This window comes from Zootoca vivipara, chromosome 3 (assembly GCF_965207765.1).
Source record: "Zootoca vivipara chromosome 3, rZooViv2.hap1.1, whole genome shotgun sequence".
NCBI lineage: Eukaryota > Metazoa > Chordata > Lepidosauria > Squamata > Lacertidae > Zootoca > Zootoca vivipara.
This window is the reverse complement of record NC_142586.1, coordinates 29614191-29753135: the sequence shown is the minus strand read 5'-3', so window position 1 is coordinate 29753135 and position 138945 is coordinate 29614191. Positions and strand designations below refer to the sequence as shown.

At 44.2% G+C, this 138945-nt stretch overlaps 2 protein-coding genes and 1 non-coding gene across 12 annotated transcripts in view; 2 read left to right on the top strand and 1 right to left on the bottom strand.

Moving 5' to 3' along the window:
- LOC118082859 (glutathione S-transferase-like) overlaps window positions 1-6781 on the top strand; it is a 10086-nt gene extending 3305 nt beyond the window's left edge. Inside the window, exons 4-7 of the mRNA XM_035110693.3 lie at window positions 1657-1789; window positions 3883-4024; window positions 4627-4758; window positions 6480-6781. Coding sequence (XP_034966584.3) covers window positions 1657-1789; window positions 3883-4024; window positions 4627-4758; window positions 6480-6623 — 551 coding nt within the window. The 3' untranslated portion in view covers window positions 6624-6781. The remainder of the gene's footprint in view (window positions 1-1656; window positions 1790-3882; window positions 4025-4626; window positions 4759-6479) is intronic.
- Window positions 6782-25558: 18777 nt separating this feature from the next.
- On the top strand, window positions 25559-94619 carry CYRIA (CYFIP related Rac1 interactor A). Of its 10 annotated transcripts, XM_088665749.1 has the most exons (15): window positions 25559-25655; window positions 56454-56504; window positions 60890-60925; window positions 72888-72967; window positions 73154-73233; window positions 74922-75060; window positions 80399-80520; window positions 82003-82108; window positions 83076-83212; window positions 83337-83414; window positions 84996-85112; window positions 85239-85318; window positions 86987-87113; window positions 88684-88754; window positions 90188-91797. In XM_088665749.1, exons 6-15 carry the CDS (start codon window positions 75057-75059, stop codon window positions 90249-90251), a joined length of 906 nt encoding a protein of 301 aa, XP_088521875.1. In that variant the 5' UTR covers window positions 25559-25655; window positions 56454-56504; window positions 60890-60925; window positions 72888-72967; window positions 73154-73233; window positions 74922-75056; the 3' UTR covers window positions 90252-91797. The 10 variants fall into 10 exon arrangements, with proteins under 10 accessions (XP_088521875.1, XP_088521874.1, XP_034965703.1 ...); XM_088665748.1 differs by lacking the exon at window positions 73154-73233; XM_035109812.3 differs by lacking the exon at window positions 74922-75060.
- On the bottom strand, window positions 82738-82810 carry TRNAQ-CUG (transfer RNA glutamine (anticodon CUG)). The gene has a single exon. It is a non-coding gene; the product is annotated as a tRNA-Gln (tRNA).
- Window positions 94620-138945: the final 44326 nt, after the last annotated feature.

Below are 138945 nucleotides of genomic sequence, written 5' to 3'. Positions count from 1 at the left end.
TGGAACTCCCTTGATTCTAGGGGCTCTGTTCTGAGAATGACTTGGTCAGATTCAACACATAGGAGATGGAGTTATTTTTATTGACTCATGCAAAACAAACAAACAAACAAAAAACCTTCAACACCTCTCAGGATACTTTAGAGCAGTGGTTCCCAACAGGTGGTCTGCGGACCCCCAGGGGTCCGCGAGCTATGCCAGAGGGGTCCGCAAGATGCTATTAGAATAAAAAAAAATATTAAATATATTTTGTATGATAACAGATTTTTTTGTTTTGGCCGCTTCCTGCATGAGCAGAGTCTAGCGCAGAGTCTGTTTTGCAAAGAGGCAGCGCGCGCATTCTACTAATGCTCACCTCCCCAAGATGCTTTGCGCGCGTCGGCTTCATTTGCGCGCTACTGCGCAGGTACCCTGTCTTCTCCATTCCCCTCCCTCCTCCCTGGCGCGCGCTGCCTATTTGCAAAACAGTAGTGTTTGTAAACAAAGCGTTGTGTTTCGCGGAAGCTACACTTCGCGTAGTTAAAAATGGACCGTTGGTTAAAAAGTGGTTCGTTAAAACGACAAAGGCCTACAGATGAAGAGGAAGATAATGCATTTGATGTTCAAGCAAGTAAGTCAATTAATGGGGGTCCTTGTTGCAATAGTGGCTCGATGAGGGGTCCTCGAGAAAATTTTGTTGGGAACCCCTGCTTTAGAGGATAATCGCACAGACACCAAGATTACACGGAAGTTAAAAGAGCAAGTTTATAGTCTAGATGGATTCCCTTCATACTATATGAAGAATAGACAGTCTGCTCTGAGGAGTCACTGCAATTCTACATGGGCCTCCCCACAAGTGGGCCACATTGAGTTCAGTGGGGCTATCTTCCAGTCTTAATAATAGGTGTTTTCAAAGTGGACTTGTTTCTCTAGTTCAGGGGTCCCCAAACTGAGGCCCGGGGGCCAGATGCGGCCCAATCACCTTCTCAATCTGGCCCGCGGATGGCCCGGGAATCAGCATGTTTTTACATGAGTAGAATGTGTCCTTTTATTTAAAATGCATCTCTGGGTTATTTGTGGGGCCTGCCTGGTGTTTTTACATGAGTAGAATGTGTCCTTATATTTAAAATGCATCTCTCAGTTATTTGTGGGGCATAGGAATTCGTTCATATTTTTTTCCAAAATATAGTCCGGCCCCCAACAAGGACTGAGGGACAGTGGACCGGCCCCCTGCTGAAAAAGTTTGCTGACCCCTGCTCTAGTTCTTCATTGTGCCCTTAATCTCAGTTACTTGTGCATGATTTTCAGCAAGAATATGTGTGAATTCACAGTCATCTGGCTGTATTGCCTTTAACTCTGTCCTTTGAAAGAGAAGATAGTGATAGACAGCAACCTTCAACACATGATACTCAACACTGCATTTTGCAGGGCAGTTTGCTTGTTTTTAGCTAGAGAGCAGATTTAGCATAAACACACATGTGTTTGCTGTACAGGTTTAGCACATTTCTGCAAAAGCATTTTTCATGATACAAAAAAGGCAGAGGCAAACTTTATGATCAGAAAGGGAAAATGGGGAAGTAAATACTCGGATTCAAAGCATGTCAGATGTTCCTGAAAATTTACATTTCGTTGTAATTAACTGGGAGAATAAACTGACACTTTTCATCTTCCTTTGAAAAGATGGAGACCTGCTCTTTCAGCAAGTGCCCATGGTGGAAATTGATGGGATGAAGATAGTGCAGACGCGAGCTATTCTCAACTACATTGCAACCAAATACAATCTCTATGGGAAGGATGTGAAGCAGAGAGCGTTGTACTGTAACATTTCTATAAGTTTTGCTATTAATACATGATCCCAGAAGAAATCTCTAGTCTGTGATATAATCTGCTGACAAGCTATGAGTCAGCACATTTCAACTCCCTGTGGCTGGCAACTAAAACAAAAAAGGTTCAAGATTGAGCAATGTGAGCTAATATCACCTCTCAGTCTCCCTACCGAGTTCATGTGGATTGCTTCATTTCAAATCAAGGTGGTTTCTCCAAAGTTCATGACCTAGACATTCATTTAATCTCAATAGATTGGATCACTGGAGGTCATTACTAGCCTTCCCACCCACCCCACCCCCTTTTTCACATATCTAATTGTGATTTTTAATATGATTTGCTTAGAAAAAAAGTGTAACCGAAGAAGGTCTCTAGGACTGATCAGCAAATCATACAGTTGTGGTTTTTTTGTTCATTGTGCATATTTACGCCCATGAAAATAGGGGCATTTCCTGCCAATGTGTTTTTTTCTATCAGACAAATGATATTACCCTGAAAGCACTTTTATTATGGTATGTGAGAGAAAGACTGAGACTGAGAGACACTGAGAGAGAAAAAGGCTCTTTCAAAGGAAGAAATATACTTTCATCGTCCCTGTTTTTCAACTGAGATGACACAATTCTCCCCTCTCCCTCTTGTGTTAGTTCTCTTGTGTTGGTTCTGTTTGTCTTACAGTTGTATTATTATTATTATTATTATTATTATTATTATTATTATTATTATTATTATATCCATTTGTCCAGTGCCCATGTGTGCTGTTTTCTGAAAAGAGTATAGTTTAAAGGGCTTTCCTCAGAGAGCAAGGCAAAAGAGGCTTTGGTATGGAAAGCCCCATACAAATAGGAATTAGTTGCCACAAGACTCTAGATCTGTGTGGCTAATTTTCCACAATCCCACTCTGTCCTACATTTGTGGTTTTACTCCTGCTTCCATTAGCCCTGGCCAGCATGGCCAAAGGTCAGGGGTGATGGAAGTAGGAGCCGAAGAAACATCTGGAGGAAAACAGCTTCTCTGTCCCTGCTACAGAGGGGCAACAGGTCTAGCACACAGGGATATCCGTATGATTTTATTATTGAGTTATTTGAGTTCTTTCTTAAAGCCCACCCTTCAGCCAAAAAACATTCCTGGAGCAGCTTAAAAATCACTTTGAAAAGGCAGCCCTCCCCCCCAAAAAAATCTGAAGCTTCTCTCTCTCTCTCTTTTTAAAATAATATTTATTGAAATTCCGATCAAAACCATACAACTAAAATACATACAAACAATAAACAATAAAATATATAAACAAAACAAATTATACATTTCATGCCTCATTATCTAGTATATACGGTACTGCTAACAGTTACTAACAAAGATCTAAATCAAGTACCTAACACAATTAATCTTATCATAACCATAAACAATGTAATAACTTCTATTAATTACAAATGATTCTTACATATATTGACTTCCACTTGTCTTCCTCCCAGGTTAAACTTTTTACCCACTATTATACTGCTTTCTTTTGCTTTTCATCTTGGGATCTTTACAGAATATTGGAAGTAAATCCAAGCTTTATTAGATAGTCTCCAAATTTCCCCCAATTATTTTTGAATTTTTGAATACTCCCCCCTCTAATTGAATTTGTTAATTTGGCCAATTCAATATAACTGATCACCTTTTCTTGCCATTCTCTAATAGTAGGGATTTCTTCTTTTTTCCAGTTTTTGGCAATTAAAATCCTCACCGCTGCCACTGTGTAAAGGAAGACCTTTTCCTCTTGTTTATTTATATCTTCCTCTACCATTCCCAGTAGAAAAGACTCCGGTTTTTTTTTTTATATTATATTTGAATATATTTTCAATTCCTCTAATATTTCATTCCAAAATGCCAAACTCAAGCTTCTCATCTGAAAAGAAATGACATGAAAGGAAATAAGCAAATTGAGGTTCAAGTTCCTCGCTGCCATCTTTCTATGTGGGTGAGGTGCTCTGAATTGTTCAAGTGGCTACCCAAGTTTTATTGGTGTCCGCGATTTTCAAATGTACCACACCAAGTCCCATGGTCCCTGGCGATCCAGTCACGGCAACATTCTCTTTCCCGCAGGATTGATATATATTGTGAAGGTACTATGGATCTTTATGAACTGATGCTGATGCTTCCCATCAAGCCAGCTGACACGAGGGAGAAGGAGTTTGCAAACATTGTCGGAAAAGCCACCACCAGATACTTCCCAGTCTTCGAAAAGGTACGAGGCAAAGAAGGAACAGTACTTACAACCCCTTTTGAGAGAACAGAGTCACCTGCGCTCAACTGTAGTTGGCAGCTGGTAATGTTGACAGCACTGTCTGGTCCTTCAGAAATCGTTTTCTTAATTCTTCGTTTTCTAAACTTCTAACAGCAACAGTACATTTTAGACCTGGCGTCCCCAAACTGCGGCCCTCCAGATGTTTTGGCCTACAACTCCCATGATCCCTAGCTAACAGGACCAGTGGTCGGGGAAGATGGGAATTGTAGTCCAAAACATCTGGAGGGCCAAAGTTTGGGGATGCCTGTTTTAGACCATGCCCTGAGCTAAAATGAAACATTTTAGTGGTGTGAGAGAAGAGTAAGAATAGCACACAGAGTGTTAATTTCGGGAAGGTAGTACCCCAGCTTCTCATTTTTGGTGCAGTGGCTTTTCAAATGAAGTGTTTTTTGGCACTCCTTATACCAGTACTGATCCAAATCCTATTCATGTCATGATGAACAATATTATCTGGGTGCGTGGTTTTCAAAAGTTGCCCAAATATGTATTCTCCATTTTGCTTATGTACCTGAAGTACTCTTAAAACATTTCCTGCTCTGTAGGTCCTCAAAGATCACAGGCAAAATTTCCTGGTTGGAAATCAGCTCAGCAAAGCAGATATTCAACTGCTTGAAGCCATTTTAATGGCCGAAGAGCTGAAGGCTGATATCCTCTCCAATTTCCCTCTTTTAAAGGTAAGTAACACAATTTCGCAACCTATTACAAAAGATAGAGGATAAACAGGTCTTTCTTTCTTTCTTTCTTTCTTTCTTTCTTTCTTTCTTCTTTCTTTCTTTCTTTCTTTCTTTCTTTCTTTCTTTCCCTCCCACCTGGCCAGGTTTCCCCAGCCACTCTGGGTGGCTCCCAACAGAATATTAAAAACACGATAAAACATCAAACATTAAAAAATTCCCTAAATAGGTACAGGTTCACTGGCTCTTGCAAGTTCTCATTCCCTCCAGATCTTGCTGTACTGCAGCTCCCATCCACCCCGATCACTGGCCATGCTGGCTGGGGCTGATGGGAAATGTAGGCCATCCATAATGGAAAGGTCATAGGTTCCCCACCTCTGCGCTAGAGCACACTATCCGTACAAGAGTAGCAGAATAGCAAGGGGTTTGGAAGCAGTGACACACCATAGGGAACAATATATCTGCTAATTGCAATTGCCATTCGAGTCAAACCACCCCAAAGCATGACTCCATATTTCGTTTTCCAGGGTATACTCGGTACAGCACTGTAATTCTCTGGGGACCTTTGCTGGTATGCAACATATATATTGTGCAGGTTTCCAGGCTTTAAAAATGTCTGTCTTCTTCTTCTTCTTTGGCGATCACTCGTAGCCGAGTAAGATTGTCTTCCATAAACACAGTTTTAACAATGGGTCCGTAAGTGACTGTGGAGGCCAATTCTGGATCCACATGTTTTTCCACAGTGGGGACATTGGTTTCCAGGTGGGAGTTGATCACGGTGTGGATTTGCCAAGCGTGCCTTCCTCTTAGCAAGTTTCTCCCTTGCAACCTGAGATCAAGTTTCTGCAAAACCCATGACACCTTTGGTAAAGGCTGTTCTCCAACTGGAGCGCTCACAGGCCAGTGTTTCCCGGTTGTCAGTGTTTATACTACATTTTTAAAGATTTGCCGTGAGACAGTCTTTAAACCACTTTTGTTGACCACCAGCATTACGCTTTTCATTTTTAAGTTCAGAATAGAGTAGTTGCTTTGGAAGACGATCATCAGGCATGCGCACAACATGACCAGTCCAACGAAGTTGATGTTGAAGAATCATTGCTTCAACACTGGTGATCTTTGCTTCTTCCAGTACACTGATATTAGTTCGCCTGTCTTTCCAAGTGATGTGTAAAAATTTTCGGAGACACTGTTGATGGAATCTTTCGAGGAGTTGGAGATAGTGTGTGTGTGTGTGTGTGTTGGCAACTGAGCATGTAGCATCACATGGCAACAGGCACTCGTCCTAAACTAGGACTTAGTAGTTTGATAGGAAGAGCAGCTCTGGAGCTCATAAGTGTGGTGCCATTAATTCAACCGAACTAGTAGCTCTATATTTATCCCCCTTTCCATATCTAAAACACCATTGTCTCTGAAACGTGACTTGGGCTTCTATCACACAAATAAGGCCCATATTCATGGATAAGCCATTTGTGAATTAGCTGTAGACTCTTAAAAGCAACTCATAAGCCTGCAAATAGTGTTCAAATAGTGGCCTCCGTCTTCAAAGGAGCATCCTTGAAATAACTGTGCTTTGAAGATAATAAAGTTTCTCATTAATACTTTCAGTATTGATTATCAAGTTGTACTACCATTATGGTGTGAGGTGATTATTCAGGAATGCCACCATTTCTTGCTATAAGATTTCTCCTTTTCTCTTCTAAATGTTTGGCTGTTTCTCTTTTCAGGCTTTTAAAGTAAGAATCAGCAGCATCCCTACAGTTAAGAAATTTCTGCAGCCCGGGAGTCCAAGAAAACTACCAATGGAAGAGAAGGATGTGCCAGGGATCATGAAGATTTTCTACGGAGCCACAGGCAAAGTGATAAACTGAATCGAAGCAAAATAATTTCACCTCATGGAAGGTGGCTACAACTACACTGGGCACAAATTGGAGTGTAAATTCATGAAGCTTTAGTGAGAACAAGAGTAAAAGATGGTAATATTGCGTGGCGCTACACTGAAATGTAATAAAACATTCTACAGCTTTTATACTTTTGTGCAAAGTTTTTCTTGAGTAGCCAATAACATGTCTGTCCAAGCACCACTAATTCCTGTCGGTGCTTTGCATAAACGAAGCCAAATTTGACAATTCGGCAGCTAAACACTAACCAAAATGGATAAAAAACAAGCAGGAATTAAAGAGGTGACTCCTACCCAAAGACTGAGGCTGCCACCCTTTCCCCACATTTAACACGGTAGGGATTCCTTCTCCCATACATTGGATTGTGCAGTTGTGGGAAAGCTTTGCCTGATCAAACTTCTATTGAAGCCACAAGAACAATGATTTATTTGGGTGGGGGGCAGGGAGAGAGTTGGCAACCAAGTGGCAAAAGAGGAGACACTGGAGGGGGCAAGTGGCAGGGATTGCTAATGGACATAAGGGGCTCCACTGCCATGGGACACAGAAGGACCCACTGGGAAGGGCAAGCAGACCTGCCATTTCCCCCTCTTGCCCTAAAAATAAATTTGAAATCCCACAGTGGAAGGGAATGTCCATCAGAGCATATAAGGCCCTATGCAGCTCAGAAGAAGAAGAAGAAGAAGAAGAAGAAGAAGAAGAAGAAGAAGAAGAAGAAGAAGAAGAAGAAGAAGAAGAAGAAGAAGAAGAAGAAGAAGAGTTTGGACTTGATATCCCGCCTTTCACTCTCCTTAAGGAGTCTCAAAGCGGCTAACAATCTCCTTTCCCTTCCTCCCCCACAACAAACACTCTGTGAGGTGAGTGAGGCTGAGAGACTTCAGAGAAGTGTGACTAGCCCAAGGTCACCCAGCAGCTGCATGTGGAGGAGCGGGGAAGCGAACCCAGTTCACCAGATTACGAGTCCACCGCTCTTAACCACTACACCATGCTGGCTTATTCCTTATACACCCAAGAGATCACTGCAGTCCACGGGACGGTTTCTCCTGCAAAGATCTCATAAGCTGCCTCTACAATAATTCGGAGCAGGGTTTTGAGTGTGGCTGCCTCTCTCCTGTAAAATAGCATTCCTGTCGAAACCTGACAAGTGCTTCTCTATCTGCACATTTCTTTTTACTGACAGGATTTCCCATCTGGATAAATGAGCCTCCTTTTTTTACCATGAGCATTTACTTCTTCCTATTTTTGTCCTAAATGCGTTTGAGGTATATGTGTTTTTAACTATTTATAATAATCTTATGTGTAAATTGCCTTGAGATGGTTGTTTAGAAAATTGTGGAGGAATAATAACAACAATAAAAAATGGATAGTACTCCATGATTAGTAAGGGTTATAGGATGACAGCCATTGGGGGGAAAAAACTATTTTTACACACTTCTCTATAAATTCATGAATTTGATAGGTTTCTGGTGGCCTTATGTAGTGCTTCCCCCCCCCAAATGTTTAGGGGTACTCTCATTTTCCTACTCATCTTGAAATATTGCCCCTCAATGAGACCAAAATTAGATTCACAAAATGTTTAGGGGTATGTGTACCCCAAGAAAAAAAAGCACTGGCCTTATGACCCAGGGAGCCATTCATAGCAGCCAGCAGATCCGAGTTCTCTCTGTGTGTGTAACTGCCCAGATTAATGTCCAGAAGCAAAAAAGGAGTGGTGAACAGTTTAAATGTTAAACCAACTGTTAAAATCTGCTGAGTTGTACTCATAGCATCTCCAAGGTCAGAAAAGTTGATAATTAGTTTGTGCGATGGGTTTTGCAACTTTTTTTTTAAAAAAAGAACAGTTTGATAAAAAATAATGATAATAACTAACTAACGTACACAAGTTATATAGGGTCTGGCAGAGCACCCATTCATAATTATTATTTTTGCTTGCACAGCAGACAGAACATTCAGAAGATACAGTTTCCCTTTCAGCTCCACAGCAAGGGAAAGTTTTATCTGCTGAATATCTGCCTTTCATGCAGCTGTTAAAGGCACAACGTGTCTTTCAGGGGAAACTGTGGAAGCCATATTAGCAAAGCAAAAGAGGAAGAGCCACAGTGATGAAAAGGATACTAATACAACGCCACTACCCTGCTTCTCCTTCTCTCTATTCTAGCTCCCAGCTTCATCCCTTCTCTTAAACATCTTTTTGGTCAAACGCAATCATTCATCACCAGCATTGCTGACAGACCACGAAAAAGCCCAGCAAGGCTGTACTCTGTGCCTTTAAGAGTGCCTTGATCTGCAGAAATTAGGAGGTGACGCTTCTGGCAGAATGCAGATAAATATTACAGGAGTTTAGATGAGCCTCCCCTGCAATGCAAGGGTCATAGAGCCAGGGCCGGATTTAGGTTGGATGAGGCCCTAAGCTACTGATGGTAATGGGGCCCTTTATAGCTCCAGCTGTCCTTTGTCCATAACAAATTGTCGCTGTTTTTCGTGTTGAATACATGCTATATGGTAATTTACGGACCTAATAGATATCTCAAGCCATTTGCGCGTAACAAAATATGCATTTTATCAAAGTAACTGTTGAAAAGTCCATGCAGAATGCAAAGCCCATGCAGAATGTAGGCACCTTATATACAGAAATGAGCAAACTAGTGATATTTTAGGGAGCAGGCTAGCAGGCGGGGCCCATTACTTACATCATAGGAGCCTACACAACACAAAACCCTGTTGCTGTATGGAGATTTTATTTTATTTGTTTCTTTTATCTTATATTTTGGAAATGTACATCTGGTTTTTTTTCTTTTAAATTTTTTTGGGGGCCCCCAAGAGAGTGGGGCCCTAAGCTGTAGCTTGTTTAGCTTATACCTAAATCCAGCACTGCATAGAGCTATGCAAGGGCATAGCATGGGTTGCCAGCGGGGGGGGGGGGGGACACCTGGCTTGCCAGGAGTAAATGTGAAAAGGCTCTAGGGATCTGAGTGGAGCACATATGAGTCCACAGGGTGATGCAGCAGCAAAGAAAAAGGATGCTATTCTAAGGCTGCGTCAACAGAAGTACAGCGTCCTGATCAAGGGAAGCAATAGTTCCACTCTATTCTGCTCTATTCACGCGGGTGGCGCTGTGGTCTAAACCACTGGGCCTCTTGGGCTTGCCGATCAGAAGGTCGGCGGTTCGAATCCCCACAACGGGGTGAGCTCCTGATGCTCGGTCCCTGCTCCTGCCAACCTAGCAGTTCAAAAGCACGTCAAAGTGCAAGTAGATTAATAGGTACCACTCTGGCGGGAAAGTAAATGGCGTTTCCGTACGTTGCTCTTGTTTCAGTGTTCTGTTGTGCCAGAAGCGGCTTAGTCATGCTGGCCACACGACCCGGAAAAACTGTCTGCAGACAAACGCCAGCTCCCTTGGCCCCTAAAACGAGATGAGCGCAACAACCCCAGAGTCGTCTGTGACTGGACTTAACTGTCAGGGGTCCTTTCCCTTTCCCTTTCTATTCTGCCTTGGTCAGACCACACCTGGAATACTGTGTCCACAATTTAGGAAGGATGTTCACAAGCTGGAATGTTTGGGTCTGGACACCGAGCTTTATTAGGAATGGTTGAGGGAGTTGCGTGTGTTTTGCCCGGAAAAGAGGAAATGGAGAGGAAGTTGGATTTTCAAAACAGCCAAACACTGATTTCCAAACACTGATGGATATGAGCATGTATAAGAGCTGGAAGCCGAACAGCATCCCGTTGCCCTTCAGATGTTGCTAGACTGCAGTTTCAGCCAACTGCAACCGGTATGTAAGCTGGCTACAGGCAGATCAAATTTTTTAGATGGTGACATCAAAGTACCGGTAATTATCAGTTAAAAAGAGAGGAAGAGTCGGTTACTTTGTCTCCTGAGCATCTTTTTATATATTTTATGTGGAGTGACTGCCATCTTCTGGATCTTACCTGTCAGGTTGAAAGAAAAACATACTTCACTTGTATGCAATACTTCTGCTATTTCAGTTCAAACTGGAATTTCACTCTCTCTCCAGTGTGGTGTAGTGGTTAAGAGTGGTAGACCCCTAATCTGGGTTCACGTCTCCGCTCCTCCACATGCAACTAGCTTGGGCTAGTCACACTTCTTTGAAGTCTCTCAGCCCCATTCACCTCACAGAGTGTTTGTTGTGGAGGAGGAAGGGAAAGGAGAATGTTAGCCGCTTTGAGACTCCTTCGGGTAGTGATAAAGCGGGATATCAAATCCAAATCCAAACTCTTCTTCTCCACAGTGTAATTTTCACAAAAGCATGCTGCTCATATTCACGCTGTAAGTCAAAATCAATCCAAGATCCCATTTAGCAATGGCCAATTTCTGCTTTTGGCAACATAGTGACTCAATGCTTGCTTGTGACATATATGACAATGATGTATTCATTCTTTATGCTTGTTTACCTCAGGATCAAATTGTTTGGTTTATTGGTCCCGTTTCTATGATTCTGTAATTTTTGTATATTGTTTCCCCCTCTTTATTTGTTTTTTTTATTACTTTGATCCCTGCTCTGGGATTGAGAACATTCAACGAAGTGATCAATAAAGCTTTTACACCATATACCATGGGTCTTGCTCCTTACTCTGGCCTATCCTTTCATTTTGAAAACATTGGTTAGATCCAGTGACTGGCTGTTTAACAGTCATAGGATCTGCAAAACTCCATTTTGACGTACTTAAAGTGAGACAGTGGCCTTTTGCACTCTAGAAACTCTTAAAGCAAGCAGAAACTGAATGACATTTTCCGCAGCAATTTCCATTATGGAAGATTTTATATTTAAAAGAGGTGGGGGTAGGTAAGGCAGATTATACTTGCTCAATGCTCTGTATTCTTTTCTCTGCTTCAGGGAATTTGTAAAGAACTTGTATTTAATTTGCTTCTTGTGAATCCGGCAGCATACAGATTTTTCCTGGGCAGCTTTATACTAAGTACCAGCAAACCCCATTATTAACACCACCAACTCCATTCTTTTCAGGCTCTGCCCCCCCCCCCCCCCGGCAGCTGTTTTGAACTTCCTTGTTCATTTAGACGCAGTGCTCCTTTTCACCATACTTCTGACAGTTTCAAACTTTGTATAAAGGGAGGATGAAATGTAATCTTGAAACTGCTGGATGTCACCCAATGTCCATAATTCCCTTCCCTTGCGCAAACCCTCCAGGTGTCCCAATATTCCAGGAATAATCCTGGATTTACAGCAGCCATCCTGGTTTCTGATTTGATCCTGGAATGTCCTGCTTTTCCTTAAGACGTCCCTATTTTCATCAGAGAAATGTTGGAGGGTATGGTAGGACGTACCTAGTTTTATCGGAGGGTATGCAGTTATGCGACCCCTGAGCCAAGGAGATAAGTACAGTGGTACCTCATTTTTTGAGCGTCTCAGAATCTGAACATTTTTGGTTTTCAATTGCCGAAAACCTGGAAGTAATTGCTTCCATTTTCGAACACACCTCTGAAGTTCTCAATTTTTTTCAATTGAATTCTCCGACTGCCCATTGCACCTCAGTTGTCAAATGTTTTGGAATTCAAAAGGTGTTCCAGAACGGATTACGTTCGACAACCAAGGTTCCACTGTAACTATACAAGCTTTAGATTGAAGGCAGCCATGTATAGGGAAGGTTCTTTTAAAAAAATGTTTAATGTTTTATTATGTTTTTATATACATTGGAAGCTGTCCAGAGTGGCTAGGGCAACCCAATCAAATGGGCGGGATATAAATATTCTTGTTCTTCTTATTGCTGTTGTTGTTATGCAATAGAACACGGGTGTCAAACACAAGGCCCGGGGGCCAAATCCGGCCCGCCAGACCTAGTCATGTGGCCCGCCGAGCGCCCCAGCCAGCGGGACCCAGCAGTGGGACCTTGCTGCTGAAGCGCCGCGCCGACAAACAGCTGGGGCCGGGGGGGTAGAAGGGCGGCCGGAGCAGCGCTGCGTAGAGTGCCCCGAGCCACAGCAGGAGAAGGAGGAGGCAGCTTGCCGGGTCGGTGCCCGGCAGCGCCGCACGGAGAGTCCCGAGCCTCTGCGACACAGCAGTGCTCTGTAGCACTTTGAATCCTCCTCCTCCTGCCACGGCTTGGCGCTTGGAAATGGCTGCTGCTGCTGCTGAAGCACAGACAAAGCACCCAGCAGCGCCGCGTGGAGGAGGAGGAGGATTCAAAGTGCTACAGAGCACTGCTGCGTCCCAGAGGCTCGGCACTCTCCGCACGGCGCTGCCGGGCACCGACCCGGCAAGCCGCTGCCTCCTCCTCCTCTTGCCTCACCTCCTCCTCCTCCTGCCGCGGCTCAGCCTCATGAACGTGAGCTCAGCAGCGGCTCAGCCTCACGAAGTGTAACCCTGAGGCTTTACGCACTTCTCCTAAAACGGACACCCGCTGCCTCACGCTGCACGGGAAATGCTTTTTGCCCCTGGGTCCCATCGCGCTCTTTTCTGGCGCTGAATCAAGGCGGCGACCCCCCCTTCCCTTTCTTTCTTCCTCTCTCTCGTTCTTATTCTTTCTTTCCCTCTCCTTCCTTCCTTCTTTATCTCTGTCTTTTCTCCCTCTTTCTTTTTCTTTCCTTCTTTATTCCTTCTTTCCTACTCTTCCTCTCTCCCTCCTGCTCCCTCTTTTCTTTCTTCCTTTCTTCCTTACTTCCTTCCTTTCTTCCTTCCTTCCGTCCTTCCCAACTTTCTTCCTCTCCCTCATTCTTATTCTTTCTTTCCCTCTACTTCCTTCCTTCTTTCTCCCTTTCCGTCTTCTCTCCCTCTTTCTTTTTCTTTCCTTCTTTATTCCCTTCCTTATTTCCTACTCTTCTTTCTCTCCCCTCTTTCCTTCCTTCCTCTCTCCCTCCCACTCCCTCTTTCTTTCCTTCCTTCCTTCCTTCCTTCCTTCCTTCCTTCCTTCCTTCCTTCCTTCCTTCCTCCCCTCCCCTCCCCTCCCCTCCCTCTCCCTCTCCTCAGAAACATAGGATGCTGCTTTATACTTCTGGCCCTTAAACCCTGGAACCAGGAGAGCAGCTTCAGTGAGTCAACCTCAGCCAGTCCCTTGGTGAAGGGTGGTGGCTCACTGGCAGAACATCTGTCCTGCACGCAGAAGGACCCCAGCATCTCCAGGTACTAGTAGCTCTGCAAAGGTCCTGCATGAAACCCTAGAGAGCCTCCACCACCCAGTGCAGTTACCAAAAATCATTTTTCAATAAATTGTACAATATTTGTACATTTGAATATCTACTTGCCATTATTCTGACTATGTTTCTGCTTTCAGAGCTAGTTATTACTTACATTATTACAAAAAACAGTAATAATTGAATGCAGTGACAATAATTTATGATAATAAAGAGTGGACACATAGTCCTACAGATACAACCGGCCCTTTGAGGGTGACCAAACTGCTGATGCGGCCCCCAATGAATTTGAGTTTGACACCCCTGCAATAGAACATCCCTATTTCCATCAAAGAAATGTTGGAGAGTACAGTGGTACCTCGGGTTACAAACGCTTCGGGTTACAAAGGCTTCAGGTTACAGACTCCGCTAACCTGGAAGTAGTACCTCGTGTTAAGAACTTTGCTTTAGGATGAGAACAGAAATCGTGCACCGGCGGCGGTGGGAGGCCCCATTAGCTAAAGTGGTACCTCAGGTTAAGAACAGTTTCAGGTTAAGAACGGACATTCAGAACGAATTAAGTTATTAACCAGAGGTACCACTGTATACATATAGAAGGTTATTGTTAAGGGGTAGCCCAGAGGGCTCATGCCCCAAACCTTTTCCAGCTGGCCCCAGGTCTTCTGCCCCTTCGATGTTAAAACCTTTTTTTTAAAAAAAGAAAAGCTTTACTTTCAGGGCAATTGGACACATTGCAAAACCCAGTGCCTGTGAAAATCTAGCAGCACACCAGCTTAATCCCTCAGAGGAATGGATACATATGAATTAGTATATGCAAATTGCATTCAAATTGTGCCATGAATCTGCACCCTGAACCCTTTAAGTTTTTATCAACACCTCTGCCAAAAGGTCTCTCTCTCTCTCTCTCTCTCTCTCTCTCTCTCTCTCTCTCTCTCTCTCTCTCTCTCTCTCTCTCTGGTTACTGTTGGCATACCTTGAAAGGGTCACAACTCAGTGGCAGAGCATCTAGGAGCTCTTTCACATTTCAGCTTGCCCCATGCCTAGAAAACAGGGGCAAAACTAGGCTTTATTTTACCTGGGCCAAAGACCCAGTTGGCACCCCCCTTGCATGCATTTGTGTACACACACACACAGGCTGGGAGCCTTAGTGGTGTCCCCCTGGAGGTTTCACCCAGGGCAAAAATCCTGGCCCTCCCATAGCTATGGCTCTGCTAGAAAGCATAAGCATGAGCAGTTTTCCTGCCGCCACCTCTCCTGCTACACTTTTTCCCAGGACCAGGAGAGGATTGAAGAGGGAGGAGCAGAAGCAGGTGACACCCGGGGCAGTCTTCACCTGCTTGCACGCAGCTTGGGTGGAGCCTCTCTGTTGCGGTCACTGCCTCAATGGGTGCACCCCTAGGAATTGCTGAGAGATGTAGGATTGATGAACATGCCCTAACTTGTAAGTGCACTTCTGACTATGAAGAGTTAATTCTTCACTCCGGACATTTCTAGCCTGACAGTGCTGTAACAAAGAGCAAAATGTTGTGCTAATGGAAGAAGGACATTGAACATCACCCAATGTGTTACAAGCATCCATCAGTTGTTGTTGTTGTTGTTGTTGTTGTTGTTGTTGTTTTAAGAGGATAGTTAATAAGAAAAAAGAACATTATGGTATATGCTATTATATTTATACCATATCACCCGCCCTAACCACCTTTACTTGAAATGGTGTTGCGTTTATTTAAATTGAACTTTTTTTAAAAAAAAGTGACAATAGCAGCTGAGCCTTAAAAAAAAAGCAACAACTCTTCAATCTTGAAGTTGCATTTTAGTCATTTTACTGCACCAACCACCACCCAAATCTGAATCACAGGTGAAAAAAGCAGGGAAGTTTCTTTTGTGCTAGGTTTTCAGCATGTGACTTTTGAAGCTTCTCTTTTGCATTGCTTGCATCTGAAAACACTTTGGTACCTGACCAAAAAGAAAAGAAAAGAAAAGAAAAGAAACGAAACGAAACAAAACAAAACAAAACAAAACAAAACAAAACAAAACAAAACAAAACAAAACAAAACAAAACAGCCTAGTTAATGAAGCAAGTTTAAAAAGGACAAAGTGATTTACAAATCTTATCATTTCCACTAGATGGCACTATTTGCCATGCACCTAAATTAAACCCCAATTTTTGATGAAACAAGATGATTGATACCTTGCTGCTGCTTTTTCTAAAGGTCATAGAGGAGTCTGAACAATTTGCCCATATCTATGCAATGTGAATAAGAATGCATGTATGGTAAGAGGCCAATTAGCACCAGAGCTTGCTTGCTTTAGTATTAGACTTGAAGAGAGAAAGAGAGAGAAAATTCAGGCATATTTTGCATGTCCCCCCCCCCCTTTTGGGTGTGGGTTAAAATGTGCTCATCTAGTGCATCCAGATTCACAGTTTGCATGTGAAGAGAGCTTCAGCCTATATTTATACCTTGTATAGGACTGCTGTCTCTCAGCGCCTCCAGACTGTCAGGACTTTGTGGGAGTGATTCAGCCGCATACCAGAACGTTAGGTTTTGTGCAAAGTGCATCAAAGGACTCTGTGACTGCAGCTCAACAAATCCACAGACTTTTTGCAGCTAGGAGAGTGACACGGAAAGGGCGCAGATAAATGGGGGGCGAACAAATGGCTACCAGGAAGATGTGCACCACAAGAAAATCAGAATAAATGCCGTGCAAGAAAACCAGAAGCTTCCACCGTGAAAAAAATGTACCACTGGTAGCGCATCTCTACCTCCTCAGCCTCTCTCTGTATGGTAAGGCTTGCGGATGCATCATTTTGTGAAAAAACACAATACACATAAAAGTTGGCTGTTTTAATTATTTTTGTTTTGTTAGGATGACAAGAGCACAGGCACATGTGTTTCCTGGTTGAGGTGAGGTTCACATTGTCAGGATATGGAACGTTAGCATGACAAATGTAATGATTGTGTAGGAGGAAGTTCATTCCGGTAAAGGGGTATCCTATTCTTATTGTACTCTCACTCCTGTTTGATAGACTCGGCCCATTTCAGGGATTGACCGCAGCAAATCTGGCAGTATAGGAACCCTAACGCAGGAAGTAGAAAGTTTGAGAAAGCAAAGCAAAGCAAAAAGGAAGAAGAAGCTGTGATTAGATTTGCCTTGGAAGACATCCAGCAACCAACTCTTACCACTGAGTGCAATCATAGACTTGTACAGTTGGAAGGGACCACGAAGCTTGTCCAGTCCAGCCCCCTGCAATGCAGGAATCTTTCACCCAGCGCAGAACTCGAACTCATGACCGTGAGATTAAGAGTCTCACACTCTACTGACTGAGCTATCCTATGTATCTTCTTGACTTAGAAGCAAATCCTGCTGAGTTCAATGAGACTTATTCCCAGCAGAGATCAGTGCCAGAATTCCTCCTAGCACAACTGGATTTTCCCCTCTGCTCCCGGCTCACATGCCCTCCCCAAATCTGCTCTAGATGGTGGGGAAAACCTCCCAAATAGCAAGGTGGTGCCAGAGAGGAGGAAAGGGGAGATGATTCCATCAGGCAAGTAGAAAGGCTTTGCATTGATGGAATGATCTCCTTCAACTACGTCCAATGCAACTCAATGATTGCAGTCATGGTAGCTTAATTACAACCTGCCTATAATTGCTCTATACCACTTCAAAGTGCAGGTGCTTTTGGTGCCTCGGTACACGGAGATAGACCTCGCTGGGCTTCTTGCACCATCAAGAGAACCCCAGGCAGGAGCGTTCTCCCTCACAAGTGATGATTCATCGCTCTTCTTTCCCGACGCGCTTCTGCAACACATATCCGAAGACATGCGCACACAGTACAAAAGAAGAGTCCAAGCAGAAGCATTGGAGGTGTGGGTTTCTAAGCTACTTTATTGTGTACAAAACAGAACAAAGGAAATCATGGCTCCTCTCTTCTTCTTCATCTCCAAGAGAGCGGAAAAGCAAAAGTACAACATAACAGAACAGTGTAACTGAACTTCCGTTCTCATGACTCCAACAGTATGGAATGTCAACACAGACATGTGATGAAAACAATCACACATCCTGCAACGGGAGGAATGAAATCCCAACAGGTGCGATTTTACCTGACCGGATGCTCTTTCCAAAGAAATTTTTTAAAAAACACAACACACCTAGAAATCTAGTGTCATCCCATTTTCTATGCACTGGGATTTGGGGTGGGGGGGAAATGTGTGTGGGAACATTCAAGCCTTTGAATCCTCACCAACAGTCTGAAGTGATATGATAAAGAAAAAATGTTTATTATCAGTTCTTTCTAGGAATTGGGTCTAAAAGGTGTGGCCTGTGAAAGAATATAACATATATTTTTTTCCTGAGCAAAACTATATTATTTGGTATTTGTATCTTGCATGTGTATAATTAATTTTCATTTTTCTGCAGCCGTATTGCTTCCCCTTTATTTGTATTTCAATATGCCGTTGAACTATATGTTTTTGATTGAATAAGCAAAAAAAATTATTTTTTTAAGCTTCTGGTGATAACCATGATAATTATTTCATTATATTGTAATTTTATTTTTCCTGTTATTAAGTACAGATATGATGGTGGAGTGAAATTCATTGAATGTCTGGTGGAAGGTGTCCAGGGTCTGTTGACCATGTGTCCAGATAATAAAAATATTGTCAATGTATCGCAGGTACAAGAGGGGTTTGAGTGGGTAGGAGTTTAGGAAACGTTGTTCTAAATCTGCCATGAAGATGTTGGCATACATTAATAAAACATTAAACATTTTTTTTAAAAAAAAACCCTTTCCTATTAAGGATTGCCTTCAGACAGCTTGGGGGGTGGATAACTCCATACTCTGCAACATTTATCCAATGAAATTAGGGACATTCCGAGATCAAATCAGAAACTGGGATGGCTTCTCTAAATCAGGGGCATCCCTGGAAAATAGCGACACTTGGAGGGTTTGCAAGGACAGCATGCCAGAAATACCGGTAGTAATTATGAGAAATGATGTCAGAAAGTATGGGAGAATATATATATATATATATATATATATATATATATATATATATAGTTAGTACAGTATATATATACTCTGGGAGTAGAAGTTTATTCTTTCCTTTCCTGTTTTGTTTATCTGTGTGTTTACAGGCCAGGGGAGGTACCGTAAGCTGCAATTAAAAAACTGAGCCAGAACATATGTAGGTTTTATGCTCATCCTCGAAATAAACATCCTTAAATTTTGGCAAACCTTTTACCCTACCTTCCCAGACATTTGCGGGGTTTTTTTTTTTTTTGCTGTGATAGATATAGCCACGTTATGGCTATGTTTTCCACCATCAAATTCTCCAGGTCCTCCGCTGATATCAGTTACACTGAAGTGAATTCAGGCATTGCAATGTGGAGGTTTTGAGCTGCTATAAGTGGCGCAGATGTTTGCAATCCATGTGGAAATTCTGGCCCTGACCCAGCTTGAAGGAAGAACAACATATGGCCTATATATGAGTCCCCAGCTGCATCAGAAGATGTGCTATCCTGCCAATTCCATGGTACTTGAATAAACATTGAAAGCAGTTCTTGACAGCACCTGTATCAATTGCACGACCAGAAGCTGCTACCGGTACCACCTGTCTCAGTTAGGGTATCTGTTACTGAATGAGTCTTTTCCATTGAAGCTGACACCAGGCAGGTGCTCAGAAAAAATAATAGAGCTATTTTCTGCCCTTTTCCTCATTTGCTTGGTAACTTATGAACATTCACCAGAGATCGAACCTCACTTTGGCATCCGTATACCTGGTACACAACAATACAGATCTTGCTACCTGTAGGCTGTAGGTTGAATGCCTACAAGGAGGCAAAACTCAAATTACTTTGTTGTTGCAACATCAAAAGAACAAGCTGAGTTACTGCATAACTCAAACTTTCTGAAATTCCCCATTTTTGCCTAATGTTTTCCATCAAGTATGTCTTTTCTGTCTGTAGATCTCTCAAAGGTAGAAAACATCATTCCGGCAAACCCTTTTAACCTATTGCGCTAGCATTAAAAGCATGCAAAATGTTCCTTTAAAAATATAGAATGGAATCAGAACTAGACACAGAGTTCTTTTTTCAAAAGCACACATGCAGTGGCGAAGCTGCATGCTCCGCTACTGGGGGCGTAGAGCAGGCGGGGGCGTGGCACACTGCCCCACGGGGGTGTGATGCACTGCCCGCAGGAGCGTGGCATGCGTTCTGGGGGTATGATGCGTCGCCTGTGGGGGCATGGCGCCTGGCGCATGGGGGGGTGCGCGTTGTGTGTCCGGGGGGGCTCCACAATGGCACCTTGCCAGAATGGTGGTGCCGGGGGCGGTCCGCTCCCTCCGCATCCCCGTTCCTCCACCAGTGCACACATGGTGTACGTTATAGATTATCTGTCGCTGTAAGGCAAGGTAGCAAGATATTATTAAATCATTTTGGACAGCTGCTTTTCAAAAGGTGTTGCTCTTCTCCTTGCCATTGTTTCATTGTGGCATTGTGGTGTGTGACGTCAGATCAGCACACCCTAAATCAATGTTCCTCTTCCCCCAGTGCAAGACAGCAGATGTACAATCCCAACAGGGATCATTCTACTGCGGTGTTGGCTCCCATCTGGAATATGCACGGCTCTGATGCTGTGGTCACATTGTGATTCTTACAAAGGCAGACATTTGAAATCTTCCATAGGTTAAGAAAAGGATCTGCAGGCTCACATACTAATTTTATACTTCTATTAATTTTACAGACGGCTATCTGAATAAAGAAAGACAGCTATCTGAATAAAGCTGGACCATAATGAAGGCTGATCGCCGAAGAATTGATGCTTTTGAATTATGGTGCTGGAGGAGACTCTTGAGAGTCCCATGGACTGCAAGAAGATCAAACCTCTCCATTCTGAAGGGAATCAGCCCTGAGTGTTCACTGGAAGGACAGATCCTGAAGCTGAGGCTCCAATACTTTGGCCACCTCATGAGAAGAGAAGACTCCCTGGAAAAGACCCTGATGTTGGGAAAGATGGAGGGGAGGGCACAAGGAGAAGGGGACGACAGAGGATGAGATGGTTGGACAGTGTTCTCAAAGCTACGGACATGAGTTTGACCAAACTGCGGGAGGCAGTGGAAGACAGGAGTGCCTGGCGTGCTCTGGTCCATGGGGTCACGAAGAGTCGGACACGACTAAACGACTAAACAACAACAAAATCTGAATAAAGCATTAAAATGCATTTTTGCAACTACCAGTGTAACAATATTAATAATAATAAAGAAATTGTGATGATGATGATGATGATACCCCAACCATCTGGCTGGGTTGCTAAGATGGGATCTAAATTATGTGTTGCTTGGCTGTCCCATATTTGCAAAAAAAGGCTTGGTGAGCAGTAAATATTCACATTTATTCCTGCACAAATGGGGAAGAACTTGTTAAAATGACCTGATTTTTAATTGGTATGTAAGATATGTATATATGTGTGCAGGAATGCACACAAACAAATCCCATTAAAAATATTCGTATGTCTAGAGTAAATTTTAGCCATGCACTCAAATCTCTAACCTTATATTCGTGGCCCAGAGCTAGCATCTTGAAATCACTTGATTACAATAAACAGAATACATTGTTAGGGATCCAAAAATATAATACTGTTGCCAAGGTTACCATGCAACTGAAAACATGTTTCCACCAAGAAGCTGAAATCATTTTGGTAGCCTAGTAATATTAACAGGATCTGAGTAAATATGAGATCTCGGCAACTGGTGATCATATTAAGAATGTGACGGTTGTTGCCCATTTTTGTGAAATCTCTTTTACCTGTAACCAAATATATTTTGTAAAATGTCAAAATGCCCAGGCCGGCTGTCCTCATCATTGCATTGCATAACTGTATTATTTTTGTCAAGTACACTTTGCTTATACAATAGAGATTCTGTCATTGCTTAATGTGGGCGATATGGAAATAGCCCTTCGTAGGGTACAATTATTTCCTGTTCCTTTATTATAGGAAGGGGGCATGTGGAAGGTTCCGATACGAAATATTTTTAGCTCCCTCTCTGTAGCAGAAAGTCCTCTTTCCTCTGTTTGTTTGTTAAGTCATCTTGTTTTAGTCTCTGTTATTTCCCATAGGTACATTCCATGGCATCGGTGGGGTTTGATGTCATATTTCTGCAAGCAGGTTTGCTGTGATCACTTCATGGTGCATGGTAATGGTTTTGTGTGGGAGATGAGATGCTTAAACAAATGCTGTTACCAACAGCTATCTGCTTCTTCTGCGGGTGTGTGTGCATCCTACTGTGCTGACTGCTGGGAAATGTTATGTCCTGGACTGGTTGGACGCAGAGGAATGGTTGAAGGCACCAGCTGGGGAACCCCCAAAGGAAGAAGGCTCGGAGCCCGGGGGTTGGGGTTGGGACGACAATGAATGGTCAGAGGGAGAAGACTGAGAGGGGGAGGTATCTGAAGCTGAAGAGGTAACAGGGTTTAGTGAGCAGGGAGCATCTGTGCTAGAGAGAAGTCCAGAATCAGAAGCGGAAGCGGAAGAGAAGGGATGCCCAGAGGCTGATGAAGAAGCACAGGGGGTCTCCCCCTTCTGCTACGACAAGCTCCCCTCCCCTCTTCCAGAGGAATGAAGGGGGAGGAGCACAGGCAGGTAGGCATGCTGGCACAGTATCAGATTGCTTGCGGAAAACCCTGGAGAGGAGGAGACTTAGGCAGATGTGGGATGGCCTTTAGTCTCTGCAAGAGACTTGCTGTGTTCGTTAGACCTGGTTATCTGAGCAGATCTTGGTTTTTTTTTCCAAAAAAGAGTTGCCTTTGCCTACTCTGTGAAGTTTACAGAGAGCTCACTTCTGACATGTTAATAGGGGACAGCAGATCAGCCAGAACTGCAGGCATGCAGGACTTGCCAAAAGGCCAAATGCATGGGAATTGTGATGCTGTATAAGGAGTTCCCAGCCGAGGAAATCCAGGGGAAATCCACGCCAGGCAAAGAAGAATACAGAATGAGGAACTCGGGGGAAACCCAGGCTGAGAAACCCAGGAGAAATCCCCAGAACCAAATGAGGAAAACTTTGCTGATGTGTGGAGAACTGGAACTTCCTTTCATGGGTGAATAATGCAGATGCTAATAGCAGGGAAATACTTTCTGCAAGCACCCGCCACTTGCCTCACTTCCTAGGCCTCTTAGGCTGCTGATGTTCTGCAAACAGGCTGATGGGTCACCCCCTGCCCCCCATGTAGTGGACTTCCCAAGGTATTTTGGGAAATGATACATGATGAGACGACCCCCCCCCCCAAAAGATGTTTCAAATGAGTATATCAAAAAGGCCCAAAGTATTTCTGTTAGGGATTATAGGGACAGAATTTATTTATTTATTTAAAGTTAAAAGTTGTTTATGTACCGTCTTTTTTGCTCCATAAGATGCACTTTTTTCCTCCTAAAAAGTAAGGGGAAATGTCTGTGCGTCTAATGGAGCGAATTTGTGGTCCCTGGAGCCAAATTGCCCAGAGGCGAAAAGCAGACTGTGCTTTTTTAAATTTTATTTTAGAAAGAGCTAAAAGCTAACAAGAGGGAAAGAGGAAGCCGCTCAGCATCTGATTGCAAGAGATAGGGGAGGGAGATAAGGGACGCTAGCTCCCTTCCGGCCCCACCCCCTTGCCCAGGCATCCATTGTTGAATGTTCTGCAGAGGGAGGCTGTTTGTTTCCCCAGCAACATGTTACTGGCTGATTGGGTTATCTGGCTGATTCGATTATCAGAAGCTGCAGAACTGTGAGTTGAACAGGATTTTTTTCCCTTTGCAAAGTAAACCCAACAACTTTGAGCTGGTCCTTTAAAAAATGGGGCTTTTCTTCTATGCAAAAGAAGCTGTACAACTGTGAGCTGATCCCCCCAAAAATGGGGCTTTCCCCCTTTGCTCCTCTGAAAACTAAGTGCGTCTTATGGTCGGGTGCGTCTTATGGAACGAAAAATGTGGTATGTGACAGCAGCAGCTAGGATTCTATATGTGCAGAAATGGGAGGAATAAGAAGTTCCAACTAAAGAAGAATGCATAGGTAAAATAACAGAACTGGTTAGTTAGAACTAACAGAACTGGTTAGTTAAGTATTTTTATTTTTTTACTTGATCTGGGAGGCGGGGGAGGTAAGCTGCTACGCCCATGGTTGAAACTTAATAAAATATAATTTGGGGGGGGGGAGGCTGCTGCTGTTCACACACACATATGCCAGTTCCCAGCTCCTGCTCCTAATACAGCACACCAATCCCACATCCCAAATCAGCCGAGTTGTGCTTCTTCTGTCCCATTCTTCTTCTGATCTTAGGCTGTATAAGGAGATTATGTTGAGCTGTGTAATCATCTCCGAGCTAGATGGCATTTGGCTCTGGGCGCATTGTGAGCTGGAGGCTGCCCCTCTTATCTCACACATTACAAAGCCGGCATATATCTGCCTAGTCCTTTCCATCGAAACCATGCAATGAGGGGTTTATAATTCAGACTTGCTTTCAACTGCTGGGCAGCCAGAACTGTATGCCAATCTAAGACAGTCAGCATTTTTTTCACTGAACACATCTTCCCTTCCATTGAGATGTTGACTACATTATGTGTCCCCCAAGGCATCTGAAGGCAGCCCTGTATAGGGATGGGTGTTTTTTTAAAAAAATGTTTCATTAGGGTTGCCATATTTCAAAAACTGAAAATCTGGACTGAAAAGTTGTTCAGCTTTTTTGCAAAATCAGACGTTTTTGAGCTGTTTCTGAAGATTTTTACCCAGGCACTGCTTGCGGCTGCAGCATTTCCATGAAATTCCTGATGTATGGCAGGTATAGTATCTTTTATATATGTTGGAAGCTGTCAGCCAGAAGGGTGGGGTATTACTACTACTACTACTACTACTGAATAGGACTCCCTATTTGCATCAGAAAAACGTTGGAGGGTATAAAATGCGCACTGGGTGGTGCCAAACTGGGTCTTTGCCCTGGGTGAAATAAAGCTTAGTTTTGGCCCTGCTTTGTGTGGTGAACCACCCCGAGCCCTACGGGTATAGGGAAGTATACAAATTTAATATGGGGGACGCTGTGGTCTAAACCACTGAGCCTCTTGGGCTTGCCCATCGATAGGTCAGCGGTTCGAATCCCTGCGACGGTGGTGAGCTCCCGTTGCTCTGTCCCAGCTCCTGCCAACCCAGCAGTTCAAAAGCATACCAGCGCAAGTAGATAAATAGGTACTGCTGTGGCAGGAAGTTAAACGGCGTGTCAGTGCGCTCTGGCACTCCTCACGTATCTCGTCGCAGCAGAAGTGGATTAGTCGTGCTGTCCACATGACCCTGAAAGCTGTCGTGGACAAACACTGACTCTCTTGGCCGGAAGCGAGTTGAGCGCTGCACCCCATAGTTGCCTTTGAATGGACTTAATCCGGGGGTCCTTTAACTTTACCTACCTACACCTTTAATAAATTGAATGCTAATTAAATTAATCCCAGAATTAATTAAATTAATCCCAGAAAAGCGCCTTGCGCTTTTCTGCTGCCAAAAAACCCGGACACCAGGTGGGGGAGGGGGTGTTAGCTGTCCGTATTTGTGTGTGAGAGAGTGAGAGTGAGAGAACGGAAACATCGCCTGCCGAGGAGAAGCCCACTCTGCCTTGGCAACGGGCTGCGGCGCCGCTCCATCGCTGACAGGCAATCCGGAGCGCCTCCCCTTGCCGACGAGCGCGCCGGAGGACGAGGAGAAGCGGCTCGCAGGGAGTGTCCCGCCCGCCTCTCCTCCCTCTTTCGGCCGCCTCCTCTTCCCTTTTCTCCCTGGCGGAGCTGGGTGGGCTCCTCTTTCCGAGGAGCCTGGCTGGGCACGGCTGCTGAGTGCTCCGCTGACTGCTGCGGTGCCGTGGAGGAGCGCGGAGCGCGCCAGGAGCCGGTAAGGGCGCGCGGGGCGCACGGCGCAGGGAGGTTGGGCGCGGGGAGGCGCACCCGGAGCCACAGCTTTCCGGGCTGGGAATCAAGGCAAGCGCTGCGTTGGATGGAAGGAAGAGAGGAAGAAAGGGAGGGAGGGAGGAAGGAAGGAAGGGGCCCGGCCTGCGGCGGAGCTGCGCTGGAAGGCGGGCTGAGGGGAGCGCGCGCTGGGATGCCACCGGCCAGCAGGGTGACTCTTGCCTCGAGCGGGGTTTGGGCATCTCCCAGCGTCTCTCCCTTTCCTCCCGGGCCTGTTTTTGTTTCTATCCTTTTTCGCCTTGCTCTTTCCTTCCCTGGGATCTTACTAGGAACTAACTCCTAGGAGCCGAGGGCCCTTTGCCACCCCCCCCCCATAAAATTTGGGTCCCCAAATGGTGTGGGTGGTGCGCCCCGTCATGTGATCGATGGCGCGATGTTTCCTTCCATATTTTATTCACGTTGGCACGCACCCCGGGGATTATTTGGTTGCCCCGTGCTCCGCCCGTGAATCCCAAGCGCGGCCGCGTTTACTCGCGAGTAAGCCCGACTGCGTTCCTCCAAAACGAAACACGCGCAGGGCTGTGGGGGTTGCTGAGCCGGGTTGGCGAAAGGCACCTGCTGCCGCGTCTCCTCCCTCCCTCCGTGACCTCGGCTTGAACTGTGATTTGGACGGAAAGCTTGCTAAAGGGATTAAAGCGATGGCGATGCCTTCTCACGTGCCTTTCCGGCAACCCACCCGCTCCTAGTTTTAAGCCAAGTTCCTGCGTTGCAGGGGGTTGGACTAGATGACCCATGGTACCCTTCCAAGTTCCAACACTACAATTCTGTGATTCTATGATATGGGACTCGTGGTCTATGCCTGTTGTGGATCTTAGGGAAGGAAGACTTAAAGTCTTTTGCTGTTTTGCCTCTGATACTCCTTCCTTACCACCCCCCACCCTGTTGAGGGTGGATTGACCTTCTCGCGGTTAAAATTTGGTTTTGGTTCTGCCTTTTCTCCCCTCGTGTGCGGCATAGGATGCCCTCTTACTGGTATCTATTCTCATTTTTGTTATCCTCTGTGACACAAGGAGGTCATATATTGGTTGGATAGTGTTTTTGCCGGCATCTGATTGTGTGGACTGGTGGTATCCAGCTGCTTTGACCCTGCTGGTGTTCTTTGTGGAGATATTTCAGGCCTGGCAAAAATAAATAAATGAATAAAGGGCATGCATTTCAAACTGCTTTCAGATCATTGCAATCAATCTATGGTTGTTGGCTGCCCAATGCAGCTCTTTCTGTGTACTTTCAGTTGAATAACACTCTTTTAAGTGGCAGCCATGTGGCTTCTGTGTTAACCCCACGTAATGATGCCACCAAACTCTGGGGAGGACCTACTGTGGAAAAGGGGTGGGTTGCGTGGGTCTTCATAAATGTATTTGCTTGGAAATTATGTAAACTGGACAAGTTCTATAAAGATAAAACATGGCTGAAATCCGCAAACCTGTTAAAAAACAAATATATGTAAAACCATGAAAAAGCAAATAGCAAATCAATGGAAAAAACTGAAACCAATTTAGGTAGCTTAATCCATGTGTTCCTGAACCTACTTCCCGAACAGCAAAGTGTTCATCAGCAGGTGCCTAAACAATATCGTGAGGGGCAGTAGGTAAGGGGGATGCCAAGGTAACACAAAAGGAATGGACGTACAAAGCTTGGGGAAGAAGAACCAGTTCTTGTATTTAGGAAGGGCACATGGCGCAGGCCTCTCAGAATGAGTACATGGCGCAGTCTTCCTCTCGGAAAGATGTTCCATCTGTATTCTGATGACAGACCTGCCGTCTGCCGGAATGAGTATTCTTGAAACACTCATTGGAAAAAGATAAATACAGCTCAAGCATTAACACAAATAAAAGTATTTGTTGAGAGTGGGTGAGGATTAAAAAAAATGGATAGCAGTATGAAAGTGGTCGAAAGCGCACCTTGTGTCTGGGGCAAGGGACTTCCAGCTCACATCAGCACCAGCCAGCATGTCTAGTGGTCAGAGATGTTCAAAGTCATAGTCCAACCGCATCTGAAAGGCCACATGTGGTGAATCCGTGATTCCTGATACATTTTTGTTTCTACTTTAAACCAGCTGCAGGGGTGTGTGGGCGCAAGTTCAATTTGGACAGTGGTAGCTGACGAGGAGGCGGCGTTTCGTTTCTGTCATCCAAACCGTTCCCTGCCCGGAGCTGGTTGGAACGCCTTGTATTCTGTCCCAACAGCAGTGCTCCAACTCAGCTGTAAGACCCCCACATACTGTGATTGGGCCTGCTGCACATGACATTTTTAATGCATATGGAGGAGGAGGAGGAGGGGGAGAAGAAGAAGATTTTGGATTTGATACCTGAAGGAGTCTCAAAGCGGCTACAATCTCCTTTCCCCTCCTCCCCCGCAACAGACACCCTGCGAGGTGGGTGGGGCTGAGAGACTTCAAAGAAGTGTGACTAGCCCAAGGTCACCCAGCAGCTGCATGTGGAGGAGCGGAGACGCGAACCCGGTTCCCCAGATTACGAGTCTACCGCTCTTAACCACTACACCACACTGGCTCTCTTGGGGATGCCTGACCTAGAAAGATCTAGGTCAGGCATCCCCAACCTGTGGCCCTCCAGATGTTTTGGCCTACAACTCCCATGATCCCTAGCTAACAGGACCAGTGTTCATGCGTGATGGGAATTGTAGTCCAAAACATCTGGAGGGCCAAAGGTTGGGGATGCCTGATCTAGGTATAAGCTCTTGCTGTACATTTTGTGCCCCCCCCTCCCCATTCTCAGTTATTCGGATGTTTTGCACATGAAATTAAGCTGCGCACAGTAGATGGTTTCTTGAGCTTGCTGGTCGAATTGGGAGAGGGCGTGTTTGTGTACATAGCGATTTGTGTTAACTTTCAGTGGTTCTATCCTCTATTCAAGGTGGTGGTCAGGTTTTGGATGAGAGCAGTGTATGGCTGTCATTACACCAAGGCTGTAGCAAAAATTTCAGAAGCCTCTGAAACTACTGTGTAGGCTTGTATGCGCGACACATTTCCCATTCCTTTTGCTCACTGTACGGAGCAAATTGCCACTAATTACAGCATTACTCCAAATTATGGCTATGTTTTAGAAGCGCCGGTGGATTTAAAAGCGTTTTCTGAAAATTATTTGTAGAAAGACAGGAGCTGGCAGAGTTAGTTCTGCCTCTATATACCGTAACCTGCATTCTCCTCTTTAGTCGTGAGGGTTAAAATCGCCTTAGCTTTCAAAACAAGGTTTGATTCGGCAGCTAAGACTTCACAGAAGTTTTCAGATAAAAAGAGAGGTTCTCTCTCCCTCCCCCCCCCAGGAAGGGGTGTCATGAGTTGGTAATGTGGCTGGGATCCTTCCTAATGGTTGCTATTTATTTGGGTCATGGTATTGCCTTGTGGTGCCAACAAGGACTCTTGTGTTCCAGGATCTTCATTAATATATTGGCAAAGAGATGGAAAAATCCATTTCCCAGACAGCTTACTGTCTTGTGCCAGCCCATACTAGAGGGACAAGGCAAACAGAGAATGGTCGAGCAATGCAATCAAATCCTGCGCAGTTAGAATGGCTTCACTTTAAAAGAGAGCCATTGCCTGCTTCAAGCATTGGTCTTCTTTCCTCTTGTGTACTCAGTAGGAGGACCCAAACTCTTGTTGGGTGTGTCGACTTTCCGTTTTCTTCATGTCTATGGGTCCTGTTCCTGTTATATGGATCTCGTGTGCTTCAGTAAGATTTTATTATTTTTGCTATGTTTCACTTTCCTCCTGGAAGGAGGAGAAATCTCACTGGCTGTGTACCCACTTTTCTTTTAAAATGTACAGCTGTATCTTAGTCTGACTGCTGCCCCCCCTCTTTGGGCAGCTGTTAGAATTTAGCTGTGGGCACAAACCAACTTCTCCTTGTCCTGAAGCACAGCGGTGGGCAGAAGGTAGCTCTCAGGCTAGAATAGATCTTGTGTCGATTCACAGTACAGGGAGGAATCTTGACTTCCAGCTGTTTAGCAAGAGCAGCAACAAAATGGCACATATACATGTGATTTCACCTCCTGAAATTATACTGCTGAAAGCTTGGGGTAGCAGGACTGGCTTTTTGTGTAGATGGACCATAGGCTCTATTTGGTTGGGTACAAGAGACTCTCAGTTTATGTTCCAGGGATAGCGCATAAAGCTAAAATCCCATATAGTCAAAACACATTGGGTGCAATGGCCAGAGGGATTGCCAAAGCCTTTTTCCTGGACACCCGGCCCCTTTCTATTTTTCTTTTTAATTTGCCAAGCATGTGCACACCCCAAAAAATCTGTACGTAGAGGCGCTGCTTCTGTGCATGTGCACAGCGCAATAGAGCACTTCTGCGCATGCGCAAGCGGTGAAACCCAGGACTATACACTTCCGGGTTTGCCGTAACCCAAAGATTCTGTAAGCTGGAGGTTACGCAACACGAGGTACCACAATACAGTACTGCCTTTCATCATAATATCTTAGGGAGGTTCACAGAATAAAAATACAGGATAAAAAAGCAGTAAATCATTAAAACAAAACAGCAAAACAATAGCCACTCACTTCCCACAGACATGTCTAAAAGTCTGTAGAATATCAATCAGCCAAAGGCCTGGTTGAAGAGGAACGTTTTTGTCTGGTGCCTAAAATATATATATAATGAAGGCGCCAGGCAAACTTCCCTTGGGAGAGCTTTCCACAAACGGGGAGCCATTACAGAAAAGGCCCGTTCTCGTGTTGCCACCCTCTGGATCTCATGTGAAGGAGTCACACAAAAAAGGGCTTCAGATGATGAACTCAGAGCCTGGGATGGTTTAGGTGGGGAGAGGCGGTAAAGACAAAGTAAGCCCTGCAAACCTGCCCATTCCTGCCATAAATGATAACTGTTCACATTGTGGGAGACCTTCTCTATAATATTAGCTCTGCTTTTCTAGAACCCCATATTCCTGCCCCCCCATATATATATATTTTATATTAGACTATTGTTGGACTTGGAGTTGACTTTTAGCATTTTTTTAAAAAATTGCCCAAGTTAGTTTTACGCATCCCACTCCCATGTTGTTAAGAGAGTGCTTCCCGCCCCCCCCCATTGTTGTACGGTGAGAATAAGTGCGAGTGCAAAAAATCACCTCTGCGTGGAGCCACATGTAAAAAAAGAAAATAAGCATTTCCTGTTTTCGTGTCTCCTTTTTGTGTTGCTCCCTGCCCCTTTACCCCTTTTCACATGCTCCCATCGTCTTCCTCAGAAACAAATGTAGGTGGTAAACCCCTCCCACCTGACGCAGAAAAAAAGCTGTTAATACATTTCACACCAGCTTGTCTCTTTTTACATACACCTTCCATGTCACAGCAGGAAAAAGACAAAACCCCTCATGAACTTGTTAACCTCATACTCTCCTTCCCTGTGTTACTATGGAATTCCATTTTGTGTCTCCTTTTGTGATGGGCTACACTTGTGTCTGAAGTATAAAATCAGGTCAGGTCAAAATAAAATTTATCTCATGTGTTTACCCTGTGATTCCTGTTTAGCTTAAGTAAATCGAGGTTTGTAAACTTGGCCTAACATTAAGAACTGCATAAAGTAATTTTTAGAAAGCCGCATTTTTCCTGTTCTTTGGGCTCTATTTTCACTTTTGTGCATGCATAACATGCACACAGTTTCAGAATTACCCAATTGTTTTGCTCGCTTGCAGTGTCATTCAGATAATGACAGGTGCGGCTGTCGATGTTAATTGTTGACCATGTTGAAAGCAGAGGATCATGGGCACAAACCGCTCCATAGGCAATTGTGGGCAAGTCCTGCCAGTCCTGGTAGTATTCACTGTATTTTTCATAGATGCATATAATTTGTAGAGTTGGAAGGTACTAGTCCAACCCCCTGTCATACAGGAATCTCAGCTAAAGCATCCATGACAGATAGCCATCCAACCTCTGCTTAGAAACCTCCCAGGAAGGAGAGTCCACAACCTCCCGAGGAGAGCGTTCCACTGACCATCAGCTCTTGCTGTCGGAAAGTTTTTCCTGATGTTTAGTAGGAATCATCTTTCTTGTAACTTGAAGCCATTGGTTCAAGTGTGACCCTCTGGAGCAGGAGAATACAAGCATGCTCCATCTTCTTGTGTGACAGCCCTTGAGATATTTGAAGATGGTTTTCATCTCTCCTGTCAAGTCTCCTCTTTACCAGGCCGAACATAGGAAATTCCCTCAACTGTTCCTCATAAGGCTTGGTTTCCAGACCCTTGGTCCTCGTGGTTGCCCTCCTCTGCACGCGTTCCAGCTTGTCAACCCCCTTCTTAAATTGTGCCCAGATTTGGACACAGCACTCCAAGTGCGGTCTGACCAAGGCAGAATCAAGTTACTTCCCTTGATCTGGACACTAGACTTCTGTTGATGCAGCCCAGAATAGCCTTAGCTTCATTTGCTGCTGCATCGCACTGTGCTTTAAATATTTGGGCTGAATCTGACTTGCAGTGATCGTACTCATTTGCAGTCGCTGAGCTGGTACGAAGTCTCCTGGCATCTAATGTAGGAGAGGACCTCTGCTGTGTGAACTCCGCCCTTGAAGGCTTCTCACACACAGGCAGGCATCATTTGGTCTTTTTAGCCTTGCCAATGCCTCATTATGACATCATGGCACTGCGTGGGTGCGTGCAGCTGGTCACTGAAACCCCAAATATTAAAAACAAAATGATGGAGGGTTTGGTTTTTGACTTCCATGGAACAAATTTACCCTCCAAGCTTGTGGTCAGTTGTGTGTGAAAAAAAAATCCATGTTGTAATTTTTACTGAGACTTTTGCCGCTTTTGCTCCAACATTCCCATCTGCCTTTTGTAAATCACATTTCTGTGCCACTTGCTTGAATTTGCCTACTTATGGTAGAATATAAGAATTGTTTGGAGCTATGTTTGAAGAGAACTAGCTGGCTTACCTAATGTTATACAGGAGCTGAGCCAGGGTGGAATGAGGTGTATTCAGAGGGGCATGCACCTAAAACTTGGCTTTTCTGCTGCCAGGCTCTGTGCTCAAAAGATATTTTCTCCAAATTTGCATGCTTGCAAAACCGTATGTTCTGTTACCCAAAGGTTATGCAAAGTGGTTGCTAAAAATAAATATCCAGAGAACCAGGCTACACAGTACATAAATGTTGTTTTTCCTGCATCTTAATATTGTGCTTGTTGTTTTTTTAAGGTGCGGATGAAAAATTAGCCTGAGAAAAGTAGCTCTTTTTATCAATCACAAGCTGCATTCACATCTAAACATTCAGCTGCCATTGTTGATGCAAATAATGAATAGTTGAATGCAAGTGATTCTTTTGGAAACTCTGGATAAAAAAAACACGACCGGAAAAACCAATTCTTCAATTACATACATACTGATAATCAGTTTCCTTTTTCACATCTTTTCGTTTCCCTTGCTTTGGTTTCTCTCTTGCAGGAATTTGCATGCTTGCCATCTTGCTGATCAAAGTTGTCCGTGCCTCTTTTAATGTGACCCAATTTCTTCCATCCTCTCTGATGAACTTAGGGCCATTACATTAATCATACTTGGTATACTGTTGGATGTTGCACCACTCTTAATAAATTGAGTATAGGTCCAAGTGAATTATGGCCATTGGCCAAGTTTGCTGGCGTTGATGGGAGTTGTAGTTCAGCAACATCTGGAGGGTCAAAGGTTCCCCACACCTGTTCTATGGCAAATGTAGAAAGCATATTAAAATGCCTGGGTTACAATTAACTCCTGTGTAATGTAAGAATAGGAGGATGAATCCATGTGTGAACAAAGCTTGAAAGACAAGTTATAAATATGGGATGGGCTGTTTTACTTTGTTATAAAATTAAATAGCATTGGGGATCCACCTTTCTCTCAGCTTCTGTGAATCAAAGCAAGTTGCCCTCAGGGTCCAACACAAATGGTGACTTGGAAATAAATTGAGTTTGTTTCTGCATATATTTTTTAATAGCCTACTTAAGATTCTAGTCTTTGAACTCTAGGTAGGACAGCTTTTCTGTGAGCTTGTGCAGTACCACAGTACAGCTGTTGCACCCTTGAACTTTAGGCATTACTGTGCTAGCATAGTAATAATCATTGTGGAACTGAGATGCGGTTTCAATTGTAAGAGGGCAACCTCAGCTGATGCCATAAAGGGGGGGGAAAGGTTGAATCACAAGACTGTTTTTACCTTGTGGCTGCTTGGAAGTTCCTCTGGTGGCGGGAATGCTTTTCCAATGTCAATATTGCAATAGGCAATGGCACTTTAAACTTTGCATTCTATACATTTCCAACTACAGTGGTACCTCGGTTTATGAACACAATTGGTTCCGGAAGTCTGTTCATAAACTGAAGCGTTCATAAACTGAAGCGAAATTTCCCATTGAAAGTAATGGAAAGTGGATTCATCCGTTCCAGACAGTCCGCGGGGTACTTAAACTGAAGCGTTCATAAACTGAAGCGAAATTTCCCATTGAAAGTAATGGAAAGTGGATTAATCCGTTCCAGACAGGTCCGCGGAGTACTCAACCTGAAGCGTACTTAACCCGAAGCATGGGTGTAATTGGTTCCGGAAGTCTGTTCATAAACTGAAGCGTTCATAAACTGAAGCGAACTTTCCCATTGAAAGTAATGGAAAGTGAATTAATCCGTTCCAGATGGGTCCGCGGTGTTCATAAACCGAAAATTCATAAACCGAGGTGTTCATAAACCGAGGTTCCACTGTATGTGGACAAGGCTCTCCATATAAAATATATGAAGCTGCCCCAAAAGTCGGGACACACATTTTCTTTTTAACACATTTCCCTCCTTTTGCTGTGCACATCTTTAGACTGCCTAGCCTAGCATCCGTAGCACACAGATGCTACACTTAAGCAAACTGAGCTCAGATGACTGGTGCAGCTCTAAGCATCCCAATGGAAAAGTATTGAGCATGCCATAAGCTGATAAATAGAAGTGAATTCTAGTGAAGTCTCCCCTTCTATGGCATGTATAGCTTTAGGGCTGTATTGGCTCTGTTGTTTTACTCTGGAAGCAGGTCGCTTTAGAGATGCTTTTAACGATTGGAAATTGCATCAGTTTGAAGTTAATGGTGATGGGTCCATAGCAACACTTACAGCGTCATAGTAATTATTTCCCTGTATTTCTTAATGCAGCGAGTGTTCTAACTAGGTTGTACTCTGCTTGCAAGCTAGTGTGGAAACTGTCATCGTCTCCAGAAAAGTTCATGGCTGCAATTTGGAGGGGACACAGGGTATGCTGGAACTGTGGCTGCTTAAAATCTGAATAGAGTATTGTAGAAATGGCAAAGGTTACAGAGTTCATTCAGTTATGGGATGGCAGGAAAAAAATGGTCTTTGTGACAATGACATGATTTATAAACTTTAAGAGGAATATATATGGATTAGATGTTCACTGTAAAATTAATTCAAAATGGTATCAAGCTATTACCGTATTATGCTAAATGGTTAGATTTATAATCTTAAACAGTATTGCACTTTATTGTATTAACGTTGCCATTGAAGTATATTTGATGGTATGTGGTGCTATTAATATATGTGAACCTGAAAACAAGATGTGTGTGCGTGTGTGCGTGCGTGTGCACACGTGCGCTAGGCTTTGCTCTGGTTTTGTTTTGAAGTTAACTTTAGTCATGGGAGGTAATCTTTAGAAAGCCACAATATTTTCCTTGATAATGTTCTCAGAGAGTTAACCTGCTTCGCTCAAAGTTACCTCTTGTTCCAAGCGTGGTGGCTCATGTTATGGAACCGTAAAATTTTAGGCTTATTCATTAGTTGCCACCCGTCACTCTTTTGAGACAACGGGGAAATGCACCATCGGGGTTAAAGTCAAACCGTTGGAGAGTTTCAGCGCCTGCTGTACCTGTAGAGACCAGTACAGTGGTACTTCGGGTTACAGACGCTTCAGGTTACAGACTCCGCTAACCCAGAAATAGTACCTCGGGTTAAGAACTTTGCTTCAGGATGAGAACAGAAATCACATGGCGGCAGTGGGAGGCCCCATTAGCTAAAATGGAACCTCTGGTTAAGAACAGTTTCAGGTTAAGAATGAACCTCCAGAATGAATTAAGTTCTTAACCCGAGGTACCACTGTAAAGGAGAGACATGTTTTATTGCAGCTGGGGAAGATGAAGGCGTCCAATTTCTCTGTTACAGATGCGCCATGGCATTTCTTCCCTCTCTGTGCTCCTCCCGGTGGACATTTCTCCTCTGGTGACTGCTGTGGGTACGCGACCTGACTGCCTGTCTCCAGGCACTGCGGTCATCTGCAAGGGATTCCCATATGGTGGGCTTGATCTTGCCAGCCTCCATGTCACGTTTGCAGACATCTTTATAGCGCTTTTTAATTAGGGTATATTTATGTATCATGCTATAAAATGTCTACCTCACTTTTCATTCCCCCCCCCAAAAAAAGACTACAATAATTTTATACACTGTCTCTGTTCATGGAGACTTTTAGGTCATTGTATATTCATGGTACAAGAGTGATCATTAAACATGAGAGAATTGAGAGTCATGCTGGCCACTGCTCCTTTGGCTCTGAAGCATCTGTAACTGTGGTAATTTGTGTATGTGTGTGTGGGGGGGAGTCTTCTCACTAATGGACTGGTAAGTACGGACTAATTGTTTTGCCACCGCTTCCATTTTTGCCAGCAGTCAAAAATGTAGTCCAGCATGTCAGATTAATCAAAAGCTTTTAAAGAGGGTGGGCAGTGAGGAGAGGGAACCATCTCTCTAATGAATGCTCTGGGTTGTTGCCTGGTTGCTGTTCATTTCTGCGGCTTCTGAGCTTACACTTCACTGAAGCCAACCTCTTCTGACAGGCTCTGTTTTCTAAAAGTGTGAACGCATGGTCCGTATGGCTGAGTGCTAAGGCCATTTCTAAGGCCCCCTCTATCAAGCACCGTAGATAATGTGAATATACCAAGTGTGCCCATCAGGGTTATATTGTCCCGTCCTTCCTGACAAAGTGCAAGGTCACCCACCCTCACACCCAGACAAATCAGCTTAGGGCCTCCATGAACCCTTTTGGCACTCTGTTGTTTCTGTAATTGTGAGCACTGTGTAGCTCTGTTTCTCCTATATGTCTATGTTTCCCTGGCTCCAGGCGCTTTGTAAGCAGGGTGGATTTGATTTAAATCAAACTGATTTAAATCATGATTTAAATCACGATTTAAATCACTAGTCAGTAAGGCTTGATTTAAATCATAGTCGATTTAAATCACATGAAAAACTTAAATACTGTCCACTCCAAACAATCAGAAAAATATTGTTTCTATTCTATTCACTGAACTTCTTGAAACTTAGCACTGAAGGGGGTTGTTTCTGTATTCATAGGTTTGTAGAACAATAGGATTAAGGTCTTTTTCTCAACTCTGTTCATGTTATAACATTTTTGCTGTGAAGAAGAGGCATGTGATCTCTGTTGAGTCAAATTCAGTTTTGAGAACTGCAAAAGTAAACCAAGCATCTGTGATAATATCTTGTAGGCAGAGAATCTGCCCAATAATCTTACAAAAACCTCTGGAAGAGCATGACATTGTGAATGGATTAATGGCATTTATTTACCCCCAAAAATAAACATATACAACCTTATTCTACATAATTAAAAAACTAATCTTTATTTCATGATGGAATAACCTTTGGATGGTAATATATTTTCCTCAAAAAGCATTTTATTTTTTAAAAAATCCGATTTAAATCAAAAAAATCGATTTAAATCAAAAAAATCCGATTTAAATCAAAAAAATCTGATTTTTTTGATTTTTTTAAAAAAATCATTGATTTTTATCCACCCTGTTTGTAAGAGATAAGGCTGCCCAAAATGTTGCTTGAGAGCACTGCAAGAGCTGTCAGTTTGTTCATTGTTCAAACACAGCAGCAAATGACTTTCTAACACATTAAAAGCTTAGTTGTGTTTGTGTGCGCGGTTTTTTTTTTTAAAAAAACTTTCTGTGTTGCTCTGCTTTAATAAAAACACAAAACCCAGATCTCTTCAGAACTTCTGCAGGCAGAGTTCTAGACAGTCTCATATTTTAAGGACTTATTGGAGGCCTGCAAGGTCTAACTACGAGCACTGGAAAGGTTCTAAAAATGGGCAGTCAAAAATACAGACACCACTTGCTGCCTCTTGTTTATTTTAAGGTGAGCAAGAGCAAGAGAGGAGCCCTTCCTCCCTTCTTTAATAATAATAATAATAATTTTATTTATACCCCGCCCTTCCCAGTCAAGACCGGGCTCAGGGCGGCTAACAGCAAAAATATCAACGCAAGTATAAAAGAAACAATTCAATTAAAATGCAGATTAATACAATGTTAAAATTCAATTTTAAAATTAGAAATCTACAAGTCAGATAAAACCATTATAAGATAAAACCTTAGGGGGGGGGGGTAACCACTTTGTAAAGTGAGTTCCTTTTACTTCTCCCCCCAAAAAGCTCCTGGACCTCTTAGTTTGCAGGCTACTAGCAGGATAATCCACAGGTGGGCGGGGCTCATGTGCCTGTAAATTTAATCTGTTTTGGCTATAAGAGAAAAAAAGTTACAGTCCTTTTTTTTTTTAGATTTCCCATTATAGTGAAAAGGAAGCACATTTTATCCATTTTATACTGAGCAGCTTGGAACCCAGATTACAGATGGAAGTGAAGAAAGCACAGAACAACTCAGAAACACATTAGGATTTATTTATTTTTAATGCACAGATACAAGCCAAATCTTGTAGCTTGAATATCCCAGCATGCTGAGATTGCGGTGGGATTGATCCTTGCTCCAGCATATCGAAACCATGTTTTAATTAGTTCAGAATTCCTCGATTGCTAAAGCTCCCTTTGTACTTTCTGAAGAGCACCTGCGGTTATAGTTCTGCAGCTTTTAATGTCTCGTTGAGTGCTTTCCAGTGAACATCGGTGCAGACCAGCAATATATTTGCAAGAATATTTCCCCTTAGAAGCAAGTTTTTGCATCTATTCATGCAGTCACGAGATGGCAATCTGCTCGCAGGAACAGCCGGTGGTGGGGTAGGACCACAGAACCGGCCTCTCATCAAGCCTTATAGGAGTATGATGGCTTGGTCCTAAGTAGCGAAGTCTTCATTATGTGGACCGGAAAGGATGTTGAATATGGTAGGCAGACTTCCTTCTCGACAGATCTGCTTTATTTTTCACTAAAACCTCAAAATCTATTGTTCAGAGCCAAGTGGGAAAGACATCCAATTAGAATTAAAGAACGGTGTGCCTTGAGGCACATTCAGAACCTAGGAATTTGTTTTCAGATCCAGAACTGAATTGAGCCCACAGGGCCTTCTGGTTAGCTTTCTTCTTTGCAGCAGCCCAATTTAGGTGGAAAGGGGCATTTTGCTATTGCTAAACAGTTGGGGGTCAAACCCTCAATCTACCACAAATCGCCCAGTGTGCCTGTTGCTCACTCCTGGATTAAACAGTGGTGAGAATTTCTGATTTGGGAAGAGCAGAGGCATTATCCCCCAACCTTTGAAAATAACTAAACGAGGTTGGTGAAAAATGAAATATTTTCTCCTTTTTGGGGGGGAAACGTTTGAGCATCCTAGGACATACATAGACTGTTACAGGATGGTTCCATTGAGCCACGCTAGCAGCGAAACTGAAAAATCTGCAATGTTTTATCCATTGGAAAAGTTTCATTTTATCAAGTGGCTTACAAATTCTACAAACAAGCAAGCAAGCACATTGGAAAGCATGAACCATACCAAGCTCGGAAAACTGGATACAAGACTTCCTGCAATTAGCAGGCAGGAAAAAATCTGCTTCCTAAACATAAAAAGACAACTTCTAGGAGACGTGGAGAGCATTTTTGGAATGCTTTGATGAGTAATATCCACAACCAAAAGTTTAGTAGGCAAAAGTTTAATATGGATTAATAGCAAACTTGACAAGGGTTTAACCCCCCCCCCCCGGGGTTGGCACGCCACAGGAAGCTATGGTCAAGAACTGAATCCTGATTTGTTGAGCCACCCATCATTCTATGAGGATGATATTGGTTGCCACTTTGATAATATTGAATGGTAGCTTCAGCTGCATAGATTCCATGTGTTTATTCCAGTTAACAGAAAATCTAGGACTTATGTCCACTGCAACAGCCAAGCAGCTCCAAGATTTTGGTGAAGCTGGAACTAAACACAGGGTTAGACACCATACCGTATCAATAACACCTAAATAATGCATCTGTTAAAGGAGTTGCCCTTATCTTAATTTCCCAGCATTTTGGCGCCTGAGTGAACTGGAAATCCCTTAATACAACATGTTAAAGCAAAAGGGTTTTTTTTGTTAATTGAATGCTATTTTAATCCAACATATGCTATCAGCTACAGCTGGGCTCACCAACCTGGTGCCCATGGGCACCACTTCTCCCATCACAGCTTCCAGTGGTGCCCCTGGGCAGGTGCTCGTGAGTTTTCATTAACACACACACACACACACACACACACACACACACACACACACACACACACACACAAACTAATTCTCTAGCCCTTCTACAGAGAAAGTTGTGGGGCAAAATGTCCCTTGTAAGCAGCATCTGTTAAATGAGAGTTTATTCACACATGCAAGTCATCTCTCGGGATGCTGCAGGGATCTAGTCATGAACATGCGTTCTGTCAATCCACCCATAGTTCTTCGTGTTCATGGGTAGATGGCTGCAGGGTCGTGAGAAAGATGACTCGCAAGTGTGAATGAAGCTTCTCATCTTGAACACTGTAGGCAGACCCTGCAGCAGCTGCGTTTGGCTCAAGATAGTAAATGTATTCAGCGGTTAAGTCATCCAAATATGAGACGAGGAGGGTAGCGCATCCCTGGGTGAATCAGTGCTGAGGACTAGAGAGGGGACTGGTCATCTTGCAGCATCCCCAGCATGTTGTCATTAGGTTGTGAAGCTGCCTTGAGCTTAAAAGGATGGGTCATGATTTAAATTAGCCGGTGACTCAAGTAATAATGTGGGCTTAAATGTTCTCATCTCCTTTCATCTTGCTCAGCCATGTTAGCATGTGTAGACATTTGAGCTGGCATTACCGCTGTAGTAAATAGACTTTTAAACGGTTGTGGCCTGTGATGCACCGTGAGCAAGATGATCCAGTAGCACTTCTGCTCCTGGGAATGAAACATTTTAAAATAAGGAGAAAATGGCAAGGATCCTGTGACCCCTGCCTCCTTGCTGCAGTGTGAACCGTTTCCCCCTTCTCTTCCCCTCTTTAAGGACAACCATGCTGGGGGATTTTTTTTAGCATTGTATATTTTAAGACATGTGCATTTTTACATGTTACCTTTTAAAGAAATGGATTGATTTTTCAAAGGGATGGATCTTCCTTGGGGACGGTTGAGGACCAGAGAGTTGGGGAAGATGAGAAGAAAATCACATCTTTTTGGCATGAATACATGGTGCAGAACCTTTTGCTCCCTGAGGGCTGTATTTGCTCAGGAAGAAGTGGTTGTGGGCTTCAAACTGAGGGTGGATGTGCATGGATGTAGCCAGGATTTACATTGGGAGGGCAGGACCCCCACCTATTGCCATCCTCTGCGTAGTTCTGTCTAGCGGATTCGGAATGAAATGTCTCAACAACAGTTGTTTTAAATTTCTTTTGACCTCAAGTGCTCAGGGGGTAAAAAAAAAAACTGTCAACATCTTCATTCATTTTGAAAACCAGAAAGTTAAATTAAAAAGAAATATGAAATATGAAAGCGAGGAGCTAAATGGCACCTTAAGCCTAGGTTTTGGGTGCAACAACATAATGTCTAGGCACACTTTTTCAATAACAAGAATACAAAGCTGAAAATGAATGAACTGCAGCTAAAATACTATGCTCATTTTTCACAGGGTCTAGTCCTCCCCCCCCCCCGCCCATCCTCCTAATATTCTTAAGAGGGTCTCTTCTCCAGTTTATGGAGAGTATCTGGAAATGGGGAGGCAGAAAAAGGTCCTCCTTTCTTCCCACTCTGCAGTTTTAATCTGAAATCTTAGGCGCAGTTCTGTGCCCAGAGCACAGAAACTGCTCGCGCTAATGAAATCCCCTGTCGCAAAATGCGCCTGGAACAATGGGAGTTTCAAACACTGCTCAGCTGGCATACCAGATGGAGCTGGTAAACAGCTGCCCTGGACACAAAACTGACCTGCGCCTCCATGGACAGCTGTGAGTCCCAAATGACTTCCTGGCTGTGCACCTAGTCATTCGGGGGCACAGTTACCCCATTCAGGGCCAGGGAATCCCCCAAGAAGAAGAAGAGTTTGGATTTGATCTCCTACTTTATCACTACCCTAAGGAGTCTCAAAGTGGCTAACATTCTCCTTTCCCTTCCTCCCCCACAACAAACACTCTGTGAGGTGAGTGGGGCTGAGAGACTTCAGAGAAGTATGACTAGCCCAAGGTCACCCAGCAGCTGCATGTGGAGGAGCAGGGAATTGAACCCGGTTCACCAGATTCCAAGTCTACCGCTCTTAATCACTACACCATACTGGTCCCCAGCCCCACCAGTCCCCTGTCACCCCACCCCCAAAAGTACATCTCTCTTGTTGGGATTCAACCTCAATCCGTTAGGCATGATATGTGTGTTTCTCCACCCCCATGCTGCTTTCATCTCCTCGTCCGCTGATTTTTCTGCAGTTCCTCAGAGCATGTTCCTTTGGTCCTGGGTTTTGTAACATCTGAATTGTGCCATGAGTGTCAGCTTGGCCGCAAGAAGCATGGTTAGCAGCCCACTTACCAGACTGCTGTTTTGTGCTGTCATTCTTGCAACAGGTGGAAATTGTGGGTGCAGTCTGTGACATGAAAATTACAGTGCAGGCCATGGCATCTTGGCTGTGGGCTTATTGGCAGCTGAGCCAGCAGTGCCATTTTAGCTCTGCGGGGGATGGGAGTGGGACTAACAGGGTGACCCAGATGTCCCCCTTCACTCCATGCTGCCAGTTAGAATGACAAAAGGGTCTGATTTAGGCAGGCAGACAGTAGATGTTTTAGGGATTCTTAAGGGTTTCATTGAGTCTGTGCAAACCAACCTGATTCACCCTACCTGAACGAACATGCGGATCATGATCCTTCAGTTTTTGCAATTCTGCTCATTTACTGTTCTTGGCTTAATAAACATGCCCAAATGCATATTAAAAGTACCTTTTTAGGGTAAAAATGTCTACAAATGTGTGTGTCTTGAAGTAAATTACATATTTTGGTGAAAAAAGACATTCAAAAATAATGCACCCCTTTCTCCCTTTTAAAAAGCAAAGTGAATAGAAACAGAACAGAGGAAACCTGTGAATGAACATGCATGGATCTGCCACAAACCAGAAATAGACTTATCTGTTCGTCCCTAATGTGTTTTGGCTAACCTAACTACCCACTCTTCACTTCCGGTTTAGTAAGAGTGCTTCTCTTTCTTTGCTGAGTTCTTTGGTTATCAGTTAATGGAGCTAGAATGAAGTTTTATCAAGCCTTCAGATTGGCGCAATCAGGCTTGGAGTTCTTGCCTTCTTCATAGCAAAGTGGCTTTTCTTAAAGGTGGTTCAAGTTATTATGCTAAATAAAAAATTCCTTCAGTAGCACCTTAAAGACAAACTAAGTTTTTATTTTGGTATGAGCTTTCGTGTGCATGCACACTTCGTCAGATACACTGAAACAGAATCAACCAGACCTTTATTTATATTCAGAGGGTGGGGGGGTGGGGGGTGGGAATGGATGATGGGCTGATAGGAGTGGTGAACATGTTGATGGCTGTTAACGACTGCTGATGACTGCAATTGGTCCTGCGGGGGGGGGGGGGAAGCAAGGCACAAAAGAAAGCTAGATCATGCATAATTATGCTGTTATTATGCTGTTTTACTTTTTCAGCAGTATGCTGCTAGTGGACTAGGCTAGTCCCCTAAATGTTCCCAATAAATTTTGGGAAGCTTTTGCCCGGCTTAGGGAGGGAGGCACAATGCTCATGCGCACAACACCAGGATGTTGCAATACCACAGGCGCAATGTTGCCCCCCCTTGCAAGCTGGCTCTAACTGTTGCCCTACGAAGAATTTCACCGCACGCCACTGGACTCTTCATGATACCATAATGTCCATAAGCCGATATGGTGTCATGATTACAGTGTTGGACTAAAACTCCTAGGAGGCCAGAGTTTGAAGCTCATTCAGCCATGAAGCTCACTGGGTGACTGTGGGCCAGTCAATATCTCTCAGCCTAACCCACCTCACAGGGTTGTTGTGGGGGTTCATGGAGGAAGCTGTGAGTCCTGGAAGACCTGCTCCTTGCCTTGCAAGCCTTTTTCCACCTGGCCTGGGAGGGCGGGGCCCTGGCTGACTCCAGCTGCAAAAGCTGAGGCTGCCCAACAGACTTTTGGGCTGGGGTGTTGTTGTGGGGTGGTTGTTGTTGCTGCTGTTGGTTTTTTTTTTTGAGGGGGGTATCTTTACTATAGATCTTGTTCTGCTTTATGTGGCAATTGTTCAGTTTGGTTGTGCATTTTTTAAATTTATTTTATTTATTGCTCATGACTACTTTTGTTATGCTGCAGTTACGTGTTTTTCCATGTTGCAAGCTGCCTTGAGCATGGTTTGAACCATGAAAAGGCAGGATACTAATAAAATTATGTATGTATGTATACATAGGGTGAGTCTTTTAAAAGAGGCCCCTTGGAACATGTGTACTCTGTATCCACGGGACCTCTTTTAAAGGACTCATCCTGTATGAACTCATGCTTTAGAAACCCTATGGGAGAGTCCCTTAAAAGAATGCTGGGTTTGCATGCCATAAGCTAGGGCTGCCATATTTCAAAAGGTCAAAACCAGCATGCAGTTGTACCTTTGTTCTGGGAGTCCATTCGACTCACAAAACCATTTGAAAACCAAGGTGCTGGAAGTTTCGCTTCCAAAAACCGTTCGAAAACTGGAACACTCACTTCTGGGTTTTGATAGTTCGGGTGCCGATTTGTTCGGGAGCCAAGGCATTTGAGATCCAAGGAACGACTGTACCCCGAAAGTTGTTAAGCTTTTTATAGGAAGACACCAAAATTGTTAAGCTTTTTTTTATAGAAAAAAAATGTTTTATTGACTTGTCTAAGATCCCGGACAAAGCGCCGCCTTTCAGAAATTCCCCTCGAACGTCAATTCCGCCTTTAAAATGTATGGCAGCCCTACCATAAGCTAATCTAACATGGGTACTTAGGACAGTGTATACCAGGCATCCCCAAACTGCGGCCCTCCAGATGTTTTGGCCTACAACTCCCATGATCCCTAGCTAAGAGGACCAGTGGTCGGGGAAGATGGGGATTGTAGTCCAAAACATCTGGAGGGCCGAAGTTTGGGGATGCCTGGTGTATACCTTTAAAAAGTTGTATAGAAGAGAAATGAGATAAACAGCCCAGTTGGTAGTGCACAAACATCTAAATTTCAGGGTTGTGGGTTCAAGCCCCACGTTGGGCAAAATATTCCTGCATTGCAGGAAATTGGACCAATTCTATGATTCTATGAATTATTTCAGGAGGTGTAGCTTGTTTCTTTTGCCACCCTTTTTGAGGCCTGGCTTCCAGTCACATATTTAGCTGGCGGCTACAGGTACCTTCGTTGCTCATACCATCTGTTCCCCTGTCAGCTTTACGCAGCGGATGAGCTAGATCTTCCTCTCCTGCCTCTAGGTAGGCTGGTGGCAGTAGCGTTGCAGCATCCCAACTTATTTTACGCCAAATTAGCGAGAAAGCCATAAGCAACAAAACTGTGTCCTGTTTTTCCACTTGGCTTAGAGAGCCTGCCTCATCCTTTTCCTCCTTTCAGGTCCCCCTGCACGATGCAGATTTTGAAGCTTGCCCCCCAAAAGTCTCTTTTGCCACCAATTTAAGCGTTAAGAGCACGTTCCTTCCGACATGGAGAATAATGACGTTTTGTGTACGTCAGCCCTCCATTGACTTGCAGAACACCAATTGCACGAATAATAACACTTAGTGGATCATTAGTTGAAATTATTTCTCACTTAGCTATTCAGCTGCTGAACAGGCTTGGAGAGTTAGATGCAGGCCCACTGAAAAGGTGGCGGAGGAGAACTGCTTAATACCAGACTGGCTGCGGGGGAAAGAGGATTTGGAGAGGATACTTACCTTTGGTGAGCATGGATTACTTTCAAGCAACAAGGCAGGGGAGCTTTGCAACAGAAAAAAGGGTGCTTCTTTTGTTTTGGATTGCGGGTAACTAATGTGCTGCACAAACTTGTGTAGGTTGGTTGTGTAGGTTGTGTAGGCAAAGTCACAGCCTTTTCAGAAACTCCAGGAGTTGTAGAATCATTGAATGGTTTGTTTAAAGGCTCCCTTTCATCTACAAGTGGCTTTTTTATATACATCTTTATATACAGTGATACCTCGGGTTATAAACGCTTCAGGCTACAAACTCCGCTAACCCAAAAATAGTACCTCAGGTTAAGAACTTTGCTTCAGGATGAGAACAGAAACCGTGCTCTGGCGGCGCAGCAGGAGCAGGGGTGTAGGAAGATAGGGGCGGTGGGGGTGGTGCGCCCCAAGTGACGCGATCCCAGGGGCGCCATCGCCGCTGCCTGCCCCGCCCCCAAACGCACGTGCCGCCCCCGCCCCCAAAATGCGTGCCACCTCACTGGGGACAGCATGCCTGCTCTCCGCCCCCGGTGATGGAGCATGAAGCTCCGCCGCTGAGCAGGAGGCCTCATTAGCTAAAGTTGTGCTTCAGGTTAAGAACAGTTTCAGGTTAAGAACGGACCTCCGGAATGAATTAAGTTTTTAACCAGAGGTGAGGAATTGTTTAGTTTTCCATTCCTATGCTGTTTTGTCCATATAGAAGAAGAAGAAGAAGAAGAAGAAGAAGAAGAAGAAGAAGAAGAAGAAGAAGAAGAAGAAGAAGAGGAGGAGGAGGAGTTTGGATTTGATATCCCGCTTTATCACTACCCAAAGGAGTCTCAAAGCGGCTAACATTCTCCTTTCCCTTCCTCCCCCACAACAAACACTCTGTGAGGTGAGTGGGGCTGAGAGACTTCAAAGAAGTGTGACTAGCCCAAGGTCACCCTGCAGCTGCATGTGGAGGAGCAGGGAATTGAATCTGGTTCACCAGATTACGAGCCCACCGCTCTTAACCACTACACCACACTGGCTACTACAGATGCTATTAAATGTTCAGGGCCTCACCTATAGAGTTGTAAATAAAATGATGAAAGTGTGTTTTAAGTGCAATATACAATGTGACACTAGATGGCGAGCCTTATGGAAAATTTGATGTATTTTTTAAAATGCTTTAAAAAAAAAGCATTTTCAGAACGGTTTTTATATGTGTGTAGATTCCACCCAGGTGTTCCTTATACTTTTACATTGATATATTTTTTGTGATGTAATGCAGTGTTATTTTTGTAGGGGGGAAAGGACCGGAACTCACCATGAACGCCTCCCTTGTTGTCTTATAATGGCAATGGTGCCCACCAGAGAGGTGCTCTGGCAAGTTCTGGCTGAAAAAAAGCCCTGCATGTAAATGAGTTGATTAATAAGTATATTTATAGGCTGCCTTAGCTGGATTTTTCTTTTTCTTTTTTTTTAGCTAGGCTACTAGTACAGGGGTCCCAACAGACCAGGGGTTCTTGACCCGACGTACCGAGATGCCCCCTAGAATGGGTTTCAGGGGGTGAACCAGGTGCAAAAAAATGTGATTTCCCCCCTCATTCAGTTTCCTTCCTGTTGCTTTGAAATGTATATTTGTGAAGGGAGAAAATACTGGGAATGGGGTCCAAAGATTCCAGCAGATTCTCAGAGGGGTTTGTGACCTCCCCAAAATGTTAAGAACTACTGTTTTAGAGACATAGGCTATCCCTCCCCGTTACCTGTGTGGGACAGGAGCAGCAGATTCAGCTGCATCAGTGCTATTGGACGGTTTCCAGGGACATCAGACAGGAATTGATATATTGCATGGAGTAGTTCTTCTTTTTCCTTCATCCAGCACCTTTTGTCCTCAGAGTGTGTTGAAGTACTGCCTCCATCTTACTCTAGGGGGTCTGCAAGCATGCAAGTTTTTGAGACTTAGGGTGGATCTACACACAGGGGGAAAACGCTATAAGTCAGACATTAGATGGTTATAACGAAAGAAAAAATCCCTACGGAAAATCACGTATAAAATTTCCTGCTCTCTGACGCCATCTGGTGTGGCATGTTGATAGTGCATTCAAATTGTTGTTTCACTCCTAATGTAGCTGAGTCCTTAATTTATGACACAACAGAGAGAAGCGACGGCGAAATCTAGCCACATTTGAAGCGGGTAAAGTAAACTCTTTAGAAATAAATCGTTGCTGTCTGCTCCAAAATTAATGGTCCTTTGGTGCCACTGAAGCTTGTGTGATCAAATCCAACCTCGCAGTATTCAGTCACCAGGCAAATGCAGCAACCTGCAAAGTTGCCGCCTTGCCATCCAATGAACATAATACTTTCAATTCTGTCATGCAGCATGCACATTAAAAAATAAATAAAAAGTCCTCGGGTTAACTAGGAGACCAGAAGGAATGGGATCAAACTACTTATGTGGGTGTGATGTTTGTGTTTTTTTAAAAATTCCAAATCAGTAAGCAACTTCCTTTTGAGTAATTTGTCTTGTGCTGGGGGCTGCATGGGGATTTTGGCTATCATTTATTGAGATTTATTTTTCTGCAGTGTGCTTTTACAGTCAAACCTCGGCTCCTGGATGGCTCTGTTTTGGGACATTTCAGCTCTTGAACGCGAAAATTTCGGAACACGAACGGGCTGGAACAGATTACGTTCGACAACCGAGGTTTGACTGTATGTGTCAGGCATGTCCAACAGGTAGATTGTGACATCTGCGGTAGATCACTGGCAGATCACGGGCTCCCCCAAAGAAGCTGTGGCTCCCCTAAAAAAAGCTCAACATTTTACCTTCTCCCTGAAAAAACTCAACAACTTTGACTTGAACCCCCCCAAAAGGGGGTAGATCACTGCCAGTTTTTAACTGTGAGTAGGTTGCAGTCTCTTGGGAGTTGGCCACCCCTGGTATATGTAATGAAAGCTGAGGATCATAATAAGATGGTTTGGATTATACATCACAAACTACCGAGGTCATTCTTGCGTCGTTTTTGTTTTTAAATTCATTTTGCGTTTAGCTTGTTTTTAACGTTTTATGGTTTTTATTGTTTGTTTTTGTGTTTTTTTTAATGTTGTTGTAAACCCACCTTAATAGATACCTTTTTGATACAGCGGTACACAAATCTTTTTTTTTTTTTAATCCCAGCCAGTCTAAAATACATATCCTTGGACAGCTTGGAAGAATGGTAGCTTTTTAGCAAGATGTCCAGCAATGATCCAGTTGCGCTGAGCTACTTTTTCTTTTTCTTTTTTAAAAAGAGCAGGAAAACAAAATTTAACCAACCAGTAGTAAGCAGGCATATGCTGTAACTCAGGACATCTGTAGAAAACCAATGGAAATGGAAATGTCATATTATGCAAGCATGTGTTTTTGTTGCTGCTCTGTGACAGTCGGCAGGGTAGGGGGGGGGGAACAAGATACATGTGGCAGTGATAGAAGCAGCAGTCATCACATTTTCTCAACAATGAATTTAAAAGAGAGAGGGCACACGCATATATTAGCACCGAATTTGTCACTTGTGGGTTGTTGTTTTTTTAAAAGAAAACCTCCTTTATGCTTCAGATGATGATTATCGATTTGTAGCTTGCTCACATTTGAGAAGAGAGCAAAGGAGTTTGCTTTTCGTTTCAGGATGTGTGTGTGTGTGTGTGTGTGCTTTCACACTGAGGTGCGAAAGGGTGACTTACAACTTGCCGTGCTTCTAATTCATGGGGCTAAAAGTGGAGCCCCCCCCCCGCTCCTCCCCACTCCCTGAACTGTACTGGCTTTCTTCTGCTTTTTTGCCCATAAAAGGAGAAAAGCAGCACCACGTGACTTGCAGGGTGCGTGGAAGAAGAAGAAAAAAATCGCAAGATCAAAACCCTGTCTTATTTCAGAAGGCATTGATGCCGGTGTTTAGGGGTTGTTGCTCTAGGTTTTTTGTGCTAGTCTCTCAGGGTATGTTGTTTCTCCAGCCCCAGCCTTTCTGTTTCTGCCAAAAGCGATGGTTTTGCTCCGACTGTTTTGATGTAATATTTTATTGGTACTGGAGCAGAGGGCTCCACTGAGCTGCCGTCTTAACCAACACTCCGGAGTAACCTTCAGCTCTGGGAAAGGCATCTTGATGAGGAAGCATAATGAAATAATTTAATCGTTTCATGTTTCTGGAATTATGTAAGACCACTGGTGGTCGGGGGTGGGACCCTTTATTTAGCCTGCTTGCATGTCTATTTAAGTCACAGGGGCAAGCTGGCCCGATTTGATAGGCCTAGTAGTGAGCTAATTTGCAAGCAGGTTTTGTTACTTATCCTGAGCAAGAGATCAGCTGTGTGTCTGACAATTCGAGGCAAATATCTGCTGCATGCAAAAATTTGACCGTAGGAAGCTGTTCTATGCTGAATCAGACCATTGGTCCATCTAGCTGCCATTGGTTTTAGACAGACACCTCTAGGTTTTAAACCGCCTTCTGTGTGGAGATCGGGACATGGGTGGCGCTGTGGGTTAAACCACAGAGCCTAGGGTTTGCTGATTAGAAGGTCGCCGGTTCGAATCCCCGCGACGGGGTGAGCTCCCGTTGCTCGGTCCCTGCTCCTGCCAACCTAGCAGTTCGAAAGCACGTCAAAGTGCAAGTAGATAAATAGGTACCGCTACAGCGGGAAAGTAAATGGTTCTGGTTCTCCAGAAATGGCTTAGTCATGCTGGCCACATGACCTGGAAGCTGTACGCTGGCTCCCTCGGCCAATAATGCGAGATGAGCGCTGCAACCCCAGAGTCGGTCATGACTGGACCTAATAGTCAGGGGTCCCTTTACCTTTACCTCTGTGGAGATGGCGATGATTGAACTGAGGCCTTTGGCATGCCACACAGAATCTCTACCACTGAGCTATGGCCTAGGAGCAGTGTTAGAAACTGAGATATGAAAGCTAGGAGCTAAACGGCACCTTAAAGCGAGGTTATGGGCTCAACAATGGAATGTCTTGGTGAGCTTTTTAATGACAAAGCTGAAAATGTATGAACTACACCTAAAACCTTAAGTTCCTTTTTTCACATCCTCTAGTCCTTCCCCTGCCCACCCCCCTAATATTCTTAAGAGGGTCTCTTCTACAGTCTTCGGAGAGTAGCTGGAAGTGGAGAGGCAGGAAAAAGTCCTCCTTTCCTTCCCCTCTGCAGCTTTAATCTGAAATCTTAGGTGAGCTCAGAAACTGCTTGTGCTAATTATGAAATTCCCTGTTGCAAAATGCGCCTAGAACAAGGGGAAGTTCGAATGCTGCCTAGGAGGTGTTCAGATTTAGGATGCAGGGGGGTGAGCCAAACCTTTTCTTTTTTACTTGGGAGATGTTCCTCCTGGAATTATGATTCGGATGACTGCTAAGATTGTTTTGGGCCGCTAGTGAATTACTGTGATAGTTCAGTCGGTAGAGCATGAGACTCTTTAATCTCATGGTTGTGGGTTGGAGCCGCAAGAGTGTCCTGCATTGCTAGACTACCCTCATTGTTCCTTCCAACGCCACAATTCTGTGCTTCTATACTCTCGGCAGAAATTCAGGAAGATAATTTCAGTTGAGGCCTTCGCTTCATGACATTTCACTTCATTTTTAAAATTTCATGACGACACAGAAACTCCCAAGGATGTGTCGATCAATTTTTCAGGTCTTCTACTTTGAAATATTGCTAGGGATCTTCAGCCTGTAATGCAGTGGTGGATGGCTTGGTGAGGCCGATAGCAGAAATGCCAGGTTGGCTCCGCTGGTGTATTTGCCCCTCTCCCTCCCAGTAAGCAGCAACTATGCAACAGGCCGGAGGTCAGGTGAGCGGTGGCAGCCTACTATGCCATCTGCTGCTGCTGTGTTTGTTGTTGTTTAGATGTCTAGTCGTTTCCGACTCTTTGCGAGCCCATGGACCAGAGCACGCCAGGCACTCCTGTCTTCCACTGCCTCCTGCAGTTTGCTCAAACTCATGTTGGTAGCTTCGAGAACACTGTCCAACCATCTCATCCTCTGTTGTCCCCTTCTCCTTGTGCCCTCAATCTTTCCCAACATCAGAGTCGTTTCCAGGGAGTCTTCTCATGATGTGGCCAAATTATTGGAGCCTAAGCTTCAGGATTTGTCCTTGAAAGCCAGTGTGGTGTAGTGGTTAAGAGTGGTAGACTCGTAATCTGGTGAACCGGGTTCGTGTCTCCGATCCTCCATATGCAGCTGCTGGGTGACCTTGGGCTAGTTACACTTCTTTGAAGTCTCTCAGCCCCACTCACCTCACAGAGTGTTTGTTGTGGGGGGAGGAAGGGAAAGGAGAATGTTAGTGGCTTTGAGACTCCTTCAGGTAGTGATAAAGCGGGATATCAAATCCAAACTCTTCTTCTTCTTCTTCTTCTTCTTCTTCTTCTTCTTCTTCTTCTTCTTCTTCTTCTTCTTCTTCTTCTTCTTCTTCTTCTTCTTCTTCTTCTTCTTCTTCTTCTTCCTGCAGTGAACACTCAGGCCTGAATCAAGAGTCTCCTCCAGCACCATAATTCAATTCTTCGGCAATCAGCCTTCTTTATGGTCCAGCTCTCACTTCCATACAAAAGCAACAGGCTGCTGTGTGTACCATATGTATTTATTATTTGTATAATTTATTTGCTGTCAGCTGGGTAGCTTGTTGCTTAGAGAGTGGTGCTGATAATGCCAAGGTTGCAGGTTCAATTATGGGACAGCTGCATATTCCTGCGTTGCAGGGGGTTGGACTAGATGATTGTCAGGGTCCCTTCCAATTCTACCATTCTATGATCTAGGTCTGTAGACCTCCCTTCATCCTTCACCATTAAGTTCAGGTTGCCCAAAACGAGAGGATAGAATGAGATTGCAGAGTTGTTGGGCAGTATCACTTCTGCTTGGTAATAATTTAGAAATCCTGCATGTAGAAAACCAGGACATCAAGGAAAATAGGTTAGGGCAGCTCTCTTTCCCTGATGTTCTGGTTTCCTGCACGTAGGGGCTTCGCACACAGCACCTGACTCCTCCAAAGAAGCTTGGGAACTGTGGTTTGCTCCCCACACCACAGAGCTGCGATTCTCAGCACCCTTAACAAATGACAGTTTCCAGAATTCTTTGGGGAAAGGCCATGTGCTTTAAATCTATGGTATGCAGTCTACGAGTATTTTCTGTGGGTTGCCTTCAGGAACAAAAAGTGCCTACTCACCTGCAGTCTGAAGAAGCATGGCTCAGAGTTCTACAGGGTGATCTTGCGTAACATTTTGCAAATCACCCAAGTCCCAACACTGCAATTGCTAGAGCACGTGGGCCTCCCGTGTCAGCTAAAGGTTCCCGGATGCTTCTCCTCTGTGCAGCCAGTGTTGCAATTTCCTCATGAGACCTGAGCAGTGGTCAGTACATTTGGAAGACCCGTTTGCATGAAGATTATGTTCTGCCTTCCACCGTTCAGCATGTCATCATAACAATTAAAGGATAGAATAGCGGAGGACCGGATTTTTTAAAAAAGAAAAGTCACTGGAGCCTTTTATCTTGCTAGTCCGTGGTCGATGTTGTTTTTAACCATGCTGTTACGCAGTTCTTCCCACTCCCATGACTTAATTTTTAATGCAAGCTGTAAGACTGATCATATGGCCTTCATTATTTCTTCCTCAGCAGGAAACTTCCAAAGCAAGCAGCTGTGTATTCCCTTAAGTTAAATTGACTGTAAAGTGTGATTGCTCAAACTTGGCGTGTGTGATAAGCTTCTCTCCCAGAACATACAGTTGGGCAGTTGAGTTATAGGCACTGAACTAGCTTCCTTTAAAAAAAAGTATGCTTTATCTATGGCTAAAACAATTTTGTTAGATGGCTCCTAAACTGTAACGTATATAATTCTCTTTGCTTTACTGGAATATATTGACTAGGAACCAAAAGCTACGCATCTAAGTTTGAGTGGGGCTCTGCATTTTTCTGCACCAAACCTCTCTCTCTCTCTCTCTCTTATTACACTGCCGAACACTCTTGAGATCCTAGGGAATTTCAAAAGCAGTTTGTAATGTGGCATGGGGACCTGCTCTTCATTGAAAAAAGTTTTCTTTTAAAAATTCTCTGGGCATGACTAAAGTACGTGCTTGGATCCTGGCACTCAATAATGTCTGCTATCTCCAGCACCCAATAGTTCACCTGTACAGTGGTACCTTGGGTTAAGAACTTAATTCGTTCCGGAGGTCCGTTCTTAATCTGAAACTGTTCTTAACCTGAGGTACCACTTTAGCTAATGGAGCCTCCCGCCGCCGCCGCGCCGCCGTGCCGCCGCCGCCGCGCAATTTCTGTTCTCATCCTGAAGCAAAGTTCTTAACCCGAGGTACTATTTCTGGGTTAGCGGAGTCTGTAACCTGAAGCATCTGTAACCTGAAGCGTCTGTAACCCGAGGTACCACTGTACTTGAAAAAGAAATTTTGTTCATTGTGGAAAGCTTTCTTCTCCTTGCTTCATTCTTTTGTAGTTGGGGGTACTAAGAACCAGGGTTTATAAACGTTACTAAGGTTAGGGTTTTGTGGAGGTCATTTGGAGAATTGAATCCACGTAGAAGCTAGAGTGAAGTTAGAAGACTGATACATAGTGGGGCACCTTAGTCATGCAGTTCATGTAGCTCTTGGGCTTCAAGATTATGTCATTTTATACATAAGAGAAGAAACAGCGTTCAAAATTTGCCAGCCGCATTTTGCACCTGGCTATTGGCCGCTTGCGCCCAAGTGAAGATGCCTGGGCTCCAGGATGGCGCCTGAAGTCTCCACAATCTGGAGGTGCATGCTTGGGGATCCTTGGATCTTGGCTGTTTTCACACAGTAGCAACATATCCTGTAGAATTCTACCCATGATATTTTACCTGCGCAATCAGAATGAATTTCCGGAGCCCAAAAGTCTTATTGAAAAATGGCCCCCAAATGGCAACTTAGAATTCTGTTTTGGTGACTGTAACCCTGGTTTAAGGAGCTTTGTATATGTGAGTTTCTGACGCTGAGAAGAAATATTTAAGAAAGTGGTGGCTCTCTGTTTGACTGTACAGCTAGGTAAAGGTAAAGGGACCCCTGACCATTAGGTCCAGTCGTGACCGACTCTGGGGTTGCGCGCTCATCTCGCATTATTGGCCGAGGGAGCCGGCGTATAGCTTCCAGGTCATGTGGCCAGCATGACAAAGCCGCTTCTGGCAAACCAGAGCAGCACATGGAAACGCCGTTTACCTTCCCGCTGTAGCGGTTCCTATTTATCTACTTGTATTTTGACATGCTTTCGAACTGCTAGGTTGGCAGGAGCTGGGACCAAGCAACGGGAGCTCACCCCGTCACAGGGATTCGAACCGCCGACCTTCTGATCAGCAAGCCCTAGGCTCAGTGGTTTAACCACAGCGCCACCTATGAGAACGCTAAACAAAACTCTAAATGTAGTTGAAGGCTGTATGGACAGAATCTTCCAAAAGCAAGAGCAGCAGGGAGAGACAGTATCCCTCCATGAGATGGAAAACAAAGGTCTGTCTTCTTGACCCGGAAGTAATACATATTCAGCAGGCTGTATGTAAACGATGAAAACATGAGTCCAAGACTATCTAGGTGGCTTCAGTGAATGATCATTGGGAGCTTCCACATGGGAGTTTACTGTGGACTCCATGCTGCTTAGGCCTGCAGCTTTTTCACAGCTTCTCCACGATGTTGTCCTCCTCAGAATGCCATCCCAGATCTCCCCACCCCACCCCAGGTTAATCTGGCTTTACCTCTTCCACTTTTTTAAAAAAATACGTACATCAAGTTTTTCCTGCTGCAATGGAAAATCCTGTGTGCCCATGGTGTATGTGCTTCATGCCATGGCTGACCCCAAAGGTCAGATAACTTTCCTCACGAGAAAGCGACCTTGTGAGGAGGAACCTTTTACTTCATGTTTTTGAACAGATTTGGTTTTCAGAGGCTGTGGACTTCAACGTGGCTGTGTTAAATTTGGAATTTAAGACAGGCTTTTTTTTTTTGCAAAAGAGACAGTATTCAAAAACATCCCGTTTCTGAACTTATTGGGGGATGCTGTGGCATGCTTTGGTTCAGCCATGGCTCTTATAGGTGTGGCATTGATGGAGGGGGGGGGAAATCATCTCTCAATAATGTAATTAAGCAGGACAAAGGAGGAACCTGGCTGTTTCAATTCAGCTATGTGGATACGAAAGGTGACAACCCATTTGTGGTCGCAGCTGAAGCACTGGTACCTCTCTGAGGGAGAAGTGGTGCTGGCCAAGGCAGTGGCTTCACCCTGTCTAGTGGCTGGGCCCAGCCCTGCTGAGGTTCCCTGATCAGGATACAAATAAATCATTTGAGGAGCAGAGAGGGGGCAACCATTTCTCCCCAGCTGAGGAAAAGAGGGTGAGCTGTCTGTAACTTGAACCAAGGATTGCAACCTGCCTTGCAACCTTGTCTTCAAACTCTGGTTTAATGCTAACTATGGAGAGCATTAATCTTGGTGCAGGTACAAATGTGTACCATGGTTCATGATGAAAAAGAGACACAGCAGACAGTTTGCATGAGAGGGACCCCCCATGGGGCGTTGTGGCCTCTTCATCAGCCCACCTTTGCATGGAAAACTAGAAACGTCCAACAAAGTTTCTTTATTTGTACATGACAGGTTATTTCAGCTGCATTCCGCTTACAGAGCAATTATTTAATAACAATGTTCTGGATTTAAAATTGGCAGGTTTCGCTCTTCGCTTAGATCTCTAGGAGACTTTGGAGAATTCCTGAAGAGGTAAGATCACATCTGTTTATTATCTATCTCTCTATCTCTCTATCTCTCTATCCCTCTATCTCTCTATCTCTCTCTATCTCTCTATCTACAGTGGTGCCTCGCAAGACGAATTTAATTCGTTCCGTGAGTCAATTCATTTTGCGAAAAATTCGTCTTGCGAATCGCGGTTTCCCATAGGAATGCATTGAAATTTCTTTTTTTGCCCATAAGAACGCAGTAATTAAATTTCAATGCTTTCCTATGGGAAACTGCGATTCACAAGACAATTTTTTTTGCAAAACGCATTCGTCTTGCAAGTCACCATCAGATCACAAGACGCATTCGTCTTGCGAAAAATTTGTCTTGCAGGGCATTCGTCTTGCGAGGTACCACTGTATCTATCTACGGTATCATCTATCATCTATCTATTCTTGTTGGTTGTTTACTTCGGTACCTAGAAAGCTTTTGACCTCCACCACTCATTTTAACTGGAATAGTTAGTCATCACTATTTTGGAATCTCCGCTCTGGGAACTGGGAAAGTGCACAAAGACGTGAAAACTTTGATTTCCTGCTTCCCTCCTCACCCCAGTTCTCTATTTCTCATGCTTTGCTTCCAGCTACTTTCACAGATTCCGTTCTGACTTGCTTGGTAGGGAATGCTGATGGGCAGGATCAAATTGGGGTAGTAGTCATAAAGAAATTTGCCCTTCCTCTTTCTGGCGGGAGGGGGAAACCGCTTCATTTTTGAGAAGTGGGAGGCAAAAAATAACATACAGTGAAGTCATCCTTAAAATTGGCATTGTAGTCAGCGGCTTACAAAGGACATCACTTGTCACATGCCTTGGGAAGACGTTGCCACAGCAGAGGCTGATGACTTTCAGTAACCTGAGGGGACGTAGAATATTTTGATAATTGCAAAATAGCATACCATGTACATGGTTAATCGTGCACACAATTGGAACTGTCCTTCCATTGGACACCTTGCAAAACCAGAGTAGGGAAAGGGAGCTGGCTGGGGCCCCCAATCCGTATCTCCACACGCCCACGCCCCCCACATGGGCCAGTGCTGTCCGCTTGTCACTTGCCTGATGTCACAATGATGTCAGGTTTTTGCCTGCTTGGTTTGCAGTCAAACTGTTTGGACTGAAAAGTGTGTGCAGCGCTTTGTAAGCGCTGGCGATTGACCGACTGTCCGCGCTGGGGAAGCCCAAGGGACAGTGCTTTTCCATCTCTGTCAGCTGATAGCTGGCAGTTCTGCTCAAGGGGCAGCTGCTCAGCAGCGTCTGAAAAGCCCCTTTCATCCAAGCCCCACCCTTACCTGCCTCACACCTGACATCCTAGATGACGCCAGGTGTAAGGCAGGTGGGCGTGGCTTGTGGCAAATAGGTAGATCTGGTGAACCTAATTTCACCTGCGGACTGGAGATTCCTCATCCCTGTTGCAGAAAGATCAGTCTGCGTCTCTTAAATGGTGTTTTATATAAAGTAATTGTTTTTTTGATGGTGGTTGATTATTTCATATGATTTGTGCTGCAGTTGTGATGTTCTGTTAAGCATTTGTTATTTATTGCTTGTAAGCTGCTTTGGGATTCATTTGAATGAAAAGATTCTAGGGCTCGGCGATATCTGGCTTTCCGCACCGTGATATATCAGTAGCTAAATACCTCGATATGCTGATATATCACGATGTCTGAAATGTATCCTGGTCACTTCCTCCTCCGTAGAGGAGAAGGAAGCAGCTGAGATAAACCGCCCAGCCCTACAGTGAACAAGTCCTGATACCTCTCCGGTTCACATGCGAGCCTGAGGGGCATTGGGGTTTTTGTTGTACTGTTCAGCTGGGGGGCGAGAAGCCTTCTGCCCCTCAGCTGAGTGAGCCCCCATACCCCTCATGTGAGCTGGAGCCATGGGGGATTCCCTCAAAGGTACAGGCAGGTAGGCAGTCAGACGGATCCTGAAAGGTGCTCACCCAGAACCTTCTCAGACTCCGTCTGCAGGCAATTTGACCTGGCGCAATGTATTTCCACTCAAGTGGTCTGAAAGAGTATCTCGATCTGAATGCCATTTAAGCAATTTATCAACATATCTCCCAGCTCTGAAAGCTGCATAGCGATGCCATCAGTCAAATCAAATCAAATTGTAAGTCTGAGGTTAGTGTGCTTGTTAACGTTCTGCAAGGGAAAGCAGGGAACATAGAGGGCCTTCTTTGGAGTGGCACCCAGAATGTGGAAATCTTTCCTGAAAGAGGTTTGGTTGGCGCCCTCTCTCTTCAGTTTTAGGAGAGGCGGCGAAGACTTCATTTATTCCACTGTGCCTGTACTCGCTTAGCTGGAGGTGGGCTCATTGACTTCAGCGCTGCTTCTTTTTTGAGTACGCATGCATAGGATCACACAGTGACTCCGTTTCAACCTCCTGCTTCGACCTTGTATTTTGAAGCTGACACGGTTATTTTATGCCTCACTCAAACTGCTATCTTAATGATATGCACTGCAGTCCTGGGCATATAATTCCCACTGAGTTCAAGGATGCTTTGCTCAGTTAAGACCTGGAGCCTTCATTGATGCATTGAATTTCCCCCCTCATTTATTTTTGTTGTGTTTTTTTTTGTGTGTGTTTTAAATATGGGAACTGCCTCGGGGGCTGAAAGAAGAGGCTGAAATGTCCCGAAATGAACTAAATAAATAATATAACTGCGACATTCATCGTGCCACCCTAAATGCAGCAATGAGTTTATTCTGCTCACAAGGGAAGGCTAAGTGAGTAGTGTCTGAATCTGTTTGGCATCTGACATGCAGAGTATCTGAATTATAGGCTGAATGGTTTGGCCCAGCCTTTGGAAAAGTTGTGGAAATTGCTTTTCACACCCGCTTACACGCAGATGAGGAGCAGCCTTAAAAAATGCTGGTCACTCAGAGTTATGTGCACAATATATTTACTCCATATAAAAATTCTGATGTCTCTGAGGTCACTCAAACAGAAGGCAGGTTACATGGCTAATATGAACCCTCTTTTCAACCCCAGACCTTAAAGTGCTCAGAATCATGTAACAATCATGTGTTCTGATTTTTGGAGCAAAAAAAAAAAAAAACAGGCATTTGCAGATGGATGCCATTAGAGGATGGCTAAGACAAGTTGAAATGAAGTGTCACTTTAAAAGCATCGCTGTACTTTGGTTTCTGATTAAATGGGACATGCCTACTGTTGGTAGGCTGTAATTGCTGCTTTAAATGTGCAGCTCTAATTTAATTGACGGGAGTCCCAAAGATGGATACGTACTCGGTTAGATAGAGATAATACTAAAACCTACATAATGTCAGGGAAGTTGGTACTACGGGGCAAAGTGACTGCGGGTCACTAAACATTGTTACCTGTGAGTAAGTTGCATTGAATCTGGTGCTCATTTACATTGGTTTTGGTTTTTTGCTTGTTTCAAGTGGCTAGGAATAAAGGTGAGATATTGTGATATGAGATTTAGGTTTTGTGTTCTGTGCCTTGGCCTTTCTCTAAGCCAACATTGTATCTGGGCTGGGCAATATCAACATTGCAGTATATCACCAGCTAAACATTGTGATATACCGATATATCACAATGTCTGAAATAAGGATGGAGCTCTGTAGAGGCATTGGCTGGCTTCATGCTTTTTCCCACGTTGTGAGTTTTTTGCATAGCACGCAGGCACATCGTGATTCATGATATATTGCTAGGTCAAAAACTACGAAGCCTATATCATGATATGGACTTCAAACTGGTTTGGGACAATATATCAATATATTGCCCTGCCCTAGGTAAAGGGACCCCTGACAGTTAAGACCAGTTGTGAACGACTGTGGGGTTGTGGCGCTCATCTCGCTTTACAAGCCGAGGGAGCCAGCGTTTGTCCGCTTCCGCAGACAGTTTTTCCGGGTCATGTGGCCAGCATACCTAAGCCGCTTCTGGCAAAGCCAGAGCACATGGAAACGCCGTTTACCTTCCCGCCAGAGTGGTACCTATTTATCTACTTGCACCGTGTGCTTTTGAACTGCTAGGTCGGCAGGAGCTGGGATCGAGCAACAGGAGCTCCCCCTGTCGCGGGGCCTCGAACTGCCGACCTTCCAATCAACAAGTCCAAGCGGCACAGTGGTTTAAACCACAGCGCCACCCGCATCCCATCGCCCTGCCTTATTTGGTGTTAAATGTGATAATGTTCTTCTGTGTTCTCTCTCTCTACCCATATATGCTATACTTCCATACATTCGATGAACGTTGACATTGCAGTCCCTTTTTATTGACTGTTAGCAGTTAGGATTTTAAGAACAAAGAAGGAAGTCTAAACTGTGACGCTAAAGGAGAAGTTGCTTGAGCAGGGTTTGTGTACATGTAAACCCCAAGTATCACATAAGATGATTCCCTGATTCCATTGTTGCAGATTACTGAACCAGATTCAAGACAAACACATTTCCAGGTAAGAAATTACTCCGTGTATCAAATGCTTTCTTTGCATAGCATACAGATTAATATTTTAGGTCTGTTTTGTAAATCTAGCATAAATCTGTGTGTTTCATTTATATATAAATACACTTGTCCACGGGCTAAAGTTTTGTAGGGACCTAATCACGCGAGGAGCGCTACATAATTATGACTTCAACCAAAGGGAATGCCAGAAGCCATGGTACCCTTTCAGTTTGTTGGAGCCTTGGGTGCTCCCCAGAATCACCAAAAATTCATTTTTAAGTTAGGAGGAGAATGTATATTTTACATAACGCATAGCCTATTCAGTGTTCTTATAGGGCCATTTTGAGCAGGTTATCTTGGCCCGGGGAAAGTTGTAGCTGGTGAAGCACCAAAAAGCTAGTAGAAAGACACTTTCGGCCCCTGAGGCCTCTTGGCCTTCTAGAGATGGGAGTTCATAGTTCAGACTATGAAACTGGTGTGAAGACCCATCCAGAACAGATGACAGAAGTATATCCTAGACCCAGCAACACAGGGCTTTTATCTTGCCAGAATTAAGTCTCAGTTTATTGGCCCTCATTCATCTGGGCACTGGCCACACCTGATTCAGATATAATGGAGAAATAGACATAATTGTAAGAATAGTAACTGGACATTTGTCTCCAATGTGATAACAGTATTATCATGTTGTAAAGGTAAAGGTAAAGGGATCCCTGACCATTAGGTTCAGTCATGACCGACTCTGGGGTTGCGGCGCTCATCTTGCATTATTGGCCGAGGGAGCCGGCGTACAGCTTCCAGGTCATGTGGCCAGCATGACTAAGCCGTTCCTGGCGAACCAGAGCAGCGCACGGAAACGCCGTTTACCTTCCCGCTTGGAGCGGTACCTATTTATCTACTTGCACTTTGACGTGCTTTCGAACTGCTAGGTTGGCAGGAGCTGGGACCGAGCAACGGGAGCTCCCTCCGTCGCAGGGATTCGAACCGCTGACCTTCTGATTGGCAAGCCCTAGGCTCTGTGGTTTAACCCACAGCGCCACCTGCCTCCCATATTATCATGCTGTACCATCCATTAAAAAAATAGGTGGTCCCATTTATCCTTATTTTCCAAAGTTATCCCTTTATTTTCAGAGTATCAGTCTTCTCGGGTATTAGGGGTGCCTCTCATTTCCATATTGAATAATGGCTTCCTTTATCTCGGACAGCACAGCTTCAAATGGACCCTTATTTGTTGACATTTTGATTTGGCAAAGCTCATTGTTTTGAGTACCACTGCAGTGATGCACATTGCAGACCCTCGGGCAAAGGGTTCCTTCTGCAGGCAAGCATTTTGCTTGTAGAGTGGTGGAGAGCTAGTATGGTACATTAAAAGAAGCAGATGAGCCAGAGACCGGTCTGTTTTTCCTGTGTAGCAGGAACAAATCTGGATGCTTACTATTGCAGGACATGTTGCCAGAAATGGACTTGGAGCCACACCCAGGCAAAGTTTTAAAAACAGGATGCCGTTTCATAGTGCGCAAACGGCATCTGGAAATATCGTAGACGTGATGCTTCTTTCAGGGGGTTGGAGAACAGTTTTGCTTATAAGTAGATAAATGTGCACTGTGGTATTTTTTATAAAGGCTCTCTTAATACTGAGTAGTGGACTCTCTTGAATACTGCAGTTATAAAATGTCACTCAGTCATTCAGCTAGTGGAAAAAAAAGACTGTTCCTTATGTGAATCTCCCCACATATAACAGTAAACAATTTTAAGGGTTTTTTTGGGGGGGGGTGTATATTGTTCCATTTGCACTGGAGACATCTCTGGGCTTTTAGTTTGTGAGCATTTTAGGTGAGCTCTGAAAGCTTTTTGCTAAATAGTGATAATTAAGAAGGTGAAAAGCAGAAATTTAAATGATCCCCATTTCCTATAACTATTAGTAGAAGCAGTTGCCGTCATCATCACAGTTGTTAAAAACCTGAACTGCCACAGTACAATAAAATAACTCTTTATTCTAAAGCCCTTGGTCCTCCCTCAGAAAGCTATAGCCGCCAGACCCCTACTTAAATGGTTTCCCACCCACCCAAAAACCCCAGCGCTGGGATTTCCAAAGCACTTGTGACACAGCTAACTAAATTAATGGGTGGAGGGAGCAGAAGAGCAAAAACAATGCTACTTTTTTCTCAAGAAATGTAATGCCAGAGAACAGTGATAGCAAATTATCCGCTGGAACTACGGTAATAGGCAGCAGTGAAAAGATTAAGAAAGCCAGAGAGAGCTTTGTAAATAAAGTTCGCCATCATTCAAAAATCGAATAAAGCCCAAAAACATGGCAGCAAAAAGTACTTCAGAGGGTTTTAGACAGAACTACAGATTAATGCTAGCAACAAAGATCAGCACTCGGATCTTAATTTCTTTTAAGCTGCCAGTTTCTCCTGTAGATCTAAAATGATCTCAGGAATTTATGATTTGAGGTGCCTGAGCTTTTAGAGTCAGCTCCAACTGTTCATGACATTAAGACTGTGTTTGTTTGTTTGTTTTTTGCCAGTTGGTATGAAATGCAACAGATAAGAGGGGCTCTTCATCTACTGCAGCCTTAAAAGCTTGAATTTGTGCCCTGCAAACAAATGCCATGCAGATTTAATAAGCTGTGACTTGTGTGGAAGAACTGGGCATGAGGCAAACATTCTCCCCTTTGGTCGCCAACTATTTGCTGCTTACTTAATCTTGGGTCGTTTCACCTGATGGTAATGGGGGCAGGATCTTGTGATGCAATCCTGAGCAAAGCATCAAAAGGGCTCCCCCATTATTGGCAAGGGCAGTCATAGACAGCATCCTTGCCTTCATAACGTAAACATGTGCACTTAGTACCTTGATATCTCCTTGATTCACAGTGACAGATTATTGATTCATTTTGCTGTGTCGTAAAAAGAACCCCAGCACTAACATTTTATCAATTTTTAAAATATTGAATAAAACATGAGAACTAGAAATGCATGTGGACTTGCCATCATTTTATCTATCATCTATCTATATCTATCTATCTATCTATCTATCTATCTATCTATCTATCTATCTATCTATCATCTATCTATCTATCTATCATCTATCTAATCTCTATCATCTATCTTCACAACTATTATTCAACCTTCCAATTACACTCAAAAGGCCTGGGTTTAAAACATAGTTGCTTCCTCTTTGTCAAAAAAAGCTCTGGAATTTCCTGTGTGTTGCTGTGCATTGTGGACGCGACATTTCCCCCCCTTGCCATAACTGAATTAATTCCGAAAGTCTGTGGCTGAGTCCTGCTGATCCTTGTACAAAACACAGCCTGCTATAGATCGCTACCTACAGTGAGAAGTATTGGCTATCCTGAATGCCTACCTACATTTTTCAAAAATGCAAGTACTGTATCTGCAATGCGCTTTTTGCCCCGCTTTCGATTTGCTCTTCGGCAGGCAAATATTGCCACTTGGTGGATGACTCCTCTAACTGCAGTATCTTCAAAAGATAAATGGAAGGCCTGTTGTTGATTGGCATGTTTGGCCTTGGTTGCCAAAGTTCTTAAATTAAATGGAGACTTTGCCCAACATGTCCATATTGAATTTCTATGTGCTTATAAAGAAACTATAGAATCATAGAGTTGGAAAGGACCCCCAAGGGCCATCTAGTAAAAGGTAGGTAAAGGACCTCTGGACGGTTAAGTCCAATAAAAAGCGACTATGGGGTTGCAGCGCTCATTTCGCTTTCAGGCCGAGGGAGCCGGCACTTTCTGGGTCATGTAGCCAGCATGACTAAGCCGCTTCTGGCGCAATGGGACACTGTGACGGAAACCAGAGCGCACAGAAAATCTGTTTACCTTCCCGCCACAGCAGTACCTATTTATCTCCTTGCACTGGTATGCCTTTGAACTGCTAGGTTGGCAGGAGCTGGGACAGAGCAACGGGAGCTCACCCCGTCACACGGATTCAAACCGCCGACCTTCTGATCAGCAAACCCAAGAGGCTCCGTGATTTAGACCACAGCGCCACCCGGGTCCTTCATCTAGTCCGACACCCTGCCATGCAGGAATCTCAACTAAATCTCATGCATATCTTGACAAAGATGTCCAACATTAGAACAATAGCTATAAATGTGTAACAGGGAAGGAAACAGGATTCCTGATCAAATATAGAAAAATCAAGATTAAGGAGCCTTTTTACTAATGTTTTATTAGATTATTAGACTAAGAAACGTTTCAAAGAATAATCATGTAAACATGATTCAGCCATAGCAATATAATAAAAAAACAAACCCAACCCTACACATTTTCACCCAACAGCCCCAAGAATAAACCTAGAGGGAGGAAATATTCCTGTAACAGAAGGATTGGGGACCATTGGGAGGGGGAAGCAATGACAACGAAAACCACTTGTAAAATCACTTTCCTGTGAGTATCTAAGATGCACTGCTCCGATCGCTAGGCATCTGAGAGCATAGACTATGCATAAAACCAAATTTCAGGAGGCAAACCTGAGGTTCTCATTCCCTTTGCTGTAGGGGCCTCCTGGTGCCAGTATGTGTATGTTTGCAGGGGAGCCTGCCGGTGTGGGAAGATAGCAAGTGCACAGCAAGAGCCCAAGACGTCACTTCATATGCAGCGTTCGAAACTCCCATTGTTCTAGGCGGATTTTGTGACATGGAATTTCATTAGCTCGAGCCATTTCTGAGCTCTGGGTGCAGTACTGCGCCAAAGATTTCAGATTAAAACTGCAGAGCGGAAGGAAAAGAGGACATTTTTCTGCCTCCTCCAATTCCAGCTGCTCTCCAAAGACTGGAAAAGAGACCCTCTTAAGAATATTAGGGGTGGGTGGGCTTGTCATTAAAAAGCGCATCTAGACATTCCATTGTTGCACCCACAACTAAGGTTTAAGGTGCCGTTTAGCTCCATATCTCAGTTTCTAACACTGTTCGTATGAGATGCAGGTGAATGCCTGAATATATAGGCTAGCATTTGTTTCTGTCGTTTTGCTCTTTACGCACCCTTGGATAGCTGGGCATTATTATTACAGCTATTAATACGGGAAAATTTCAACAGTAGTTTAGTAAATCCCGCCCCCTACTTCGCCACACTCTCTTGAACCCACCTTCTGCCATTCAAGCCCCATTATTTGTAAGATCATAGCTGCTTGGAGATGACATTGCAGCATCCTTTTTGCAGCTGGGGCGATGTCTCTTTGCCTTGCCAGTGCTTCTGAAATCCTTCAGCGGTGGGTAAACAAAACAGAGGACTAGTGCTGGGCTGCTACCTATCAGCACTGCACAGAATAAGTGGGTGTGAATAGACAACAGGGAACAACTTTTCTCAACAACAGGTGGCATTTCCCTCTCTCTCCAGTGTGGTGTAGTGGTCAAGAGCGGTAGACTCGTAATCTGGGGAACTGGGTTCGCATCTCCGCTCCTCCACATGCAGCTGCTGGGTGACCTGGGGCTAGTCACACTTCTCTGAAGTCTCTCAGCCTCACTCACCTCACAGAGTGTTTGTTGTGGGGGAGGAAGGGAAAGGAGAATGGTAGATGCTTTGAGACACCTTCGGGTTGTGATAAAGCGGGATATCAAATCCAAACTCTTCTTAATCTCAGGGTTGCGGGTTTGAGCCCCATGTTGGGTGAGAGATTCCTGCATCGCAGTGGGTTAGACTAGGTGGCCCGTGTGGTCCTTTCCAACTCTACAAATCTGTGATTCTATTATTCCTTTTGTTCTGTAGGCTAGTTTTCTAAAATGGATGTGCCAATTAGCCCACAGTCTCTCATTTTGTTTTTTTAGCTTGATGTTTTACCTGATGGGTATTACCATATTTTTCCATGTATAAGATACCCCCATGTATGAGACAACCCCTATTTTTTTGAACCCCAAATAAAGAAATCAATATTTTAAACATCAAACAGAACAACTCTGAGCCCCTGTGCATTCACCATCTGTGTATAAGATGACTCCCAATTTTAGACTACCACACGGAAAAATACGGTACATGAGACTTGTTCCAATTTTGTATTTTCATTAGTGATCTGATTCAAATCCCAACCTTAGTCAATTTGAATTTTGCCAGTGCTACACATCGCTGATGTGGGAGTTACTCAGAAATCATTTCCATTTTTGATTTCTAAGCATGACATGTAAAAATAATTTCTCGCTGAAATGCAGAATGCTTAATGAAAAGCACTGTGTGCGCTTGCATGCATGCACATTTTTGCAAGCGTGTGCGAGAGAGACGGTTCTCTTTTAGTTGTAGTGTCAAACAGCAGAGGGCACTGCGGGATTAATAAAACCCATTCTGAGCTTCTGTTGCTCTCGCCCACCCCTCGCTTCATGTGAAGCCATGTTGAATGAGCAAATGTCTCTAGACTGGTCTGCGAGTTTTAAATGTCTCCTTTACAGGAAATCCACTGTGTAGCACTGCAGGGTTGTCCAAACAACTGCACAATGTCCACTTCTGTGCATATGTTTAACTTTGCTCACATCGCTGAACAATGTCTGTTTTCTTTGCATAATAGATCACTATAGTCACGTGCACCTAGTATTATGAAAGGAGCAAATGATATTTGCCATAAAGGGTGTCTCTGTGCGTGATTAATCATCCTGTGGATTTGTCATGGCTTAAAACTAGCAGCTTTTGGACAAACTGGATCTTGAATGTATAAGTGGGACTTTGTATAAACTTAATTGTCTTAACAAGATGTTACTGTATGGGTTTTAGTGCTGGGTCGAGATTAGTTTCTACTTGCTTACTGTTAAATGCAGCACATTTTTTTAATTTTAAAAAGCCCACTGTTTACATTTTACAGTTTTTTAAAACTTGAAATGTGTGCTTGCTTGTATTTGAGAGCATTTTTTTTGTTTTTTATCAGCTGCTGGCCTTTTTATATATATATTGCAGACGAGCCATTACGTTCGCTTTTCTGGGCAATAGGCCCTTTTTCTAAGGCACAATAAGAATTTTTGCCCTGTAAATTGATTGAGCAGAGCTGGCTGATCTTAAGCCTTTCTGTAGTTAAACCTGATTGATGTCTTGCCCAAGTATTTCTACTGCTTCAGCCGGGACATACAATGCAGAGGTGATACTTTTTGCTCATTAATATGTGCCCAGCTGTTATGTGATCTGTTCACCATTATAAAAAAAAAAGTATGCGTGGTTTGGAGGGCCCGTGGAGAGGACATTTAAACAGAGCGAACGAAATAACAACAATAATAATTTATTATTTATACCCCGCCCATCTGGCTGGGTTTCCCCAGCCACTCTGGGCGGCTTCCAACCGAATATTAAAAACAATACAGCATCAAACATTAAAAACTTCCCTAAACAGGGCTGCCTTCAGTTGTCTTTTAAAAGTAAAACAGTTGCTTATTGCCTTGACATCTGCTGGGTTATGTCCGGGTTATTCAGGATGTCATAGGAGCCCACAGAAGACGGAGGATTTCCCCTTCCCTGCTCTGCAGGGTCTCAAATGCACACTTGGAACTTCCTTGGTCACTTACGTTTTGGAAGTGCTATACACAGAACAGGGCTGTTCCAGTCCTCACAGGGAATGGAACAATCTATATGCATGTGGAAGCTGGGAAGGGAAGTCTTGGAAGATCTGCATAGTATTTCCCGGGAAACCCCCGTTTTTCCTTACCGTTTCCCAGAGGTCTCCCATTCCAGCTCCTCTCCCGTTAATTTCCCTTATTTTGGTTCCTGTCGGCGGCCATTTTCCTGGTGCCGCTTTGCCCATCTATGGGCACCAGAAAATGGCCGGCACCGGAAGTCGCGTCTATGCATGTCTGGAAGTGTGTAGATGCAACTTCCGGTGTCGCTTTGCCCATCTATGGGCACCGAAAATGGCCGGCGTCGACACTGGAAGTTGCGTCTACACACTTCCGGACATGCGTAGACGCGACTTCCGGCACCGGCGCTGTCCATTTTCTGTGTAAAGAGATGGAATTCAAGGTATATGCCCCTGAATACCAATTGTTGGGGGACAATGGGGGGAGGCTGTTGCTTTTGTGCCCCAGCAATTGGTTTCCCGGAGGCCTTAAACTGGACTGGACATAGTTGCAAACAGAATGCTGGACCAGACAGACCCTTGGGTGTTATGTTCTGATGGGTGCAGTTCATCTGCTCTAATATTAATTGTGGTTAAGGCTAACCAGGATTCTCCTTAATCCGAAACCATGGCTGAAGGACAATGTCCCTTATGAAAACCTGGTTAAGCTTGATGGTGGCTAAACAGCAAGGAAGGGAGAACTTGTTTCCAGCGGACAGGGGTTGCAGTAAGAGAGCCCACGTTTGCAAGGCAGGATCCCAGTTTGCAAACTCTCCACGTACAGGCAGAACTGCAAAAGGTCACACCGTGGAGCACTGAAAGATATATACATGTGCAGTCGTACCTTGGTTTTCGAACAGCTTAGTTCTCGAACGTTTTGGCTCCTGAATGCCACAAACTCGGAAGTGACTGTTCCAGTTTGTGAACTATTTTTGGAAGCCGAATGTCCATGGCTTCCAATTGGTTGCAAGAACTTCCTGCAGCCAATCAGAAGCCGTGCTTTGGTTTCCAAACGTTTTGGAAGTTGAATGGACTTCTGGAACGGATTCCATTTGACTTCTAAGGTACGGCTGCATATCATGATGGGGAAAATATGGAAAACGGGTTCTATCAAAACCCGGCTGAACAATCAACCCAACCGCTCTCCGAAATCTCTGATAAGAAAGGGAGCTCTGAATCCCTGAGTCATGAAGCTATGTTGCTGCGTTAAATGCCGAAGAAAATAGATTGGGCATGACTTCCAGATTTAGAGGATGGGGGCGAGGAATGTATGTTCCCGGTGGAAGCTTTCACCGGAGGGAGAAGAGTGAGGAATGCACACGGATCTGTCTCATACATTTCGCAGAAACACCGTTCCCTACGGCTCCACCTTCTGGGGAGCCTGCCTTGGGCTATTAGCAGCTTTCTGAGAAAACAACCAACCTGGCATAAATATTGACACATTTCTTCTTCTTTCTTCAAAATGTAAAAATAAATGCTTTTGTTTTGGGGAGGGGGCAGAGGTTACTGAGAAATGTAGGGAAGTGGAAGTGTGAGGCACCCCCAGTTCCTGTTCCCTGTACTTCTTAAGAACTCAAGAGCAACTTGGGGCCCTTTTGCACATTACACAGCAGTAAACCCAGGGTTTGCTATCAAGCACGCACTTGACAGAGAACTACAGCTTTTCCTCGTGGTACAAGTTTTGTTTGAAACATGGGCCATTCAGCTCTGATGCCTTTGTCTTGGTCGGTGTAGAGAACAGGAATCCCTGCAGGTATATGAATCTATGAAAGGGTTCCCCAAACTTGGGTCTCCAGTTGTTTTTGAACTACAATTCCCATCATCCCTAACCACTGGTCCTGCTCGCTTGGGATGATGGGAGTTGTAGTCCCAAAACAGCCGGAGATCCAAGTTTGGGAAATGCTGATTTATGGGATCAGCTGACTTGCCTTTGCTAATTTTATGCCTTGAGAGTAACTAGGGTGGTTTGGAACTAAAATACATTTTGAGATTGTAATCTGATTTCATTTTTATGATGAGGTAAGTTTTATATATATATAACTGAAGTCAGAAGCATGTAATCCCTCATTACATTATAATATGAGAGTAATTGCCCTTCAAAATTATTTAGCATGAATATTGTGTTCTGTGTACTCACCCTTATGCATGACAAGGTTGGTGATAATGGAATACTATTGATGGTATTGAAAGTGTGTGTGTGTGTGTGTGTGTATATATATATATATATATATATATATATATATATATATATATATATATATTTACTGAACGAGGTGTTGTTGTGTTTTTAAGGTTAATTTTTTAAAAATCCTGACTTATTTTAACCTAGTTGCAATGTATTGCAAACTTCGATTTGAGAAGCAGATGTGATCCTGCTGCCTACCCACCCTTTACTTTCATATAAACTGGTTATGCTTTTCTAAAGTGATGGTGGTCTTGCATGTTTTAATACATTGTATGCAAAATGTCACTAACTGAAAGGGTTTGACATACCTGCTGTTAGAGAGGGAATATGTGGTACGTCCAGCAAGGTTTTCAGATGCTGGTTTTAAGCCGTGCTGGTTCAAAAAACACATTGAAAGTGGTGAATTGCTTTTTAAGAAGACTTAGTAAGGTGCTGGACCAACCGCTAAATTCACCCACAGGTTTGGTCAGGCCCCGTATCATTCACAGCCCTTTCAGCAAAGAGCAGAGCTGCTACAAATACTGTACAGGAAAATTGTGCTTCTATCTGTATACGTAATACCTTATTTTATTGCACTTTGGAGCCACAGGAGTGGAGCTGGCTAGGGATGGACATGGGCATAGCCAAGGGGGGGAGGCAGGAGGGCAGCTGCCCCCCCCCATTCAGGAAAAATCTATACAAGTCTGTGCAAATCGGAGGTTTGCCCCTCTAACAAAAGCCTGACCCCCCCCACAAAAATCCTAGCTACGCCCATGCTCCCACAAGTTCCCCCCTCCCCCTGCACAGCCACTACAGTATAGTGTAAATTTAACTTTTATGCACACTGGGAAACCAACAAAATTTGTGTGACTTGCTTTATTTCGGTGATGTGGAACCAAACCCGCAAAATCTCCGAGGTATGTCTGTATTATAATGGCATTTGTTTATAATGTGCTCCATTGAATTCTTCTTGGCCATTATTTCATTACTGAAATCTGATTATTGAGGAGGCCATATAACAAATTATTGGGGACCCAGGTGGCACTGTGGGTTAAACCACAGAGTCTAGGGCTTGCTGATCAGAAGGTCGGCAGTTCAAATCCCTGCAATGGGTGAGCTCCTGTTGTTCGGTTCCAGCTCCTGCCCACCTAGCAGTTCGAAAGCATATCAAAGTGCAAGTAGATAAATAGGGACCGCTCCGGCGGGATGGCGTTTCTGTGCACTGCTCTGGTTCGCCAGAAGCAGCTTTGTCATCCTGGCCACATGACCTGGAAGCTGTCTGCGGACAAACGCCGGCTCCCTCGGCCTATAGAGCGAGATGAGCGCCGCAACCCCAGAGTCAGACACGACTGGACCTGATGGTCAGGGGCCCCTTTACCTTTACCTTTATAACAAATTCTTACATGTAAATTAATTATCAGTTAAATCAGCTTGTCAGATAAGAATCATAATCATCATCATCATTTTATTATTTATACCCCTCCCATCTGGATACTCACACAGAAATATTTTTACTAGATCGACTGCCCGGTATTTAATGTAAGCCATTTATGACATACCAGTAGCCTGAAAGGGGATAAAAAAACCCCCAACAAACAAGCCAGCCAACTCTCTTTGGTTGTAAATAAGCTATTGATTATTTGCACTCCCAAGTAATCAAAAGTGAATATAGAAATAAGGTAACCTGTTTTGTGCGCCGAATAGAAAGGTGGTTAAGAAAGAAACAAAACTCTGTTTGGATATATTTTGTATGGGCAAATTGGAACAGTTTTACAGTTCAGCTTTTCTTGGATGAAATGCAACACAGTAACGTTGAAACAAAACAAAAAACCCAAAAAGGAGGAAAAGATGCCATAATATTGTACGCACAGTATTCATTCACGCCTCTGGTCAATCACACTTTCCAGGTTTTTGCACTGCACTAAAACCTTGCAAAAGCTGTCTGACCAGAGACAATGCAAGTCTGCCTCTATTGCCCCACTTCAAACTCACGGAAAGTCAATCTGTCCTCAATCTCAGCAATGAAGGTTGATTTTGGCATCTCTTTTTGTATATTTGAGTTCTCTCTGTTTGGCCTCTGGTTGCTGTGTGAACTTGCTCCCAATGAGTCTTCCCTTTGGTGCTTCTTTTCAAGGTAGCATTAGAAAACAGACTGCATTTTCATGGTTTCGATTTGAAATAAGAATAGCAGAGCATGTCAAACCCTTACTTTTTCAACATTCTAATTTTGCATATATAACTCTTTATGATTTTGTTGCATTCACTAGGTTTGCTGGGATGGGTAATCTTCTTAAAGTCCTTACCAGGGAAATTGAAAACTACCCACATTTTTTCCTGGATTTTGAAAGTAAGTTCAAGATTGGAACATCCTTTCCCCCTGACTTTAGGAACTGGTTGAGAAGGAATGTTTAAGCCTGATTTGCTTTGACAGATAAACATGTTCAAGCAGTGCAAATGATCTGACTCAATGCTTTCAAGATTTGTTCTCTGAGACACTTTCCTGTTCCTTTTTCTTTTCTTTTCTATTTTTCAGGAACCAAATGGGAAATCTTTTAAAAGTTCTCACTTGCACAGACTTTGATCAAGGGCCAAATTTTTTCCTTGACTTTGAAAGTGAGCAAAACTCCTTGCCTGGCTTGCATTCTTTTCTCCTATAGATAAAATCCTAATCAATTGCATGTATTGATCTACCATACAACTAGTACAGTGTATGGCACTTATACTTTCCCTGCTTCATTCTGAAAATCAGATGCTCGGTTCAACCAAAACACCAACAATATATATATATATATATATATATATATATATATATATATATATATAGGGAGAGAGAGAGAGAGTGCAAACGTTAGCAGCACTTGGCTAAAAGAACTGCCATGCATTCTGTCAAACAGCCTCTGCCAAACAACCTTCATTTTAGAAGGTATTCTTATTTTTATTGACAAAGAACAGGGCCCGTTGAGAGAGGTTTCAGTGAATCTTAGCATGGCACTGTTCAGACGTAAATTTCTTCCTTGAGTTATACTTATGGAGAGTGCAGGAGTGAGCCTCAAGGTTCCATGCTTTGTACAAGTTGGTCATTATAAGTGGCTTGTGCTGTATTCAAAGAAACTTGCAAGCAATTCCGCCCCCCCCCCCTTTAAACTTTATTAAAATGTGTAGGAACATAGCACTGTGAAACTCTTAAAATCCCGCTGGGCAGAAAAGTGTCTCAGTATTGCCTATGGGAATAAACACCTTTTTCTCCCAATAGTTTCCAAAGGGCACGAGCAAATTTAAAGTTTTCTGATACGTATCCATTGACCCTTCAGCACTTTCTGAAGGACTTAAAATGTTTTGAATATATCTGTACTATAAAGGAAAGCACTAACTCATGGTGGGTGGATACGACACTTTTCTTGCCTTTGTTCCATGTGGAATTGCCTTTGTTCACTGTCGAATTAATGTGATTACCTCCATTAATTGCAGAAACAAAATATGGCAATTGAAGTCAACGCTCGATTGCATTCCCCTTAGCTTTGGATCTATCATCTGGTGAAATGTAATCTACTTCACACATTAATTTTCTAACCACATCTTACAGCTAATATAATCCTTCTGCTTACAGGCTAAGTGCATGTCGTTGGAGCGTTTCTTTGAAAAGTGATCAGAAAATGCATTAAAACTCCCTTCACCCCCCTAAAGATACATTTCTGCTCTGCTTGCTGCATAATAGCACTTTAAACATGGACAAGACAGGTGTATGTTGTTGTTCAGCACAACTTGCTGTGTTTCATAACTAATACAACATGGGGAAAACTTTCCGGAAGCCACTGTGTCATTTTCAACCCAGGCCCCCTACTTCCTTTTATAAGTCTTTCTTAATACCTGTATTTTCTCAAAGCTACCTGATAATTATGCATAAGATTACCTGCACTAGACTCCAGGTACCGTATTTAGCTCAAAATCCAGGGCCTTTCTGTGTCAGCCAGGTTTGTTGCTGAATGTCTTGACTCCCATTCCAAAAGAAAGAAAGAAAAGAAAGTGGGATAGCTGTCATGAAATTGAAGAGGTAGAATTGTAAAATTGTAAAATTGGAAGGGACACTGAGGATTGTCTGGCCCAGCTCTTGCAATGCAGCCATACGTAGCTGGCCCATATGGGGATCGAACTGCAGGCAAGACAAGTGGCCTAGTTAGCAAAAACTGCATTTTCCTGAAGCTCATGGTCAACATGCATCAAGAGGGAGTCATTATGGAAATAGGCAATTCCTGATGCTGCGCAATCTATGCCACATTCTAGAATGATTTTGTGTTTTAAAGGTGCATGAGAGACTCTGGTTGCATCGCTCAAGAGCACAACCCTTTTTCTGCACATTATTGAAGAGCAGCATTTGCGGTTCGAGGACCCACCCCCCCGCGAGAAATAAAGACACAGTGACACATGGATTTGAGTTAATGGGTAAAATAAGGCCACAACTTTATTGGTTAGAGCAAGTGAGAGGTATTGGCTTAGGCATTGGACACCCTAGCAAGCATGACTCCACCCCATTCTGCGGGGGATCATATAAGGTTAACACCCCAAGGGAGGAGCCTGTCGATGCAAATACAACTGAAAGCTCCCCCTGGTGTCACCGGGGGTCGTGCCACGGCCCTAGCCCCAGCAGGGCATCGGACGGGATCCACGACCGCCAGATCCCTTAAGGGGATACCCCTATAAGAGGAGGGTTGGATGATGACCACAACCAGTCCTCAAACACACCAGACAACTCCATATTCCAACGCCTAACTGCCACCCGAGCCAAGAGGCTCGCCGCCGGATGCAGCAGCAGAAAGGAGGATTCAACTGCTGCCGCGCCGCTTTAAATGCTCGCTAACCCCGCCCCCAGGCCGGCCCTATTGGCCAGCCAGAGGCTTGGCACGGCAGCAGGGATAGGCTGAAGCAGGGGGCCGATACACGCCCCCTGCGAGGAGCGGGTCCCGTCCACAAAGTCTCCCCTCCTGGATGAGGAGAGATCTTCTCAAACCGTCACACTGGCCCTGCAGCATAATTTTGTGATTAGCAGGCCCCCAGTAACTTTCAATGCTTTCAAGTGGGCCCTGGAGGTAGAAGGCTTGAAAAGTTCTGGTGAAGAGCATTTCACAAGGGAGCGTACCTGCTGAGACACCGCTCTTGGCAGCAGGACTGTGAAATGTTGTATATGTATATTAGCATTTATGTTGAGGGGTGCCATTCAAGTTGATAAGAAAACGGCAGGGTCCAGGTGGCTGGGAGGTGAGGCAAAAGCATAACCTCAGAATGAGTTAATAGAATACCAGCAGCAATTCCCAAGCACTGCACTCGAACTTTCCCTGTAGGGATGAGCGGCAGCTATATGATTTTATATGTGGGGGAGAGTGAAGGGATCCACTTTTGGACAGTGTTCAGGGGGAAGCTAAGCCACCTTCTCTGTCCAAACAGATGACTCGCCGAGTAGCTTGACCATTTGTCTCATCGTGACAAATATCAGGGAGGATTTTACACACGTCACGTGTGAATGTGCAGCAAGGAGAGGCTGTGCATCTGAGCACTGGCTGCATATGTAATAGATAGATTTAAGAAACCACATCATTCTGCCAGCCAAATCCTGATTTCCAGGGTTGCTAAAATGACGAGAGTTCAAAACCTTAGCTCAGTTTGGGCACTGCAGGCCTGAGTTTCCCTGCCCACCCCCCACCTCTCGCAGGAAGGCTTTTCTTTGCACCTGCAGTGAATTTCACCACAATGCATCTTATTAAAACTAAGGATCTCTCTAGGCTTTTTTTTTTAAGGCCTTGTACCTGCCTAAATTAATAACCAGTGAGCTGAATTTTGAACACTTCGGGCCATTTACAGCAGGCATTTCTCTCATAAAATGTGTCCTGCTAGATTTTACGGCTACACTAGAAGCCTTTTATTTGATGTTTATGAAGCAAGAGGAAAATCGTATGCAAGAGAAGCCCTTCTAGTCTACAATGTTAACAGGCCCTCTAATTCCTGATTTAGAGAACCCAGAGTGTAACAGAATGATGGCTGTTGTCAGGGAGTGCATGCTCAAAAATGTTTGATGTGGTCACTGCTTTCAGAGGACAACAATGCTGATCTACTGATCTGTTTAAAAGGGAAGGGGGTACCCAGACTGAGAATAGTGTGCACACACGCCCAAAACACCTGATGCGCGCACACACACACACGCGCACGCACACACACATGCGCGCGCACACACACACAGAGGAAAGCTGGTGGAACCAGCCAACATACTGAAATCCCCCAAACTTTGGTTTCCCTGCATAATAGGTGATAATATAAAAATGTAAAAATCGTGAAAGTGCGTGTTCCACTTTTCTCCGTAACCGCTTGACCGCTTGTCCTGAAATTTTGACACAACAATCCAGGCAACTCCACGAGCGTTGTTGGAAAAGAAAATCCCTCAAATTTAACACCTGGGCAGGTAGAAACCTGCTTTTCCACAAAGTAAAACAGCGCCCTCAAGTGGCGTTATTCCCTCAGCTCCTCCTCCCACACCCCCTCCCTCCCCATGGAGTCTACGCCACACCCACAAACCCCACCTCCGCCATGAGATCCATTCACATCTCCCCACTAATCCATCCCCTCCACCCCCTACCCACCACACCACAACAAAGAGACCACTCCACAATACAACGGCAAACATCCATAGAACCAACCCTAACCCCAACAACAGCCGACCCACCGATTAACATATTTCCTAACTTCCTAACTTCAAATACCTCATGGTTCAGGACAGGATAACCCCAATCACAGGGATGACCTGGGGGGTGGAGGGAAGAGGGGACGGGATAACTAATAGATCGGAACAGGGTGGGGGGGGATTCACAAGGATACCCCTGTTTAAAAATAACACCTGTAAACCAGGGGGACTCTGAGGCTCAGGGGGATCTGAAGGGGGGCTACTACCCTCCATTTCACAGACTAACGCACAGCAACGCGTGCAGGGCCAGCTAGTAGGTGATAATATTCCACCCTTCCTCTCCTCATACAACATATAGTTTCTAAGAATAGTCACACTTTTGTCAAGTTCTGTTTAGCTTCAACAGAATGTTGCCCACAGATCTCCTCAGTTATTTGTTCTACTGACTTTTAATAATATGGTAGGCCTTCCTGTAGAGACTTAAAAAGTCGATGCAACATTACACAGCAGCACGCTCAGGACTTTGACCTCTTCCTAAACCTCTCTGGACCAAGCATCTCTTGCTCAAAATAAATATATCTTGGAACTATTTAATAATAATAAGAAGAAGAAGGAGAAGAAGAAGGATAATAACATTTATTTTATTATTTATACCCTGCCCATCTGGCTGGGTTTTCCCAGCCACTCTGGGTGGCTTACAGCACATAAAAAAATGTAAAACATTAGACATAAAAAATTTCCAGATACAGGGTTGCCTACAGATGTCTTCTAAAAGTCAGATAGTTGTTTATTTCCTTGACATCTGATGGGAGGGCTTTCCACAGGGCGGGCGCCACTACTGAGAAGGCCCCTCTGCCTGGTTCCCTGTAACCTCACTTCTCGCAGTGAGGGAACCACCAGAAGGCCCTCAGAGCTGGACCTCTGTGTCCAAGCTGAAAGATGGGGGTGGAGATGTTCCTTCAGGTATACTGGGCCGAGGCTGCTTAGGGCTTTAAAGGTGAGCACCAACGCTTTTGCTTGGAAACGTACTGGGAGCCAGTGTAGGTCTTTTAGGACCGGTGTTGTATGGCCCTGGTGGCCACTCCCATTCACCAGTCTAGCTGCTGCATTCTGGATTAGTTGTAGTTTCCGAGTCACCTTCAAAGGTAGCCCCACGTAGAGCACATTGCAGTAGTCCAATGGCTGGTAGGATAACCAGAACAGCATCAGGGATTGGAATTGCCAGATACCTGCTGAGACATCTATTCCAGTAGGCCCCATGTTCTGTTGACAATCCCTGGAGCTTCCTGGCCCTCCAGGTCTTATCATAGAATTGTAGAGTTGGATGGGCCCCTGTGGATCCTCTAGTCAAACCCCCTGCAATGCAGGAACATGCAGCTGTCCCTTATGGGAATCGAACCTGCAACCCTTGCGTTATCAGCACCACGCTCTAACCAGCTGAGCTATCCAGTGGACTTCCCACTTTACTTTTTCTACCAGTTCACCTTCCTCCTTGAAGCGAGCGATCAGCAAGAGGAGTCAGGAGGAGCAACCTCTGCATACCTTTTTGTCTTCTTCTGGGGGGGATAGATTAGGCCAGGCATAGGCAAACTCGACCCTCCAGATGTTTGGGGACTACAGCTCCCATCGTCCCTAGCTAACAGGACCAGTGGTCAGGGATGATGGGAGTTGTACTCCCAAAACATCTGGAGGGCCGAGTTTGCCTATGCCTGGATTAGGCCCAGAGGGAAAGGCAAACAAATAGGAAATAGGGGGGGGGAGAGGAGCTGGGCCCATGGAGGGAGAGGGAGGCCCTTTTATCCAAACGATGCTCCAACAAAGTTCCGGAGTGAGTGTCATTTCAAAGGCTTTGAAACACACGGTCATTTCTTCCATCACTGGCTTGGGTAAGATAGGCTGAAGCATGTCAGAGATAACTGGACTAGACCGACTTAAAGTGATTTCAGTATTATTCACTGAGAGGCTAGAACAGGACCCCCTGAATCCATGATTTTTTGTGGAATCATTTGAACGGATCTGGGTCTAATATCTCCCTGGACGAGGTTGAGGAACCCTGGTCTAAGAGTAGGCCAAAGGGGAAGAAACACAGACTTATGGTGTGTTTTAAAACTGGAAAAGAGGGGAAAGAGTCGTGATCATTCATGGGTCTTAATATAGCAGGTAAGGATGAAAACAGCTTTTCATTCTGCCAAGCTATGCTTCTGCATAGATGACTAACTCTTTTATGGATTGCTGTCCTCATTTTTTCTAACTCAGAAATTCCAATTGGGAAGGATTGCAGCCAAGATCCCCCCCCCGGGGTTTGTTGTTGTTGTTGTTGTTGTTGTTGTTGTTGTTGTTAAATGGATCCAACTTATCTTGTCTCAGTGGAGTCCATGATATCTTTTGACATGGAATTTGCTGAAATCAATATATATACAGTGGAACCTCGGTTTATGAACACCTCGGTTTATGAATTTTCGGTTTATGAACACCGTGGACCCATCTGGAACGGATTAATTTATTTTCCATTACTTTCAATGGGAAAGTTCGCTTCGGTTTATGAACGCTTCAGTTTATGAACAGACTTCTGGAACCAATTACACCCATGCTTCAGTTTATGAACGCTTCAGTTTAAGTACTCCGCGGACCCGTCTGGAACGGATTAATCCACTTTCCATTACTTTCAATGGGAAAGTTTGCTTCAGTTTATGAACGCTTCAGTTTAAGTACTCTGGAACGGATTAATCCACTTTCCATTACTTTCAATGGAAAAGTTCGCTTCAGTTTATGAACGCTTCAGTTTATGAACAGACTTCCGGAACCAATTGTGTTCATAAACCGAGGTACCACTGTAGTTGGTTTTGGGGTTTGATGTTTTGTTTTAATGTAAATACATTTTCCATGAGGCATTTTTTGATGGGGGTGGGTGCAGCAGTTTTAATCCTAGTTACACTGGAGCTAAATACTAAAGCATAGATAGGGAAATCAATGAAGCACCGCCTGAATTGTCTGCAACATAATAAAATATGGATCAAAGGGCTATTGTACTGCAAACCACAGGAGTGCATAGGCTAGCTCTATTTGCAGCCAACGTTTCTTAAAATAATATTTGCTTTTTATCTCACCTAGATGCTCAGCCTACGGATGGAGAGAGGGAAATATGGAACCAAGTCAATGCTGTATTACAAGATTCGGAGAGCATGCTTTCAGACCTGCAGTCCTACAAAGGAGCTGGACAGGAAATTAGAGATGTGCGTTAAACCATACTATGGCACACCAAAACAAAACCTGAGGAGGGAAAAATTAAACACTAGTCTGCAATATTTCTTTGCATACCCAAGCAAATACATACAATATTCCTTTTCTCTTTTTTTAAATGGTCATACAGTAGTTATGTGAAATTAAAGCTAAAAATGACAAGAATTTTCCTATCCACTGAACAAATCTCTTCTGGAGACGACGGTTATCAATGCAATCAGGCTACTGAACGAAGTCAAGAACCACATTGAAACTTGTAGCAACACTCCTTAGGATACCAAATTAAAAACAGATTTTCTAGATGTGCCTGTGCACGGATATATCTGCACACAGAACACACGATTATGTGTATCTCCGCATGCATGTGGTGTGGATTATGTTTACCCCTGCATGCGGGCGAGACAAGATTGCAAAGAGCTTTTGCGAAGGCTGTTATTTATTAATGACTCCGGAGATGAATGATGGAGTCTGAGGACTACATGTTGGCTGAAAGGTTTCCAGTGCTAAATGGTGCAGCGTCAAAGATGGACTTAAAAGCGGCTCGGCTTTTGGTCTGTGTGTGGCGTTTACAAAACCTCTTGAACGGTTTTGTTCTTAATTTATACGACGCCTTCCGTGCATGAAGTGTTACGGAGTAACATGTGCAGAAAATAAACCTCTAAGTAGGTTCTTGCCCCAGCGAGCTTGCAAGCTTCTTTGGGGGCACTAGAGGCAATCGAAGGGAGGGGAAGGAAGGAGAAACAGGGCTGAATCAGATGAAATAGTTGGAATATCTTACAGGAACAGAGGAAGCTGTTGGGTGATTGATCCATCTTGACTCTACTAACTAGCAATGGCTCTCGAGAATTTCAGGCAGGGGACATTCCCAGCCCTACCTGGTAATGTCAGGAATCAAACATGCAACACTGATGCTCTTCCACATCCACAACTATGTCCCTCCCTCTAACTTAGTTGTTGACACCTGTCTGTCTTGAGAGAATAAGAGTGCACCTCTGGAGGTGAAGTCAAGCCCCGAAGGGACCTCCCTGGAGCAGAAGCCTGGACACTGTGTGCAGAGGTCCTGGGCTGCCCAGATTGACAAGATGTGGCCTGACAAAGTCTTGGCCTGATGTGGTCCAAAGGATAGCCGAGCAATACGTTTGGCACCAGCTTGGCTGCAGGAGTTGCCGGAAGGAGGCGGACAAGGCACCATTCAACTGTCTTAGGGACTCTACTCTAGATTTGTGTAGAGTTCATTCCTTAGCCTTTTCTTCTCGCAAAGATATCTGGTGAGACAGCAGATCCAAGTTTTCCTTCTGCTAGATGGGCTACCGCTTGAGGTTGACAAGCCACATCTGCCCCTAACTTTCCGTTCTTGTTATACAAACATCATTTTGAGATATTTTATATTTAAATATAGAGGCAAACAGCAAGTCCTCTTTTTTGTACTTTGCCAGCCTCCTGATGTTGATCAAGGTATCGTCGTTCTTTTCCAGGCAATACAAAACCCCAATGATATCCAACTTCAGGAGAGAGCCTGGAACTCAGTCTGTCCTTTGGTTGTGAGGTTGAAGCGGTTCTATGAGTTTTCTCTGCGGCTAGGTGAGGATCTGCCTATTGTTTCCATGCAGCCTTTCCCAACATGCTGCCCCCAGCCAGGGTGGCCAGTGGCCAAGGATTATGGGAGCAGCTGTAGTCCCAGCAACATCTCTGGAGGGACCACAGGTCAGGAAATCTGGTTTAGTGTGTTGCTGAACAATTCTCTGCTCTGCTGTTTCGACGGTGGTATTTGGTTCCTTCTGCCCTTTGATGTATGTCTTGCACTCAGAACGAAGCAATTGTGTGTTCCCCTGTCCTTCATTTAAAGCAATGTTTCCCAAACTTTGGTCTCCAGCTGCTTTTGGACTACAACTCCCATCATTCTTAGCTAGCAGGACCAGGAGTCAGGGATCATGGGTATTGTAGTCCAAAAACAAGTTTGGGAAACTAACCTTAGAGGCTTATTTTTAACTTTTAAAACCTCTTTGATATCTTTTGTAATGGGGCTGTATTGCCAGACGTCTGTAAGCAAGAGACTGATACCTCTCGATCATCATTTGGTGAAGAAAAAGCAAATAAAGATGCCCATTCCACTAACGATATCATACCTTTAAAAAAAAATTCATTCATTACGTTTCCATATTGTAGAGTTGGAAGGGACCCCGAGGGACATCTATCCCAACCCCCTTCAGTGCCCAGTATGGGGCTCGAACCCACGACCCTGAGATTCAGAGTCTCGTGCTCTGCCGACTGAGCTATCCCAGCAATCCAGCTCAATTAAGTTGATTGGCTTTCTTCGCCCAGAAGTAACTTTTGTTAAGTTTTGCCATGTGTAAAAGATATTTGCACATTTACATGGTTGAGGGAAGGCCAAACAGTTAAGTGTTTTTCTAAAAAAGTTAATGAGTCTTGTGCTAGAAGAAAACTATGTTTGCATGTTTGTTTGAAACACTCTCTTTTTAAAGAAATACGAGACATATACCTGCCATTTCACTTGTTATTGCTTCCCCCCCCCCTTCTTCATCTTCAGAGAAAGCACTGCAGAGTTTACTGGAATCCTTGACATCCCCTCCCTATGCACCAACTCAGCACTTAGAGCGAGAGCAAGCCCTAGCAAAGCAGTTTGCCGAGATCTTGCATTTTACTCTCCGCTTTGACGAACTCAAGGTTAGGACGCGGGTGGGATGGTCAGCTAACACATAAAATGTTTAAGGGGCTTTTTTGGGTTAAGGACATTGGAAGCTTGTTTTTCTTGATTTTTAATTCCCCCCCCTTTTATTTTCGTACTAAGATGAGAAACCCCGCAATACAGAACGACTTCAGCTATTATAGGAGGACGTTGAATCGCAACAGAATAAACAATATGCACGTAAGTGAAACGTTGTCGCTGCTGCTGTCAATTCAATTTTTATACCGCTCTTTATTCAAAGATCCCAGAGGTACAGTGGTACCTCGGTTTACAAATACAATTGGTTCCGGTAGTCTGTACTTAACCTGAAGCGAACTTTCCCATTGAAAGTAATGGAAAGTGGATTAATCCGTTCCAGACAGTCCGTGGAGTACTTAACCTAAAGCATACTTAACCCGAGGTATGAGTGTAATTGGTTCCAGAAGTCCGTATTTAACCTGAAGTGTATTTAACCTGAAGCGAACTTTCCCATTGAAAGTAATGGAAAGTGGATTAATCCGTTCCAGACAAGTCCGCGGAGTACTTAAACTGAAAATACTCAAACCGAGGCGTACTTAAACCGAGGTATGACTGTACATAAGTGATGCAGCATAATAATAAAAAGCACTGCACATAGCATGATAATAAAATAATCAAAATGACAGTCTCCACCCCACCCCACATTTAGCAGGCCATAGATTACAGGTGAAACTCGGAAAATTAGAATATCATCAAAAAGTGCTTTTATTTCAGTAATGCAACTCATTATTTTTTCTTTTTCTTTAAATTTTTACAAATGCTTTCTTTTGGAAATTCCACAGTAATAAAACAAATGGCTACAATAATCCAAAAATAAACATCGCTATTACATTTCATTAATTACATTCCATTTATAATTGACCCGCCTAATGACAAATAATTACAATTACAACAAATAAAGGCTTGACATATCATGCTTTGCATGTCATGCATCTATCTCATATATTGGTTTCACCTTTTAAGTTGCATTGCTGAAATAAATGCACTTTTCGACGATATTCTAATTTTCCGATTTTCACCTGTATTTAATGGCCGAAAACCTGGTTTCCTTTTGGGGCTGCTGCTTCACTAGAAGACAGTCTGTCAATGTGGGAAGCTGGTTTATACTAAATACAGTCCATCTACCTTAGTTTTTATGCACCACCAGGGTTTCAACAGGAGTCTTTCCCTGTTCTGTCTGGAGATAGAAGGGGTGGTGGTGTATTTTACTTTGCAATGCCATGTGTTTTCCTGTTCACTCACTCACTATCTGCAATCAAGGCAGATTTCATTTTTTTTGCACAAGAACTTGGTAACAGCAAACCCCTTGTTTTGGGCAACAGGTGGGGCACATGTGGTTTGCACATAAGGTGAAGCCACAGTTGGTTGAGGCAAAGTGGTGTCAACATCTGAACCTAGCCCAGCAGATGAAGCATGGCTTGTTTGCTTTCCGGCAGCAAGCCACAGTTTGAAGCCATGGATTTGTCATTGACATGAAACCATGGCTTGTTTGAACTATCATCTGGTGTTACGTCTGAACCCAACAGTCTTGCACAACCCATGGTTTGTGTGGCCTCTCCAAGCTACAGAGAGAAGAGGAGCTAGAAAGCAAACCAAAGCTTTTGAGAAAGAAAACTGTGCCTTGTTTGCTCGTCGAGGAGACAACTTGTGGTTTGTTTACTAAGCCGGGGCTTAGCGTTATGTGCAAACGCACCCAGCAACTTCTTTTTATAAAAAATCAGTGTTCCCTTGTGTTTTCATCAGCTCGGCATTGAGAGCGAAGTGAACAACGAGATGGCTAACAGAATGTCCCTGTTTTATGCAGAAGCTACCCCAGTGCTGAAAACACTGAGCAATGCCACAACACATTTTGTTGCAGAAGTGAGTGACGATCTAATATTTCTTTAAAAAACAAAAAAACCAACAGCATATTGCAGAGAAATATCAAATAACTGACCTAATTTTTTTTTTGTTATTGTTGTTCTTGGTTTGGTTTAACCTCTGCAGAACAAAACCCTACCAATCGAGAATACGACAGATTGTCTAAGTACGATGGCCAGCGTATGTAAAGTCATGCTGGAAACGCCGTAAGTTAAGAGAGGAGCAGTGGAAATACGTCGCTTTGATTGTTTTAATAGTTCAAAGAAATCTAACGAAAGCTTGTGATAGAATGCTACTTTTATAACCTTTTGGGAAGCTGGAGACAGGCATCCATATTTTTTGGGGGAGATTATGAAAAATAACATGCCATGTATTTTTACTCCATTGCCGTTTCTGGTAAACTGGTTTTGCGTGACTTTAGAAGCATCTTTGAGCAGAGACTATAGTGGAACAAAATAAATGAGTATATCTGTACATGCTGCAGGTAATGATGTTGCATATGTGCCAAAAGCAGCAGCTCTTGGTCATCCTCTTCTCTGTCCCTTGTAATATCTAGAGGTAGTCATAGTGTCATGATGTGTCATGGTTTATTTTTTTAAATACAAATCTATCCCGGTTTAGACAAGCTTTTGTACAACTCGCTGTTGGAAAAAGAAGAAAGTCTTTCCCCCGGTTTCTCTGAGGGCCACAGTGCTCTGGCTTTGTTCTTCTGACAAATATTTAAAGTTGGAGAGGGAAAGAAAAAAGAAAAAAAGTTACGGCAGGACCAAAAAAAGAGGGAGGGGTCAAATATATTTAAAACAGGTCACTTTCCACATGACTTACCCTTTTGGTCAATTGTGTATTTTTACAAGCTTTGATGTTTGAAGATTGGTCATTCTGTCAGGGAAACCTAATGAACCTTGCACTCATCACCCAGGCTGACATGGTTACACATAGACAATGCAAACATTTTCAATCATCATCTTTTTCTTAATTTATTTTTAATTGCGCCTTTTACTGCCTCCTCAGTTGGAATGTGTGGCAGAAGTAATTTTTTGGACAGTCCTTTGATCTTAGGACAGAGGGACGGGGAGCCTGTGGCTATCTAGAGGTTGCTGGACTCTTAATTCCCATTTGCCACTTCCAGCATGGCCAGTTGTCAGGAATCACTGGACGTGGGGTGCACAAGAAAGCTCGGAGGGGCACACACAGATTCCCCCCCCCTCTGTCTTTGGAGATTCAGCCACGCTTTGAATCTCTTCTTTAAAAGGTCACCTAAGATGTGGACTTTTTATGGCCTCCTCCCATTTGTCACAACCTGTGGAACAACAGAGGCATCATTATCAGTTGGGAAATGAAGGGAAGGCACTGAATTCTGCTACCCCGTTCCCAGTCTTAAGAAAGCTGGCCAAGTCTGGAGCCAGATGTTGGCATCCCCTGAGGCAGTGGGCTTGTCTCCCTCCCAGGTACCTCCTTGCTGGCAGTGGCTGTTTTTGAGAGGCACAGTGTTGGACGAGGTGATGGGAGCCCACCATGCAAGCTGAGACCTCTAACTCTGCCAGTTGGACGCAGGGTCCAGCAATGGAGGAAGTCTCTGTACAGCCATGGGGTGGGGTTCAAGTATTAGAATGGAAAGACCAGACTTGTATCCCCTCCCAACAGCTACCCCTCATCCCTGCTGCTGGGACAACTGTGCCAGCATAACCATGAGGTCAGGGGCAGTAGACGTGTCAATTTGTCTATGGTCTGCCCTGTCTGCCCTGTTTATTGGCAGTGCTCTTTTAACTTGATGTGATTGTTTCTCGAGGTTCCTTGCGCTGCTTTGAAAGTGAAGGTTTCAATTTGAATTGTGACGTAGAGGCAGAATGACAGCATTTCCTCCCCTTTCTCAGAGAATACAGAAGCAGGTTCACCAGCGAAGAAACCCTCATGTTCTGCATGAGAGTGATGGTTGGCGTCATCATTCTCTACGACCACGTCCACCCCGTGGGAGCGTTCTCCAAAGCCTCAAAGATTGACGTAAGAATAATGAACGGCAAGGTGTCGCGATCCTCTGCAAAAGCTTCGCGGGGTGTTCTGATGAAGGAAGCGCTTCAATTCGTGTTGTCTTCTTCACTAGCGGTTTGAGGCATCAGTCACATGAGCCGTACTTGTAGCCTTAGGAAAACGGCTTCTTTTTGCGCGTTTGCTTTTCAGAATGCAACGCTAACTTGCAATAGAGAGCTTGGTCCCGTGCAAATTTCAGTGTAGCCTGCGACATTGAATAAAAGCCTAATACAATGTAGCATTGAAATCCAACACACAAACATGCAAATAATTAAAAAAAAATCAGCCTTCTTCCCCAAATGCCTTCTATAGAATATAAGTCTATAGGGCGCAACTATACTGCCCCCCACTAATTTGCCCCTGATCCAGATAGGACTCTGGTGTAGGGATAGGAAGGCTATAATCTTTTTATCTGTTTCAAATTGAGGATCCCGGGCTTGCGATTTTCACTGGGGTGGTGGAAACTCCCATTGAAGAAAACAGGGTTTTCCCCCAGTGGGCTGGGGCTGACCAGGATCAGGTCTCCAGTTGAGGGTAAAGGATTAAAGTCCCACCAACAACTTCCCCAAGGAAGGTCCTGATCCAGATCCAGATCAGGGAGCCCACACTGGCAACTTAGATAAACCGAAGAGTGACTACACTTAAAGGCATAGCTACATAGATAACATAATGTCCAGTTTGGCCAGGTAGATACTGACAGCCAGCACAGATCCCTTGGTGCAGGTATTAACTTGCAGGTGTGAACATGCTACTCCAGTTTGAATCGTAGGGCCATAGAGTTGGAAGGCATCTAGCCCAACCCCTTACAATGCAGGAATCTTTTGCCCAATGTGGGGCTTGAACTCCCAACTCTGAAATTAAGAGTCTTGTGTTCTGCCAGCGGAGCCATCCCATCAATCTAACTAACTGCTGCGTTCTGCACTATCTTCATCTTCTAAAACAAGCCCATGCAGTGCACTGCAGTAATTAAGTCTCACGATTACCAACGCATGAACAACAGCGATCAAGTTGTCACTGTCCTGGAAACTGCTAAAATGCACTCCTTGAGAAAGACTGTGTCGTCCCATCAGGCATACTAATAGCAAATGCATTGTGTGAGCATGAATTTTGTTGTAGCTCAAACAGGGCCATTTGCACACATGAGCGAGGTATCAGCAGGCTTGGGGGAACTTGAAAGTTTGCAGGGAAAGGGGAATTTTTTAAACAGAAACAAAGGAAGTTCATCCCCTTCCCAAATCTCAGTGATGATTGTGCATGCTTTGTGGCTGTGCACAATACAATGGCTGGTAAATGTTGACTCTGAAGTCACCAAGTTCTGAAGGCACCAGGTTCAGGTTCTCAGCATATTATGGGTAGGACTTTCCCATCTGTTCTTTCCAGACAGGGGAGGTGTTGCTGTGACCTAGCACATTTTTTTGGAACAACATTCAAGGAAGGTCCACACGTTCTGACCTGTAGAATAAAAGCTGTCCACCCTCTTATGCTTTTTTGGTATTTCATGCCTGCATCCAAATAGTAGCTCTTACTCTTCTCTTCTTCCCAGATGAAAGGCTGCATAAAGGTTTTAAGGGAAGAGCCAGCAGACACAGTTGAAGGCCTTTTGAATGCTCTCAGGTACCGATTATGTTTGCCTATCTTCATTTTAACCATCTGATTGTCCATCGTGTTTGATTTACCACACCGGAAGTGTAACAAAATAATAGAAGTTGCTGGACTGGACATCGAAGACCATCTCCTGCCTGTTTTCAGAATAAATGAGAGACCTCTTTGCTAGGGTTAACTGATACAGAGCAGGGTAGGCTGCATACCATTAAATGGGTTGGCGAGACCTCCGGGTTTTAGAGCACCGCAAGGGGTTGTAATCTCCTGGTAGCTGAGGCGGATTTAGGGCAGCGCGGCCGGTTCCCCCACAGCAGGTGCCGAGCCAAGGGGGGCGCCGCAACTATAACACAGTGCATGCGCAGGACAGAAAGTGAGAGGTGGGTGCGTGGGTGCCGAATTTTGACCTATCGTAGAGCGCCACTGAAACTTGAAAAACCAAAGTCCGCCCCTGCTGGTAGATAAACAATACGCTTGCAATTCAAGCAGTAAGGTTGGGGATTTAAGCAGGAAACATGGCAGGAAGGTAGCAGTAGAGGAAGGGGGTGGAGGCAGGGCTGACAGGCAAGGGAGGAGCAGGCAGGTGTTCTTCCGGTGCAACACGCATCAGAGTCCTACCACTTCCGTTTTTTGTGTAAGCAGCAGGTCCTATTTCAATTCACAAATTATTTTGAATATTCACCTTTTATTCACAAATTATTTTGATTCAATTCACAAATTATTTTGATTATACACCTTTTTACAATGGGGCCTCGCAAGACGAATGCCCTGCAAGATGAATTTTTCGCAAGACGAATGCGTCTTGTGATCTGATGGTGACTCGCAAGAGAAATTTGTTTTGCGAAAAATTCGTCTTGCAAATGCGGTTTCCCATAGGAATGCATTGAAATTTAATTAATGCGTTCCTATGGGCAAAAAAAGAAATTCCAATGCATTCCTATGGGAAACCGCGATTCGCAAGACAATTTTTTCGCAAAACAAATTGACTCGCGGAACGAATTAAATTCGTCTTGCAAGGCACCACTGTATACCATTCTTCCATTTTATATTGTATATTTTTATGCAGGTATTTTCATACATGGGTCTTCCTATATTTGTTTATTTACTGCCATTTACCTTATTCATTTAATTTGATGAATGCCGTTTCCCTCTTTGTTGCTGTTAATCAATACACTCATTTAACTTCGCTTGCCTTTATTTAATGCCGTTGGGCCTTTCATAGCTTCTGGGACACAATTTTGCTAAGACAACCACAGAGAGCATTAATTTGAATAATCTAAAGCACTTTGCGTGTTCAGAGCTGCAATCTTGAACACGGTGGGAGTGTGTGTGTGTGTGTGTGTGTGTGTGTGTGTGTGTTGCACTGTAAAGTTGCTCCTTTATCAAGGCGCATGATGGAGCTTGAAATTCACAGGATAGTCTTATGACTCTGTCTTTGTAACTTCCAGGTTCACCACGAAACATCTGAACGACGAGTCTACTTCGAAACAAGTTCGAGCTATGCTTCAGTAGCGCCCTCCTTTTGACAAATGGACTTTTGTATTATTTAGAAAAAAAGATGTTTGTTTACATAATTTAATAGTGTGTGGTGTTAATACATCTGCCTACTTTACATAACATAACATAACGGCTGGTTTTATTCCCCTTGATGCACTCCGTGGATTTGTATCGATAACTTGACCGACTGACTCCGTATGGTACAGCGTCCAGTTTATATGCTAGTCTTACCACTTGGCAGTTTAAAGAGGTACCTTAATTTGAATATATAAATGACAAAAAGGGGGTCTATGTGCCTTGCTTTTTATGTGTTTATTGGTTGGCCTTTGTCTGTGGATGTATGCAGTAATTCTGTATTGTCGTCTTCGAACCGTTCCACACATGGAAGCGTGCCAGTGAAGATCTTGGTGTGGAACCTTCTAGAACAGGGCTGAGGAACCTGCGGCTCTGCGAATGCCACTGGACTCCAGCTCCCAGAATCCTCAGCCACCATGGCCAATGGCCAAGGATTCTGGGAGGCTCTTCTGCTCTCCCTTCCAACTAGATCTTCAAAGCAATTGACTACAGGCACTGTGGAGTGGTCAAGACGTTCCAACCATTAACCCTTTCCTCCTGTAGAGAAAGACTCCTGACAGAGTTTCCGCTGGGTTTGCACTGAAACCTGTGCATGCACGTTTAATTTTTAATATATTTTTAAGCTGTTTTAAAATTTACTTAGCGTTGCGTCTGCAGTGTGCCTCTGGGCAGGTAGTTGGAATGTAAATTATCAATATAAAAAGGATACGGTGCCGTTTGGGTGTACTTATCTCAGCTTATCGAACCAGGATGTCAGCCTGCTCCGGCCTCTTCGCTCCCACCTCCTTGGCATCCCAGAGTTCATGACACAATTCCTGCGTGGATTTTTAGCTTCCCGTTACATCGAAACCAGGATCAGAACGAGCTAGGATCTTAAACCGACTTCACACGAGAAGCAGGAAGGGCCAGTGCGAACATGCGGCCACAAAGCTTGTGCTTTCCTCGGTTTAATAACCTGAGACGTACACTGGAATCAGGACCAATGAGAGACAGGCAATGCTGTTGTATATATCTTTGCCTAGTTTTATATGCTCTGTATCATACCGATGGCACTGAGAGTAGCTTCGTTGTGTTTAGGGTTTCCTGCTTTTCTCTTAGGGATTTGCTCTGCTGCTCAGAGAATCATGCATGTGATGTGGGGGATGCCACTCACTTTTAACAATGCAACACACCAATGTTGTGGTTTGCATTTGTGTCCTTTCCCTCTCCCCACCCCACAAATATGTACAAGTTAAGGGTTTGCTCATCCGGGATATAGCCCCCAGTGGAAGAGATTGACTAGGTGCTATTATTTTGGACACCGTTTCTTGGATTTATCTTGCATGAACTTCACATTATTTCAGGCTCACTTTGAGCTACTTGAAAGAGTCCAGCCCAGTAATCTCTTTGTTATCGTTTTGTACATTTTGAATGCTGCACAGCTGTCCTTACAGTTCAGTTGAGCCATGTGGCAAGTTTCTGAAAATAAATGCAAAATAAATAATAAGCAGCTTTCTGTTTTCTCCGCTACTACATTCGGATTTGGCAGGTAAAGTCCCACTTCTATTTATGATGTATTTATTTTTTATGAAGTAATCGCTGGCCGAGAAAGGGAACTGGATGCTTGCAGAACCACATAGGAAGCTTGCAAGGAACTGGTTCTCAGTATAATTTGCAGGAGGTATTGGCCACATCCAGTGCTTTTTTGGGGGGGCGGATGCAGGGGTACGCATACCCCTAAACATTTTGTGAATCTTTGTACTTTGGTCCATTTACTGTATTTATTTTTCCCAATTTGAACTATATTTTCTTGAGTCAAAAGGAGAGTACACCTAAACATTTTTTAGAAAAATGAGCACTGACAACATCAGTAGAGGTCTTTTTTTTTTTTTGGTCATAGCCTGAACTGCTGTGGTTAAATCCTCAGCAGAAAGCTCATTGTCAGCAGAAAGCTAATTCGGGGGGAAATAATGTTCACTCGAATCCCTTTCCCGGCAAGAACTGTGTCACAGAGATAACATAATACGAATTTGACACTCAAACATATTATTAAACAAACAAGGAAAGCCTCTTTCCTGCCATTGTATGTGTGTGCCTAACAAACACGGGATCACCATTCACACATGCCAACTCTCTGCATGATGGGGGAAACCCATCCTGGAAGGAAATACTCCCAGATTGCACGTGTGAAAAAGCCATACTCTACAAATCCCAAAGTTGTATACAGTTTAGAAAGCAGTTGGAAGTGGGGTCTAGTTGCGAATAATTCCGGATCTTTGGGGGATGTTTCATATTGCCGATTTATAATGATATGAGAACCTAGCTCTTAACTTAAAGGTAAAGGTAAAGGGACCCCTGACCATTAGGTCCAGTCGTGACCGACTCTGGGGTTGCGCGCTCATCTCGCATTATTGGCCGAGGGAGCCGGTGTATAGCTTCCAGGTCATGTGGCCAGCATGACAAAGCCACTTCTGGCAAACCAGAGCAGCACATGGAAACGCCGTTTACCTTCCCGCTGTAGCGGTTCCTATTTATCTATTTGCATTTTTGACGTGCTTTCGAACTGCTAGGTTGGCAGGAGCTGGGACCGAGCAACGGGAGCTCACCCCGTCACAGGGATTCGAACCGCCGACCTTCTGATCAGCAAGCCCTAGGCTTTGTGGTTTAACCACAGCGCCACCTGGGTCCCCAGCTCTTAACTTACTAGGAGACAAAATACAGGTTGTTTTTTTACTCTCGGAAATGAGGGGCAGTTTACGTAAGCCAAACTCATTGCACAGCATTGTCTTTCTTGGGGTTTGCACATTGTTGTGTGCTGTTTTGCCGCATTGAAGTGGAAGGTGCGTAGACATTAATAGAGGGGAAGAAGGCAGGGATTCCACTGCCAGCAAAGAGCCGAGTTGCTTACACAAATGCCATCGAATTCCTTTTACGGCTGTTAGCCACTGTGTGAAACCTGAGAGTTTACGTTATTTTTCCTTGGCTGTCCAAAGTTCCCCAATGTGACACTTCCAAGAAACAAAGATTCTTCACTGTGAGCTGCAATTTGTTTTATTTCCCACTGGAGTCCCAACTCAAGGAATACCGAAAACCTTTTGCCAGTTCCTCTTTTGACTGCATCTTCGGAGTGATCTACAGCAGCTGTGAGGTGGTTAGCTTATAAGATTTCAAAAATAACATCCCTTGCTTGTGTATATGGAATACGGTATTCATATATTTAGACCCTGTTGAGCTTGTGCCGCAATGAGTCTCAGTTTTCGTTTGATTGTTTCGTATTTTATTTGTCTGAATTAGACAAGGTTTGTGCATGCTGGCTAGAGTGTGTATGAATGAGTTTAGGGGAATTTTGGCCCAGAATGGTTCAGAAAGTGTTCTGGGATAATAACTTACTTCCTACAAATCCAGAAACTAAATCTTCTGGAGTAGTTACACTGAAGTTGGTTTGACCACATTAAGTTATTTGGGATGCGGCCTTTTTAGGTGCTTGGGGGCAAGAATAGCTTTCTATTTTTATATCTTTGACAGGATTTAGCACTATGCAGCTTGTATCCGAAGCTTGTTTTAAATAATGCTTGCAGGTAATGCTTGGGTAAAGTTAAAGGGCCCCTGACCATCAGGTCCAGTCGTGTCCGACTCTGGGGTTGCGGCACTCATCTCGCTCTATAGGCCGAGGGAGCCGGCGTTTGTCCACAGACAGCTTCCGAGTCATGTGGCCAGCATGACAAAGCTGCTTCTGGCGAATCAGAGCAGTGCACGGAAACGCCGGTTACCTTCCCGCCGGAGCGGTCCCTATTTATCTACTTGCACTTTGATGTGCTTTCGAACTGCTAGGTGGGCAGGAGCTGGGACCGAGCAATGGGAGCTCACCCCGTTGCAGGGATTCGAACCGCCGACCTTCTGATCAGCAAGCCCTAGACTCCGTGGTTTAACCCACAGCGCCACCTGGGTCCCTAATGCTTGGGTACAGAACTCAAAAGTCTTGGCTGTTCTTCAGATCCATTGATCAAACCTCTAATGTTTCGGAACCAATCCTCTTGATTGATTTTATATGTGAGAGTAGACCAAATAATAAAGAGGGCGCATACACAAACGGACAGAAATTGCGGCACATTGCTCCCCTGTAGGGCAAATTCCTGCCTCATTCAAAAGCAACTGATGCACCAGTCAGTGAATTGAAAACTCTAAGTCACCACATTGCTTGCCCCTTTGTCTGTATTTTAGGCAGGCCATCCAACTTTCTATTTTTAAAGTACTGCATGTATGCTTATTAAAGTAAATGTGCGTTTGTCTCTCTTTTTAAAAAAAGGAGTTGAAAAGTGGTGCATTATTATTTTTTAGTTGAAAATGGCTCTGGGGCGGTGAAGGGTGTTTTTGTGTCATCACTGGTGCCAGCCAATAACATTCATGCCCAGCCAGGCTCTGCTGCAAATGTGTAGCCCTGTCCTTTTCCTTTGTTCAACCCAGGACAGAACACAAGATGTGGTCAGTGCACATCCTCTGCAGGGTCATTGCTCAAATTACATACAAATGTACATACAGCGGTACCTCTACCTAGGAATAACTCTACTTACGAATGTTTCTACTTACGAACAGAGCTCCGTCTGCCATCTTGGATGCTGGTTAGATAGGATTTTTTCTACTTACGAATTTTTAGATAGGGTTGCTTCGACTTAAGAATTTTTTTCTCCCAATGCATTCCTATGGGATTCGACTTAAAAAATTTTTTTCGACTTACAAATGTGCGTTCGGAACGCATCAAATTCGTAAGTAGAGGTACCACTGTACATGCCCAAAGTAATGTATTCCCTATCGGGGGGGGGGGGGGATTGACAGTCTGCACAGATCTAGACACATGCAGTAGATGTGACAGATTTCCTTAATTTTATTCATGGCCGAGGACTCAGATTTTAACTGTACATGGAATTAATGTTTTAACAATGGAGTTCTGTTGATAAAAGCCAAAAGAAGAGAGTTATTTGCCTTCTGTGTAATAAAAGTTTAAAAAGCTATTGTGTGATTGCTGCAATTTTATTTCAGAGGTTTGAGCTGAATCTTATACTGTATTGTTTCTTAATGAAGAGTTATCTGTTTGGAATGCTACTTTATAATATGTAATCCGATGGATGGATAAAACACAAATGATATGCAGAGGGGGGAAAAGAACTTTCATCTAAAGCTTGTTAGTATAAAGTACAGTCGTACCTCGGCTTAAGAACTTAATCGGTCCTGGCAGTCCCTTCTTAACCTGAAACTGTTCTTAACCTGAGATACCACTTTAGCTAATAGGGCTGCCACGTCACCACCGCTGCACGATTTCTCTTCTCATCCTGAAGCAAAATTATTACTATTTATGGGTTAGTGGAGTTTGTAATCTGAAGCGTCTGTAACCTGAGGTACCACTGTATCCACTTGGCTGTGCTGCTGCAAGTTTATTTTCAAATTTTAGAACTTCAAGAAATGCATTATCAAGAACCATGCATTATGAATTGGTTCTCATACAAGATGGTAACATCAAGCTTTTTCCATGATCTGATCACATGTGAATTGCTGCTTTGGGCTGTGTGGGAGTGGGGTGGAGGGTGGAACCCCACATTTTAAAGAGGTAAATCAATGGTCTGAAATCATCACAAAGTTATCAATATTTGTTCTGGATCAAATTCGAATACAATGACTAAAATCCAGTGGGATTGCTCATTTATCTGTAGCTACCGGTATACATGCGTAGAGCCCGGTTTGCGATGGTAGTGTTACAAAATGTGCCCTATGATTGGCTTGTGTATAATTGACATGTTAGAGGCCATATTGGAATAGGAACCTAGTCATAAAGGTCTGTTTCCCAGACTATGCAGGCAGGGGGTCATAACTGGGCTCCTGAGCCCCACAGGGGGGGGCACAGAAAGAATGCAGTTGGTCAAGGGAGCTGTGGACCTCAAAACCTCTGGATTAGGTCTTCACGCACACACAGCAAGCTCCAGATCTTTTGTGGGGTCTACCACTTTGTCATTGCCACCATTGCAAGTTTCATTTGCCTTGTGCCTCCAGGCCAACCCTTACGACTGCCCAGGAGGGCAAAGCAAGTGGAAGCCACTGTTGATGCATTTCCTTGCTCTTGGCACTACAGTACTGGCACACTCAGAGCGGGGAAGTGTGAACAGGGAGCAACACCAAGGTAGAGAATCTGTGCTGAAGTGTGAGGGTCTCGGCAGTAGGTGCATGGGATTCTTGCACACCTCAACTCCGTTTCCATTGTGTACAATATCAGAAGTGTCTAGGTGTGTGATCCTCACCGCATAGTGCAAGGCTCTCCGCACAGGAAGAGATATTCTGGGATCAGGGACTCGGCTATACAGCTGCAAATAGAACATTTTAAGTGCATTATACAAATGTGACACTAGGTGGTGACAGTGAGCTAATGACAAATTCAATATATATTTTAAAACTTTTTTTTTAAAAAAAGTATTTTCACAGCGGTTTTTAATAAAAAAAATATAGGTGTAGATTTCAGCCCTGGTTTCATGTGACATGCGTTGTGAAAGGATGTGGTAAGATGTTGATGAAGTGGTCTCATTTCCCCATCAATTTTTATCATCTTTCCCACCCCCCAAACATACACACCCAGTTAGGATTTTTTGCTGCCAACTGCAAATTTTGACCCAGTAAAACTATCTTAACTATCTAACTGACACACGTCAAGGCACAGACGTTTTCAGCTGTCATGAAATTAGCACAGATCAGTGGTTTTTAATATAGGGGATGGAAAGTTGTTTACCCTGAAAATGGCTTTATTCTCACCAGCCCACATTTGCCTGCAGAAAAATTCTTACAATGTAAGCCTTCTATATTAGCTATGATCAATATTTTGTCTGGTCTGTGTTTGTTGGCTTGATGCACTTTTACCATGTAGGTTGAGAGTTTGCAGTATACACACTTTTAAGAAAAATCTGTTGCTGACGCAGAAGAGCATGAGATCTATTGGACCCTTGTCTCGTGCTATGGCGATTTGTACTCCATAATTTACTGTATGCATAACATGGGTCACTTTTAATCTGTTTTATCCATTTCCCACAAACATCGGGGAGCGGTTGAGTAGTAGTCCACCTCAAAACATTTCAGCTTTGCATTTCCTAGAAGCTTAGAGCTTCTAAATGGTAACTTTTCAATTCATATATACTTCAAAGTGGATCTTTTGGGGGGGAGGGGGGAGTATGGGCAGCATGGAGGAAATCTTTCACTGTTGTTTTGCATTTCAACTCAGGCTTAATGTTTATCTGCTGGGGGCGAAGGAGGAACTGGTTGAAGAAAAAAGGAAAATGTCAAAAACGAATAATAAAATGGTGTTTAAACAGAAGCAGATTTACTGTGATATGTTTCCCCTTGATAAGCCCGATAATGTTTCCCAAATGTGTTGGTTGGATTCAGAGCCAAGATGACTGGTCAGGTTTTATGTGCTATTTTTAATTCGACTGCTTAAGAAACTTGACATCATCCTGGAGGAATTCCCTCCTGCATAGCTGTATCTAGTTATTTGTAGGTTAAAATTCATCTCAATATAGATTCATACGAAACATGTGTTGCCGCAGAAGCAGAGATAGGTGAGCAAAATGTCCAGGGGTGGCAAAGAAACCATATTTCTGTTTGGGATAGTTTTCCATGTGTGTGTGTGTGTCCCTCAGCCCCACTGCTGCCCCAACCAAGAAGGAATATGTTTTCCTTTAAGGTCATCTCTCTGTTTGATATTGTAGACTCTTAAGGTCTCTCTGTTCGGCAAACTTCCTTGCCCTTTAGGCAGCAAAATCAGGCTGTGAAATGGGAATACGAGTGACCTAAGAAAGGAAAGCAACGGAACATTTTTTGTGAGTTCCAACAAAACTGTCTGGCATGCCGCTGTGATATTGCTTTGACATAATAATTTAGTATATTATGTGCTGTGTAGAAATAAAGGGTCTTCTATTTTCCTCTCTTGCTAAAGTCTACATCAGTGCCATTTTTATTTTTAATGTAGCCATTCTAGAGCCTCCAGATGTTTTTGGACTCCACCCCTGTCATCATCCCTGACCATTGGCCACACTGGCTGGGGTTGATGGGACTTTGAATCCAGCAACATCTGGAGGGCAAAAAGATTCCCCATCCCTGTTCTGTAGCACCAGGGAGTAAGCTATTCTCCAAAGTTCAAATAATGACAACAAATTGATGCTGTTCCAGTAAAGAAGGAGGCAAGGTGGCGTCGGATTTAGGGTAGCTCAGGTGGTTCCTCTGCACAGGGTGTTGAGCCAAGGAGGTGCAAAATTGAGAAGATACATGATTTTGAAGATCCATTTTGGGGTACCAAATTTTACACATTTGTAAGTCGAATCCCATAGGAATGCATTGCGAGAAAAAAATCGTAAGTCGAAGCAACCCTATCTAAAAATTCGTAAGAAAAAATGTAAGTAGAGGTACCACTGTATATGGTGGGGGTTTTTTTTATAATAAATATGATTTTCAATTTTATACATTTGAATAATTTTACAATCATTTTAGCATTTCTTTTTTTAAGGTTTAAAAACAACTTTATTTAGACTTCCATATTTACAAAAAACATAATGTTCACAATAACAATAACAATACCCATAGTAATAACAAAAGAAAAGACATTTTTTAGTTCAGTTTAGATTCAATTAGAATATCTCCCTGAATTTCACTTCTATGAGCACGTCTTTGAGCACTGTTCAGCAAGCATATATTTATCCATATGATGGATGTGGTATGTATTTAGCGATTGTACTTCATTGTATATTTTGTTTTCATATTGTAAAGCAAATATAGGACATTGTACCTCTAATTTTTTACAGTTTATGAAAGATGGCAATTTTCTGTTTCTACGCTGAAGAAGTTCTCTCGAAACAGTGCATCATTCAGGAAACACTGTCCGACAAGTTCGTTGACTATTTCAGCTACTTTAGAATACGACTGGTCCTGCTAGCTAGGGATGGTAGAATTCCTAGTCCAACAACAGTGGGGGACCCATGCTGGGCTTAAAGGTACCTAGAGGAAGGCCTGCTGGCTAGAACCCTGAACCGGAGCACTCAGGGTGTGTGAATATACTGCAACATTTTGTTGAAGGCCCCATATATGGTGTCTAATTGATAGATGTGGTACTCAGTGTCTAGCCTCCTCTTTTAAGCCTTCTACAAATAACAAAACAGGACTGTGCAGAATTAAAGAGCTGCATTTCACAGAAGCTCGTTTTCAGAACAGAATCGGTGTGCTCATATTTTGTATCTCTCAGTAGCTAACTTTAATGTGCTTAATTACTGGCCTTTGCAGCAAATCTGCTTTCACTTAGGAGTTCAGGGATTTTATCATAAAACAAAACAACCCGGCTAACAGCTACAGGGCAAAGAAGGTGACAGATTTTATAGCAAGCTTGACAGTCCAGGAAATATTCCACCTTAATGTCTGGCTGTGCTTGAAAGGCTGCTTAATTCATAAACGCTGACACCATCTGCCGCTACTTTGATGAATGGGGAAACGGGAACAGCAGTTTCAGCAGCGGGAAATGTACCTGATTTGGACGCTTGGAAGTAAATGAAGCAAATTTGCATTCCAGACTGTTCTGACCAAATGGCACCTACGCGCTATGGATTTCACAGTCCCCGATGTCGGATACAACAAGAAGCAATGGTTTTGGTATAGAGAAGGGGTGGACAAACTTCAGGCTTGGCAGATCTAACTGGGAGCGTTTTCTTACTAGAAACCAGGGCTTTTTAAAGCTGGAACTCACCAGAACTCAGTTCTAGCACTTCTCAGGTGGGTACCACTGCCATTCTAAGAGAACGCGGGAGGTGTTCATGGTGAGTTCCGGCACCTCTTCTTCTAGAAAAATAACACTGCTGGAACCGAAAGATCTACCATCCAAGGGATGGTGCAAAACACACAGGGAGAACTGAAAAAAGAGAGTGCCTCTGAGTACCCTCTGAGCCAGGAAAATTACGGTAACTATGATTGGTTCTCAATACCAGAATGCAGTTTGTGAAGTCACACACTCCACTTCTGGTTAAGCCAAGCTTTATTCATTTCAATACCTAATTGTAATACCTAATACCTAATTTCAATACCTAATTGTTGTTGTTGTTGTTGCCATTGCTGAACAACTGAGAAGTCAGAAGCTCTGTCAATCTTCTGCAAACCACCCAGAGATTTGCTGGTAGATCCCAATCTACTTTCTGCTCACCCCCACCCCCGGTATATACTGTACAGTACTTGTCCCTGGCTATTTTACAACTCTTAAGCAAAACTGAGCTTCTTTGAGGCTAGAAGTTTCAGCTGTTTGGGATCATCTCCTCTGCCCGCTGGAAAAAAATGTGTGGGCACTCACAGATGCAAATAGAATAAAGGCATTCTGTCAGCTTGCTCACTCTTAGCATAGGAATGGCACAGAGAGCCCAAGAAAGCATGGACCAACAAACACATAAAATGTAATCGTCTGGCTCCCGCCCAGCGGCATCAGCTGCTAGCTGGCAGACCAGATATGCTCTTCACCTGTCTTTGCAGCTGTCGACATTTGACTTGGAAATGAGAGCAATGGTTTAAATGACCAGTACTTGTTGCTTAGGGACGCGGGTGGCGCTGTGGGTTAAATCGCAGAGCCTAGGGCTTGCCAATCAAAAGGTCGGCGGTTTGAATCCCCGTGACAAGGTGAGTTCCCGTTGCTCGGTCCCAGCTCCTGCCAACCTAGCAGTTTGAAAGCACGTCAAAGTGCAAGTAGGTAAATAGATACCGCTACAGCGGGAAGGTAAACGGCGTTTCCGTGCGCTGCTCTGGTTCACCAGAAGCGACTTTGTCATTCTGGCCACATGACCTGGAAGCTGTACGCTGGCTCCCTCGGCCAATAACGCGAGATGAGCACTGCAAACCCAGAGTTGGTTACGACTGGTCCTAATGGTCAGGAGTCCCTTTACCTTTTAGTTGTTGCTTCTGGCTTCTCTGGATGACATTCAGTATGATCCATTCACTTTGTCCAAGCCACACAGCGAAAACTGACATCCATGTTGGCGATATTGTAATACAAGGAGAAGAATGAAAATGCTTGGTGTCTTGCCTTAGTAAAGATGATCCGCTTCACCTGCATAGACAAAGAGACTTGAAGTCTTGACATAGACGTCTAGATGCCTGTAAGTCCGAAAAGAAGCATAGGTCTGTTCATAATGATATGTGTTTGGAAACTGCAGCCACCCATGGCAGCATCCAGATTTCCCTACATAAAGGTTACCTGGATAGCAAGAGAGGACATCCCCAGGCCCTCCAGGTGTTTTTTGGACTTCAAACCCCATCAGCCCCAAGCCTGTATGGCCAATGGTCAGGGATGATGGGAGCTGTAGTATAGCAGTGTTTCTCAACCTTGGGTCTCCAGCTGTTGTTGGACTACAACTCCCACCATCCCTAGCTAGTTGTTGTAGTCCAACAACAGCTGAATAGCGACATAAGGAGGGTCATCAGTTCCCCGCTTCTAATATAAATGAAAACAGCAGCCCTGAACGTTTGAAGTGGTAATTCAAATCTCAGTGCTTGTGTCAACTATTTCCCTTAACCAGCCAAGTCTACACTTTTAAATCCAGCAGTGGGTTCCATGTTCACGGCACCTCCCATGTTACAAGGGCTTGTTTAATAACGAGAACACTCTTCAGGATAAAGACAATGCAGAAATTAGTCAAAGAATCCAGATTGACATAACAGTCAGAAATAATGACAGCTGAAACTTTCCCCACCACAAAACTGGAGGGAAAGTGTATGTCAGCAGTTAAAAGGCACACAGAGCCTCCTTCCTGATAAAATTCTGGCAACCCTATTTATGAAGAGCTATTGCCTTATCAGGTGTAAACTTACTCTCATTTAATTTTGGTGTGTTTTGCTTGATGGCCACAGGATTGCTCCTGAGTGCAGCCTCACTGGTTTAATTCTGGCGGATACAAAGGAGATTTCTCATTGCAGCTGAAATTATACTTGGGCGTGTATGTGGTACAGTTACCGAGCTTGGACTCCGGCCATGTTTTAAGTGTTAACACTCCTGCTCTGAAAAGCGCTCGAGGGAATTATTTGTGAGCACCACTCATCCATTGCTGCGTCTAACACCCTGAGCTGGAAAAAAGCACCCACAGGGACTTTAGCTCTTGCATCACGGAAGTCATTGCACTGTTTAGAAGGCAACCCTGCTTAGGGAAGTTTTTTTATGTTTCGTGTTTTTAATATTCTGTTGGGAGCCTCCCAGAGTGGCTGGGGAAACCCAGCCAGATGGGTGGAATACAAATAATAAAAAATTATTATTAGTCCAAATCCAGACTCCGCCGCCCTCTTGCTGGCCCAGTGGACAATGCTGTGCCTAACAATCCAGATATCCACGGGAGGTGGACCTAGGAATGAACAAAAAACAATTAGCAACTGCACCTCAGCGCTGTTTCCGGATGTAACCCTTGTATGCTTCGGATTTCCAACGGCCCACGACCTTAATCCTGTCCACAGACAGACCCAAATGCGCAGCTGTAGTGGCTGCCCCAATGCGGAATGAGTGAGGTGCAAACTCCCCAGCCGACAGGCCACATGCTGCGATTGCCTTGCGCATTACTGCAGCAAACTGATGGCAGTTCAACCAGGACCCATCCTTATGAACTAGGAAGGGACCACTCCCAGGAGGGCAAAGAGACAAATATCTCTTAACATCTTTAACTTGACAAGGGCCAGGCTTAAACGTGGCAGGCAGCTGCATCAAGGTTCCTCTGCCTAGCTGGTCTGTCTTTGAATTGTGGGCTGTCAGAACCTGCTCAGCGTCAGACAATTGGATGTCCTGCAAAAGCAAGCCCCTGGAAACCCTGTTCTTGGGTGCCTCCAACACCACCTCGCCCACATACGATGCACCAAAGAATGTGACTGAAAATGCCGTTGCAAAGAGTCTTGCCTCATAAGTGGGCCAGCAAATAAGCCTCAACTGTTTGCGCATAGCACAAAGCTTGTCAAAAGTACCGTAATTGGCAGTCTACCCGGCGCTCTGAGAGGCTGTAGCCTCGCCCAGCCCTCAAGGGCTTTTCACACTACAAATTTGGCGCAGGGGTCCCTTTCGTAGAGGGACTTGGAGAAAAAGGAAAAGGCCAAAGCTTGACTTCACTGCTCGCCCCAAAGTACGAATGTGAGCCAAATCCTGCAACACCCGCGGAGTTGTAGGACAATTAGCGCTCGAGCTGGAAGGAAACTGTGCATTAAATGATAAAAAGTCCATCCAGGCCTTCTTATAAGACCTCAATGTAGTAGGAGAAATAGATGCCACTACTCCCTGCATGATAATCAGTTGCCAAGGCTCCAGAGATGAGGTGGGAAATATTCCGGAAACTGCTGGGCCGCTGGCAGGTACAAAATGGGCAGAAAAAACGATATTAAATCTGAGGCAACGCAGCACAAAAGTGTGCGGCAGGGCAGAGACTCAACTGGAGCGGGACGATTGCTTCGTCAAAATGCTCTCCACAGCTTGGTTATCGGACCAGAAACAGACCCGCCGGTCTGTGAACTCCTTGGTCCAGATGTGCACTGCCACTACTATGGGGGGAAACTCAAGAAATGTTAAATCGGGAGTAATAGCTGTACCCTGCCAATGCTCCGGCCATCTTTGAGCACACCAGCGACCTTTGAAATCAAGGCCGAAACTGAGAGAGCCAGCAGCATCCGAATGGACCTGGAAATCAAACTGCAAATTCAAGGTATCCTGCCATAGAGAAACACCATTGAATTCCTGCAGAAATGTAAGCCACGTCTGGAGGTTTGCCCTAACTTCACCAGCTAATCACACCTGATGGTGTGGATAGCGCAGGCCAGCAGACAGCCTGGGCTAGGTGGGCACAGAAAGGGTGACCGGGGGCCACTACTCTGCAGGCAAAATTCAAATGCCCCAGCAGGAGCTGAATTTGTCACAAGGTAACCTTCTCTCAGGGCAGGAACTACAAGATTAACTTATGTAATTCCAGCAAATTAAAATGGCGCCCAGCGCAGGATGGAGCTCCCGCCAATAAGGAAGGGCGTGATAGCAAAATGGCGCACCCGCCCAAAATGCCTGCCCGCTACCCTTCGGGGCAAGGAATGAATCCCAGAACATTCAGAAAAAGGGGAAGCAATAGAATGCAACAGGGGAGCAGCTCAAATGAGAGGGGAACTCTCTCCATTCAGCCCAATGCAGCAAAAGGGGAAATACCCCGAGCCGCACTTACCACAAGCCCAAATGAATTACCCAAAGGCAAGTCTCAAAGCTGCAGCTGCAGCGGAAAATAGGGGACCCTTAAGGAAACGGTAAAAACAGGAACTCGCAAAGGGGGCAAAGGCCCTAACCGAGGGGGGGGGAGGACAAAAGACATTTTTCACAGAGCTCAAATTAAAGAAATTAAAACGGGGAAAAGGGAAATAAAGGGAAAATTGAAACGATTCACCGTCTCGTCATTGCAGACTGCTCTCCTCACGGATTGCTGTTCCTTCGGGCCAGCAGCAGAGACAAGGCACTGTTCCGATGCACTGATCCCGAAAGAGGAAGCTCAGGGACACATGCATCAGTTAAATAGTGGTCCCTCGATCGCTTTGACTTGCGTCCCTCAGGCCCAATTGCTCCCAAGATCGAGGGACCACCAATAGGGTGTTGTGGCGCTCCAATGTTCCCACCCACAACACAGGGTCTGGTTGCCAGGTCACACCACAACACGTGCCCTCTTGTTAGGGAGGACCTGATTTGTGGCAGGAAACGAGGCCCGGGATGTTCTCCGGGTTGTAACTTGGCCAGAGCGCTCATAAAATGTTTAAAATAGGATGAGACGCAAATTAATAATAGTGGTTCGTTTCGGCCTATGAAGTTCTATAAAGCTTTCAATTTTCAGCTGCATGTGAGGGGTGTAATAAAAGCTGATTAGCTCATACTGAGAGACACTTTTTTGTGGTACATTATCCAGTTCCTGGCAAGAGTATTGATCTAGATCCCTAAAAATATCCTGCATTATTAATTAATTCAACCACACACTTCTCAGGGCAGAATGCAATAAAATCAGCTAAAAAATCAGTTTAAAGCAACGCGGAAAATAACAGCAGGTAAATTTTAATAACAAATAAATGCACAAATATTTTAATGTCTCATACCTGTTTTACTCTTACTCTTTATACTCATGTAAGTACCTGGCTTGTTTGCAATCACCTAAACCCTTTCCTGTTTGAATTGTGCCAAAAATCCTTTTCCCGGGACACCTGCCCCCTTTCCACCCCCTTTTATTTATTTTATTTATTTTTTTGCCAAGCGCTGAATGTGTACAAGTTAAGTGCACTTAAGTTGCAAGCTTCCTGTACTACTAATATTATCTAATATATAATTTGAAGTAAGGCTGCATGAGTAACCCTACTGCTATGCTTCTGAAAGCATTAGGTATCCCACTTTGATTTTCTGGAAGTAGGGGGTGTCATTCAACTAACCCAGTGATGGGCAACCTTTTGAGCTTGGTGTGTCAAAATTTGCCAAAAAAACCGAGCATAACTTGGGTGGTGTATTTTTTGGGGGTGTGTGTGCAAAAGTTGCTTTGCTCTTTTGGGGGGATGCCCCAAAGCTGCTGCGCTTTGGGGGGGGGAGAGAACAGAAATAAATGACGAATAATACATTCGCTGGAACTAACACACAGCACTGACACAGTCTGCCGAAGCGCCAAAAAACCCAGCACAGAACGGGTAAAAAAATGAACGCTGTTACACCCAATCATAGTCTGCCAAAGCGCCAGAAAAAACAGCACAGAAAGGGTTAAAACACCAATCTCTGGCTGCCAGCAACAGCAGAGATAGGGGGGGAAACCAACAACAACAGCCCGAATGAGCCGATGGGCGTGCCAGCAGTGAGGGCTCTGCGTGTCACGTCTGACACGCGTGTCATAGGTTCGCCATCACTGAACTAACCTTATGTATTAGTGCAAGGAGATTTCACCCTCTCCTCTCCCCCTGCATGCTCTGCACTGCCCCCAAATCTCTTCCAGAAGGTTGGGGGGAACCTCAGAACAGATTTGGGGTGGGGAGGGAGGGAAGAAGAGGGGGGGGTGTTCCATTGCACAAAGAGAAAACCTTGTACGGACAGCACATTCAACTTGGCACCATGTTGAATACAACCCACAGCATGGCCACTGAACTCAAAATGCCTTCAGTGCTTTGCTCCTTCCACGGATGGCAGTATAGGATGCAAAACCTGAATAATGGCTCCTAAGATTCCCAAGTTGAGTATTATTGTATTTAAAATTTGTTTCTCATTCTTGTAATGATAGGGTTGCCATATTTCAGAAAGTAAAATACCTGACACCAGCAAAACTGACAAGGTGGTTTTTTTAAAGAAACCCCCCAAAATAGTTTTAAGCTTTTTCTATCGCATTGCCACGTTTTCCCTGACATTTTGCAGATTTAGCAAAATTCCCTTGATACCATTTTTTCACCAGGACACGCCAGGAATTTTCCTAACGTATGGAAAGCCTATGTAATGATGTACTAAAATTACAGTTACACTTTATATTGATTATGATTACACTCATAATCGATATGAGGATGCCTCATATCGATTAAAGGAAGAGGGAATGAAGGCTTTATTACTTAGTTTGGTATATACTTCCAGAATTAACACTAAATACATTGAGTCTTGTAATGCTGCTAGAGGGGCGAGAAAATTTGTGTCCTGGGCTTTTTAGACTTGTCCCGTTGCTTGGTCCCAGCTCCTGCCAACCTAGCACTTCGAAAGAACGTCAAAGTGCAAGTAGATAAATAGGTACCGCTCCAAGCGGGAAGGTAAACGGCGTTTCCATGCGCTGCTCTGGTTCGCCAGAAGCAACTTTGTCATGCTGGCCACATGACCTGGAAGCTGTACGCCAGCTCCCTTGACCAATAATGCGAGATGAGCACCGCAACCCCAGTCAGTCACAACTGGACCTAATGGGGTCCCCTTACCTTTACTCATGTACTATCTGAAACCAAAGGGTTATCAGATGTGAATTTTTTTCAGCTCTCTTACCCCACTAGTATGTGTGTGAGAGTGTCAAAGGGTAAAGTTTAAATTCATTGCTCCACCTACTTTTTTCTCTGGCTCCACCCACTCCTGGCACTCCAGGATGGAGGCAGGATCCAGTGAAAAGCAAGGCATATCTTTATTTTTCTGTTGCATCCTCCTTGCAAGGATGGAGAGACCCAGAACAAAGTGTGCAGGAACCTTTAAAGACTTTTGACTTTGCCCAACCTCCTTAGCCAATGACGACCCCAAAATCATCATACATATAACATAGGAGGCGTCTACAGCAGAAATCCTTTCTGCCATGATACCTGATAATGGTCACTGATTGCATTACCTGGGCACCCTGGCCATTCTTTTGTGATGGTTAATACTTTATTTCCTGAATCCAGGTCACAGGCTCACCCTATTCAAACACAAATACGCCCTTAAGGCAGGATTTGTAAGACAATGGGAAGGCTTTCCCCATTTGCTTCCCTTACTGCAGAGGAATATTTGAGGTCATTGGGAGATTCAAAATGGCTTCAGGATTGCTCTCCTGTACTATTTCAGCCACATGGTTTATATATTTAGATATGTGTGCATTTATGAATATTTATTCTATATTTGAGACCTTAGAAATATTATAACACAACACCAACTTCGTTGGACTGCTCCTGTCGTTCAGATGCCTGTTTATCGTCCTCCAAAGCAACTACTCTATTCCCAACTTAAGAATGGGAAGCAGAATGCTGGTGGTTGACAAAAGAGGTTTAAAGACGCTGTCAAGGGAAATCCAAAAAAAAAAAAAATGTTGGTTAAGCACCAACAAATGGGAAACTATGGCCTGTGAGTGCTGCAATTGGAGAACAGCCTTTACCAATGGTGTCATGGGTTTCATCCAACTCAGGATGAAAGGGAGAAACATGCTAAGAGGAAGGCACGCTTGGCAAACCCTCACTGTGATCAGCTCCCACCCGGAAACCTAGGTCCCCACTGTAGAAGGATGCGTGAATTGGCCTCCGCAGTCACTTACAGACTCACTGTTAAGACCATGGGTCGGCAAACTAAGGCCCGGGGGCCGGATCCTGCCCAATCACCTTCTAAATCCGGCCCGCGGATGGTCCAGGAAGCAGTGTGTTTTTACATGAGTAGGATGTGTCCTTTTGTTTAAAATGCATCTCTGGGTTATTTGTGGGGAATGGGAATTTGTTTATATTTCCCCCTTCAAAATATAGTCCGGCCCTCCACAAGGTCTGAGGGACAGTGGATTGGCCCCCTGCTGAAAAAAGTTTGCTGACCCCTGGTTAAAACCGTGTTCATGGAAGACAATCTTTCTCGGCTAAGAGTGATCGCCAAAGGAGAAAATCCAGATGTGGAAGTTCTCCTCCTATAGGCAGCCTGCATTAGCCTGATACCACTTGTCTTGGCTTTGGGTGAGAACAGCTTCGCCTTTTCGACTCCCTTTGTCCAGCAGGCATGCTGATCGCCCGTCCAGAATAACATCCGCTTTTTTATTGATATCTAGCGCGGTGGTGCTGTGTGGCTGCTCTGTGCGGATAAGGCTGCGCCATCTGTCCGCTGCAGTATAACTGGCTGGCACCAACAGCTGAAAGCATCAAACTGCATACGTAGAGAGAAGACAAAGGAAAGTGCCTCTAGCGACAGCATTCGCAAAGGAGGATGCCCCAGCCCCAGCCCCAGTCAGTCGAAACAGCTTTAATCTGGCTCTCTGGCGATTCATCTGCAATGCAGATCCTATCCATTTTCCTGCTGTGACAGCAGCCGCCTAGATGCTGATTAAGGGGATTCTAGCGGCCTTGGAAAGAGGGAGAGAGAGAGAGGGAGAGAGAGGGAGAGGGAGGGAGAGAGAAGGATAAACCAAGGAGAAGGAATCTGCAGCAAGAGGAAAAGAGTAGGATTAAGGAAGGAAGGCCCTGCAAGAGGCAAAATAATGGCCTCAGTGTGCCTGAAGATAAACCATACAGTGTTTCTATGAAGACATTAGGAAGTTGTGTATTTCTGCTAATCCATCACCTGTCAAGGGGCTGTTTCAACAGGCCTGAGATTAAAGAAAGCAGCATTGTCTATTGTCTTGATTACTGGTCACTCTGGAGCTGTTGCCACTTTGCAGCCTTGAAGTTAATCCCAGTTTAGTAGGGGGGTTGTCAAGGAAAACATTCCTTTTAACTGCTGCAATTTTGTAAAGAGAGAGAGAGAGAAGGAGACGGAGATGATGTTCAGCCTCTCGGCTTAATCTCTTCCCCATCAGCAACAGGGCAGCTGGGGGCATGTGCTCCCTCCCTGTGTCTTCCTTTTGCACCCAGAGCAATGGGGTCATTTAAAAGATGGACTGTGAAAGAACCTCACACAACTTCCTGAGAGGCTATAGGGAGCAGCTCTGAAGTTCCAGAGACACACAGAGCAAAAGGTGCCATTAAGTGCAGAGCCAAGACGGCTTGGAAACATAAGCCACGTTCAGGCTCCGTGACCCATGAAGTTTTTTCCTCTTTGCCTGTATTATTTTAACCCGGGATTTTTCCTAAGCGGCAACTGACACACATCATTCCTCTCCCCACCCGAGGGACCAATACGGTCAACGCTGTATCCTGTACGCCTCGAACTACCAATTTCATTTCATTTCATTTTTGAAAGCTTTCTTACCTGCTGTTTTGCGACGGCGTGGTGAGGCTATGTGTCGCTTACTAGTTCACCAAAGCAATCTGAAAGCAAACACAGCTTTTTCTTATGTTTGTTGAGCATGAACTTGTTCAAAAGAAGATGCTCAACAATTTCATGGGTGTTTTAGATTGCTAACATCTTACCCACCCACCCACCCCCCGGCTGCATAAACACCATACGTTTAAAGCACATTCCCTTGCCTGTGCACTGAAATAATCCTGGGAACTGTAGTTTACTCCTTAGCAAACTGTAATTCATGGTACCCTTAAACTACATTTCCCAGGATCCTTGGGGGAGGGGGATACGTTCAAGGCACATTCCCTTGTCTGCACACCGACATAATCATGGGAACTGTAATTTACTCCTCACTGAACTATAATTCACAGTACCCTTAACAAACCACATTTCCCAGGAATCTTGGGGTGGTGGTGGCTTAAATGTATGGTGTGTACACAGGTTTTGTCTTCTTTTTTAAGGTTCTAAGATTCTGTCACATTAAATTGCAAGGCCAGTAAACAGAATCAGGAAGTGATGATCCACCGGAAGGAGGAAGGTTGGCTATGCAGTTCCGAGGAGATGGGATTCTCTGCCTCTCTAGCTTGCTTGAGCATGACAACACAAGCTTCGAGTAAGTGAGTGGTCGCTCAGATGCCACTGGACTCCAGCCCCCATCGCTCCCAGCAAGCATGGCAAATGACCAAGGATGATGGGAGTTGTAGTCCAACGATGTCTGAAGGCCCACTGTTTAGCCACTCCTGGTTTAGGGGGATCACTGCAGGCATCTTTTAAAAAACAAAAACTATACCAAATATTCCCCCCCTTCCTTCAGTTATCAGAAGCTTTTCTGATTACAGAATTCTCTGCCTAGCAACCCATTCTATTTTCAGAGCAAAGCCTCGAGGTTTGCCGCCTCCCGGGAAAGATGGATCCGGGAAAGATGGATCTTATTCATCCTTTTGTTCTCCAGTTATCAGTTTTCCTTTAAAAAAGCTTGATAAAAGCAGCACTTTGCGAAGCTGTGATCCACCTCGGCTCTTGCACTGGGCAGTGAGACCCTCGTACACAAGACGGTGCAATTCACGGATGTATAAGGACCTTTCTCATTTACTGTAGCATTCATTTTACATACCACACCCTGCCCCAAATAATAAAAAAATCCATGTTTTTCTGCTTAGGGTGAAATTGTCAGTTGAACATGATTTATAGAAAGCCAGTGTGGGCAAAGAGAGAGATTGTTGGCTTTTGACCTGGGTGTAAATTGCAGCTCAACCACATACTTCCTTGGTGGTCCTGATCTCTATTGTCACCTTCTTGGCCAATTCTGATGGTTTGTTTGTTTTTTGCACAGGATAATGGAGTAGTCTACTTGCTACCTGCTTCCCAGGAAGAGGGTCTCTAGTCTATACTCTTTACGCATAGCAGTCGGAAGTCCATCACAACACATTGATAGGGGAGCTGTATACTGTATGCAGAGAACAGCTTCACTGGTTGAATTTCGGCCTGTCATGCAACCCTAAAGGCTTCCTTGCCACATATCTGAAAAACAAGTTCACATGTGTATTAGCTCGTCTATGTTGCTCCTGAAGTTCATCTTTCAATTTGCACCTTGCATGCATGTGAAGATTTCTTTTTTTAAAAAAAATGGTTTCTGCATAAAACAGTTCCACAGACAGTGGAGAATCATTTGATGGGCTCCATTAAAGTTAATTTGCATGAAGTGTTCTTGGGGTTTTAGAAGACATCTGAAGGCAACCCTCTATAGGGAACTTTTAAATGTTTAAGTATCTTTTTTGGCACCTCCAACATAAATTGTCTTTTGTTTTATACATTTTGTGTATTTTAACCGGTGTCAGATACCATTTATAAAACATTTTAATCACGTTTTCCCTTATTCCCTCAGAGGCTGTGAACTTCCATGAGGTATTCCATAACTTTTTCCATTGTTCTAATTGTATCGAACAACACATCCGAAATGTTTAAGTATCTTACTGTGTTTTTATATTTTGTTGGAAGCCGACCAGAGTGGCTGTGGCAACCCAGTCAGACAGGTAGGATGCAAATAATAAAATATTTTTTCATACCCTCCAACATTTATCCTATGAAAATAGGGACGTCCCATTCGATAAAGATAATTTTGCTACTTATACCCCACACATCTTACCAGGTTGCCCCAGCCACTCCGGGAAGCTTCCAAGATATATAACAACATAAAACATTAAATATATATATATTCCCTATACAGAATTGCCTTCAGACAGCTTGGGGGTCGGATAACTCCATAACCTACAACATTTCTCCAAGGAGAATAGGGATATCCTAAGAAAAAGCTGGACATTCCGGGATCAAATCAAACTGGAGCAGCTTCTCTAAATCAGGGATGTCCCTGGAAAATAGGAACACTTGGATGTTCAGATAAAAACTGGTCTGTCACAATCACAACAGATGATTTATAAAACAAAGCAAAAAACCAGAGGGCAATTTGAGGGAAAAGCTGTGCTGCTCCTCTTCCCATTTAGCTCTGACAGGCCGATATCATTAGGTCAGGAGGGAAATGGAGCTCACTCTGGGCACCTTTTTAAGAACAACAAGCTAAGAAAATGTTTTATGACCTAGATTAGCAAAACCTTGCCTGAATTCTAACCTGAGGTGTCAAGAGGAACCCTCTTCATGTCAGCTAAATTGACTGTTTATGGATCTCGGCCAGGAAAGCTTGACGGAAGCAATGTCAGGAATGCTGGAGAGGTCAGCTGTGCGAGTAGCGAGCTGACATTTTCTGAAGATGTGAGGCATAATCTGAGAGCTATGTTAACAGTTAAATGTTTGTTAGAGGTGGACAGAAAATGATCAGAGAGAGGATCCCCCTCTTTATTTTTCACCTCCCATTGTTGTTTAGCAGCGAGGTATTATCTTAAATAAAAACACACAGACACAAACCCAAACCTCAGCAAAGAACGAGGATGGAATGCCATTGTGCTTCTTTTGCAAATTCATGGTTTTGCCATCTTTGCTACTGCTTTGGAAGCTGCCTTATACCAAACCACAGGCTAGGTCTATGTATCTCAATATTATATTCCCCCCACCTATTTTTTTTTTTTTTTGGACAAAGTACCGGGTAAGAAGAAAAATGTGCACCCCCCCCCCAAGACCATTCCATTGTAACTATCCAACCTCCCCAAATTTCAACACATCTTACGATGGTTTGACCCCTTTCCGTTTTAACAGTACAAATTCTACAAACACCTTCCGTATCTCCTCAGAATCATTTCTCCTCCGTATTCCCCATCTTACCTTAATGGCACATGTTAATTTACCATTAATAGCTATATCCCACACCTCTTTATACCATTCTGCCATTTTATATTCTGCTTGCCCCTTCCACTTCCTAGCTATCCTAATTCATGCAGCTGTCAATAAATTTGTGAGCAGGTCCTTCATAGCCTACAAAACCTCCCCCCCATCATCAATTGATAATGGTACCTCTGCACTTTGGTACCTCGGTCAGTTTTAACCCAGTGATTTCTGTTATCTCCTTAAACACCCTTTGCCAGAAAAAATGTACGTATTTACACCCCCACCGGTTTCCTGGCATCCCCTTCAACATAACACTGAATATTCCTTGTTTATTTGATTTAATCTGGCTGGTGTTAAATACCATCTCCAAATCAATTTATAATAATTTTCTTTTATTCTTATAGACTCAGTATTATCTACAACAGGGGGTGCCAACTTTTAGACTGAAGGCTTCTTCGCAGCCAGGAAGCAGTGGTATGGGAGCATCCACATGCACACACCTTCCTGGGAGCCAGTGTGGTGTAATGGTTAAGAGAGGTGGACTAGTAATCTGGTGAACCGGGTTTGCTTCCCCGCTCCTCCACATGCAGCTGCTGGGTGACCTTGGGCTAGTCACACTTCTCTGAAGTCTCTCAGCCTCACTCACCTCACAGAGTGTTTGTTGTGGGGGAGACACCTTAGGGTAGTGATAAAGCGGGATATCAAATCCAAACTCTTCCTTCAGGAAATGCATATTCTGTACCACATGATGACATCAGTGGCTTGGACCACCCATTACTCCCAGCCAGTGGCTTGGGTTGGTTCACCAACTACGGCCAGTCCAGGACAGGAATAGCATTCCCACAGTAGCCCATGCACTAGCAACTTCACACCTGGAGTACTGTAATGCATTGCATGTGGGGCTATTCTTGTGCCTGATTTGGAAGCTACGACAAGTGCCAACCACAGCTGCAAGGGCGTGCTCAGTGGGCACCCAGCTTTGCACATATTACATCATGCAACACATTACCTGATGAAAGATCTGTACCAGAACTCCCAAATCAGGCACCGGGCAGAGGAGGAATGGTGGAGACCGCTTCCCCAGCCTGACCCTTCCAGAGGAGAAGACAGCTCAGAATTACAACAGGGGTTTGAGGGAGGTCACAGCTCAGAGGCAGATGAGCGGGAAAGCTGGGAAATAATGGGAGGAGGAGGAGGAAGCACCGGGGGGGGCAGCTAATGGACGCAGTGTCTTTAGAAAGCATTCCAGACCCCCCTCTCCCAGAACCTGGCAGGCATTGAAAGTAGGAGAGCAGAGAGCTCAGAGCCAGAGGGCACTTTCCAGCACCTGCCATGGGGGTTGGATCCTCTGCCGCCTGACAGGCTCAAGTTGTTGAAATTTAAAGCCTAAAACAATATTGGACTTGGGGGGCTGGCAGCCACCTCCTGCTGTACAGAGCAAGCCAATACCTCAGATCTTTCTCAAAAGCCCTGTCCATCATTTCACAACCAGCAGGTAGCCATTTGGTGATAATATGGAAGCGAGCTAAATTTAATAAGCACCTAAGTATTTTCAAACATTTCTAAAACATTGCTGATTGTAAAATAAAGAAAGAATGAATTTCACTCACAGTACGATCGTATATGTGCTGAGTCAGGGATAAAAGTCCTTGGGTTCAGTGGGACTTACTCCTATGTAAATATGCATAGGGTAGGATTGTCTTTGTACAGAAGGATGTATTGTGGATTGCTAGATACAGGAGACCCACGCCAAATTTCTCCATCCTCCAGGCAAGTGAGAGGCATGGTCACAGTTCAAGGGCAATTCTCAGACAGGCAAGACATTTGAGGAGAGCCAAAAGGACTGTGGCCTGGGGATGTTGTAGTCCTGTTGTTGAGCAACAGCGTGCAGAAGTTGGCAGTATGTGAGGCCAAACAAACAGAAGAGTCTCCCATATAGGCTTGGCAGAGTTGGCATGCAAAGTTAAGTCTGTTCCAAGGGTTGGGCAAACAATCCACATAGTCAGACCATCTAGCCGTCAGGGAATCCAATGATCACAAAGCCAAGGATCCAGACGGCAAGCAGGAAGCAACAAGGCAGAATAGGGAACCACAGGCACTGTTTCCAGCATCTGACTGCTGCTGGAAGCAGTGCTTAAGAAGGCTGAAACCAACTGGTTCTCATCAGCGCCTTCTCATCTGTGTCTTTGAAGGTTGACTAGCTGCAGGTGGAGGCTACTTCACCTTCATGCTGCTGTTCTCCTGGTCCATGACGGGGGAAGTGTGTATGGCCTACAGCAGTGATGGCCAAACTTGGCCCTCCAGCTGTTTTGGGACTATAACTCCCATAATCCCTAGCTAACAGGACCAGTGGTCAGGGATGATGGGAATTGTAGTCCCAAAACAGCTGGAGGGCCAAGTTTGGCCATCACTGGCCTAGAGGGTGTCCCAAGGTCCAGCCTTCTGGTCTGAGGTTCCTCGCCTTCCCCACGTTTCACGTGCAATCCCACGAGAAGAATTGCTTTTGGAGCAATCCCTTGAGGACAGTCTGATCCTGTATTTCCCACCTTGATCACCAAGATCCTCTCACAGGGCACTTCTGGTGGTTCCCACACCCCTGAGGTTCAGCTGGCCTTCACTAGGGACTGAGCTTTCTTTTTTCTTTTTTTTGTGGCAGGCCATGTGTAACGGACTGGGCTGGCTTGCGATAGAACCCCAGGGTGGAAAGTGTTAAACCCAACCTCCTTGTTGAGTGACGCATTCCATTCCTGAGGGGCGGGACTGCCACGAGTTTAAAGGGAATGTGGAGCAGTTATTTCAGTTGATAGAGTGGTTAGAGTTGATAAGAGTTGAGAGGGGTTTTGGGAGCGTGAGCGTGTGGGTAGTAGTAGGAGATATTAGAGTGGTTTTGGAGAAGTTTATTAGAACTATATTATTCAGCCAATGTTATCTGTAACTGAGAACATGATCTAACAGCTTATACGCATGAAACCATTACACATTTTACCTGTCCTCTAGTTTAATAAAGCTTTCTTAAATGTTACTTTAAATACGGATGTGCCTAGTTATTCCAGTGAAGTATCCTAACTCAAAAGGGTAGTGACTGTAGAGAGGAGGTTAGACTAAACTTGAGGAGCAGGAAAATAGTTTTAAAAACCTCAAGGTCAAGCCCAGGGAAGACAAGTGCCAGGAAGAAGGTGCCACAAAGTAGCAACAGGCTGCTGAGGTGAACCTTAGGTAAAAAGGGAATCCTGACTGTGAGCACAAGGTGGTTCCTGTTACACTTGCCGGGAGATAAAGGGATACTGAGCCACATTATTGGGAGAACTGGAACTTCACTTAGATTACTAGCAGACCCCATAGCTGTCAAGTTATCCCTTATTTTAAGGGATTTTCCCTTATGCTGAATAGGCTTCCTCGCGAGAAAAGGGAAAACTTGGCAGCTATGGCAGACCCCAAACATAAACAGGCAGTTTATTTGGGCGCAAGAAGGATAGGTGGGTTGTTTGTGAAATAGCCAATTTCTTTCAACACTCTGCTAGTGGTATAAAAGATAGGCACATCACATTGGTGAGGATCCGCACATATTAGGTGGGATCATCTCAAGTTTAGTGACAACGTCGGGATTGTCGCATATTAATTGGTGGCAACGTCCTGGGTTCGTCGCACCATGCCCTCTGGAACTATGCTTTTTAAAAACTATGCTGAAATGGGGCAGCGGTGATGTTTCAGCTACTAAATCTGGAGCTCATGGCCCATTTCAAGCAGCAAGCATGTCAGTGACCCATTTGACAGAAAAGCTGGTACAAAATGAACAGCTGGTGGCACGACTCAAAGAACTTGTCAGGGAAAAGGATAATGAGCTATGCCTTAAAGAACAACAATTAAAGAAAGAAAAAGAAGCACCTGAAAACCAAGATTTCCCGTTTCAAGCTGCAAAACAAAGCCAAATTAATATCCTTAACAACACAATTAGAGGAACTCAAAAAGCAATTATCGGGAGATGAAATCCAAGATGGAATATCCAAGCAAAAGAGAGCTGCAAGTCGTAGAAAAATATTGGTACTTTGAGGACTGACCTGCTGGGAACCTGAAGGGCCCTGCCCTGCTTCTCTCCACCTGGCTTGGGGCGGGGGCTGACAGGCTCTGCAAAGGACTGCTACTGCTGGGCAGAGAGGGCTCCGATTTTTGTTTTTGTTTTTTAAATTGCTTTTATATTTTATCTATATCATTTTAAATTGTGATTGATATTAATGCTGTATTCTTAGTTTTAGATTTATGTGGAAATTGTTTTCCATTTGGTTGTGTACTTTTTGATGTGTTTTATTTATTGCTTATGACTGTTGTTATGTTGGTAATTATGTAAATCTTGTCATGTTGTAAGCCACCTTGAGCATTGTTTTAACTATGGAAAGGTGGCATACAAATAAAATGATGATGATGATGATGATGATGATGATGATGATGGAACTCCCGGCCAGTAGAGGTTCAGCAGGAACCGTCCCTGCCTTTTTTGAGACGTCTCTTAAAAAAACGGTACTTTTTAGACAGGCCTTCTCATTATGATTCCCCCCTGCCATTTACCCAACATGCGTCTATTGCTGTTTTACTGATGTTTTAAAATCAGGTTTTGCAGCTACCTGTTGATGAGTATTTATTCTGTAAGCCACCTCGATATATGTTATGAGGGTCATAAATATTCAAACAAATAAATAAATTATAGATGAACACTGCATGGCAGACTTTAAATAACCATGGCTGAAGATGAGTGATGGCGGGCTGGGGGGGGGGTGGAGAAGAAGAAGAAGAAGAAGAAGAAGAAGAAGAAGAAGAAGAAGAAGAAGAAGAAGAAGAAGAAGAACATTTGTCCAAGAAAGGGAGGTTATAAAGATGAGAATAAAAGAACCTCATTGATAAATGGACCTCTTTTTTTGCTGTTTGTAGCGTGTTTAGTAATAAGCCTTTAGAAACACGCAGAAGCAAAATCTCAGGTAACAGATGGAGATCAAATAAACAACAGGCAGATGGTGTGTGAGGAAGTGAAGAAATACATCCTTCTCGGAGGCTCCTCCTCAGCCGAACGGTTGGGGGGGGGGAGCAGAGAGGAGGCACATAAGCCAATAAGATGACAAAATAAAAACGTAGTGTGCCAGGTGGCCATCTAACCCTCTCCCTATCCCCCCAACTTCAGTTTCCCCCTTTTTTTCGTCGTCTTCTGCTTGTCATATACAGAAAGGGTGGGATGCAATTTAGCTATAACATTTCAAGCCACAGCACTGCAATGGGCATTCAATTACAGTGATGCCTCGCTTAACGAATGCCCTGCTTAACGAAATTTCCACTTAACGAAAGGTTTTTTCTAGTGGAGGTTGCCTCGCTAGACGAATTCGTTTTATGAAAGATTCGTCTAGCGAATCACGGTTTCCCATAGGAATGCATTGAAATTCAATTAATGCGTTCCTGTGGGTAAAAAAAAAAATTCAAAAAAAATTCAATGCATTCCTATGGGATTCGCTAGACGAATTTTTCGTTATAAGAAAAGACCCGTGGAACGAATTAAATCCATCTAGCGAGGCACCACTGTAATTCCATGCTGGCCTTGCTCACAGAGCAGGGTGCAGGCAGCTTAGACATATGGATCCTGTGGCCCATGGGGTGTTGCTGGACTGCAATTCCCATCAGCCCCAGGGAGCGTGGTCAACAGCTGGGGATGATGAGAGTAGTCCATCCAGCTCATTGTGCATTGTCAGGAGCTGGCTGGATGACCAAGAGTAGTGAGAGGCTCCAGCTGAGGAAGCTCCTATGGAAGCCACAGAGGAAGAAGGCTCAGACCCGGGGCAGTGGTGGTGGGTCACAGGACATAGATCAGAGGAGGGAGGAAGCCGGGGTGGTGGTGGGAGACACAGGAGGCTTGAATGAACACGAAGAGGCAGAGGCAGGGAACCCTCCGGGAACAGGACTGGGGTTCAATGGGACACATTTCGAGCTCAGGATCTCAGGACAGGGAGGGGCCAGACACTGCGACAACTCACAGCAGCTGCCCGATCCCTCTGCATTGAGCTCCCCTCCCCCTTTGACTCCAATGTCATGCAGAACTTTACACGTAGCTGAATGGAAAGCTAGAAAAACCCAAGCGGGGAGCCCCCTCCTTCCTGCCGGAGTTTGCGTCTGCTGGGAAGACATCCGGAAGAGAAGTGGTAGCAAGGAGAGGAGGTGCCCAGAGCCAGTCTTGGCAACGTCTTCACGGGTGTAGCCGTGCCTGTGCAATCTCTGTTGTATACTAATTTCCGAAACAGAACAGCTAACTTTACTTCAAGTTTCCCTTCTGATCTGTCGAGGGACCTGTTCCGCCTGACAGCCCCCTGACATGAACACTCAAGTTTCAGTGACTTTCTGGGATTTCTGACAGAGGCCTCTCCCAGCCCTACGAGAAGATTAAACCCGATCTAAGGCTATGTGCAGATTACCATCTTAAAACGCAGTGAGGGCACTTCTCCTTGGTGCGTTGCAAGTTGTATTTGCACGCTTATGTGCACACCAGAGAGGAGAGGGGCATCTGTTTACCTGGTATACGTTACCTGTTTTCTTTCCCAGACCAAAGTCTTATCTAGTCTAGCAAACTCACAGTGGCCTACCAAGTGGTGGCATGAAGTTCACCAGCAGGACATGAGCAGATGAACGCTCTCCACTTTTGTTTCCCAGCGACTGGCATGCCACCTCTGATACTTGAAAGCCATAATTCTTCGGTACTGGAAATGCACAGTGATGGTCAAAAGATATATATTGTTTTTGCTTATAAAATCAATTTCCTGATGGCTAGGGGTTCTTTGAACAGTTGTCCTCCAAAGTTTGCTTGTCTTTTTGTACTGTCAAACCTCGGTTTGCGACCGCCTCCGTTTGTGACCACCGCGGACCCGGGGTTCCGTGGCGCTCGGATGCGCAGAAGCGTGCCTTCGGCAAGCGACCGATTCGGGGAGCGACCGGCTCCACGGAACGGATTGCGGTCACAAACCGAGGTACCACTGTATGTTGGTGGGTAATGATTAAAAACTAGAAGGGACACTCTCAAATATATTTGTTTAAGCTGTGCCATTCACATCTGGATGCATTCGGTTACCTTAAATCATTAAGTCGTAGCCAGCGCTTGCATGAGTACTTGGCAAGTATTTTTTTAAAAAAACCTTAAGCACTGTTTCGTGTTACAAGTTCTGGAGGGGAGGAGAATCATATCCACATTACACTTTTGGAGTGTGGTTAGAGCCGACAATACACATTTGAATGTAATTGTGCTGCCGAGACTACAAATGAGATTTTGGTTGTCACATTCCGCATTGTTTGAACAAAGATCCAAATGAATCCTTGAATCCAGCTGTGACTTATTCTCCCCAGACTAGATCAATTAATTCCATTTACATGGCAGAGATTTTTTTTTTTTATTTACAAGTTGCCGGTAGTTTAGTCCACATGAGAGCTACACTGTACCCATGCAGACTATGAAGTCCATGATGATGCAGTGCAGCTCAAACTGGTCTATGTCTATGCATGTGTGCAGGTATCTAACATGGATAATGTTAAAAAAGAAAGAAAGCCAAACATAGCAGTACAGATGCTCCAAATCTGACAGAGACCAGGCCGAATCTATAAACCCCCCACCCCTAAAAGCCAAACAGGAAAAGATAAGAGTGCCCAGGGTCGGCTCTAAGGTAAGCCCGGGTGGTGCAGGGCGCCAGGGCGGCGCCGCGCGGCTGCACCCACTGCAGCAGCGCTGCGCCTGCCCGCCCGCCCGCCGCGGTGAGAAACGGGGCGGGGCTGGGAGTGCCAGAGCGATCATTGCACCATGGTGCCCGGGCACCCGACATGCTTAAGATGGCCCTGAGAGCGCCTCTGAGAATATGCAAAATGCTTTACTTTCCCACAGTTGATTTTTTTTAGTTGTTGTTATTAGCACTTAAACCCCACCTTTACACATAGATAAAATCAGCAGCATGTTTATTAAATCAAAATTTATATGCTGCTTACTAGAACAAAGGCCTCTAAATGGTTTACAATAGACAGTCATTAAAATACCAATTAAAAACAAAGATTAGAAACAAGTTACATTGGGGGGGGGGGGAGGTAATTTAGGTTTGCCATATCTTGAAGAGCAAAAAAGAGGACAACCTGAGATTGAGCCCCAACCCCCTCCCCCCAAAAAACCAACCCTGGACATTTTTTTTAAAATGTAAGAATCCTCCCCAGATAGGCATGTTGGCCACCCCAAAAGAGGACATGTCCTAGTTTCCCCAGACGTATGGGAACCCTAAAACACTAAAGCCACATATCAAGATGCTATCTTGATGCATGCTATCAAGTAATTATTCAGCAATAAAAGGGATGCAAAATAATTTAAAAATATAATACCAAAAAAATACAGTACGGTAATGAACTACAATAACAAGACAGCAGATGGCAAATAATTGGACTAAAAAATGCCTCAAAATATTTTTGTTGTTGTTGTTGCCTGAGGGAAAATAGCACGGGATCTCTGTCAATTCAACAAATGGAGAATCATCACGGAGAAGGTCCTGCTGCAGGTATGGCTATCCCATAAGCCAGGCTCATTGGGGGACCATGAGCAGGGCCTTCTCCACCCCCAATGGAAGACTAGGAAGTAGGTCTTACATGTTGGAGTCAATGGCGTTCAGGTAGATGACTTGGAGCCCATACGCTTCTCCCTCAGGAGTCATGCCACAGAGCCATCCTCCAGAGAGGCAACTTACCTGGATGCGACGAGGGAAGATGAGAACAAGGCTGTGCAAGTAACCTTTGCAGTGCTACAACATTTATTTATTTATTTTTATACTTTTCAAGTTTATACATTTCACTAATTTTGCACTCATTTTGACATTTCAAAACTTGACTTCCATCCCCCTCTTTCCGCGTTTCCTTAAATTTTAAATTTTGATTCCTTCTTCTGCATATCCAAATTAACTTAATTTGCTCCTTTGTTCATCTTCTTGAAATATATACTCTTATAAAACTGCAGGTTGTTACAATAACGCTGCCAATGTTTTTACCTGTTTATAATTTATCTGTTAATATTCAATAAGCCATTTCCATTTTTTTATTTAAAAAATTGTTAACTTGATTTCTTATTCTTCTGGTAAGTTTCGCCATTTCTGCATATTCCATAAGTTTTTTCAATGCACTCTTCCTTTACTGGGACTTTTGCTTTTTTCAATTTTGGGGCAAGTAACATTCTTGCCACAGTACAGTGCTACAATTTTTAGGGGGGAGGGGGCGCACCAGCTACCACCGATTTAAAAAGCAGACACGAAGCCATACGTTTTCCATTTTTGAAAAATTATTAACAGTGAACCTTTCCCATTCTGAAAACTTTATGTTCCTATACCCTCCAACATTTCTTAGATAAAAATAGGGGTGTCCTATTCAATCATCACCATCGTCATCATCTTATTTACACCCTGCCCATCTGACTGGGCTGCCCTAGCCAATCTGGGCGGCTTCCAAAATGTATAAAATCATAACAAAACATTAAACTTCTCTATACATTAAATTTACCTTCAGATGTCTTCTAAAGGTTGTATAGTTACTTGGCTCGGGGGTCGCATCTCCTTGGCTCGGGGGGTCACATAACTCCATACCCTCCTACATTTCACCAATGAAAATAGGGATGTCCTACCACCTCTCCTGGTATGCCCCGCAGAGGACCTTAAGGTCCACAAACAACAATATTCTGGAGATCCCGAGCCATAAGGTGGCTAGATTGGCCTCTACTAGGGCCAGGGCCTTTTCAGTATTGGCCCCAACTTGGTGGGATGCTCTTTCACAGGAGACCAGGGCCCTGCGGGATTTGTCATCTTTCCGCAAGGCCTGCAAGACAGAGCTGTTCTGCCTGGCCTTTGGGCTGGACTTAGTCTGACCCCTGTGTTTTCCTCCCTCATGGCTTGGATTTATGGACTACTTAAAATGAGGCTGCATTTTAAATTTTAATATTGTATGTTTATCTGTATTTTAATTAATTGCTTTTTATGTTATTGTAATTTTATTGATGTTAGCCGCCCTGAGCCCAGTTTTGACTGGGGAGGGCGGGGTATAAATAAAAATTTATTATTACTGTTATTATTACTAAGGAAAAGCGAGACATTCTGGGATCAAATCAGTAAACGGGATGGCTTCTGTAAATCCTGGATTGTCCCTGGAAAATAGGGACACTCGGAGGGTTACATATTTAAAACTCTCATGTTTCTCTCTCTCTCTGTGTATGTGTGTCCCTTTGATGGCATAAACCGTTGCTCAAGGTAGGACTACCTTGAGATGCTCCCATCCTGCACCATAGCATCCTGTCCCTGAGAGCCCCTAATGCTATAGCATAGTAGAAACCAACAGGTTATGAAGTTGTGGGTGTCAGCCCTCAGCCCTCTGAGGTTTCATGGAAGGCCAGTGGCCCAGCAGCACACAGCATGTCCCAGTTCAATCTTCAGGACTGGGATGGAAAAGCTGAAACGCTGCTGCCAGTCAACGTGAGCAATATTGAAGTAGATTGTCTGACTTGGTTCCTAACCGATTTCCAAGGAAGAGAAAATGGGTGGCTGGCTGTGTCCGTTCTCTTGCCCCCTCTCTGCGGCCATCTCCGGGATGTGTATGATCAGCTTATAAATACGGCTTTTCCTTGGAGCAGAATGCGAGCACGCATTGGTCCTGATTTTAAAACACACAGCAAAACAAACCCTTGGACCACATAGTGTGCTGGGTAGTTTGCCTAAAGCCCTCTCCGGGAATTGGTGGTTCTTTATCTGTCTGTCTTGCTTCTTTTTGCCTGAGAATCTCAAGCACTCCTTTCCCAAAGTGTAAATATGCATTCTAGCCACACAGGCTCCAGGCCCCTGATGGAAAAACCTTAAGACTCAGTGTTTGCATCTGTATCTCCACTGTGTGAGAAAGGCACGAAGCAACACCACGAACCCACCAGTCTTGTTATTTCAGAAGCGGTGGTTACGGCTAGCTAACTTTTCCCTCCCGTTCCTCCATCTGGCCAGGTGGTGGTGGTGTCTGCATTGCTTTCACCGACAAAGGCCATTTTGTTGTTGTTGCGGTAGTAAGATGTGACAATCGATATTCTGCTGATAAGACAGAGCGGGTGGCTGAGCTGCATATATCAGGGATAGCGTTTAGTGCCGTCGGATTGTATTTCCTGCCCAGTTAAAGCTCGGAATTGCTTGTTTTGTTACGCAATCTACACCCACATACTCGGTATACCTTGAAGGGCAACAGTGAATAGGCCATGTGTTTATTCAGGGAGGGAGCAGGGTGGAGGAGATAAAAGGAAAGGGATGGGCAAAGAAGGGTCACTGTAGAGGTGGAACTGCGGCTTTAACTTCTCCTTTCCATTTCCTTACGGCGTTCTGTTTCTGCTATGTACAAAACAGGCGCATGGAAATGGGAAAATGAGCCAGATCCACAGGGCCCGCTGGATCCTTGCATCGCTCCTTCCCTCGATGCACATTCACAGATGGGTGCATGCATGAACAGGCTGTCATAGCTGTCAAATTCTCCCCTTTTTAAGGGAAATTCCCTTATGCTGAATAGGCTTCCTTGCAAGAAAAGGGGAAACCTGACAGCTATGGCTCCAGCTGTGCTTCCCAGATTCCCATCCAGACTCCAACTCTGGAGCACTTGGATCAAGTCCAAAGTGGTGAACCTGCCTCTCAGGGGCGCCAGCTAGAGGGGGTGGAAGGGGCTTCGGCCCCCTCTATATTGGGGGGCAGGGAGCCAAGCCCCCACCACAATATTGAGGTGCCCCCAAACAGATTTGCCTCCTGCCTGCAAACACACCCATCCCTCACTGGCCCGACACACAGGGGGTGAAGATCACACTCTGCTTTCCCTATCCCCCACCGTCAACGCGAAGGGTGATCTTTACTCTCTGTGCTTGCCCGCTCCTGCTGCCAGCAGGGCGATATAGGGATCTCTGTGGGGGTAGCTTGCCTTGCACACATCCCCAATTGCACAAGACGTGTATATGACATTACACAATGTCTGGCCCCCTCAATGTGGGGGCAAGTCAGCGCCCATGCTGCCTTTACATATAATACTATTTGGTAAAATAAAATAATAATAATAATAATAATAATAATAATAATAATTTATTTATACCCCGCCCATCTGGCTGGGTTTCCCCAGCCACTCTGGGCGGCTTCCAACAGAAAAATAAAATACAGTAATCTATTAGACATTAAAAGCCTCCCTAAACAGGGCTGCCTTCAGATGTCTTCTAAAAGTCTGGTAGTTGTTGTTCTCTTTGACATCAGATGGGAGGGCATTCCACAGGGCGGGCGTCACTACCGAGAAAGCCCTCTGCCAGGTTCCCTGCAACTTGGCTTCTCGCAACAAGGGAACTGCCAGAAGGCCCTCAGTACTGGACTTCAGTGTCCGGGCAGAACGATGGGGGTGGAGACGCTCCTTCAGGTATACTGGACCGAGGCCAGTATATGTTGGTATGTTGATTATTATTTATCAATGCATTTTTTTAAAAACAAAACCTTTATTCCTATAGAATCCATTTCTTCTATTTCCTACCCCTTCACTTAAATGGATTTCCTTTGTTATGATCACATATGTTTATCCTAGCTGCAATATTGATACAAGATATGAAACTGCCTTTTACTGGGTCTAGCTATTGGTTCGTTCAGCTCACATTGATTGGCAACGGCTCTCCAGGGTTTCAGATGGAGGACTTACCTTAAGTTACCAGGGGTTGAACCTGCAGGTGCTCTACAGCATTATGGCCCTTCCCCTGTTTATCAGCTCCATCTGGTACGCAGGCTGAGTCCCTACCTGCCCACTGACTGTCTCTCTAGAGTGGTGCATGCTCTAGTTATCTCTCGCTTGGACTACTGCAATGCGCTCTACGTGGGGCTACCTTTGAAGGTGACCCGGAAACTACAACTAATCCAGAATGCGGCAGCTAGACTGGTGACTGGGAGCGGCCGCCGAGACCACATAACACCGGTCCTGAAAGACCTACATTGGCTCCCAGTACGTTTCCGAGCACAATTCAAAGTGTTGGTGTTGACCTTTAAAGCCCTAAACGGCCTCGGTCCGGTATACCTGAAGGAGCGTCTCCACCTCCATCGTTCTGCCCGGACACTGAGGTCCAGCTCCGAGGGCCTTCTGGCGGTTCCCTCACTACGAGAAGCCAAGTTACAGGGAACCAGGCAGAGGGCCTTCTCGGTAGTGGCACCCACCCTGTGGAATGCCCTCCCACTAGAGGTCAAAGAGAACAACAATTACCAGACCTTTAGAAGGCATCTCAAGGCAGCCCTGTTTAGGGAAGCTTTTAATGTTTAATGGATTTCTGTATTTTAATGTTTGATGGATTTCTGTATTTTAGAATTTCTGTTTTGTTGGAAGCCGCCCAGAGTGGCTGGGGGAACCCGGCCAGATGGGCGGGGTATAAATAAATTATTATTATTATTATTATTATTATTATTATTATTATTATTATTATTATAGCTAAATGATCCCTGATTTGGAAGTGATTTGGTATTTCTAAGTTTTATTAGTGAGCATTTGGGAGGGCGTGGGGAGGAGAAGATCTGTTTCTGAGGTTTCTCTTTGGACTTTTAATGTTGGCGCATGCGCATCGGTTTTGCTCCATGCACATTGATCATGCTGAATGCATGCACCTGATCCCAGTGCCTCTTGGGAATGGTAGTTCCCAGCAACATCTATGAAAGAGAGGCTGCTTAGAAATGCAGCCACCTCACCATGACAAAACAAGCACATCCGGGAGCCAGAGAAGCTTTTAGGTGTGGATGGAGAACGGCTGCCACATAAAACATTTACAAGAAGCAATCTGTACTCTGGAGTCCTTCTCCTCCTATATAGTCATCACGTAGAGAATCCTGTCAAGGCTGGGCCATAGGCGGAGGTCTAAGGTTACTAAAGAGTTATAGCGCTAGTCAATTTATTTACATACAGTGGTACCTCGGTTTACAAACTTAATCTGTTCCAGAAGTCTGTTCTTAAACCGAAACCATTCTTAAACCGAGGCGCGCTTTCCCTAATGAGGCCTCCCGCTGCCGGTGCCCTTCCACCGTTCAGATTCCGTTCATAGACTGAAGTAAAGTTAGCAAACTGGGACACTACTTCCAGTTTTGCAGAGTTCGTAAACCAAATCGTTTGTAAACAGGGCTGCTCTTCAACCGAGGTGCCACTGTACTTACATCTTACCTCGCCAAACCTTCATTAGGCATGGCAAATATGCAACATAAAACATCCATATACTGTAATTTTTTTTAAAAAAATACATACAAAAACAGTTGTGTAAAATATGCAATAATGAGGATTTTCACCCCACTAAATAGTGCCATTCAGTGAGTACCGGCACCTTTTTTACTTTTAAAAAAGCACTGAGTGGATCCATTATAATGGCTCTAAGGGCTACAGAAGGGTTGGGCAGAGCAGGTGGGAAAAGCCATCCCCTGGTGGCCAGCGCAGGGTCTTTCTCCTCTTTCACAGGAAAGTCAGAGCTAAAGGACAAGCCAAGAGGCAGACTAGGAAAGAAGATGCTAGTCTCTTGGCATAGGGCGGTATATAAATTCAATCAATCAATCAATCAATCAATAATAGTTGGACAGAAGGATGATCAATGAGTAGTCTGTTAGTTAAGGTGTTTGCATACCAAATATCCCAGGGAGGTTGACTGTAATAATAATAATAATAATAATAATAATAATAATAATAATAATAATATATACCCCACCTATCTGGCTGGGTTTTCCCCAGCCACTCTTGGTGGCTCCCAACAGAATTAATGATAATAATAATAAAAAGCAATGAAACATCAGACATTAAAAACTTCCCTAAACAGGGCTGCCTTCAGATGTCTTCTAAAAGTCAGATAGTTGTTTATTTCCTTGACATCTGATGGGAGGGCGTGCCACAGGGTGGGTGCCACCACCAAGAAGGCCCTCTGCCTGGTTCCCTGTAATGTTACTTCTAGTAGTGAGGGAAGTACCAGACGGCGCTCGGCGCTGGACCTCAGTGTCTGGACAGAACGATGGGGATGGAGATGCTCCTTCAGGTCTACTGGGTCGAGGCCATTTAGGGCTTTAAAGGTCGGCACCAACACTTTCAATTGTGCTTGGAAACGTACTGGGAGCGAATGCAGGCCTTTCACGACCGGTGTAAGCATTTACAGTAAAAGAGAATTGCATAAAATCTATCCACGTACATCGCTTTGTGCATGGAGCTCCTTCGCAGACACCAGCTGAATGCACAGACAGTAAGGAAGCATGGCCTTTGCAGGTGCTCTTGCCATACGAATGCATACACACCATATATTTAAAGCAGATTTCAAAGAATCTCAGAAAGGGTTCTGGGAATTGTAGCTCTGTGGGGGGGGGGTGAACTGCAGTTCTCTGGATTCTTAGAGGAGTATGTGTGCTTTAAATGTGTTTTAAATGCAGGGCATGTATATAGTCTGTGTGTATGTGCGCATGGCAGAAAGCAGGCCTTTTAAAACCAACACAGAGATGGAGTCTAATTGTTAACCACATACATGGAACACAGGAATAGGCTGGAGAGTCCCTTGCACAGAAAATAAATAAACACAGCAACGATTTCCTTAGGAAAAAATGACCCCGGCACAGTCCGTGAAGTGAGTGTCAGCACTCCCAATGTATTAATCGCCACACACAATCCGAGCTCACTTCTGGAATGAGGTAACTTGTTCACGCACATTGTTCAAGTTGTTCCTCCCTGTTGAGCCGGAATTCTTTGCATGTTTGAGCAAGTGCCGCAATATTTCTCTGTTGGCTTTATTTCCTTTTTAACCCGCCGTTCCTCCTCCCGTGCCTGTTAGCTTAGCTTATTGGCAAACAAAGGGAAGATATATAACAACTCAATGCTAGAATGTTCCGCGATTCTGAGGTAACGAGCTAGAGAGCTGAACTGGGCGAAGTGACTTACCCCATCAAAATACGGCTGGTATATATAGTTTAAACATAAAACAATAATAATAAATTATTATTAAATAACAATAAAAAAGAAACCTCAAAAGTGAGCCAAATAAATGGAGAACTAAATCCCCCCTACTCTTTCTTCATGGTTTTAGGAATCGGTTCACCACTTTCTGTCCCACTCTCTCTGGAGATGTAATATTTATTTTCAAGACCGGGGGGGGGGGGGAGGTGAGATATAGTATAGTGCATGTGGAACTGGCTATAAATCTGGAAGGCAAAGGGGAGAGTTGGAAGACAACATAGGAGCATTGAAAACCACCTAGCCAGATTCACTTGCCAACAGAGTGCATGGAAACGGCATTTACCTTCCTACCTATTTCTTTACTTGCGCTGGTATGCTTTCACACCGTCACAGGGATTCGAACCACCAACCTTCCAATCAGCAAGTCCAAGAGGCTCAGTGGTTTAGACCACAACACCATGTGTGTGAACGAGACCACTGAAGCTATGTACACATTAGTGGCTTGAAATGCAGAGAGGTTGTTTCCCCCTATGGCATTTCAAGTCACATTTTAATGTCGCTCTACACACCAGAGGCGGTGGTGGTGGGATGTCTTTCCCTGATGCACATTACCTGATTTGTTTCCCTGCATTTGCAGCACTACTGAACAGTCAGTGGTGCTGTAATCTGCACACCTCAATTGTGCGGAATTGCCAGTGAGTAACAGGTTAGGGATCACAGAGTTCTTAATTGCTAGAGAAGGCTCGGATTGCAGAGGGAGGAAGAAAAGCTTTCTTTTCCTGTTCTCTCTCTCTCTCTCTTCGCTTTCAACTATGTAACTGAGCAGGCATCTGAGGCTGTTTAAGACTAACTTCAGTATTTTGTAACCAAGAATACATTCCCTATGTTGTTTCTGTGCATTGGACGATGCATGAGTGAGAACTCTGATTTCTGTAAGTAAAGCATTTAAACTTACTTAATGTTGTAGTCTATTCACTCTGAGAGGGGTAGAGGTGTGGGGAACACAGCTGGGAACATGTAGCACTCGGGTGTTTAAAGTCTAACAACCTATATTTCCTGCACTTTGCAAATATTTCTTTTTAAAACTCTGTTGGGGGCTCTTTTAGCTAGAGAGTGAGTCAAGCCCCTCGTGCTTCTTGAATTCAAAAAGTCATCCATTTTTTTTCTTTTTGCAGTTTGCCACACCCATGGGATTTTGGGATTAACAAGCTTCCCTCAGTTATTTCCCAGCAGAACGAAGGGCACATCCATTGTTTGCAGCACATAAACTGAAATATATCCATATAAGTCACTTTGGAGAAAACGAGTTTCCCAAAATGAAAAGCCCTGATGTTTATCTGGGGTGATTTTTTATGTGTGTCTATTTCTGTGCTTTCTGCCCAGTCTCTTAATTTCCATTTCTCATTGTATAATTTTGGCTGAAGAGGTGTACATTTGCAAAGATTAGAGGGGAATTGAAATCTGCATCGTCAGGAAATCCTTGGCACGTTGGGTTTTTCTTTTTCTTTTTGCTAGCCATTGGTCTATTTATAGAAATATGCCCAGCTACTTACTAGGAGGTTGAGATATCAAGAAAGTGATATTAAGAGCGGAAGCCAATTTACTCGACAAAAACATCCATTAACTTTATCACCACTGGATGCTGCAAAGTAATCAATTAGCACGCTTCACTTGGGAATGACTAATTGAATTGTTAAATATACAGTCACTGGAGTCACTTGGGTAGGCTAAATATTAATACCTTTAAAAGGCAGGAAATGTGTTTTAGATAAATTGCAGCTCCTTATGGCTTGAGTCCCAGGGCCCTTTACATTTGTCCTATAAGCTCACAGATCAAAATCATTCCTGTTTTCAGGGTGGTTTTTTTTTTTGATGTTTTAAAAGAACCTTGTTTGATTTGATTCAGTGTCACATCTTGGCATCGGCAGATCTCTGGTGTATGATAGTGAGATTAGTCTCAGGTGAATATTCATCACAAATAACTGCCTTGTATATATATATATGAAATATACAACTGGCTGAACTCTCCACAGGCTCATCCACGCTTCCCTTCATCCCACAAATTATTCTGCTTGACCCATGATTCTTAGGCATGGGTCTGAGAGGGTTTTTTTCCCTCTTCTTTCCACTTTCACTGGGAAAACTTGCTGTTTACTGTTGAATCAGAACAAACATCAACCAGGTTTTCTGAGGATTTGAAGATTTACAGTTACAGCAAAGTGCAAGAGGAATCAAAATGAAAAACTGAAATTATTTGCTTATTGCTACTGATATATGTGAAGAATACACACACACACACAAACATACAATTTCTGCTTTCTCTGTTGCAGCTTAAAGCAGGATGTGTCATGAGGCATAATGGACTTGTCCCCTGCTCCATTTTCTCTGAAGAGAATGAATTTGCTCCTTTTGAAAAACTGGCCAAACCTCATATTTGTCCGTTTCCCCCTAAGCAAACATGATTTCCTCAGATGCAGCGGAATGTCCCATTCAGTTGCCTGTCCAATTGGCTTCTGTACAATTTAAGGTTACTAGATGTCCCCATTTCCTGGGGACAGTCCCCGGATTTACAAATCAGTCCCCATACAAAATCCATTGAAGTTGAAAAGTGTCTCTGGATTAATTGGGGGGGGGAAGAGAATGGTAACCTTACTGTACATGGCATGGGAGGGACTACCATCTTGTCCTTTGTCTCAGGCGGCAAAATGAACTGAGCTAACCGTTCAAAGACCTATGGCAGCCCTAGGGCAACCCCGTAACCAAAGCAATTCTCTCAATTACAGCCAAGACAGTTTGCGAGAATTAGAATGGCAAAAGGGGAGTGCTTCATTTGAGGCTAGAAGGTGTTTTTTTTAAAAAAATTGTTAAATTTCTCTCTCTCTCTCTCTCACACACACACACACACAAATGGCCCAAGCAAGAACAATGCAGCTTAAGTAATTCAGCTAGAAATGACCTAATTAGAACAGTCAAAGATGATGTTGAGAGATTAATAGAAGCTTCATGTCATTCTAGACCTGAAAACTCAGGAGGAGACGGAGTTTAATTCAGTTTCAGTCACTGTACTATGAAGAGAAATTTACAGGGTTTTTTTTTTTAAAAAAAGAAGAAGAAGAAGATAAGATAAGATATCTTTATTGTCATTGTCCCCTTGCGGGAACAACGAAATTACTCGGTTGCAACATCCACTCAGATAAAGCATTCCGCATAATCCAAAATTACAAAACCTAATTAAAAACAGTAAATATAATACAAAATAACAAGTAAAATAAGATGACTTCAAAGTCCAGGCTTTCCATTTAAGGCCAGAATCGCTCTAGAGAAGAAACTGTTCCTGAGACGGCTCGTTCTTGCCTACATTGTTCTATATCTCCATCCCGATAGCAGGAGCTCAAAGAAATGGTGACCAGGGTGCGTTGGATCTCTTGATATGTCTAGTGCTTTTCTATGTCACCTGGTGGTGTAGATTTGTTCTAAGGTGGTGAGTGAGCAGCCAATAATGCTCTCTGCTGTTTTAATAATTCTACACAGCCCTGCTCTATCCTGGGAAGTACAGCTTCCGTACCACACACATAAACCGTACGTGAGCACGCTCTGTATGGCACAGTGATAGAAGGCAAGCAGCAGCTTTTGTGGAAGATGGTTTTTCCTTAAAATTCTCAAAAAATACAGTCTCTGCTGCGCCTTCTTCACAAGCCCCCTTGTATTAACACTCCAGGACAGATCCTCCTGTAACTCAACGCCTAGAAATCTAAACGTTGCTACCCTCTCCACACAAATTCCGTCCATCAAAAGAAACCTGCTCATTTAATGAGTGCATTTGCATTTTTAGTTGACATCTCAGTCAAATGAAACCTCCCTGTTTGTCCCATGAGCCACGGCCACAGAGACAGAATCTTCTCGCTATGTCCCACAAAGAGACTTTAATAACACAAGCGTTTCAAACAAGGTCTTAGGTCTGGGCTTAAAATGTGGCCCTTCAGGCCTCAGGAACTCCCCCCAGGTCACACCTCTCACAGGTCCCTGCTCTGTACCCTCCTTGAGTATTTGGCTGGCATGTGTCCCTGAACTGTGATTACACCTCTTGCTTTCCTGGATGGAGTGATGGGTGTGTGTGTGTGTATGTGTGTGTGTGTGTGTACCTCCAACTAGGCCTAGTGTGCAAAGATCAGAGTCACATGCACCCATTGTTCAACCCACATTTGCCCCTGCCCCATCCATCCTTCAGAAGGCTACCAATGAAGTATCATGGTCCTTGAATTAAAAACTATTTCCTGCTCCTGGTCCAAAAAGGACTCCTTTGTGGCAGTGGGGATGCAGGTCCCTTTCCATGCTGTTCTTCTTTGGTTTTCAATCCCCTCCCCTACTCCACCCACATGTCAATCAACCTCCTGGACATTTTACCAATTTCCCAAACTCGCCCCCTCCGCCCAGACACTAAATACCAGACATATCCTGGAAATTCCAGACGTATGGCAACCCTGCCTTAAATCTTTACTTGCCAAGTTGGCAACAAGTATGATAGATATATACATAGCTGTCGAGTTTTCCCTTTTCTCGCGAGGAAGCCTATTCAGCATAAGGGAATTTCCCTTAAAAAAGGGGAGAACTTGACAGCTATGGATAGATATGGATGAGTGCAAAGCATTTCTCTCTCTTGAGCCCAAGAGAGGGCTTAGTCCTTTTGCTTTCAAAATGCATAAGTTATTAATCCACCGTTTGCCTGTCCTCACAAACATGGATAACACCTGCATGAAGTCACCACGACCTTCGCAGTCAAAAAATCAACTGACAGAATAACCAACCAACTCCCAACTGCCACCTCCTTCCCCAAATACTATTTATCCTTGGTGAAATGCATTTACAATGCAAGTGCAATATAGAAAACTAACAGAGGTTAGTGGCTTTCTCCAGCAAAACAACAGCCCAAAGAAACCTGCTTTATATGGGTTGCACATAGCAAGAATTGCTTTACTCTTCCAGTTCCAAGAGTTATCTGAAGAAGACGGGTGTATGCACTCAAAGGGGGGGAAAAACCCTTCACATCCACTGGCACAAGACACTTCTGGAGTAGTGGGTTTTGTGCCTACACAACACTTCAGTGTTATCTCATAGGATGATTCTTGACTATGCGTGGAAGGAGAGCGCCTTTCTTTCTTTAACAAGATTTATAAAGCACTCATTAAGAAAACAACCGCCTCTAAGTGGTCTGTATAGGATAAAATACGCTTAAGAAATTACAAATCAAATCAACCTTCAAATGTGTAGGCATAATAAAATGCTATCAAAATATAGATAATATATAGAGGACACGCTTGGGTACAGAGCACATGGTGCTGGTCTCAGTTACTTCAGGGGGGGGGGTCATTTTTTTCAAGTGGCAGACTGAGGGCTCAACTAGACACACGGCTGGTGCTGCTGTTACATATCACCTTTCCTCTCTTCCTCATAAACAAAATATTATTTTGCATGCCCCCTCCCCCCATAGCTGCCAAGTCTCCCGTATTCCCCGGGAAATCCCCGTTTTTCCAGCTGTCCCTAGTTGAAAAAACGGATTTTTTTGTTTTTTCCCGGTTTATTCTGGCGCGATGACTATTTTGGAACTGGGCGGAGCATGCTCAGAAGTGACTTTTGATGCTGCTCTGCCCAGTTCCAAAATGGCTGCAGTGCGACTTCTGGCATGGCGGCCATTTTGGAACTGGGCAAAGCAGCATCAAAAGTCACTTCTGAGCATGTTCCGCCCAGTTCCAAAATGGCAGCAGCGCTACTTCTGGTCTGCTACTTCCGGCCCGGTCCCTTATTTCTCCGACAGCAACTTGGCAGGTATGCCTCCTCCTGCCTGGCCTCACAGCTTTGGCAGTCAGCAGTGGCAGACCCTCCAAGTGCCCCTATTTTCCAGGGACAGTCCCGGATTTACAGAAGCTGTTCCAGTTTCTGATTTGATCCCAGAAAATCCTGCTTTTCCTTGGGACATCCCTGTTTTCATTGGAGAAGTGTTGGAGGGTATAGAATCACCAGGGCATTTTTTCAGCCGGAACTCACTGGAAGAAGTTCCAGCACCTCTTTTCCTAGAAAAAATAGCACTGGACATCCCTATTTTCATCGGAGAAATGTTGGAGGGTATGCCATGGAAGATGGGCAATATGTCAAGTGATGGCATGCAATGGATGTAAGGCTTTGCCCCAGTGCTCACTTACCTGTCCCTGCCACAGCTCTCACTCAAGTAGGCAGTAGCACTTCTGAACAGGAGCTCCTTAGCTTCCATCCCCTTAATTTGGTGGCCATTTTATAACCCCCAATTGTGTTGACTGATATTGTGAGAGTCTAAAGCAGAGCAGACCAAAATGCAGCGTGAGGGCTGTGTGCGGCCCTTGAGGCCTTTTTTTCGGTGGCCCTCAGCAACGTTTGACACCTCCCCTACCCCGGCGGCCATTGCACTGCCTTCCCAAAGCCCAGTGGTTGAGGTAAGAGGCAGAGGAATGGCAAGGCCCTCATGGAGTGTAATGCCGTGAACCTCTCCATCGCAGTCTCAGATGGAAAAAAAGATATGTAAATAAACCGTATATCATCAAGACACCACCGTCTCCGCTATGCCTCGTTTTCCAAAAGGAAACACAGACCCTGGGTAAAGCATGCCTGGAACCCCAGGAATCTCGCACTGCTGTGGATGTAGCAAAACATTTGGCAAACTACTGTGCACTTCTGACTTACCACTGCATAGGACTGCGAGGAGCAACTCAAGGCAGATTTTGTGTAGCAACCACAATATGTACATTTGTTCTTACGCTACTCAAACTTGTAGGGAATTTTGCAGGGACATAACATTATAAAAAGCTGTTTTTGTTATTATATGTATAGCATTCATTTTCAGTGATCAGCACTGAAATTGTGTAAACCTATGGGCTTTTTTTTTTCCAGCCGGAACTTGCTGGAAATCAGGTGGGCGGCATTGCCATTCTAAAAGAATGAGGGAGGCATACACAGTGAGTCCCGGCACCTCTTTTTCTGGAAAAATAAAGGTAAAGGTAAAGGGACCCCTGACCATTAGGTCCAGTCGTGACCGACTCTGGGGTTGCGCGTTCATCTCGCATTATTGGCCGAGGGAGCCGGCGTATAGCTTCCAGGTCATGTGGCCAGCATGACAAAGCCACTTCTGGCAAACCAGAGCAGCACATGGAAACGCCGTTTACCTTCCCGCTATAGCGGTTCCTATTTATCTACTTGCATTTTGACGTGCTTTCGAACTGCTAGGTTGGCAGGAGCTGGGACCAAGCAACGGGAGCTCACCCCGTCACAGGGATTCGAACCACCGACCTTCTGATCAGCAAGCCCTAGGCTCAGTGGTTTAGCCCACAGAGCCACCTGGGTCCCAAGGGAAAATAGCAGTGTGTAAACTCATCCCACCTCTAAATTTAGTTTAAATCTATTAAAATGATAATATATCATAGTGAGAATTTGCATCGGGCAAAGGTGATGAAGACACAGGACTAACGTGGTGAGAAAACCAGCAAGATTTAAAATAGCTGGAAGGGGAGGAAGGAAAGACCACCGTGCGGTATGAGTTCTGTGAGCATTATTGGGGGTGGGGAATAGATGGAATTGACTCAGTCTCAACTATCCCAAATCCTATCTGCTCATCTGTTCATCCTGAGCCTTCAATTAATTAATTGATTAATTAAAACCGAGCATTTAATCTGCGAATTTACATGCCTCGGCTCCCGTTTGAAAGCATTGTCCGTGGGCACTCATCAAAAGATTCCACCCTCTTCCAATCACCATTGGCTCCCAAACATATTACTTTGTAAACAGGAAATGACAGTGTTGGCTCCATGCCCTCGTATTGTAGCAACACTGCCATATGCCAGTATCATGCTAAATTCAGTAAAGATGCAACAATATAATTATTGGGGACATCTGTCAGCAGCCCAGGCCTACATCTGGCATTAGTATTTACAAAGATCCGTGTCACAAGGGGGGTGGGGACAGAAGAAGCATAGTCATAGTTTTGCTGACTGGGTTTTACAGGCCTTGTGCCAAATACTACCTTTTAACCAGCTCCACCTGCTTATACATGAGGCTGTGTTGACTCATAAAAGCTAAATCCTTTTGGGAGAACAAGCAGCTGAGAATCCCCTCCAAGAGTTATTAACCCTAGTGCCAAACTGCAACAATAATTCTTAATTTGATTCAGTAGCCGACAGTAGGGTGGGGTTGCATCTCCTGGCAGGTGGGTCACTGCTGCTAACAGGGGGGAATAAGACATTGGGAGTGTCAGCGCTGTGCAAACACATTGGCAGAAGCCCTGCATTGGCTCAGCGAGCACATTTGCACAGTGCTGATGTGATGGTCTCAACACCTTTTCCCTTCCATTCTCCTCCCTGGTATGCAGCAGTGCAGACCTTCCAAGCGTCCCTGTTTTTCAGGGACAGTCCTGGATTTACAGAGCTGTCCTGGTTTCTGATTTGATCCTGGAATGCCCCGCTTTTCCTTTGGAGCTCCCTATTTTCATTGAAGAAATGTTGGAGGGTATGCAAGGATGTCCCTATTTCATCAGAGAAATGTTGGAGGGTATGGCGTTATGTGAACCCCCCAAGCCAAGGAAATAAGTAACCTTTAGTAAACATCTGGAGGCAGTCCTGTATAGGGAAGTTTTTTTAAAAAAAAATGTTTAATGTTTTATTATGTTTTTATGTATGTTGGAAGCTGCCCAGAATGTCTGGGGCAACCAAGCCAGGTGAGGGGTGTAAACGCTGGTGATGAAATAGGACGTCCCTATTTTCATCAGAGAAATGCTGGAGGGTAAGTCAGTGACCCACCAGTAGGGAGGTCTGGTAAGCACACCCTGCCATCCCAAATACCCTTTCCGTTACTGGATTCAAATGGGCCATTGTTGAGGGCCATTGTGTTAACCTGTGGCTAGTCTCCAACATTTTAAAGGAATGTCTCTAAAATCAGAGTCACTTTTGCTGATCAGGTCAACGGAAATCTTGGCACTTTCTGATGTGTTTGAGGACATGTGGCATTGGACTTACCTGGCCCTTTTAATTTGTCCCCAAACAGAAAGGCAGAGGCCTTAATGATGAACTTCCTGCCTTATTAAAAGTCCAGCCGGGGCCCTTGATGTTGTGTCGGTCCAGATTGTGGACTTTAATACAATACAGTGCCAGTATAAAGGCGCCTTCAAAGGAGCTACTACATGCTACTATTACCTGAAACCTCGTACATGAAGATGAATGCTCAGGAGGCACCATTCTGAGGGTTTTATGGGTGTTCTACACCATTTCTGAAATATGACCAAAAGAAAACAAAAGAGAATGAGATATCCGAGTGTAGGACATGGTGGTTCTGAAAAAAGCAACATTTGCAGCAACAACAAAAAAATTAAGAAATTACAGCTGGCTGAGCAAATTATACTGAAGCTCATAAAAAGGGACTCATAATGAGTTCTGAGATTTTCATAAAATAAAAATCTGTATCGAGACAGAGTGTTCAGCCTGGCTAATCTCTGTTATTAATATTTCAAAGTGCCACACTGTGTACATTTGGTGGGGAATGAAAGTTGTAAAGCACGACGAGGGTGCTTGGAAGAGTGACTGGGAGCAAAACTTAATTTGCTAGCTGATTGAGACCAGGGCATGATTTTAAAAAAATAACCAAAAACAAGCCCATGCATAATTATAAACATTCTTAATTTTTATGGCAACATACTGA

Coding starts and splice junctions, on each gene's coding strand:
- CYRIA (XM_088665746.1), top strand. CDS start 73,161: ATGGGAAATCTTTTAAAAGTTCTCACTTGCACAGACTTTGATCAAGGG. Junction 80,521..82,002: donor CTGGACAGGAAATTAGAGAT/GTGCGTTAAACC, acceptor GTTCTTTTCCAG/GCAATACAAAACCCCAATGA. Junction 85,113..85,238: donor CAACACATTTTGTTGCAGAA/GTGAGTGACGAT, acceptor TAACCTCTGCAG/AACAAAACCCTACCAATCGA.